This window comes from Sabethes cyaneus, chromosome 2 (genome assembly GCF_943734655.1).
Source record: "Sabethes cyaneus chromosome 2, idSabCyanKW18_F2, whole genome shotgun sequence".
NCBI classification, from domain to species: domain Eukaryota; kingdom Metazoa; phylum Arthropoda; class Insecta; order Diptera; family Culicidae; genus Sabethes; species Sabethes cyaneus.
In genome coordinates this window covers 134,632,001-134,765,661 of record NC_071354.1, presented here as the reverse complement: position 1 = coordinate 134,765,661, position 133,661 = coordinate 134,632,001, and the positions used below count along the sequence as shown (strand labels likewise).

At 38.0% G+C, this 133,661-nt stretch overlaps 8 protein-coding genes and 1 long non-coding RNA gene across 11 annotated transcripts; 5 read left to right on the top strand and 4 right to left on the bottom strand.

Moving 5' to 3' along the window:
* Positions 1–11,987: 11,987 nt before the first annotated feature.
* Positions 11,988–12,413, bottom strand: LOC128736034 (putative uncharacterized transmembrane protein DDB_G0285049). Its single transcript, XM_053830519.1, has one exon. The coding sequence runs from the start codon at positions 12,411–12,413 to the stop codon at positions 11,988–11,990; it is 426 nt and encodes a 141-aa protein (XP_053686494.1).
* An 8,467-nt stretch (positions 12,414–20,880) lies between these two features.
* LOC128737650 (DNA polymerase epsilon subunit 4) lies at positions 20,881–21,793 on the bottom strand. The gene is made up of 2 exons (XM_053832326.1): positions 21,351–21,793; positions 20,881–21,297 (listed from the first exon to the last, which is right to left on the bottom strand). Exons 1-2 carry the CDS (start codon positions 21,676–21,678, stop codon positions 21,035–21,037), a joined length of 591 nt encoding a protein of 196 aa, XP_053688301.1. The 5' UTR covers positions 21,679–21,793; the 3' UTR covers positions 20,881–21,034.
* A 9,729-nt stretch (positions 21,794–31,522) lies between these two features.
* On the top strand, positions 31,523–32,136 carry LOC128737819 (uncharacterized). The gene is made up of 2 exons (XM_053832555.1): positions 31,523–31,634; positions 31,705–32,136. Exons 1-2 carry the CDS (start codon positions 31,591–31,593, stop codon positions 32,111–32,113), a joined length of 453 nt encoding a protein of 150 aa, XP_053688530.1. The 5' UTR covers positions 31,523–31,590; the 3' UTR covers positions 32,114–32,136.
* A 6,506-nt stretch (positions 32,137–38,642) lies between these two features.
* LOC128738295 (CTD small phosphatase-like protein 2) lies at positions 38,643–55,137 on the top strand. Its single transcript, XM_053833328.1, has 6 exons — positions 38,643–38,757; positions 51,977–53,424; positions 53,501–53,892; positions 53,964–54,083; positions 54,146–54,248; positions 54,314–55,137. Exons 2-6 carry the CDS (start codon positions 51,982–51,984, stop codon positions 54,377–54,379), a joined length of 2,124 nt encoding a protein of 707 aa, XP_053689303.1. The 5' UTR covers positions 38,643–38,757; positions 51,977–51,981; the 3' UTR covers positions 54,380–55,137.
* A 14,515-nt stretch (positions 55,138–69,652) lies between these two features.
* Positions 69,653–110,201, bottom strand: LOC128738300 (uncharacterized). Its single transcript, XM_053833336.1, has 6 exons — positions 110,086–110,201; positions 88,359–88,708; positions 88,164–88,249; positions 73,294–73,609; positions 70,442–70,731; positions 69,653–69,745 (listed from the first exon to the last, which is right to left on the bottom strand). Exons 2-6 carry the CDS (start codon positions 88,600–88,602, stop codon positions 69,653–69,655), a joined length of 1,029 nt encoding a protein of 342 aa, XP_053689311.1. The 5' UTR covers positions 88,603–88,708; positions 110,086–110,201.
* On the top strand, positions 89,504–90,975 carry LOC128736033 (uncharacterized). Its single transcript, XM_053830518.1, has 4 exons — positions 89,504–89,526; positions 89,570–90,596; positions 90,658–90,839; positions 90,903–90,975. Exons 1-4 carry the CDS (start codon positions 89,504–89,506, stop codon positions 90,973–90,975), a joined length of 1,305 nt encoding a protein of 434 aa, XP_053686493.1.
* Positions 91,784–109,305, top strand: LOC128736032 (glutamate receptor ionotropic, kainate 2-like). Its single transcript, XM_053830517.1, has 4 exons — positions 91,784–92,401; positions 99,666–100,040; positions 100,890–101,711; positions 108,862–109,305. Exons 1-4 carry the CDS (start codon positions 91,784–91,786, stop codon positions 109,303–109,305), a joined length of 2,259 nt encoding a protein of 752 aa, XP_053686492.1.
* Positions 110,202–118,097: 7,896 nt separating the features above from the next.
* LOC128738298 (L-2-hydroxyglutarate dehydrogenase, mitochondrial) lies at positions 118,098–125,900 on the bottom strand. 3 transcript variants are annotated; one of them, XM_053833332.1, is made up of 4 exons: positions 125,407–125,900; positions 125,193–125,342; positions 124,830–125,139; positions 118,098–119,051 (listed from the first exon to the last, which is right to left on the bottom strand). In XM_053833332.1, the coding sequence occupies exons 2-4, from the start codon at positions 125,294–125,296 to the stop codon at positions 118,128–118,130; spliced, it is 1,338 nt and encodes a 445-aa protein (XP_053689307.1). In that variant the 5' UTR covers positions 125,297–125,342; positions 125,407–125,900; the 3' UTR covers positions 118,098–118,127. The 3 variants fall into 3 exon arrangements, with proteins under 3 accessions (XP_053689307.1, XP_053689306.1, XP_053689308.1); XM_053833331.1 differs by having other exon boundaries at positions 125,193–125,897; XM_053833333.1 differs by lacking the exon at positions 125,407–125,900 and having other exon boundaries at positions 124,830–125,152; positions 125,193–125,296.
* LOC128738307 (uncharacterized) lies at positions 122,148–122,953 on the top strand. The gene is made up of 3 exons (XR_008412091.1): positions 122,148–122,213; positions 122,274–122,841; positions 122,897–122,953. It is a non-coding gene; the product is annotated as an uncharacterized LOC128738307 (long non-coding RNA).
* Positions 125,901–133,661: the final 7,761 nt, after the last annotated feature.

Here is a 133,661-nt window from a genome sequence, read left to right as displayed (position 1 = left end):
GTATTTTCTGCCTTTAAGGTGAGAGCCAAAAATATAATTTTTCTTTCTTATTTAAAAAAACACAAAATTATTTATTTAAAACAATGAAAAAAAAAATTTTTTTTTTCTTGATTTGATTATATAGAGGATTCGATTATATGCAGTGAAAAATTTTTGGCGACTCTATATAATCGAGTACGACCTGTAATAGCGCCTGACGATAGGCGAAAGGCGAAGCGTAGTAACCTGAAACCTGAAACGTTACGCTGAAAAAGATGAATCAACGACACATGTTATTATCAAAAGAGAATATGTTGCCATTTTTGATCGCCGAATTGTTCGAACTTCCACTTCTGTTCTGTGGTGATTCTATCTATGGTGACAGACAGACAGTTGTACCTGTTGGTACAGTTGTATATCTGTCCTGGTGTCGTAATTTCCGTAACCGGACAGCATCTCTGCGCGTGTTACTAATTAGTATCGTTGCCGATATAAGACAGAGGGCTCACCAAGAATGGCTTGCTTACTCGTTGATCGGGTGACGTCCTTCGTCTCGATTGGGCTACTTGAAGGCCCAAGAGTTGCTGCTGCTGCTACTGATGTTCTTCCTGACTGAACTGATTACCGCTCCCGATGTGTACTCAGCGTCCGACATTCAAATGAGCTCTCTTGCGGCGCGCACGCTTATTTATAGCAAATGACTCTCACGTAATAGTAGAAGGGGCGGGGCGAATATGTACTCTGTCTAATGCAAATTGGCGGACTTCGGACATCAACTTGAGAAATATGTATCATTTTCTTTTTCACGTATAATATTATTTAACTTTAATTTTATTTAACGTTTTATTCATTAAATATTCATTTCATTTCAACATTTAACATTCTTATCCTACACCTGGTATTAGAGAACCTGACTTGATAGTTGGAATGCAGTCGTGACCAGTGCAGTAAAAAATAATTTTATCGCAACTCTAAAACTCGTGGTAATATTAAACTCTTTTTTCCAGAAGGTAGGTATATACCTTCCAGTTGGTCTTGAGGTATGATGCTGGTCTAACAAGCTAGTCGTCGTATGTTCAAATCTCAGCTGGGAGAGGCTGTTATAGTCAATAGGATCGTAGCAGTAGCCCCGCAATTGCCCTGTACCTACACTATGCGTTTCAAAGAGATCAGAACTAACAAGAACAAGAATAAACGCATAACAGTTTCAGTCACAGCATGCCTTGATCCTTGGTTTGCCGGTGACTCGGTAGTATTTTCAAGACCCCGTGTCGTTGTTCATGTCGTTGATAATTCACGTGCTCGTTCAATTCAATTGTTCAAAATGTCCGTTTTGATTCAAATCTCTTCCTGGACTTTTCTCCTTTTATTTGTAATTTGTTATCTTCAGTTTATACCCTCCCATGAGTAGGTGGTTTGTCGTGCTCTTCGTGCATGTGTAGTATGTAGTATTGCATATTTTACCTTTACGTGTATACTACACGTGTCTCGTAAAGCGGAATAGAGCGGAATTGAAGGGCGAAGCACCGGGAGGGCTGACTCAGTTCCCTAGATGAAATGCTGGTATGCACAGAAATTTCTCTAGAAAACTGAAACCAAATCCTACCCACCATACATGGCATTTTGACTTACTCATGAAAATTGAAACTTATCGCTAGTTAGAACGAACGAGTGTTCAAAAATGATGTGATGTCCTTAATTGCGTAATCGAGACATTTTCTATGGGATTACCATAGAATTTGTGGCTGTTATGCGATTATGAACAGCACATCACTGAAAAATAAACACACATGTGCATGTATACATGTGTATATATACGCATGTATGAGCGTGCATGGGTATATAGGTATGTATGAATATATGTTTGAGTGTTCTTTGATGAGTCAGAATTTTCTCTTATACCTATGCTGCCAAACTACAATTATTAATGGGCATTAAGTTATAGTCAGTAGCTGTTTCCAGTGTTATAACTTCATTATTATTATTGTCTTTGCTACAAACTGGTGTTACAATTATAACCATCTTTACTATTGCTACCATTTCTGTTACTGTCACTTCTATTGTATTGTTTTGGATGTAATTATTGCAAATTGCATCAAAAACGCGAAATGCAAGTATCTTGTAAACAGTTTGCAAGTAGAATTCCAGCAGTGACCTGTCAAATATTTATGTCAGCTTGTTGCGAGTGTCAATCGCAATAAATTGCCATGTATAATTGACAGCTCCCTGCAAGGATTTTACTTGCATGCTCTCTGCAAGTTTTTTGCATTTCGCGTTTTTGATGCAATTTGCAATATTAATAATTATCATTGTTATTTTCTCGCGATTACTAGACACAACACTTATGGTTCTATCCAGTCGACCACCGCTCTGATGATGGGTAGCATCATACCCGAAACCGGTTAGCGGATAAGGTATTTATGTTTTTTGTAAGAACCATAAGTGTTGTGTCTAGTAATCGCGTTATTTAGTGTTCTTACGTTGCACATAAAATCAATATATATATTGTTATTTTCTCATTTGACTCCTTTATTATGCAACATGCAATCATGTCTTATGACTAACCACGTTAACGGTATTCAACTAACAATATAAAATTATCATGAATGACGCTGTTTGTCTCCCAAAGACCCTCCTAATGCTGATGAGCTATTGTCGGAGAATCCATCAAGTCGTACGGTGGCAACTCACCGCCGGACTGCTCCTCTCCATTCTCGCTGCTGTCGTCGCGGTCGAACTCAGCGAATCTCTCGAAACGCTTTATAGTCTCGGGAGGCATTATGTTTCTGTCCATTGCCCAATTCCAGCAGACCTTAACTGGAATTCTACTTCTATATAGATCTTGTTAGAGTATAGCTCTTCAAGTAAAAGCAGGTATCCGATATTTTGACTGATTCAAGCGATAGCGAAGGGTTGTCCACAGTATACCATCATTCTAACTTTTTAAAAAAATATGGTAGTAGTGCTTTAAATATGGCCATGTTATTCGTATTTCAATCGGATTTGTCGCTTCAATATAATTGTCACATAGGGTTAGCAACATCGCTAACATCTCACCCAGTCTTGCTTCATGATTGTTTGCACATAACATGATATATATACATATCTCAAAGTGAAGTTCTACATGATCCATCACCCATATCCTATCTCAGTGACAGCACAAGGATGCTTTAGTTTGATGATCTGAGGAGCATACCGATGAAATAGGTTGACTACCGCTACAAAGCTGTTAGAGTTAGAGTCAATAGGATCGTAGCACTGACCCCGCACTGTCCTGTATTCTAACAGCTGGTTGCGAAGTCTGTAGTATAAAAACAGAAGGTCAAATTTCGATAACGGAATTGGCACCCAGGCTTTTTACCGCTACAAATACGCAATGACTACTGGGAATAATACGAACGAGTGCTAGGAGTGCTATATCACATCTGCTCTGTTTTTCGAAAGTTCTGGCAGTTTTTCAATAGTCCTAAGCAATAATATGAATATTGCTCTTGAATAATACTCCGTTTCTGTTTGCAGCACGAGGTGGGGCAGTTAGAGCCAAGTCTGTCCAAGGCTGTGAGAAGGTGGTTATGATAATGATAAAAGAGTTCGTGCGGACAACACTAGCGCCATAATGCGTTGATGATGATGAATTAATAAGTAGGAAGAAGAGATGACAGAACTTGACTCTATACAGACCCGCTAGAATTGTATAAGCAATAACAATGAATGTACTTATCTTGATCTTCTCCTTCCTTTTGTTTATCCGCTTCTCTGCCTGTGTCAGTCTTGTCGTACCTGTATATTCGTAATAACTTAGGGCCTACGTTGACTTCACGTCGTCCGCTCCAACGTCTTCAACCTGTAGCTGATCCCTCGTTGCCCCCCACGACAACGTTAGGCTCGCCGTGAGGAGCAACGACCGAAATCAGACAACGAAAAAGAGAAGAAAAAGAAAAGGGGAAAATTTTAGTCAACATGTTGATTGCAATTTTCGGGTTAGTAATATCACGAGAATTCTATGTCTGTCCATCACCTATGCTACTACCGACTAACTGCTCGCTAGGATGGACGCTATACTCATCTCTCCAACCACAGAGAACAGACATCCATCCAGGAACAAATTTTTAGGAAATTCTTGGATAAAATTTCAAATTAAAATCACCTAATATGCTAGTGACACCACCACTATAGTTTCCCAACTAAATGATTCATTTGATTTGCACACTGACAACCTTTGGCTCCTCTGGCGCTGGTATATCTGAACTATATGCGTTATGCTAGCGCCAGAAGCTAGCTGTTGTGAGTTTAGTGTAGAATTTCATGCGCCTCTAGCGACACCATCACTATAGTTTCTCAACTAATTTGACATAAGTTTTATCCAAGTGGGGACCTTTCGCTTGGATGTCTGTTCTCTGTGTCTCCAACTACCCATGTCATCACGGTCGGCAACCCAGCGCTGTTCAACCACCTATGCTCATTAAAAGCTACAGCTGCTTCTTTTTCTACCATCTTTGCAGTATTGTAGCTGTTGGCGTTAACTTTCGAATATTTTGTGCGGAATATTATTCAAGAGCAATATTATCGCTCAAAACTATCGGAAAACTACTTGAACTTCCGAAAAATAGAGCAGATGCGATATAATGGAGACTGGTCCTCGCTCGTATTATTCCCGGTGGCAGTAATTGCCTATTTGTAGCGGTAGTCAACCGATTTGTCGGTATGCTCTTCAGACCGTGGCCAAATTGAAGCAATTCTGTAACTAAGAAATGATAAGGTGGTTCACTTGGAGTTATGTATATATGCCGTATTAAGTCTTAAGTGCAAGCTGCCACTGAAGCAATGTCACTTAATAAGATGTTAACGAAGTTGATAAGTCTGTGGGGATGGTATTGACTCGAAAACATCCTCATACCATGGCCATATATTATGTACTATGACCATATTTTAGGAAGTGGGAATGATGGTATATTGAGGACAGCCCTTCGCTATCGCTTGAATCAGCCAGAGAAACAAATACCTTTTTTTACTTGAAGAGCTATACTCTAAAAAAAATTAGTTAGAAGTCGAATTCCAGTTGAAGTCTGCCAGGATTGGGCAATGGACAGAACAAAATGCATTTCGAGGCTATAAAGCGTTTCGAGAGATCCACTGAGTCCGACCGCGACGACAGCAGCGAGAATGGAGAGGAGCAGGCCGCCGGTGAGTTGCCACCGTCCGACTTGATGGACTCTCCGACATCATCAGCATTAGGAGGGTCTTTGGGAGACAAACAGCGTCATTCATGATAATTTTATATTGTGAGTATATTTTTCAGTGCTGTGCTGTCCATAATCGCATAACAGCCATAAATTCTATGGCAATCCCAAAGAAAATATCTCGATTAGGCAAATAAAGACATCACATCGTTTTTGAACACTCGTTCGTTCTAACTAGCGATAAATTTTAATTTTCATGAGTAAGTTAAAATCTCATGAATGGTGGTAGGATTTGGTTTCAGTTTTCTAGAGAAATTTCTGTGCATACCAGCATTTCATCTAGGGAACTGAGTAAGCCCTCCCTTAAGCTTAAGGAGCATAGGTGGTAAAAGGGCGCTGGGTGGTCGTTGATATGGGTAGTTAGAGAGATGAGTAGCGTCCATTCTAGCGAGTAGTTAGTCAGTAGTAGGATATGGGTAGACATAGAATCTTAGAATTCTCGTGATATTACTAACCCGAAAACTGCAATCATCGTGTTGACTAAAATTCTCCCTTTTTCTTTTCTATTCTTTTTTTTTCTTTTTCTTTTTATTGCCTGATGTCTTCTATCGCTACTTCTCACGACGACAATAAGGTTGTCGTGAGGGGCGACAAGAAACCAGTTATAGGTGACTGCTATAGAGGACGGCCTGGAGACGTCGAAAGGCTAGCATGCATTTGGAAACTCGAACAAGACGGACTGACATAGCAGGGAGCGGATAAACAAAAGGAAGGAGAACATCGAGATAAGTACATACATTCAATTTAATACTATTTAATACACAGTGTTGGGCACCGCTAATTCGCTAATTCGCTAACCGACTAATCGAGAAACGCTAGTTATACTTTATAATTTATACTCAAACTAGCTGACCCGACAAACTTCGTATTGCCACAAATTAACCTGTGTTGTACATAAATCATGAATCTCGGATGATCTTTGTCACTTCTCGAGTTTTGCAAGCCCCCCAGTGGGCGGCGCTTCCGACGGCGGGTCACCGGCAACACTCGCGACCGGCTCGTCCTGAATGATCTAGTGTTACTATAGATAGTTTTTGTGGTCTCGTTATTGACTAATGTTTTATGGAAGAGTCTCGAATTTCTCGAGTTGGATTAGTTTTTGAGTTTCGCTAAAATTTCTGTTTTATTTGTATGAGAGTCCATATCCCCCTACCACAGGGGTGAGAGGTCTCTAACTATCATAAAATAAATTCAAGACTCAAAAATCTCCTACATGCTAAATTTGGTTCCATTTGCTTGATTAGTACTCAAATTATAAGGAAATTTGTATTTCATTTGTATGGGAGCCCACCCTCTTAAAAGGGAAAGGGGTCGTAATACACCACAGAAAAAAAATTCTGCCATCTAAAACTCTCACATGCCAAATTTGGTTCCATTTGCTTGATTAGTTCTAAAGTTATGAGCAAATTTGTATTTCGTTTGAATGGGAGCCCCCCCCCCCCCCTCCTAAAAAGGTAAGAAGTCCTAATTCATCATGGGAAAAATGGTTGCTTCCAAAAACACCCACATGCCAAATATGGTTCCATTTGCTTGATTAGTTCTCGAATTATGAGGAAATTTGTATTTCATTTGTGTAGAAGCCCCCCCTCTTGAAGTGTGGAAGGATCCTAATTCACCGTAGAAAATATTTTTGCCTCCAAAAACCTCCACATGCCGAATTTGGTTCTATTTGCTTGATTAGTTCTCGAGTTATGGGGAAATTTGTATTTCATTTGTATTGGAGCCCCCCTCCTAATGTGGGAAGAGGTTCTTATTCATCACAGAAAACATTCTTGCCTCCAAAAACACCTACACGCCAAATTTGGTTCCATTTGCTGGATTAGTTCTCGAGTTATGAGGAAATTTGTATTTCGTTTGTATAGGACCCCCCCTCCTAAAGTGGGGAGGGGTCCCAATTCATCATTGAAAAAAAATTGTCTCCAAAAACACACACATGCCAAATTTGGTTCAATTCGCTTGATTAGTTCTCGAGTTATGAGGAAATTTGTATTTCATTTGTACAGGAGCCCCTCCTCTTAAAGTGGGGAGGGGTCCTAATTCACCATAGAAAATTTTCTTGCTCTCGAAAACCTTCACATGCCAAATTTGGTTGCATTTGCTTGATTAGTTCTCGAGTTATGAGGAAATTTGTATGGAAGTCCCCCCTCTTAAAGGGGAGAGGAGTTATAATTCCTCTTATAAAGAGGGGAGGGGTCTCAATTCACCATAGAATAAATTCTTGTCACCAAAAAAAACACCCACATGCCAAATGTTGTTCTATTTGCTTGATTAGTTCTCGAGTTAGGAGGAAATTTGTATTTCATTTGTACAGGAGCCCCCCCTCTTAGAGTGGGGAGGGGTCCTAATTCACCGTAGAAAATTTTCTTGCCCTCGAAAACCTTCACATGCCAAAGTTGGTTCCATTTGCTTGATTAGTTCTCGAGTTATGAGGAAATTTGTATGAAAGTCCCCCCTCTTAAAGGGGAGAGGAGTTACAATTCCCCTTATAAAGAGGAAGGGGTCTCAATTTACCATAGAATAAATTCTTGTCACCGAAAACACCCACATGCCAAATTTGGTTCTATTTGCTTGATTAGTTCTCGAGTTATGAGGAAATTTGTATTTCATTTGTATAGGAGCCCCCCCTCCTAAAGTGGGAAGAGGTTCTTATTCATCACAGAAAACATTCTTGCCTCCAAAAACACCTACATGCCAAGTTTGGTTCCATTTGCTGGATTAGCTCTCGAGTTATAAGGAAATTTGTATTTCGTTTGTATAGGAGCCCCCCCCCCTCTTAAAGTAGGGAGGGGTCCCAATTCATCATAGAAAAAAATTTTGTCTTCAAAAACTCACACATGCCAAATTTGGTTCCATTTGCTTGATTAGTTCTCGAGGTATGAGGAAATTGGTATTTCATTTGTACAGGAGCCCCCCCTCTTAAAGTGAGGAGGGGTCCTAATTCAACATAGAAAATTTTCTTGCCCTCGAAAACCTTCACATGCCAAATTTGGTTCCATTTGCTTGATTAGTTCTCGAGTTATGAGGAAATTTGTATGGAAACCCCCCCCTCTTAAAGGGGAGAGGAGTTATAATTCCCCTCATAAAGAGGGGAGGGGTCTCAAATTACCCTAGAATAAATTCTTGTCACCGAAAACACCCACATGCCAAATTTGGTTCTATTTGCTTGATTAGTTCTCGAGTTATGCAGAAATTTGTGTTTCATTTGTATGGGAGCCCCCCCTCTTAGTGGGGGAGGGGTCTCTAACCATCACTAAAACCTTTCCTGGCCCCAAAAACCTCTACATGCAAATTTTCACGCCGATTGGTTCAGTAGTTTTTGATTCTATAAGGAACACAGGACAGACAGACAGACAGACAGAAATCCTTCTTTATAGGTATAGACTAGCCGAATTGCTGCTGGGCCATGATTCTAAATGAAGTGCCGCTGTTTATTTTAAAAATTAATAAACTGTAATCATTTTATCCATTATAATAGGTTTTGATCTTAGGTAAATTAAGAAAAGCCATGTAATAAATGTAAATTACAAATAATTTGTACAGTGATAGATTACAATGCAAGTCATTGCGATCTGTTCAAAAATAAACAGTAACTGTTAATTTGCAGTTTGCGATTAGTGATTAGCGAAATTTCCACGATTATCGAACAAATTGTATCGGTTAGCGAATTAGCGAATTAGCGGTGCCCAACACTGTCAATACACAATTATAGCGGGTATGGAAAGAGTCAAAGTCTATCATTCTTCTTCCTCCTCATTAATACATCATCACCAACGCATTATGACGCTAGCGGTGTCCGCACGGACTCTTTTATCATTATCACAACCACCTTATCTCAGCCCTGTGCAGACTTAGCTCTAACTGCCCCACCTCGTGCTGCAAACGGAAACGGAAACGGAATTTGTTATCTTCAGTTTATAGTGGGGTCGCATGATGGGGTTTGTTCGACTCAGAAGCTGGTCGCTTTTCTGTGTGTCCGGAACACTTCCAGAACGTGTCCGAATATGACCAATGTGATCCTGAACACTATATATGATAACAAATGAACTAATTCGAACTAGTTTTGCAATTTCGAGTACCGACTTAGAGATGTCATAAGTCACATGCATGTTGTATTTTAGTTAAATTCAGAAACTGATCCCCGTAGAGGTATCTGGAACATTCACGGACATGTTTAGATGTGATCAATGACGTCTTGAACACTTTATACGACTACCAATAGTCTAGATTTGCAAACCCGTGTACCTATAGTTGTCACATGATGAGTTTGTTGTGATTCAAGGGGCTTCTATGTTCAATGGCAGTTGTTGCAGTCGAATCGGTCCAGGCATTTCCACAAAAAACAGACGCTTTTTGATATATTTTCACTACTGTGACTGTTATGCGTTTATTTGTAATATGGGACTGACATAGCTTGATATTTTTTTCAAAACTTTGGGAACAAACATAACTGTTTTGTTTGAAATATTGAAAGAATAGATAATTTAGAGATGATTCCCAGGGTTTTCTCAAAAGTGGTGGAAAGTCACATGGGACTGTTATGCGTTTATGGTCAGCGCATGTCATTTTCATTTCTGTGTAATCATTAATCGCAATTACAATCATTACCATCTTTCGGAAAAATAACTATACATTGATTAGCACACAAAAGCTTCTGCTTTCAAGCCTAAACGAAAATTAAAAAAATTGTGTAACAGATTTTTTCTGAAATGATTTTTTTTTGCTTTTACCACCTGGCCACATAGTATTGTAGGAGAAATAGTAGGCATAGCATAGAATACAAGAATATAAAAAAGGTGACATTGATTGTAAAACGGATCATTAGCCTTTCAGAAGCGCACGAATAAACACTGATTTTAGTAATTTCCCAGAATTTGGATATTCGCCTTCAATTTTCAGAAGTGGGATGATTCTTCGTGAGCGCCCGAAACGGTCGATAATGCAGCAAAATTTTTCAACAAGCGAAGGATTATTGGCAACAGAAAATTCGTCGAATCATTCAACCATTGATGAAGCTTTGGAATCGGAACAAGGTCGTCAACATGGAATTAGAACTACAAGCAGTTTTTGTGAGGAAACCAGGGCCGTTGGTGCAGCTGCTGGTATGACTGTTGGAGCAGTCAGAGGTGGAACTGGCGTTGTAGGAGCAGCAAATTATGAAATTGACGCAACTGTGGGAGCAGTAAGATACGAAAAGTCGAATAAAATAACGAATTCTGGAGCTTCCAGTATATCAGGAAGAATTGGTGGTGCAGTAACTGAAGAAAGACCAATTGAAATGTTTGAGCCAAGAAGGAGAATTTCACGTGTTTTTCTTCACCCCGAGGACGTCCGAAACCTGATTCCTGAGTTCGATCCGGCAAAGATAACAACGACGAAATGGATCCAGAAAATCGAGCGAATGCAAGAAATTTATAATTGGGAATCCAAAGAAGTTTTTCACTACGCCACAATGCGACTGGGATCAGTGCCAAAATTGTGGTTTGAAGGAGTAGAAGAAGCAATTGAAGATTGGACCGACTTCAAATTAAAGATTGGACAAGCGTTTCCAGCCAGATTGGATGAAGCCGATGTTCATTGTCTCCTGATAAATAGGTACAAACTTTCAAGCGAATCTTACGAAAATTTTGCCTACGATGTCATCACGAAAGCAAGATTGGTGGACTTAAGTGAAACTGCAATTATGAAGTGTAGTATCCGTCAGTGTAAGTCACTGTTAACCGAACCTTTCGGACGACAGAGCAACAACAACCGATAAAGTCTACGTTCGTCCAAAAACTGACTTTTTGCTTAGAGCATAATATAACATGCCCCAGTATGCGTAAGTCTCATATTGAACGATTTCTTGATTTCTCTCTGTTTCCCTCATCGTTCGTACGATGAATTCTCGCAACACATGCGAGAGACTTTCAGTTACACTGAAGCAAATAATTCAGTTTCATCAGATTTATTTTTACGTTGATTCATCTAACTCGGTACATTCCCTACATTCACCCTCTTTTCTACTCCATTGAAAAATTATCTTAAAAAGTTTCATTATCATCATCGTTGTCATTTTCGTCATCATCGCTATAATTTACGTCATCACCATCATTATTCTCGTTATTAACGGGAAACTAGCAGTCATTACGTTTTCGTCAGAGAGCTCAATTTCGGAAGCAGTTTTTGGACCCAAAAGCGGAGTTCTGATTGTAAAATCTAAATACTGCATTCTTCTTGCCAAACTGAACACAGCGAATAGATTTTCATGAACAGAATTTTTGTTTCAAACAAAAAAACTGCTTTTGAAATTGGCAGAATCGATGACTGCTAATTTCACCTTAACATCATTATATTTGTCATTACTATCATTTTTGTCATACCTATCATTTTCATAATTAGTTATCATCATTTTCGTCATTTCCATCTTTCTCGTCATTTTCATCATCATCTTCATCGTATTCGTCATCACCTTCGTTATATTCGTCATTGTAATAAATTTGTTTCCATTACAATTTTCATCATTACCATCGATTTTGTCATTGCCATCTTAATTTCCGTAGTTTCCATCATTATTCCCATTTTTATTTTCATCGTTTCCATCATCGTTTTCGTCATTTCCATCAGCATTTTCATCATGACCATTTTCATTTTCGTTATCATCATCATTTTCCTCATTATTTTGATTTTTGTCAATTCCTTCGTTATTTTCGTCACTACCAACATCGTTTTTTGACATTACCATCATAATTTTTTCATCACCATCTTTAATTTCATCATTCTCGTCACCACCTACATCGTATTCATCACCTTTAATTCGTCATTATCATCTTCGTTACCATTAAAATTCTGGTCTTTACCGTTTCCGTTTTTGTCGTTTCCATCTTCATTTTCGTCATTATCATCATCATTTCCGTCACTACCATCATTATTTTCATCATCATTTTCGTCATTTCTATCATCATTTTCGTTAACACATTTTATCGTATTCGTCATCCCCTTCATCATCTTCGTAAATATAATCATCATTTTCGTCATTTCAATCATCATATTCGACATCGCCTTCATCGTATTCGTCATCACTTTCATTATATTCGTCATTATCAACTTTATTCTCGTCATTATCATTTCCGTCATTTCCATAATCATTTGCAACATTTTCGTTTCCATTACAATTTTCGTTATTACCATCATTACCATATTCATCATCTCCATCATTTTCATAATTATCATAATCATTTTCAACATTCCATTATAATTTTCATTTCCTTTATCGCCATTTACATTTCTATTTTCGATATCATCGTTTTCGCTACAAACTCATGCCACAATGTGTTGTGAAAATCAAGCTTTAGTTGCCAATATCTAAATTACACTGTATTTCGTCCTTTTCATTTCGATACTCAGAAAAAACTGGCAAAAAGACGCACACAACCAAGAAAGTTCCTCTCAATGGAGCTATCGCACACAAGCGATTCAAACGCACACGAGCGATTTTCAACAGCCCTCCCAGAGGCGTTCAATATACGCATACCAACGTATTTCAATAAAGTAAGACGCGCCCAAGCGAATTACTATAAGTCCCGCTCAGACAGGGTTGCCACATGCACAGATTATTCTGTGTTTAACAGATATTTGAACGAAATCGCCTGTACAGAATCTGTATGCATAGAATACAGATTTTCGCCAAATTACACAGATTAAACAGATTTTTGAACTTTTACATGAGAGTGAAAGAGACGGAAATAGTCAGCAAAATGACTCTCTATCTCTTTCACTCTCATTGTTTTGCATTGGACAGATTTTTGCACAGATATTTTTCCTCACCGTACAGATTGTCAGATTTTTTCAACAAAAAATCAGAGGGGTTGTGTACAAGACACGACCGCATATATAAGTGACGCAGGACTACGTAAGTCTCTTTGTAGTGATAGTGGCATGTATTCATGCTTGTAATCATTCGATTCTTCATGTATACATGCTATATGCAACATATATACATGCTACATGCGTTGTATGTAACATTTAATTTATCAAAGTAGTAACATTGCATACGTTCAATTCTCAAAAAATTGTGATTTTGAAAACAATTTAATAAAATCAAGAACACAAACTATTGCTTTCCTGCTACCTTACTGAAATTAAAGATTGTTTTTATTATCCATGGTTTCCCACGTTGAAGGGATATCAACAGCACATATCTTTCCACTACACTTCTAATGAAACGGCAAGCATGCGTATTCATATAGAGTCGTATTATAACCGAACACTACAGCTGTAGCACATTTTTCCAACAGAGATATCAAGTTCGCCGAGGTTTAATCGTCTCGCAGTAAAGAATTTGCGATCTGTTGGGACAACGAACTTGTGTCATTTTTTCTGGCACACTTCCCTAACACAGACATCAAATTGGACTAGGTTTAATCGCGTTCGTAAGAAATCTGTTGGCACGAGGGGGCTTTGTTACTCTTTCTGGCGTACTTCCCAAGCAAGGACATCAAAATGGTCTAGGTTGAACCACGGTGTTAAGAAATCTTGTTGAAATGAGGAGACTTGGTCACTTGTTTTGGCTTACTTCCCAGGCACAGATATCAAATTGGTATAGGTTTAGATCATCATAAAGAATCTTCCAACCAATCACGAAGCGAGAATTCTGGTAAAACATAGGTTCATTAATTTCAATTTTTCAATAGTTCAACATCAAGAATCCATACTTTTCTTCATTTGGGTCAATTCTTAGAAGATTTTCTGATCGATTGGTGTAAGAATATTGAAAATCGATCGGAAAACCGCTGAGCTATTAGCGCTCAAAACCTTTCATTTTTCGTGACGCTCGCATTTTTCGATTTTTTGGAATGACACCCTATCTCAAAACTTGCCGTAAGACGTAGTCCTACGTCAAAACACAGAATTATATGTGGCATCCCTGCGCTCAGAGGAGATATCGCACTCAAGCGATTCAAACGCACACGAGCGTTTTTAATAGCCCTCCCAGAGGCGTTCAATCTACGCATACCAGCGTATTTCAATAAATTATTCTGCCTTCTCAGAGGCGCACGAAGCATGCGTAAACAAACCAAACAGACGCGCACAAACGTCTTTCGTTCCGTTTCAAACAGGCGTTTGCCAGACGCCACCAATTATTCACTGAATAATTTAACCAGAAACTATACTCACTCTTTGGGAGCATTTTCCTTCTGCGCCAATGTAGTATCCGTCAGTGTAAGTCACTGTTAACCGAACCTTTCGGACGACAGAGCAACAACAACCGATAAAGTCTACGTTCGTCCAAAAACTGACTTTTTGCTTAGAGCATAATATAACATGCCCCAGTATGCGTAAGTCTCATATTGAACGATTTCTTGATTTCTCTCTGTTTCCCTCCAAAGTAAATTGATATATACCAGGTATATGACAATGCGAGCTGTCATATGCACTTTGCACTAACACATCTACACTAGTTCTGAGATTTCGAGCATTTTGTATGGAAAATTAGTTAATTTTTTTAAAAAATCGTTGGATACGCAAGATTTGTCTTTTTTTTCTTACAGCTTTTATGTTTATGCTTAGAACATTATTTCTAGTATGTATTTTCATGAATACAATGAAGTGCAACATTCCAAATTGCAAGCGGAAATTTTTTCGTCAAAGCGGTATCAAGATGTCTCAAAGAAATGTCGTTATATCGCTTTCCTACAAGTAGTAAAACAAAAAAGATTTTTTTTAAAATGCTCGGACATGATTGTTCAATAAGCAGCATGAGCAACATTGTTATCCGCCCGCGATATTTTTCGTCTGATTTCTGGTAAGCTTTTAAAGTGTTAATTATCTTCTAAGACCGTTTTGTAGCAATCTAAGATTACTTTTTATGGTTTTCTACGTAGTGTTGAGACGGGTAAATTTATGATAAAAAGGTATCATCTTGGAACAGTGACTTCAACTTAAGGATTTTCAAGCAGTAGCACAAGCATCTATTCGAATAAAACTATTTTTTAAAAGAAGACATTAAAGGCAGATATTCAAGAGCATCATGCAAGCAAAATGTTGGATGGAACGTGTTTTAATTCAAGCAACCGTATACCGCATTGATCGTGAAGTATTACATTAACATTAATTCATTTTTCAATTGCACATCGAAATAGTTAGTCACCCATGTTCTCAAATTTTTTACGCATAATAAAGAAGGCTACAAGTGCAAATGACTTTAAAATATATTCCTTACATTTCATTGTAAATGTTCAAATATTTCTCTGGAATAATATAACTGCATTCATTAATTACAATTAATTTAGTTTTAATTTTCATGCAAGTTCCACCATATTTCAGAACTATTTCTTCTTCTTTCTACACACACTAATGCAACCCTCGATGGTCACATACCTGGTATATATCAATTTACTTTGGTTTCCCTCATCGTTCGTACGATGAATTCTCGCAACACATGCGAGAGACTTTCAGTTACACTGAAGCAAATAATTCAGTTTCATCAGATTTATTTTTACGTTGATTCATCTAACTCGGTACATTCCCTACATGAAGTACATAATAAATGGCATTCCTGATCGTCAATTACAACTTGCCGTGAGTACTGCAGGACATAAAACTGTTGGTGAACTACTGTCAGCCCTGTGTCGCTATGAAAGTCAATTGAAAATGAGACAAAATGAGATTTGGAAATCGTCGAAAAACCCGCAACCTCGTGAACAAGTCAGCAGAATCGTCTGTTTCAATTGTGGTGAAAGTGGACATGTGGCTAGAAGATGCCCAGCAGGATATAATGGCAATCAACAAACTATTAACCGGCCATACCGTGAAAATCAACAGAGTGTAAGATATACTTCAAACTCGAGCAGAAACATGATGTCAGCTGTCGAGCCAGAGGAATCCACACGTCATCCCGGAGGACAAACTGGAGCATACGGAAATGAAGATTATTCGAGAGGTAGAGTAGACTATCAAGGTAGGGTTAGCTTAGAAACAGTTTACTTTAATATTTTAGTTAGATTTTCAAACGTTTTTAAAAGTTGCAATACTCTTTTCGATACCGGTAGTCCAATTTGTTTAATTAAGAGTTCCTTTGTTCCATCTAATTATCACGTTACTGTTTTTAATAATTTCGATTATGTAGGTCTCAATAAGTCAAAAATTACCATTCTAGGATGTTTTGAAACTGAAATTGTAATTGACAATTTTATTTATGTTTTACAGTTTAAGATAGTTCCTGACTCTACAATGCTATAAAACGCTTTCATATATATCTACAAGGAATTGAATTTACAATTGTTACAGACTGTGTAGCTTTGAAGGAAACATTGAAAAAGAAAGATATAAATGCCAAAATTGCACGCTGGGAAATATTTTTATCAGAATATAACTATGAAGTAGTTCACAGAAGTTCTACTGATATGAAACATGTTGATGCTTTATCACGAATGTCGACTATTTATTCAATAGAAGTAGAAAATGACGATTTTGAAAGAGCACTGATGGCATGCCAGTTACAGGATCAAGAAATAAGTTGTATTAAAACTAAACTAGGTCTACAAGAAGATAAACATTTTGAGTTAAGAAATGGAATTGTCTACAGAAAAGCAAAAAATAAGCACCTTCTATTTGTTGTTCCCAGAAACATGATTAATCAAATTTTAAAAATATACCATGATGATTTTGGACACTTTGGAACAGAGAAAGTATACGAACTAATAAATAATTCTTATTGGTTTCCTAGTATGAAGGAACAAATTTCCAATTATATCAAAAATTGTTTGAAATGTATAGTTTTTAATAAAAAAAATTTTAACAAAGATGGGTTTTTAAATATTGTTTAAAAAGGAGACGTTCCGTTTCATACTATTCACATAGATCATTTTGGACCGTTAACATTAGCGAATTCTGTTTCTGTTTCTGTTTCTGTTTGCAGCACAAGGTGGGGCAGTTAGAGCCAAGTCTGTCCAGGGCTGAGATAAGGTGGTTGTGATAATGTTAAAAGAATCCGTGCGGATTACGCTAGCTCCATAATGTATTGGTGATTATGGATTAATGGGCGGAAGAAGAGTGACAGAACTTGGCTTGATATAATTGTGTGCTTGGTCAATATAGCATAAGATGGCTTGTACTTATCTTGTTTTCTCCTTCCTTTGTTTGTTTCCTCATCTTGTTCGTAGTCAATCCTATTAAACCTGAAGCAGGCTCCACGCCGGTCGTCCTCTTTATCGTTGTCACCAGTGTGGTCATCTGTGGCTGGTCTCTTGCCTCCCCTCACGGCAACATTATTGTTGCCGTGAGAAGAAGCGATAGAGATCAGGCAGAAAAGAAAAGAAAAGAGGAATTTTTTAGTCAACATGTTGATTGCAATTTTCAAGTTAGTAATATCACGAGAATTCTATGTCTGTCCATCACCTATGCTACTACCGACTAACTACTCGCTAGGATGGACGCTACTCATCTCCCAAATACCCATGTCATCACGATTGACCCAGCGCTGTTCAACAACCTATGGTCATTAAAAGCCACAGCCGCTTCTTTATCTACCATCTTTGCAGTATTGTAGCTGTTGGCGTAAATTTTCGAATATTTTGTGCGGAATATTATTCAAGAGCAATATTATCGCTCAGAACTATCGAAAAACTACTTGAACTTCCGAAAAATAGAGCAGATGCGATATAATGGGGACTGGTACTCGCTCGTATTATTCCCGGTGGCATTAATTGCATATTTGTAGCGGTAGTCAACCGATTTGTCGGTATGCTCTTCAGACCGTGGTCAATTGAAATGATTCTGTAACTAAGAAGGGATGAGGTGGATCAAAAAGAACTTCACTTGGAGATATGTATATATGCCGTGTTAGGTCTTAAGTGCAAGCTGTCACTAAAGCAAGACTTAATAAGATGTTAACGACGTTGATAATTCTGTGAGGATGGTATTGAATCGAAAAAAAAATCCTCATACCACGGCCATATATTATGTACTATGACCCCATTTTAGGAAGTGGAAATGATTGAGGACAGCCCTTCGCTATCGCTTGAATCAGCCAGAGAATCGAATACCTGTTTTTACTTGAAGAAGTTTTAACTCTAAAAAGATTTAGTTAGAAATGGAATTTCAGTTGAAGTCTGCCAGCATTGGGCAATGGACAGAACAAGATATATATCGAGGCTATAAATCTTTTCGAGTGATCCACTAAGTCCGACCGCGACGACAGCCGCAAGAATGGAGAGGAGCAGGCCGCCGGTGAGTTGCCACCGTTCGACTTGATGGACTCTCCGACAGAGGCTCATCAGCATTAGGAAGGCCCTTGGGAGACAAACAGCGTCATACATGATCATTTTATGTTGTTAGTTGAATACCGTTAACGCGGTTAGTCACAAGACATGCAAATCATTCTAAGAAAAAAAAAAAAAAAAAAAAAAAAAAAAAATTATAATTACATCCAAAACAATACAATAGAGGTGACAGTAACAGCAACGATAGCAATACAGTGGAACCCCGCTCGTTTGAACGATTCCTCATGCAAACTAACGGGGTTAGTTTTTAATTTGAACAACTGGCAACTCTAAATATGCTGGAACTTGTGTGAACTGGTCGCCCTATTCTTTGTTATTGTTTTGGTGGTTTGATTCAGTTGGAAGTTGGAAGCAGCGAATATTTCATTCTTCTATCGGATTTCTATCATAATCGTTGGGAAAACGCAATGTGAAACAGATTAAACACGCTAGATCAGTACAAACAAATCGCGTTTATGCGCATTGTCTGCATAAGCAAATGACGTCATGTTAAGCATGACGTTTGAACCATTTTTAATTTGCACGTCGTGCAAACCAACGGGGTGCAAATTAAAAAGTGTTCAGATTAAAAACGGTCAAACGAACGGGGGTCCACGGTATTAGTAATAATAGTAATAGCATAGGAAACTGATACAGGAAACACAGCTACTGACTATAACTTCCTGCCCATTAATAATTGTAATTTGGCAGCATAGGTATAAGAAGAATTTCCGACTCATCATAGAACACTCAAACATATATTCATTCGTACCTATACACCCATGCACACTCATACATGCATACACATGTATACATGTATGTGTGTGTATATTTTTCAGTGCTGTGCTGTCCATAATCGCATAACAGCCACAAATTCTATGGCAATCTCATAGAAAATGTCTCGATTACGCAAATAAAGACATCACATCATTTTTGAACACTCGTTCGTTCTAACTAGCGATACATTTTAATTTTCATGAGTAAGTCAAAATCTCATGAATGGTGGGTAGGATTTGGTTTCAGTTTTCTAGAGAAATTTCTGTGCATACCAGCAATTCATCTAGGGAACCGAGTAAGCCCTCCCGGTGCTTCGGCCCAAACGGATTGAATTTAAAATCAAATCCGTTCGATTTCGCTCCATTCCGCTTTACGAGACACATGCTACACATAAAGCTAAATTATGCAATACTACATACTACACATATATCCAACTTAAACTATAAACATTCTACATGCGGAACTAAGAATTTTTAGGTCGTTTGGCCGAAGTACGCGTCAAACCACCTACCCATGGGAGGGGACCGTTAACATTAGCGAATTGTAAATATAAATATATTTTTGTAGTAGTGGATGCCTTTTCAAAATTTATTAAACTGTTTGCTTGTAAAACGACCAATACAAGTGAAGTTTTGAAATGCTTACGAATTTATTTCAATAATTACTCGGCACCTTCACAGATAGTGTCAGATAGAGGAAGCTGCTTTACGTCTAGAAGTTTCAAGGATTTTATAAATGAATTTTCAGTAAAACATATATTAACAGCATCTGCTTGTCCACAAGCAAATGGACAAGTTGAAAGATTCAATAGAGTGCTTAGACCCATATTAGCTAAAATAATTGATGGTAATCCTTCCAGGGGATTTGGTCCAATATTATTAGATACAGAGCATTTTATAAATAACACTTATTGTCGCTCGATTGCCAACACACCTTCTCTAGTTTTATTCGGGGTACGACAAAGAAACCGTAACACAGTAGAAAATATTTTCCAAAGAAATCCTGAGATAAGAGATTTAATAAAAATTAGAGAAAAAGCCATTGCAATAAACAAAGCCATTCAAAACTATAATAAAAAGCAATATGATGCGAAATGTAAATTGAATACAGTTTACCAAGAAGGAGATTTGGTTTATATTCCTCACCATGCTATTCCTGGAGGATCAACTAAATTACAAGCACAATTTAAAGGTCCATATATAATTAAAAAAGTACTTCCAAACAATCGTTATGTGATTAGTGATGTGGAAGGATGCCAGATTACTCGTATTCCATTCACTGGCATATTCGATCCAACAAATATGAAATTATGGAAACCACCAGATTTACAATAATGCACATCGAGGACGATGTATTTCGTCAGGATAGCCGAGCTGTAGGAGAAATAGTAGGCATAGCATAGAATACAAGAATATAAAAAAGGTGACATTGATTGTAAAACGGATCATTAGCCTTTCAGAAGCGCACGAATAAACACTGATTTTAGTAATTTTCCAGAATTTGGATATTCGCCTTCAGTATGTTATATCTATCATAAAAAAATTTGAATAGACAAATTCGTCTCGCTCAAACCGTCGCAGACATTATGAGAATATATTAAATTCAATTTAAAAAAATTGTGATAAAGCAAATCAATTAGTAATCTTTAGTTTATTTAGACCTTTGTACAAATGAGTTTAATACGAGCATTTCAAACCAATGAAGAAAAAGTTACTGATTTAGAGTATCGTTAACAATAAAATTTATAAAAACTACTTAGTATACAGTTCGTGAAGCAGGCTGCAAATCGCCTCATTCATATCATGTATTCATCATTCCTTCGAGAAACATCAGTGTGTCAATTGATTCGATGGTAGATTCCACATCTCGCTTATTGATAGTTTTTTTTCTCGCAGCTGTTGCATGTAAATATGCTTCTTTAATCACAGTTTGTACGAAAAGCTCAGCTGCTCTGGTAGTCAGGAAGATGGCATCCGCGGAAATAATGTGCACTTCCGGGTCAAACTTCATAATCTGTTTAACTTTGCTAAGTGGAAACTGCACTAAACGAGGTTCTTTGGACTCTGGAGAAAATATAATTTAAAAACATGATTTAGTCGCAATGTGTAAACTTTACCTTTTAAATTTATGTCTTCATTTAGTGCTTCCCGAACGATTGTCGTAATATCCTCTATTTCACGGTTTGCTGCAAGTGCGTTATCTGAATTCACTATTTTATCACGTTCTTCAGATTCTACTCCTTGAACAGTTGTATCATTTATTTCATGGTCGGCTGTCTGTGTGCTGCTGCTTGTACCCAAAACGCTTTCAGTCAATTTCAAACCTAATTTTACAGAATCACTACGTTCTTCATTCTTAGATTGGTTACTCAAATCTTCAGTACCAAAATCTATTTCTTCCGAATCAAAATTTCCTGAATTATTTCTGTTCCTTGTTGCTTCCATAACTAACGCAAACTCAATTAGTTTTCTTCTCAAAAATCCAAAAGTATTGTTAGATTGTAACACCGTTCACTTTACTAATTCGCGTTGACGAACGTAAGCTGCTGCCACCTCCAAAAGTTTACTTTAGGGGTGAAGCGGAATAGAAATTTCTAAAAGAGCGCAAGAGATCGAAACATTTTGGCAGATTTTCACCCACACGTACCTACGGGCATTTCTATGAGTGTGCAAGAGATCGTTTAATACCGTCAACGCGAATGGCAAATTGCGCCAGATTGCGCCTATAGACCAAATCAAGGTGACGTCATCTGGCAGATACTGGCGCCCTTGTTTACAAACAGACCGCAGAGTCCAAAAAAGTTTCAGCCGTTTAAACGGCAAGTTTGTTATTTAAACCGAGTTTAAACAGCATTAGGACTAAATTTAAAAGCCATTATGCCTGTAAAATGTTAAAACACACGCTACATTCGCTATAAACGGAAAGGAAAGTTTTCCAAAATGTAAACAAGGGCGCCAGTATCTGTCAATTGACGGTATGATGATTTGGTCTATAGACCAAATCATTATACCGTCAATTGACAGATAGTGGCGCCCTTGTTTACATTTTGGAAAATTTTCCTTTTCGTTTATAGCGAATATAGCGTGTGTTTTAACATAATGGCGTTTTAAATTCAGTCATAATGCTGTTTAAACAACAAACTTGCCGTTTAACAGCTGAAACTTTTTTATTCTCTGCGGTCTGTTTGTAAACAAGGGCGCCAGTATCTGCCAGATGACGTCACCTTGATTTGGTCTATTAGCGAACATCCAATTAACGAACCGCCCAATTAACGAACCACCAATTAACGAAACTTTGCTGTATTACAAATATAATTAATTACACTTTTGAAAGACTTGGTTGAAATCATAGATCGATATTTACAATATCGATCTTTTCCATATTCGATTTTTGACATTTTTGGAACACAGAGGGTATCATTCACAAAAGACGTCCGACGAACAGGAGGTGGGGCTTTGGAAAAACGGACGCAAATAGGCGAATTCGAGCAAAACTAAGAGCAACCGTTCGCTACCTGGTTGTGATTATTGGAACTACAAAAAAAGTGCAATTCCCAAAATGCTTGCTGGCACCTATATGGATCTCGACTTTAAATGTAATATTTTATTGAATTACCAACAGCGGGAATGATGAAAATGGATAATAAAGGTAAGAAAAAGCATTACCTTTCATTTGATATATATTGTTCCTGCTTCGGGAGATTATTAGAGCTTCGCAAGTGTATTTATGTTTACGAACTGATAGGCTATATGTTTGGTTCTTGGCGCAGATGATGCTAATCAAGAAAATTAATCCGTTAGCATTTGAAAACACATTGGAAAACGCTGAAGACTGAAAATAATTGGTGATTCTCTATCCAGGATATGTAAACTTTACAGCTGACTCTATGTACTTTTGTTTCATGCGGTACAAAATCAAACATTAACATTTTTCTGCCATAAAGTTAATTAATTCGAATATTTTCACTTACCTTAACGTAGATAAACAAATTTCTTCCAATATTTCGCTATCTAAAATTCTGACAATTGAAAGGGTTAATCAAAAACTGCATTTTATTTCAGTTTTTTCAAAAATGTATGGAGTTTGACAGCGATTTTACTTTTCATCACTTTTTTTATACAGCGCCTCTAAGCGGACGATAGTTTGTCAAAAACGCCTATGGGCTTCTAGGCCCAGACACAATGCATACGGATTTTACTACGTTGCGGAAATTTGACAGAAAACCCATGGAAAAACTGTCAAATTACCGCAACGTAGTAAAATCCGTATGCATTGTGTCTGGGTCTTCTGCGAGAGAGGTTTAACGCAGAGGGGTGGTGTGGCTGTCAAACTACATTGATATTGCTAACAGCTACCGTACGCACACTATGCCGCGTATATGTACAGGGGTGTAAAATTGTCAAAATTTTGCGGACTAAAGCCAATGAGATTTAAAAAGGTGTGGCAGATGAAGACATTTGATGGTATTAGTAGCGAAAAATCAGAAAACGACGTCAAACTACAAAAACAAACCGCGTCGGACAAAGGGGTTTGTTTTTGGAGTTTGACGTCACGCTTCATCGTGATTGGTCGATTTACGATTTCACTCACACCGTGATGAAATTTCTTCATTGCACTAACACCACTTACCCAACTTTGCCACACCTGTATATATCACATTGGACTAAAGCGGGGTACGCTGCTGAAAAGAAAACAGCTCAAGAAAAAATCTTGCTATTTACCGAAGAAATTTTGACAACTCCAATGCAAGCAACCACCTGTCATTTTTTCTTGTGGTAATAATTGCGCCGGATATTATTCCGTACGGAAAAGTGACGTTTTAATTCACCTGCATGTAAAACTGCGCCATCTGAACGTGAAATAATATTTCTTATGAAGTGCGTACTGCTTAAGAAATCGTAAACGAAATCGATTTCTTGAGCATTTCTTGTCCTATCTTTTTACCCATTACTTTTCAGCAGCGTACCCCGCTTAAACATCCATGGACGGCGACAACTTGGAACCAGCCACCCAGGTAACCAATAAGCATTTCCAATGCAATTTAAGTGCAAGCCAATAAGCATTTAAGTTGCCTTAAATGCTACTTAAATGCTATTTTGGCAAAATATGCGGCTACTTTACTGCTAGCCCTCTTATAGTGCTGGCAATGCTTATTTGCAGCTAGTTACCGACAAGAAGATTTTAAATCGAATTATGGATGCCAATTTACAACAGTTATGCAGTCAAAAGGCTGATAAACGGCAACCTGCAGTATAAAACGCCAGGGATGCTAATAAACGATTGATTTACTGCTTATACTAATGCTTATTGGTTACCTGGGCAGTATACCGAAAATAACAGCACAGAGAACAGACATCCAGGCTGGCATACCCAACCTGTGTAAATTTTTGTAACGGCCATTTCGAAATAACCCCTCGTTCACGTTAAAGTTACCCCTCGCATTTTTTAGTTTGGCGATTCGTTTGATGGCGGCGCCACCCGCAAGCATCTGTCAAAACTGAAAAGCATTTTTTTTTTATTCTTAATCTGATACGAGATAAACAAACGAGAAAACACAATCATAATATTGATTCAAAATTACTGGTTGTGTACAGATGCTGTCCCCGGTAATCTTATAAAATCTATGTTTGATGAGCCAGGTGTTGAACTCGTTGAGGACGATGAGGATTCTTGCTCACCGATATACCACAGAGAACAGACATCCAAGCGAAAGGTCCCCACTTGGATAAAACTTATGTCAAATTAGTTGGGAAACTATACCCAGGTAACCAATAAGCATTTCCAATGCAATTTAAGTGCAAGCCAATAAGCATTTAAGTTGCCTTAAATGCTACTTAAATGCTATTTTGGCAAAATATGCGGCTACTTTACTGCTAGCCCTCTTATAGTGCTGGCAATGCTTATTTGCAGCTAGTTACCGACAAGAAGATTTTAAATCGAATTATGGATGCCAATTTACAACAGTTATGCAGTCAAAAGGCTGATAAACAGCAACCTGCAGTATAAAACGCCAGGGATGCTAATAAACGATTGATTTACTGCTTATACTAATGCTTATTGGTTACCTGGGTAGTGATGGTGTCGCTAAAGGCGCATGAAATTCTACACTAAACTCACAACAGCTAGCTTCTGGCGCTAGCATAACGCATATAGTTCAGATATACTAGCGCCAGAGGAGCCAAAGGTTGTCAGTGTGCAAATCAAATGAATCATTTAGTTGGGAAACTATAGTGGTGGTGTCACTAGCATATTAGGTGATTTTAATTTGAAATTTTATCCAAGAATTTCCAAAAAATTTGTTCCTGGATGGATGTCTGTTCTCTGTGGATATACAGCTTTTCCAACGGCCTCATGGGATCTTTCACTGAGTTCCACTGGTTTGCGATACACTTCATCGAGTTACGCAGTGGCTGATTCAGCAAGACTACCCACCGTAATTTCACTGAACAGCACATTGAATAATGTGTTGATTGACTCACTAAACTACAAATTTTAGGAAACATTGAACAACAACGCGCCAGTCGATTCACTTAACGATTTACCGAACCGAACAATATGAGGACACGCACGACTGCAAAACAACTTAATGTTCACTTCGATTTGACATACTCTAATCATTATACAATTCCAATGTGAAATTGACATGAAAACGATTTAATGTGAACTTTCTGTTACGGTTTTGTGTTATCTGGGTATCTATGTCTTACTGGTTGCGAAATTGAATGATTTGTTTGAAGAAACCAGTTTAAAATCAAGCAAAGCAAAGCCATGGGTGTAAATGTCCTTCAGAACTTGACCCTTCTTTATCGACAGACTTCGCAGCCGGTTACTAGAGTACAGGAAAATTCCGGGCTAGGGCAAAGATCCTATTAACTCTGTAGCGACACCGATCAGTCAAGATTCGAACATACTGACTGGCTTGTTAGGGTAGCATTGTACCCCGAGACTAACAGCCATTTTAAAATCAGTTCTGCTCAAAAAATCTGTACACGATGTTTTCATTGCTTTCCTATACAGCAAAGTTTCGTTAATTGGTGGTTCGTTAATTGGGCGGTTCGTTAATTGGGTGTTCGCTAATTGGGCTATGTGACAACTTGAATGTCAAAATTGTATGGAATTTTCGAGTTTAGAAATTTCTAACAACTGTCAGTCGGCCCAATTAGCGAATCTGCTGGAGTGCAGTCGTGGCCCAATTAACGAATTCAGGCTGTATTCTATAAAGTAATTTAGTAGATTAAAATACACTCTGAAAATTGTTTATCGCTATGATGCATATGGATGATAACTAGCACAGCGTTAACAAACAGTTGAATTAAATTCCGAAGACGTGTCGATTTCTTTATGATCACTTCCAGCTCAAAACGCTAAAAAAAGCCAGTTTTTACTCGACTATTTTTGATTGGAATTGGAATTTGAATGTGAAAATAGTTTCTTTCTAAACCCAGGTCTAAACCTAATATTTGACGAGCAGCATTCCAAAAGGTCCAATGTGCAAATGAGAGATTCTCTTTGCGACTCGTCTCTTAAGGCCCAGACACAATGCATACGGATTTTACTACGTTGCGGAAATTTGACAGAAAACCCATGAAAAAACTGTCAAATTGCCGCAACGTAGTAAAATCCGTATGCATTGTGTTTGGGGCTTTACGGTTATTACGGCGGCATAAATGCACTTGAATGCGTCTATTTTGCATGAAACGGTTACTGGTGTTATTGGAAAGCCTATCCTTTAGAATAATTGGGTTGAAATGTATTTATGCCGCCGTAATAAGCATAAGAGAAGAAACGCAAAGAGAATCTCTCATTTGCACATTGGACCTTTTGACATATTGGTCGAGATTTCCAGGTTTATCTGTAAGTAAACAATAAAAAGGTTTGACAAAACGAGCCTTTTTTTAAAAAGGAGGTACTACCACTAATCGTACCACTAATGGAGGTATCAATCGGCACCAAATTTAAGATTTTTGCTTTCTGACCTAAAAAGAACAGTCTGACAAAATTTGGTTCAAATCCGTGAAAGTCGATTACACGGTTATCGGATACTTTGCATGTGTTGACTCCAATAGATAATTTTGATATTTCACATCTGAATAACTTGAGAACGGCTGGGCCTAAGAAACAGTTTATATAAGAATTTAGTTCAAAGTGATGCGTATAAAATTTGACTCTGTCAGTTTTATGAAAATTACAAATTCAAATACAAATCAAAAATAATATTGTCAATTGCAAGGAAAATTGTACCATCGAAAGTGCGATATCGCTCATAAAAGTGCTATTTTGCATTAAATCGTTTCGGTATCTTCGGCGCACTTATTGCTTGGAAGATAACGAAAAAGTGCGCCGAAGATACCGAAACGATTTAATGCAAAATAGCACTTTTATGAGCGATATCGCACTTTGGAAGGTACAATTTTCCTTGCAATTGGGTTGTTTAACGGTATATGGGTTTTAATGGCATATGATGTAGATTGGCATAAAAAATAAGAAAACATAAACTATTTAGTTTTTTTTTATTGTATAAACGTCAAAAAAAATTTTTTTAATGTTTAATATGTCAGGTCAATATTTAAGACCACATGCCATCAAAAAACCATTCGCGACATTCACTGCTTGTTTGCCTGATAGTTTGTGACAACATTACATTCAACATCAACTATAGTCCGCCGCGTTTGCGAAAGCTTTTGACATTTCTTGATGTCACAGTGATGAAATAATGTCCCTGTTGAAATCATCTTACGTGTCTTCTGCATGTTTTTCAACGTAACTCACGAACGTCATTATATAAACGCAAGTGTCTTTTAATAAAAATTTAAAATAATGTTTTTTAAAATATCGAAGCTGTAGACAATTCAAATGCAAAAATAAATTTTGTTATATGTTCCTGGAAGTGTTCTGCGTGCATAAATGTGTCTAAATGAGACATTTCTCATGCACTAAACAACCCAATTGACAATATTTTAACTGAAAATGCCTATGTCAAATGACATATAAGATGATATAACAAAGGTTCCTTTCACCACTAGGTGGATTAAATCGGGTTTTATCTTCATGTTATGGTTATTTTTTCCGGGTATACTCATCGGCCCTAGTGATAGTGAGGGGGTGTTATAAGATAAGATACCCCCCCAGATAACACAAAATCGTAATAGAAAGTTCACATTAAATCGTTTTCATGTCAATTTCATATTGGAGTTGTATAATGATTAGAGTATGTCAAATCGAAGTGAACAATAAGTTGTTTTGCAGTCGTGCGTGTCTTCATATACAATTCATGACTGTGAATTATAAAGCAGGATAGACAATTGCAATGTTTGATTATATCTATATCATATATTCAGGAGTATTTAGTTGCGTGTTATAAAAACTGCGCAAAATAGAATTACAAATAGTTGTCAAAATTTTCACACGTATATCGCCTCCACTTTGGTACATATATGCTCTTATATGGCGTGAAATATAACTTTTTCGTTCAGATATGATTTCGTATATCTCAGTTGCAATCGAGATATATAAACCAAATGGTTTACTGGGCCATCGGCAGGCAACCATGTTTTCGCCGCCAACATCTCGCGTGTGCGAAAATGAAATAGCACTTCGCCACTGCGTTTTACTCAACTGCCAGCGGTCTGATTTGGGCCGGCTGTCAAATTTTAAGTTCACTGTCACTCATTGCAGCTCGATTTAGAGATGCCAATCGGGTGGTTAAGATGAATGGACGAAAATGGTTGAAGGGGTTGGAGTTTCTTTCACTGAGAAAACTTTTCATATAGTTTCTATATGTTTCACACATAGATTTTTTCCATGTGCCCAGTAAATGAACTTTATGTGCCAAACTGTTTAAAATTAGCACATACTATTCATATGCATATAATTTTCATGTGTACTTCTGGGCGGATTGTATTTATATGTGGCACATAATAATCATAAGGATTTTCATATGGAAGTTTTCCATTAGTTATTGCCCTTTGCATTGAAAGTTGGATTTTGAGCACACTTGTTCAGTCACACATTTTGTAGGCGAGAAAAGTTGCCAAAATTTCGTGGTAAAAACCCATGAATCTTGGATGCTTACGTAGAGTTGTTATCGACGCTACGAATAATATAAAAATAGTTTCTAAATACATAATTCCACGCATAATTCATAATTTGAACAAATATGCAGCATATATGAAATAAATGAAAAATTAAATACTATTTGCTTTTCCTACAACTGCGCCTACAACTACAACTGGCGCCACTGCTAAATCAAATGTCAGCTCAGATGGGAGAGTTGTAATGATGGGAAATGCCGATCAAAATCCATAACGATTATTGATAAAGTTTTCTTATCGTTAATAATTAATAACGATTATATGACAGTATAAGCAAAAATACGTAAGAAATAGAAAAAAAATGTTAAAATAATAACAAGCCAAGAAGAAGATTTCATTTTAAACCCTCCAATTTTCGATACTTTTCCGTGACGATAAAGTTTGATGGTATTATCGATATAAGATTACTAGCGATATTATCAGTAGCACACTTTTAATCACCAGTTTTGAAGGTTGCACTTTATAACTGTGCAGTCCAATTGAGTGCGAAGAGCGCAATATGTGCGGATTATTTTGAGTGTTAAACACCGAGAAATACCGGACGTCTTTTGTGAACGACAACTATAATAAATGAGTAATCCCTCGATGGGGCACCCCTCTATAGCAGTAAGTAGCAGATGGGGCAGATGGCAAAATTATATCAACATCGCCACATTTGTAAAGCTCTCATTGAGTGACAGGACAGCTGGTTTTAATGTTTATAAATATACTTTTGTATTTGCACTGCCCAATAAAAAATCCCCCCTACTTTTCCCCCGATTTAGTAGGTTCGCGTCGGCTGGATCGCCCGATTTTGGACCCGACGAATCGGCCGATTGTTGCAACGACGCTTATGGGAGTTTAACAGGGCGATCTACCGATTCGTCGGTATGTTTAATCGATCGACTAAAACCGACTAAATTGGCTGTTTAGTCGGGTGATGAAATAAAGGTGTCTAATGGGACCAAATGAAATAGGTTGATTAATCGGGAGATAAAATTTGTCAATATATCGACGAAATAGGTGGATTAATTGGTGTATGTAGTTAACTTGCCTACCAAAGCCGATCGAATCGGTGGAGGAATCAGATGACGAAATACGTAAATCATACGAAATAGGTGGATTAATCGATGGAGAAAATTTTGTAACCTACGGAACCATACGAAATAGGTCGATTATTCGGGACATAAAATCTATCAATACAGACAAAATAGGTGGATCAATTTGAGCATTATATTGAAGTCTATAGAACCAAACCTAATTCTAATAAAAATGCTCCTAATAATGCCCTGAAAGTGGCCCTCTTCAACAACTCCTCCTGCCTCAGGAACAGAGATGCCCACCGTGCGGGATCGCTCGACCAGTTTAAAAGCGACTTTCGACTTCTGAGAATTAGCGACCAGCGGCCCAAGACCGAGTTGAACGAAGAAGACTGCTTGAAATAGCACGAGCGACGTCGGCGCGATGACAACCTGTAACGATCAGAAGGTAATTAATTGGAATCGAAAAAAGATGTTCATTGAAGAAATTTCTCTCTTCTGCGGAACATACACGAACACTTATATTGACTCCTATAGTTTAATTTCACTAACCTGCTCATCCTTCATGAAGCCAATCGATCAATTTCCTCCGCAGAACCAATCCGTTCCCATCGTGACAAAGGAGATGAACTTGTCGCAGGAGCTTTTCGATTCCATGCCTTATTGACGGCGACGCAGATCCGGACGGAGTTCCTTTAAGGAAGATATAAACCGAGTCAAGAGCAGCTTGTTACTGGACCTAACCTCTATTTCCGTTGTGTGGCTCCACAATCCGATAGGAAAAAATTGTCGCACGATAATTTTCAGTGCGAAATTCCAACTAAAATAGCGATAATAAGTTACAAATTCAATGCAGCTGTCTTTTTATGTAAAGGATACTTACCTAACTATTCAAATAAAGAACAAGTAAATTAGAAGTAAACTGGCCTTGTTCAAAAATCAATCAGACTTAGCTGTCAAAACATCATTCTGTACAGAGTAAACCGATCATCATCTGATTTAATCGTTACCCGACGGTAACAGATTAAGTATACCAATGCGTCGGGTGACGGAGACAACCACCCAACGCGATCCGACGAAGTCGGTTGATTAATTGGTTGATTTCTTCGGCATCCTATTTGGTCGATAGATGCGTAAAACAGCATCTGTCAAAATTTTCTATTGGGTGCTTTAGTTTAAAATATTACGAAAATTTACGCACGTTACGTTAACTGGAACTAATTAAAACTGAAATTCGAAACTCAATATGATAAAATTTTCACTTTGTCGGTGCTTACTCAAAGTTCGAGTGTAAGTATTTTGAAGACAATAGTCTTTTTTTTTGCAAAAATCAGTAATCTATTTCTGAAACACCTAACAGGGGCCAACTTGCTCAGCAGTCTATGTGTAGTACAAAAGCTTTTATCAAAAAACCCGATATAAAACCTAAGGACGAACCCGAAATAGTAAAGGATGAATCTATCAAGTACTTTGGCAGTTCGGCAGCAAGTTGGAAGGCTGAGAATACCCGGAGTGGTTTGGTAAATGACGATTCACCATGGTACCAACCTTATGTCGTATTAGCCAGTGTAGCAGTGTTTTTAATTTATTTTTGTATTTTACGTGAAGAAAACGATATAGATCGAGATTTGGAGCGGTCTTTGTATGACCGTATGCCTTGGTTAGAACATAAACAATTAATTCTGAGCTATCATCTTAATAAGGAAAATGGTTTAAGCACAATAGATATTGAGCAAAGGATGAAAGAGCTGGGTATAGAAATAAAATAGTTCTTTTTGCTGTTACTGCAGTAAATAGCATATAGTAAGAACATGTCTGCTGAATGATGATGACAATCAAATAATAATGCTCCTAGTAAGATGCGAACAGATGTAGCGTATAGATGAAGGCATTCAACTATAGAATCACCACGGACCGTCAGTGATGGTCGCATGCATTTTCAATGAGCGCATTCACACACGTCCGGAACGTCAAGGCACTCATGTGAATGCGCTCATAGATCATTTTGCCGTCAAATCACACCACTTGGTGGTTTGTTTACATGTTTTTTGTGGTGTTGGTTGACATTTGAGTAATGCCGAATTGCCGATGGAAGCACATCTGACCATTAGCGATCAGCATCGACAACGTATCGTAACGGAACGCCAGTCATGGTCGCTTGCATTTTCAATTGATCATTACACGGGAGCTCCTAACGTGCCACCCCGTTGGTTTTTCCCCAGTTAGAACCGGAACCGTTCAAACATTACGTAACGCAGCAGGGGGTGGGGGTGTCTTGAAACTCTCTCTTTCCGTTCTTGAAATTATCTCTTTCCGTTCTTGATCCTTGATACAAATAGTCCAAAGCTACACTCAAAATATTCTGCACATAACTTATGGTAAATTTCCATATGAAATTCCAGATGATTATCATGTGCCGCATATAAGCACAATTCGCCTATAGAAATACACATAAAATGTGTATGTATGTGCAATTATACACATATGTATGTATGTGCATGTATGTATGTGCAATTATACACATAAAAAATATATGCATATGAATATTGCACTTGGTAGCAATTTAACGAGTCCTACGCAAATTCTTTTTTTAATAATAATTATCCTGTAGTTACTAAATACATTGAAAATATGTTTGTCAAGCAAGGAGGAGTGCAGTGGGGAGGCAATAACGAAAAACTGATATTTCAAATTGCTAAATTGCAAACATGCGTGGTAAACGCAGAAAATAACCACGCTAATAATTTTCGCGTGGGACTCTAAATAGGTGGAAACTCCTCAATAGTATTTGCAAAAGTTTCGCGTACCCATAAATTATAACTGTTTGGTATATAAAGTTCATTGACTGGACACATTGCAAAAATCTATGTGTGGGACACATAGAAACTATACGAAAAATTTTCTCAGTGTAGTGGAGAAAGTTAGTGGAGAGAAATGAAAGTCTTTTTTGAAAGATAAACCAGTATAACAAATTTCCTTTTCGGCTGGTCTGCGAAAACTAAACAATGTTTACATGTTTTCACTCAACCTAGAGTGACTATATACAGAGTGGCGCCAAGTCATCCCAAATGTATGCAATGCGGTTTATCCTACTGTTTTACCTGACTCACTGCGAATATGCGTATTATTGAAATAAAATGTAACCATACGTTTTATTCGTTTATAACGCATGTGCAGTTAATATCGATAACAAACGATTTTTAATAAGTTGTGCTTTTGTTATTGCATTTAATTTGTAAAAAGTTGCACGAATAACAATTCAGTTGTACAACACAATTATTGCGTACTACTGGCGCATGAAATATAACGTTTAAGCACGTTATTTTTAGTGATCAAAATTAACGATATTTTCGATACAAGGGCGATATTTTTCGAAACCTTTCGAACCAACACGATCCCGCGAACACAACGCATATTCGCAGTGAGTCAGGTAACACAGTAGGTTTTTCTTTCTCTTTCCTGCATACGCGTTGGATAGGTTGTCTGCTCGATTGGAATGACACTGACAGATAATTATCATTCCAATTTTGACATTGTCGCCACTCTGTATATAGTCACTCTAACTCAACCCACAAACAACCGTAATGGCTTCCATTGGTCTTGCCAGCGTTGCTGATATTGTTCAGGGTTTTGCGTGAGAAAAAAAGGGAAGTATTTTTGCTTTTGTCAACACTCACGCGTTGACAGTACGGCACGAGATTTCCTGTAAGTGCGAGCAGCCTACGAAATCTCTTTCAACGCTGGCAAGGCCAATAGTAACCACAGTAACTGCTCTTGTATTGAATGTTAAAACCGTACTGTGCCCTTCAGAAAGCTGTACCCATCAGCCGTCATTATCACTCGTGGAAAGCTGGATACTCATTCTAATTGCGAGCTGTCAATCGCAATAAATTGATATGAATAATTGACAGGACAGCTCGCTGCTGCTGTTACCTGACTCATAACGCACCCCTATTTCCGAATTTCTAAAATCTCTCATGCTTTTATTTTTGGAGTAAACATGTAATTTCTTATGTTATATAGTTAATATTTGTATGTTCTATTCAAATTTATGTTCAATTAAACGAAAAACCACAAAGTTAGCGAGTTACGAGACACTCCTCCGTATATAATGTATATTCGTTATGAGTCAGGTAACACAGTGGAATTTTTGCATTTTTCGCGTTTTTGATGTAATTTGCAATACGGAAGTCTCTGCACTGATAAAAATAGACACGGCGTTACCAAGAGATCTTACACATGAATTTCAACCACAGAGAACAGATTAACAGGCTCGAAGGAAATAATCGATTTTTTGTGTGTAAAATCTGTCGGTAGCGCCCTCCAGAAATAGTTTGCCAAACGCATCAAAAAATATCCATGTACCTTTATCAATATTTCTTTGTGCTGGAGTTAGATAGCAGCGATGGCAGCGACATCAAGATATAGTTTGCCACTTACTGCTCGAGGGGTCCTCTATTGAAGGATTACACGCAGATTACATAAAAACCTTTTACACACTTTTTGGCGATTACCTGGTAGTCTGTTCTCTGTGTTTCAACGTCCAAATATTGATAATCTTGTTTCATTTGTCAATCAATCATCAAAAGCGTTTCCCTTCGATTTAACGTGAATTGAAATATTTCATATGGGAAACACGTTACACAACCATGTTTTTCCAACCAACCTTCAATCAACATGGTAGTAACTGCTATCGCACTGCAAATCCACGTGTTTTACCATTAGATCGTATTCTGTTGCAATCCACATGAAATTAAGGTGTAAGTTTTTATAAATATTTCACTGGTTTGACACGTTTAATCAAAGCGTAACTCTTATGAAATGTAATTCGATTTGAAATTCATGTGGCTTTCACGATGAGTTGATGTGAATATCAGGTCATCTGAAAGTGTTTTAATCATGGTTTTAACATTGAATATGATTCATGTGTTATTCCTATGAAACTGTAGTGATTAGCACCAAGAGAATATCTATTTGATCTGCACATTGAACGCACGTGTATAGTTTTTTCCAGGGGGCTGATATGACGTCACATTTTCGTTGCTCCCATGAAAAAGGCGGCAAACACAAATCGATTTCACAAAACGAATTTAACTAACCATTTCCATTCATTTTGATCGAGCTTTTGACAGCTCCCATATGAAACCTGTATCGTCCGATGACCATAGTTTATCTATTCACTGTGTTGTCTGAAGTGAGCTGAGAAGAAAAGTGGTTTAATTTTCAGCTATCGTCTTATCCCAAAAAATTTTTTTAAATTAAAAAAATGCTATTGTCAATTGCAAGGAAAACTGTACCATCTAAAGTGCGATATCGCTCATAAAAGTGCTATTTTGCATTAAATCGTTTTGGTATCTTCGGCGAACTTTTTCGTTATCTTCCAAGCAATAAGTGCGCCGAACATACCGAAACGATTTAATGCAAAATAGCACTTTTATTAGCGATATCGCACTTTGGGTGGTAAAATTTTCCTTGCAATTGACAATATTTTTATTACCTTCATTCGTCAAAGTTGAAAAAGTCTTCATGTGACGATACAGTGACATCATATGTTACCATAACACAGAGAACAGATTAACAGGCTCGAAGGAAGTAATCGATTTTTTGTGTGTAAAATCTGTAGGTAGCGCCCTCCAGAAATAGTGTGCCAAACGCATCAAAAAATATCCATGTACCTTTATCAATATTTCTTTGTGCTGGAGTTACATAGCAGCGATGGAGGCGACATCAAGATTTAGTTTGCCACTTACTGCTCGAGGGGTGCTCTATTGAAGGATTACTCGTAGATTACATCAAAACCTTTTACACACTTTTTGTCAATTACCTGGTAGTCTGTTCTCTGTGACCATAATACCGTGTACCCCCGTTGGTATGACCTTCTTTAATCTGAACATATTTAATCTGCACCCCGGTGGTATGAATGCGTTCACATTCAAAACCGATCAAGCGTCACACACAATTGACGTTAAAGTTGACCGGTAAATTAAAAAAAAAAAGCAAAAAATCTTAATGCGTTTCCTCTTGCTCAGGAGCTTTGGCAATATAGCTCATATGCAACTTACCTCTCTCCAGCACTCAAAACAGACCATTTTAGTCGAAACTGCCGAGCCAATTTCGTCTTATACAAACCGAACGTTTAGAATTCGCGTATGTTTGAAATTTTTTCAAATCGTTCGTTTTCGTTAAATCAAAACAGCAAGTACATAGGGTGCGCGTCTTGCGCGTATGGTAAAATGAATAGAGTTACCAAATATTCAGATTAAAAATAAACTCGCCCAATCTGAACGAGCTGTTTTTCATATTAGCGGGGGTTGAGTGTATGTGAAAATTTATATACCGCCAAAATACCCAATTTATAATTTCAAAAAGTTGTCTTATATCGAAATTGTTTTATATCGAAACATGATTTTTTCACAAAAAATTTGGCATTAACAGTCACCAATTTTACTCTGTGTTGTGTGTTCATGTTTTTTGAACTATTTAATATTGTTTGAGTTATTAGTTGTTTACAATTTTTAGGATTATTTCGAAATAATGAACAAATTTATGGCGCCGCTTTTGGAATGGAAAATGTGCTCTGGTGTCGTTACCAACTATGTCAAAGGGATTTGTTTTATATCGAGGTAAAAATTGTCTTATTGCCCTTTGCATTTAAAGTTGGATTTTGAGCACACTTGTTCAGTCACACATTTTGTAGGTGAGAAAAGTTGCCAAAATTTCGTGGTAAAAACCCATGAATCTTGGTTGATTCCTATTTGAATTCTAATGCTTACGTAGAGTTGTTATCGACGCTACGAATAATATAAAAATAGTTTCTAAATACATAATTCCGCGCATAATTCATAATTTGAACAAATATGCAGCATATATGAAATAAATGAAAAATTAAATACTATATTTGCTTTTCCTACAACTGGTACTGGCGCCACTGCTAAATCAAATGTCAGCTCAGATGGGAGAGTTGTATTGATGGGAAATGCCGATCAAAATCCATAACGATTATTGATAAAGTTTTCTTATCGTTAATAATTAATAACGATAATATGACAGTATAAGCAAAAATACGTAAGAAATAGAACAAAAATGTTAAAATAATAACAAGCCAAGAAGAAGATTTCATTTTAAACCCTCCAATTTTCGATACTTTTCCGTGACGATAAAGTTTGATGGTATTATCGATATAAGATTACTAGCGATATTATCAGTAGCACACTTTTCGTCACAGTTTTGAAGGTTGCACTTTATAACTGTGCAGTCCAATTGAGTGCGAAGAGCGCAATATATCGAATTCTTATATCGAGGTTCCCAGGTAACCAATAAACATTAGTATAAGCAGTAAATCAATCGTTTATTAGCATCCCTGGCGTTTTATACTGCAGGTTGCTGTTTATCAGCCTTTTGACTGCATAACTGTTGTAAATTGGCATCCATAATTCGATTTAAAATCTTCTTGTCGGTAACTAGCTGCAAATAAGCATTGCCAGCACTATAAGAGGGCTAGCAGTAAAGTAGCCGCATATTTTGCCAAAATAGCATTTAAGTAGCATTTAAGGCAACTTAAATGCTTATTGGCTTGCACTTAAATTGCATTGGAAATGCTTATTGGTTACCTGGGTTGTTTCATAACGAGGTTGTCTTATATCGAGGTATCCCTGTAGCTATGTGATGCTAAAACCTTGGCTAAAATCAGACTAAAATTAGCAAAATTTAACAATTTACACATTCGACTCGGTTGTCAGCTTGAGCCCATCTATGAAGCTGTCAGCTTGGGCCCGCTCTATGCTGGCTACGTTTTTTTTGTACAGGTTGGTATTGGAAGTTTCATTCCCGTGGTTTTTTCGGTGTGTGACTGAAGTAATCAGAAAAAATCAGATGCACTGAGAAAACTTTTCGTATAGTTTCTATATGTGTTTCACACATAGATTTTTTCCATGTGCCCAGTAAATGAACTTTATTTGCCAAACAGTTACCATTTATGTGTTTTTAAAATTTACCTTTAAAATCTGCACATACTATTCATATGCATATAATTTTCATGTGTACTTCCGGACGGATTGTGTTTATATGTGGCACATAATAATCATAAGGATTTTCATATGGAAATTTTCCATTAGTTATGTGCGGATTGTTTTGAGTGTGTAATGCGTTGCGGTACGTTGTAATCATTGCTGTGGGAAACCCCTTGGTTTATTTGTTGTAAAGGCAGTTGGCAACGCTGCGTACAGCCAACAGTGTTCGTTCGTGTTGATTTTTTGCTGTTGATGTCAAAAGCGTAGCCATTTTAGAAAATCAAAACAGTGAAAATTTCGGTATATCAGGGCACCGTGCAGCAGAAGAAATATTTTGTGCGTTAGTTGGTCGTAGGAACAGAAAAAAAATGTTTTAGTCGAATGGGAATTGTCCACATTATTTGGTAAGTGAATAGCAATGAGTTAAACCGCTACTCAGATATAACATTTATCACTTCTCCCAAAATATTTCGCGGATTTTTCTGCCGAGAAATTTCAAGCTCGGTTTACAGGTGCACCATAGAGAGAGCTTCACAAAGGTTGACTCATACGGCAACAGAAACTTCGATCAAACCTTTTCTAATCGCGTAGCTTTCTCAGCTTCTATAAAATTTGCGCAATTTTTTTTGTTTATTGTTTATGGGTGCGTTGAATAAGCGTGATGCGAAAAGTGTTTGAAAATATTGTCGATTGTTTTGTTGTGGTATATTAATACTTGCATTCAGATTATGATTCGAATTCTTTTGGAACTTATGGTGTGTAATTTTTCCGGTATCATTTTTGTATATTTGAGTGCAATTTTTTGCATATTTGATAAAACAATAAAAATTATTTGAGATATGATAACATACTTTAATTTTATCCTCTAGATCAGTGGCTCCCAACCTTTTTTGGTTAAGCGGAATTCCGTATACTATTGTGTATACACCGTGTACGCTGTGAGCTAAATTTTTGGTGAACCCACACTTGCAAAGTCCTGCTCGGAAACGAACCCCATTGTTTTCGTCCCTGAAAAATTCAATTTATGCTTGGATTCTGTAATTAGCATAATTCAATATATGCTTGGATTTGGGACATCCGTCAAACTATTATTGGGCGAATGCTTTTCTAAACAACTTCAATGATAAGTAAAAATAAAGTTTGTATCGGATATTACATTTACATTACTGTAGAAATAATTTAATCCATAAATAATACATGTGTTATGTGATTTCCGTCGGCATTTGCCATCGGATTCTATCGTGAAGCAGATTTTTTTCCTTTTTCCGTACTTGTAAATCGAGCACCCTGCTTATCTTAGAAGAAACAATACATGCAAAAATAAATTGGTCTAAATTGAAATTAAACATGAAGTGTAAGTGTTTTGATAAATGGAGATATTTATACACCAATAGAATCAAATGGTCAAAAAGCAAAGCCATGGATATAAACGCCCTTGAGAACTTGATCCTTTTTTATCGACAGACTTCGCAGCCGATCATTACACAGTACAGGACGATTGCAACGATGCTGCTGAGCATCGTACCGCGAGAGCGAGAGAGAGAGAGAGAGAGGTTATTGCTCTGTGGACCTTTTTGAATGTGATGTAACAGGTCATCTCAGTATTCTAAAAACAATTAGTATTAATGCTCTTGTTATCTATAATGTGAACCGGATGGCAAAAGAATACAATTCTAATCGAATTTCGTGTATTTGAACCTAGGCGTTATACTTGGGATAATCGTGGTCCCGATCTTCACTCAGGCTCTATTGTTTTCTAGACAGATGGTTTTAGAATAGACAATAAACGCAGTTCGATTGCAACACTGAGCGCGTACGGATCACCACAAGCTCCGTATACGTACGATATTTTGTTATCGGGCGCAATAAAAAACTCGTTCTATTGTTCTTCAGTTTTTTTGTTCATTTGTGACTCGGGACTGAGCCACCGACTAAGTGAAAAATCCACAGCACGTGTTTTAACACTAGATATACTAGCATTTAAAATATACCTATTTATACCAAGACCAGTAAAAATAACTGGTGGATAAGAAACTGGTGGTGAACGACTGAATAATGTGCAACACAGACCCCATACTAGTCCTTAGCCTCTTATCCAGCAACTTCTATCCCCACCTCCTCGTGGTAGGGTAACTAACCTGCTTTGGACCCCATCAGCAGCTATACATAATTTGGACTCTTCCTTTTAATTTTGCTGTAAGTGTCGGAATTATGTACAGCTACAGATGGGGTCCAAAATAGGATGATTACCCTACCAGCCGGAATACAAGCAACCCTAGCGGAGATGTGGTAACCAACCCTGGTGGAAACTAAGGTCGTATACCGACAGGCAAGGAGGCACTGTCTTGTCTCGGTAGTATAGGATGGCAGCCCCATCATGAGACTCGGTAGCATAGCCCTAGTAAGGCAAGCTTTTTATATCTAAAATCACAGACAAACAGACATAACTCTTGGAAGAAAAATCAGCTAACTGGCACATTTATCTCATTTGCTTTGCGTTGACGAGAGCTAACATCAGGCGGGCTCAGGAGTCGTGGGCCCCACTGACAGCTGAAGAGCTAACTTGTGTGAAGAGTGGCGAATATATGATTTCTCGTTTACGCTAACGCTAACATGTTGGCATCGAAAACATGGCTGCCTACTAGCTACTTGAGAAAAATCAACAAAAATTATCGTACCTCACATTTAGCCTGAACACTAGCACCATCTATGATCGACATTCCCAAATATCAAATAGCAACATGGGTATCCCTCGAAGTAGCAAGTATTTTCTTATGGGGAATTCCCCTTCTTTCGCCGAAAAGCGCCACTTTGACCTAAACGGAGACATTCCCAACTAAGAACAAGTTTGAAATGACGGTTTAATCGGTACGAAGAATGGAAAACGAGTGTTACGTCTGTTTGTCTGTGCTAAAATATTACGACAGATCAAGAAAATTCAACTCGGAACATTTAGCATGGACAAAGGCGATGAAACAAGGATTTGGAATGGATGCTTCCTACCTGGAGCTGTAAATCACTAAATTTCGTGGGTGGCGTCAGGATGTTGTTCTTCAGTTAAAACCGCAAAAGTTGGGCATGGTGGCACTACAGGCTATCTGTTACAAAGGCGGGAAGGTTTGGGGGTTCCAGGGCGGCAACGCGAGAGGATGTGTGTGTTGAGTTTCAACTTCATCATCATAAACGTGCACTGGCTACACGAAGGTAGACCCGACGACGAGAAAAAAGCGTTCGATGTCTCGCCATGGGATATCATCGTCATTGGGGACATGAACGCTCAGACCGACAGGGAAGCAATGTATAGTGATAACGGCCAGCGATGCATCAACTTTGCAGCTTCTCGAGGTCTGGGGATCAGAAAAAACATTCTTTCCCCGCATAGATCTACAAAACCACCAGGAGATACCCTGACCAACTAACATTGAACCTAATCGACCATATTCTCATTGAAGGCCGGGTTTTCTCGAACATCACCAACATACGTTCCCTACGGGGTACGGATATCGACTCAGATCATTACCTAGTAGCAGTACACGTGCGCTCAAAATTATCGACGGTATATACCTTGCGATAAAGCCACCCTCCTCGGTTAAACATTCGGTAATTAGACAATCCGCAAGGTGCTGAGAACTACGCGCGTACTACACGCCTTCCTCTGTGGCCAGATGCTTCGTCCCTCGAAGGTTAATGGATCAGGATACGTTCGGCCATCAGTGAGGCCGCAAAACGCCAGAAGGAGAGCTAGCACCACTATTTCAGGCTAGTGAGATGCGCAAGTTGTATGAGAAGGTGAACCGATTTCGCGATTTCGCACAAACCGAGGCCTGACCGCCTGAGGCCTGTGTTTGGTGAATGGAGGCAGTTCTTTGATAGGGATTTCAATTGCGATATAGCAAAATTCAACGTAGGAGAACCTATAGGCATTTCGACTTCCGATCTCAAAGAGGTCCGTTGAGAAATCGGTCTGCTGAAGAATAGAACCGCCGAAAAGGACCGACTCTCGACAAAACTTTATAAAAATGGCCAAGGACCATTAGGAACGGCACTTCACTGAATAATTTCATGCTCCAGACTCACCATTCTCCCGAAATGCTTTCTTCATTTTGACTGGTGCTGGTATAAATGGCAAAAGCAAAAATTATATTTGTTACTAATATATACAAAGTAACATTAAGTTCATAAAATGTATTCTCTACTTATAGCTACAAAAGTCATAACATCGTTTCTAAAAGCAAATGTTATATGTTGTAGAAATTTTATATTGAAATTTACACGACCAGTCAAAATAACTGGTCTGGTATACCTAGTGTTAAGTTTAAGAATCACTTTTATTAGTAATTAATCGCAGAAAAAAACGTGTGGGCCATAGGCCATAGGCAAACATGGATGAACCGGATCCTATACCGGGCGGGAGCGGAGCTGCACACCTAGGTGAAAAGATAGGCGGTACCCCTTCAAGACGCACTTTACCATCATGGATGGACACAGCAGATGTCCACGGTAACCTGATAGTTCTGCGGATGGAAGCAGTAAACGGAAAACTCCCCAAAAACTCATTTGTCATCCGAGCGTCCGTAGAACAGTGCGTCGGTGGACCCATCGATAGTGCTTTTCCGGAAAACGGGAGCGAGTTTTACATACTAAAGGTGTGTACCAGACGATTTACCAGACGAGAAGGAGAAAAAAGGGTCAATATGCCTACGATGACTGTAACAATAAAAGGCGCCGCTATTCCCAATCACATCAACTTCGGTTACATTCGTGACAACACTAGACCGTATTACCCAACGCCAATGGTATGCCATTACACCACACGCCATACACGAGCGAAATGCCAATCAGAATTGGTAATCTGTGGGAGCTGCTCAAAGAGTCATCTAATAGTAGACGGTGAAAATTGTACGAATGCAGACTTCTGCAGCAGGTATACCAACGGAACGCATTCTATTAAAAGCAGAAACTGTCTAGTATACGTCAAAGAAAAGAACATACAACAACTCAAGGTGTATCGAGGAATTTCATATCCTGCTGCCAAACGGGCATACGAGACCGAAAACGGACAAAGGAGTTATGCAAAAATAATCAACGCTGGGAATGTTAAGGTGCTGGCAGAATTGTCAGGAAAAATTGAGGCACTGACTAAGCAGCTTCTAGAACGAGAGGAGAAACTCACAAATCTGAAGAAAGGAAATACAATAAGCAACAGATTACAAACAGTAGCAAACTGTGGAACCATCGAGGACCTAATCAAGCAGGTTAAAAACTCAAAGACTGAGGCTGGAAGGAAGGACTATGAAAACGCCGTGCTACGCGAGCTTGTCAGAAGATACGGAAACCAGAGAAACATGCAACAGACCGCTACTCCAATGAATGATGAATGTACACTAACAAACTCACCAAAACTATTGTAAAACCAAGCGGTATAAACGGAATAAACCAAAAAAAATCCATCCTTGTCCTTGCTCCTGCTCCCATTCCCAACCCCAGAATACTCTCTCAACCCTTAAAGTAAATCTCAATGGCCACGAAAATCTTAGAAACAAATGATATATCTAAGAAACCACCAACGGTTAGACAATTAGAAAGGTTGCGTGTCAGGAGAGAGATCAACTCAGCACCTCACACCAGGTAAGAGAATCACATTGACTTAACAAGACCCACTAATGCATTCATTAATACGGCAGTCTACGACAGTTAAGCCAGTCCCGAATACGCTCATCTCGTTTTCCCGAGTACATCCCATACTAATGGGCACCCCTTAGTACAACCGTCTAAAACGATAACGATGACTGCTAGCCCCAGCTCAACTAACGCAATAAAATCTGCACGACAAACCATCATTCCGGACTCCAAAAGTCAGAAATAAGCCATTCAATGGAATATTAACGGATTCCACTATAACGTCATGACCTAGAGATGCTGGTCCAAGATCATCTCCTAACATACCTTATTCTCCAGGAGATACATCGAACAACGGTGGAACAGTTAAACCGATCTCTCACTGGTAAATACAAATGGATCCTTAAACATGCAGGAAATATCTACCACTCTGTCGCCATCGGAATTCTTCGCCCGATCCCGTGGGTGGCTATACCAATCGACACAAGTCTTTCGATTGTTGCCGTTAGAGTGGACTACCCAATTCCGCTCTCAATAGCAAACATATACTTGCCACAAAACAAGATTCCGGATCTTCATAACCAACTAGTCCGCATTATAAACGCAATACCGGAACCCAGAACCATCCTCGGAGATTTCGACGGCCTTCATCCGGCCTGGGACAGTCTATTAGCTAATGCTCGAGGCACATTCGTCGCCGAATCGGCCGAGGAAACCGATCTTGTTATTCTCAGTGATGGTTCTCCAACCTACTTTTCTGGTCAACACAACACCGCAATCGATGTGCTAGCTAGTCCTAGCATCGCCAATCGTCTACTATGGAGCTTTGACAGTGACTTCACGGGGAGTGACCACAACCCCATTATATTATCTCTGCAGAATTGCCCACCGGACACATCACGACGACCCAGATGGATTTACGAAAAAGCCGATTGGGAAAGCTTCGCTACTTGCATCTCAGACAAACTTGCCAAAAACTGTCCTAGCAACATCACCGATCTAACTGAACTGGTACACCATGCAGCAAATTCCTCAATCCCCAAAACCAGCCAAAAACCAGGACGTAAAGCAACTCGTTGGTGGAGCGACGAAATCAAGCGGTTAGTTAAAGCCAGGAGAAAAGCAAACGCCTTCCTAGTTCCAACCCGGAAAAACAACAAGCATTTGCTGCTTATCAAAAATTACGAAACGAATGTCGTCAAGCTATCCGCGACGCTAAGCGAGATAGTTGGGTGAAATTTCTGGATAGTATTAACGACAGTCAATCCGCATCAGAACTCTGGAAAAAAGTTAACAGTCTAAGTGGGAAAAGAAAGCAATATGGTCCTGCTATCAGACAACAGGGTGTGGTTACCAGACTCCTGTACTATAGCGTACACTCTTGGTAACTGCTTCGCCTTTCTGTAGGAATATACGAAATATTCACCTGCTTTTACCAGTCGCAACGGCCATCCAAGCACGGAACTGACCGCCATGCATATTCCCGAAGACGACAACCAGCATTTCATCAACAAGCCATTTCTTCCTGCAGAACTAGACCTGGCACTCTCCCGTGAGAAAGGAAAATCAGAAGGAGTCGATGATGTTGGTTACCCACTGTGGAAGCATCTTCCCTTCGAAGGAAAACGTTTACTTCAACTGCTCAACAACGAATGGACAAACAGAACACTCCCTGGTGCTTGGAAACACAGTCTAGTAATACCTATCCCTAAACGCGAATCATCTTATTTGCTCCCAGAAGATTTCCGACCCATCTCAATAACCTGCTGCAGCAGTAAGCTTTTAGAAAGAATGATGAACCGGCGATTAGTTCACTGGTTAGAAAATAACGATTTCCTGGACCACAGACAACCTGCTTTTCGCCCTGCCTACGGGACCGGCACATACTTCGCTACTCTCGCACAGGCCCTTAAAGAGAGTGGATAATAGACAAGTCGAGATAGCAGCACTGGACCTCGCCAAGGCCTACAATAGAGCTTGGACACCTGGAGTAATTTGCCAGCTGACTGAATGGAGACTATCTGGAAACATCGTACACTTCCTGAGGAACTTTCTCAAAGACAGAACATTCCAAGTCTGCATCGGAACCTATCGTTCATGTACCTTCTGGGAGGAAACAGGCGTCCCACAAGGATCAGTTATCGCTGTTACCATCTTCCTAATTGCCATGAATGGCGTGTTTACGAACCTGCCTAATGAAATCTATATCTTTGTGTACGCCGATGACATTGTCTTGATTGCCTCTGGAAAAACCAACAAGGCACTAAGACGAAAAATTTAGGCAGCGATATCTGCTGTCACCAGATGGGCTGATCGTTCCGGTTTCTCTATTTCGGCCCCTAAAAGTTCTGTAACCCACATTTGTGCACATAGCCATGCTATACTACGAACCTCGATCAATGCAAATAATAACCTGGTTCCAATTAAATCGTCTGTCTGCATCCTTGGAGTACACCTGGACCGACGATTGTCTTTTGGAACACCTGAAGGAAGTCAAGCGAAATTGCAAGACAAGACTGAATCTTCTCCGTACAATAGCTCGTAGACACCACCACAGCAATCGTAAAACTCTACTTCATATAACTAGCGCAATTATAAACATTCGTCTGCTCTACGGCATTGAGCTACTATGCACTATCAGAATGTACCAAAATCCATTGTTTCTATACTAGCACCAGTCTACAATCAGGCCATCAGAACCGCTTCCGGACTCCATCCATCAACCCCGGTGAACGCAGAAAGTGGTACACTGCCTTTTGATCATCTTGTAACGGCAACTATCTGCAAGAGTTATTGGTTTCGCTGAAAAAACACACCTGTCAGTGGCAGGATCCTCCTTCTTGATGAGATGGACATGCTACTACGAGAAAAGACTAACCAAACGCTCCCCCCGGTAGCCGTGCTCTACTGGACCGGAGCGAGGAGTTGGAACGCCCCAAAATTGAATCTGGTACAACCCATCAAACACAGATTTCGCGCAGGAGACAACACCTCCGCACTCCGACAATCGGTCCTTGAGACACTGCATACCAAGTATTCGATCTACACTAAACGTTATTCGGACGGCTCCAAGGCAAATGACAAGGTCGGTTTCGGTGTCTTTGGAGAAGGGATATGCCCTGACAATATAGCTATAATAAAACGGGGAAATATCACAACAGATCAAACAAATGGTCGCAGTGATAAAAATACCCAACATGGAAAAAAATTCTAAAAAACTGCAAAATTGCGTTTTCTGTGTGCCTTAGTTATTTAACTTAGTTTAAGTCATTTTACTATTTCTCATTTATTTTTAATCTACGTCATTTTACTTAGACTATGCGTTGTTTTCATTCAAATTTTCAAGCAAGATCAATCTAAATAGTGTTACTACAGATACACTTACCTGGTGCAATGTCCGTTAGGATTTTACCTGTGTCATGTTACACCAACATACTCGGTCGAAGGTCGTTTCTCTCGAGTTTATACAATGTCCCGTACGTCCTAGATCTTGTTTCACTTAGTCTAAGCACCTAGCTTGCTGAGTAACATTATTTTCACGTTTATGTTTATAGCTTTGTTGGTATAGTATAAAAGTAGTATCCACGAAACGCACTTCGGTTCTTGCGTTGCACGCCGTCAATTTATCGATACAAAATTGCACTGTGGGGTGTGAGTGTTAAAAATCTTCGGTGAAAGTCACTGTCGGTCATTGGGCAGAAAAAATTAGTTCGTTGCAAGAATACTGTTCCCTGGGCCCTCAATGATATGAATAAAAGCTCATTTAGATGAAGCGATTAGCCGGAATATTTCGGAACCAGCTTTTCAAAAAGGCGTAAAAGGCCAAGAGAATGCTCCTTCAGCGTTAATTTGACAGTTAACCCATAGAGATTGCTGACATTTACCGCACGCACGCACCGCATGCTTGCATTTGCAATTTTTTTCCCTGCGAAAATTGTTTCCCGATGTACACAAACACTAATACAGTCGCACATCAGCAATCCCTATAAGAAAACTCAGAAAAAACGCTGACGGACGCGTTAACTTAACTTAACAAACTTAACTCATACCTTACGTGATTCAGGTTGGTCACTACATCCCTCATACAGTCTTCGTGCATCTCAAGTGCACAACTGTTAAAGAAGCTGAGGATAGATAGTTATTGGTGTTCATGTAGCGGTTAGTAAGTTGCGTAAACGGTGTATTACGTATTTATACTGCCCCTACTCGCGTAACAGTTCCGTCGGCATAGAAACTCGGACTGGCCGCTACAAATAGCGGCAGTATATTCATGGAATACGTCGTATACGCAACTTAGGAAGCGTTACGTGAATACCCCTAGTATTTATTGAAGACTAGCTGACCCGACAAACTTCGTATTGCCACAAATTAACCTGTGTTGTACATAAATCATGAATCTCGGATGATCTTTGTCACTTCTCGAGTTTTGCAAGCCCCCCAGTGGGCGGCGCTTCCGACGGCGGGTCACCGGCAACACTCTAACTATCATAAAATAAATTCAAGACTCAAAAATCTCCTACATGCTAAATTTGGTTCCATTTGCTTGATTAGTACTCAAATTATAAGGAAATTTGTATTTCATTTGTAAGGGAGCCCACCCTCTTAAAAGGGAAAGGGGTCGTAATACACCACAGAAAAAAAATTCTGCCATCTAAAACTCTCACATGCCAAATTTGGTTCCATTTGCTTGATTAGTTCTAAAGTTATGAGCAAATTTGTATTTCGTTTGAATGGGAGCCCCCCCCCCCTCCTAAAAAGATAAGAAGTCCTAATTCATCATGGGAAAAATGGTTGCCTCCAAAAACACCCACATGCCAAATATGGTTCCATTTGCTTGATTAGTTCTCGAATTATGAGGAAATTTGTATTTCATTTGTGTAGAAGCCCCCCCTCTTGAAGTGTGGAAGGATCCTAATTCACCGTAGAAAATATTTTTGCCTCCAAAAACCTCCACATGCCGAATTTGGTTCTATTTGCTTGATTAGTTCTCGAGTTATGGGGAAATTTGTATTTCATTTGTATTGGAGCCTCCCTTCTAATGTGGGAAGAGGTCCTAATTCATCACAGAAAAAATTCTTGCCTCCAAAAACACCTACACGCCAAATTTGGTTCCATTTGCTGGATTAGTTCTCGAGTTATGAGGAAATTTGTATTTCGTTTGTATAGGACCCCCCCTCCTAAAGTGGGGAGGGGTCCCAATTCATCATTGAAAAAAAATTGTCTCCAAAAACACACATGCCAAATTTGGTTCAATTCGCTTGATTAGTTCTCGAGTTATGAGGAAATTTGTATTTCATTTGTACAGGAGCCCCTCCTCTTAAAGTGGGGAGGGGTCCTAATTCACCATAGAAAATTTTCTTGCTCTCGAAAACCTTCACATGCCAAATTTGGTTGCATTTGCTTGATTAGTTCTCGAGTTATGAGGAAATTTGTATGGAAGTCCCCCCTCTTAAAGGGGAGAGGAGTTATAATTCCTCTTATAAAGAGGGGAAGGGTCTCAATTCACCATAGAATAAATTCTTGTCACCAAAAAAAACACCCACATGCCAAATATTGTTCTATTTGCTTGATTAGTTCTCGAGTTAGGAGGAAATTTGTATTTCATTTGTACAGGAGCCCCCCCTCTTAGAGTGGGGAGGGGTCCTAATTCACCGTAGAAAATTTTCTTGCCCTCGAAAACCTTCACATGCCAAAGTTGGTTCCATTTGCTTGATTAGTTCTCGAGTTATGAGGAAATTTGTATGGAAGCCCCCCCTCTTAAAGGGGAGAGGAGTTACAATTCCCCTTATAAAGAGGGAGGGGTCTCAATTTACCATAGAATAAATTCTTGTCACCGAAAACACCCACATGCCAAATTTGGTTCTATTTGCTTGATTAGTTCTCGAGTTATGAGGAAATTTGTATTTCATTTGTATAGGAGCCCCCCCTCCTAAAGTGGGGAGAGGTTCTTATTCATCATAGAAAACATTCTTGCCTCCAAAAACACCTACATGCCAAATTTGGTTCCATTTGCTGGATTAGCTCTCGAGTTATAAGGAAATTTGTATTTCGTTTGTATAGGAGCCCCCCCCCCCTCTTAAAGTGGGGAGGAGTCCCAATTCATCATAGAAAAAATTTTGTCTTCAAAAACACACACATGCCAAATTTGGTTCCATTTTGCTTGATTAGTTCTCGATTTATGAGGAAATTGGTATTTCATTTGTACAGGAGCCCCCCCTCTTAGAGTGAGGAGGGGTCCTAATTCAACATAGAAAATTTTCTTGCCCTCGAAAACCTTCACATGCCAAATTGGGTTCCATTTGCTTGATTAGTTCTCGAGTTATGAGGAAATTTGTATGGAAACCCCCCCTCTTAAAGGGGAGAGGAGTTACAATTCCCCTTATAAAGAGGGGAGGGGTCTCAAATTACCCTAGAATAAATTCTTGTCACCGAAAACACCCACATGCCAAATTTGGTTCTATTTGCTTGATTAGTTCTCGAGTTATGCAGAAATTTGTGTTTCATTTGTATGGGAGCCCCCCCTCTTAGTGGGGGGAGGGGTCTCTAACCATCACTAAAACCTTTCCTGGCCCCAAAAACCTCTACATGCAAATTTTCACGCCGATTGGTTCAGTAGTTTTTGATTCTATAAGGAACACAGGACAGACAGACAGACAGACAGAAATCCTTCTTTATAGGTATAGATTGAAACTTAATAGCTAAGTGAATACTGGAAGTTTGAAAAAAAAAACAGATTTTTTAATCGATCAAAAAAATATGCGTTTCAAGCATTTTTACTTCAAGTTTAAACATGAAAACCAAATCTATTTTAGCTATATAAAAATATGTATGTTATTATTTTTCATGCATGCATCTGCGAAAAGAAACAAAATTGAAAGAATTTTTTTTGGTGATTTTCGGAAATTCCATTGTCCGAAATTACGTTTTGGTTTTGTGTTAGAAGCGTTCCGTACACTCATTTATCGAGTTCTTTAGGCTGTAAAGCCCACAGACAATTGATTTTATAAAAAAATTGACTTATATCCCACAAATTAACAGATTAGTTCTCGAGATATGCAGAAATTTGTATTTCATTTGTTTGGGAACCCCTCCTCTTAGAAGAAGGAAGGGGTCTCAGTACACCATGTCAAATTTGGTTCCATTTGCTTGATTAGTTCTCGAGTTATGAGGAAATTTGTATTTCATTTGTATTGGAGTCTCCCCCTCCTAAAGAGGGGAGGAATCCTAATTCATCATAGAAAAAAATCTTGCCTTTTAAAACCCCCACATTTGATTCCATTTGCTTGATTAGTTCTCGAGTTATGAGGAAAGTTGTATTTCATTTGTAGGGCAGCCCCCCCCCCTCGCCTAAACAGGGGAGGGGTCATAATTCACCGTAGAAAAAATTCTTGCCTCCAAAAACCTCCACATTATTTCTCGAGATAAGAGAAACTTGTATTTCATTTGTATGGGAGCTCCCCCTCTTAAAGGGGGGAGGGGTCATAATTCACCCTCATGCCAAATTTGGATCCATTTACTTGATTAGTTCTCTAGTTATGTAGAAATGCGTGTTTCATTTGTATGGGTTGAGTCTTAAGATAAGAACCTTCCCTGGCCTCGAAGACCCCTGAATGCAAATTTTCACGCCGATCGGTTCACTAGTTTCCGAGTTTATAAGGAACATACGGACAGACAGAAAGACAGAAATCCATTTTTATAGGTATAGATTCGACACTTTACGAGTATTGTAAAATACTGCGTAGGGATTACGTAGTTTGCCTATCATAAAAATTTACCCCCAATTCAAACAAGGCACTGTAAAACCATAATGGGCGGTTTTTTCCCCGGCGGGCGTTCTTATCCCGTCTACTCTTACCTAATCGGCAACTCTTGTAAGGTATTTCTATTCTTGTTTTCTAATTGTGTTTCGACATGGGGGCGACTGGGACTGGGAATCTGTAATCATTCGAAGAATAAAACAAATATTTAGATTTATCAGTCATGCTTAATGTTGTATGATTTCAGTTATTATGTGGCTACGAAGCGAAACCAGGGACAGGCGTTTGCGTTCTAGCGCAACCCGAATGACTGTTACAAGTAAAAAATATGTCAAGATACAACACAAAACAAAACGTGCTCCTCCAGATGTAATTCACACTCGGCGCAGTTTCCATCTGCAAACTGGACATGTATCCGCTCGGTGTAAACCAGTTGCAACCTCAGTTGCGCTCACTTCCAGCACCACAATCGCAACACGTACTTCGACGCGCACTGCTACTATCCGGACCAGTCCAAAACGTACACTCAAAGTTAACCGGAGAGTTGTTAAGCCTACGCCAGTGTTGACTTCCGTTGGCGATGTAATTCCTGATGATTGCAAAGAAAACTGTTGGCAAGATAGCAATGATCTCACACTTTTTGATGCCTCTGTCAGCCTGAAAAATCAGTACGGAGCCACCAATCTATATTCTAAGAAAGCAACAGAAGAGATTGGATTACCAGACGATTGTCTAAATCAGTTCGGGATGATCAACTATGACTCGCTAAAATCAACAACTATTAGCGCAGGTAACACTGTCGGTCCAGCTCAGTCAGTAGATTCTCTCAAGTCAAAATGCATTACGGAATGTGATAGCACTACTGATGCTATTGACTGTGACGAAAGCTATCCATCGACATCTGGATTTGTAAATCGACGATCCAAAAATCTCCTCGAGTGCATACCTGCTCTTCCGCTTCCATCACAGGATATTATTCCAGAAGTGGATTCAACAACCGATACGATTCCTGACACAACAAATGAATTGGTATCGGTCACGAACAAGATCGTTTCTTCTTTCACACTTTCTGGGTCGTCATCATCTTCGTCATCATCTTCATCTTCATCGTCGTCGTTGTCGTCAACGTTCCAGCCAACTGGATACAGTAGTTGCTCATCCATCTCTGGTTCGGAAGAGCTAACTGCTTCTAGCAGTTATCTACCTAATGCAACAGCATCTGATTTGATCTCTATGTTTGATGACGAACATTATAAAAATACAACAGATCTTTGTCAGTATACTGAATTTCCACCATATAACACGTTGCTGACTCAAGCGTTACTTAGTTGCGGCGATGTTTCGAGCCTCAATCTGGGATGCAGTCAGGTGTTGGCAGATAATATTTCAACAGGGATGAATGATTCTGTTTTTTTATCGTCAATCAACCCAACAGCAATCGAAAATTTGAAGGCATTAACAAATTTTCCGAACATGGGCGTCGTCGATGAAGCGGGACCAAGTACGACTGGTTCGTATTTAACGGAGATAGGCACACGCACTAATGTTGCATCAAACTTCTCTGGAGTTAATGATGGAAGGTCTGAGGCAGAATCACTTATTCATAATATTGAATGTGGCCAACCAATGCCGATGTGCGGTGATGACAGTGATTCAGGAATGCAATTGGAGACCGATGAGTGCATGGAAATCGAAGTAAGTTGGGACGGAGTCATCTCTAGTGGTAAAAATAAAAAATATTTTATTAAATTGGTTATATTGTATTTCCCAGGAATCTAATGATGGTCAACACGAGCATCTCACGTGGGAAACGTTTGATCCATACGTCTTTATTAAACATTTACCTCCGTTGACATGTGAAATGCGCTCTAAATGCCCTGCGTTGCCGTTGAAAACTCGTTCCAGTCCGGAATTCAGTTTAGTACTCGATCTCGATGAAACATTGGTGCACTGCAGTTTGGAAGAACTTTCAGATGCTAGTTTTAAATTTCCGGTGCTGTTCCAGGAGCGAAAATATATGGTATTTGTACGAACAAGGCCTTTCTTTCGTGAGTTTCTCGAAAAGGTTTCACAGCTCTTTGAAGTAATTTTATTCACCGCCTCTAAGCGAGTTTACGCGGATAAGCTGCTTAATCTGCTGGATCCAGAGCGGCGGCTTATAAAGTAAGTTTTTGGGATAGCAAAATGTTAAGCATGATATTCAAAGTTCTATGGTTCTATCTAATTATTTGTAGATATCGTCTCTTTCGTGAGCATTGTGTGCTAGTCAATGGGAACTATATCAAAGATTTGACCATTCTTGGGCGAGATCTTTCCAAAACAATTATAATTGACAATTCACCACAAGCATTTGGGTACGTAAATTGAGATTTATCAATTATTTAACGTCATCTTATATTGCTAAAATCACTTTCAGTTATCAACTCGAGAACGGAATCCCGATTGAAAGTTGGTTCATGGATCAAAGTGATTCAGAATTAATGAAAATCTTACCTTTTTTAGAGAGCTTGGTTGAAATGGTAATAAAATTTTTAATAATGTATCTCAACAAACAATTAATGCTACATATATTTTTTTTTTGCAGAGACAAGACGTACGGCCTCACATACGCGAAAAATATCGACTGTTTTCATATTTACCTCCGGATTAATCATACAGTAGGAGAATTTCAATAGAAAATAATACAACTAAAACGGAATCTGTAATAGGCAAGTTAATTTTCCACTGTTCTGTTCTTTACACTATATGAAGAGTGTAAACCTATCCCGAAACTTGAACAAATCGACTAGATAAAACAAAATACATAAGCATACACAACTTAGAATGGGCACACCAAACATCAAGATTAAGCAAGCAAATTATTAAAATACATGTAGGATTTTAGCCGTCGTCATCCAGAATGACACAAAATAAATAAAATAACATCCGTACGATATAGATTAACACTACAGTATGAGTCGATAACCAGAACTGGAGCAGACTGGAATGTCATTGACCCTATTTGTAAATGTTACTGTTTTCACTTAGTTGCTGCTGCAGTGGATTTAGAATCCTATCAAAAGTAAAAACGCATTAAGGAAAAATAAGTTAACTAAAAGAGCAACGTTGGCTTAGATGGCAATACGATACACAGATTATTCGATAGAATCAGAAAATTTAAATAAAATCGTAGCGATTAGATTGGCTAAAGGACATGCTGAAAATTAATAGCAAGATACAGAAAATTACGCATTAAAGTTTTGAACCATTACCTGGTAAATATATATTATTGTTTATAATGTCCTTTACAGAATCAATAATTATTGTTATAAATAATTTGATATTATTTTTATTTATTGATGAAATGTGCATGTATCATTATTGTATATGATTATTTTTTAGATGATTAAATTATACATTGTTCTAGTGTGTATAAAAAACGCTAATATTAAACTTGAATCCAACAAAAAACTAAACGATCATTTGAGTCTTATTGTTGCTGTAATAAGTGGGGACTTCTTGTTTTATTACTTATAGTGCGGTAAACTGCCCATAAACGCATAAGCAAACGCATCGCAGTTCCATGCGATTTTTTCACCACTTTTGAGATAAGCTTGGGAATGATCTTTAAATTACTTATTTTTTCAATATTTCGAACAATGAAGTGATGTTAGTTTGCTAATTGTTAAAAAAAAATCAGTGGCGTTGTGTACAAGACACGACCACGTAGGTGACGTAGGACTACGTAAGTCTTTGTAGCGATAGAAGCATATATGAATGCATGAATAATAACACGATTATTCGTGTACACATGCTACATGCTTTGAATGTAACATTTATCAAAACAGCAACATTGCCAGGTAACCGATAAGCATTACCAATGCTATTTACATGGAAGCCAATAAGCATTTAAGTCACCTTAATTGCTAATTAAATGCTACATTAGCTAAATATACGGCTACTTTACTGCCAACCCTCTTATAATACTGACAATGCTTGTTACCAGCTGATTACCGACAAGAAGATTTTAAATAGAATTTTGCATGCCAATTTACAACAATTATTTACAACAGTCAAAAAGCTAATATACAGCAACGTGCTGTATAAAATGCCAGATATGCTAATAAGCTATAGGTTTACTGCTTATGGTAATGCTTATTGGTTACCTGGGTTGTATACGTTCAAACTTTAATAGATTTCACAGTTACTTCCCTTGAAACGGCAAACATACGCATCCATACAGAATCATCACGTTACTTGAATGAATATTCCGTCAACCCCTTTTTCATATAAGTCATCAGATTTGATTTAATTCTTGCATGTGGATACAATCGGGCTGAAAGATGGGGCTGATCGCTCACTAAAACTGTTCACTTTTAGGACATCAAATTGGACTAGGTTTGTCGCGATCCTAAGAAACCTGGTAAGAACGAGAGGACTTTATCACTTTATCTATATCAAATTAGAATAAGTCTGAACGTCATAAAGAATCTCCGACTTGTTGGGACGAGGGGGATTTGTTGCATTTTTCTAATAATAAAGTAATCGGAATTGCGGTACAAATAAACGCATAACAGTCTTATTTTATTAGTGAAAATATAAAAATAAAAATTTGATTTCTGGAAATGCTATAAGGCCATTACAAATATTTTTTAAAGTTTTTGTCCCTCGAATGCTGGGCAACTGAAGGAGTGGAGGGGGGGGGGGGGTGGACGAAAAACAAAGATTTTTTCAATTACGCAAAATAAATTTGATTTTTAGGAATTTTTACTTAAAGTTTAATCGTGAAACTCTAATCTATTCTTGCTGATCATATATGTTATTATTTTTCATGCAAAAACCTTCCAAAATAGAGTCAAATTAGAAATAAAATTCTGGCGATTTTCGGAAATTACATGATTTGTACTTCCACTTTTGTTTCGTGCTAGAAGCGTTGACACTCCGTAAACTCTTTTTTCGAGATCTTTAGACTGTAAAAAAAACCCACAAGTAATAGATGCATACACCAAATTTTGTACTCAAGTTTAACAATTTTTTTTGCCTCCCGATTTTTGGAGCTAATTAAATAATTTGTTTAACTTTAACTGGTTTTACTGCAACAACTATTTTACCTGACGTCAACAAAAATAAATAAATAAATAAAGTAACCGGTAAACTACCAAACAGAAAGTTTAATGGCCTAGAACAGCGGTTCCCAAACTTTTCTGAAGTGGTGAATGATTCTCTGGGTTAAAACTATCTAATAAAAAAAATCTGGTTCGCGAACCCGCTGGGGAAATTCCTAATATTATTCTGCAGCGAATTAAATTTTTAATAAACCCCCATTTGGGAAACGTTGGCCTAGAAGAATGCTATTGAACAGAATTAGGATCAGATGTACGATTCGGAAGACATCACCGGTACAAATTCCAGAATACAGTAGACTCTCGGAAAAGTTAACTCTCTAAAAAGTTAATTGTTCAGAAAAGTTAAGCGAATATCAGCTCTCATGCTACGCTCTAAAAAGTTAATTTTTACCTTAACTTTTCTGAGAGTTTGAATTTATTGGTTGTCCAAGCGTTCGTGCACACACGTGTGTTTACCTTCTATCTTTATTTCTCATTTTTCGGTTTATTGTCTCCTTTCCACAGTCATACAGAGTCGCATCATAACTGGAATTAAATTAAACTCTTGTACCGGATAGTTGCAACAATAGTATTGAACTAAATGCTAGTTACACATAGTTACTTCAGAATTATTGATAACATACTGGAAAAGCACAAACTCAGATTGAATTTTAAATGCAAAAGAAGGAAAAGCAAGAAACTAAAAATAAGCGCGAACATTATCAAAACTTAGCCGCAGAAAAAACAAAATTAAACTAGTGTAACCGGCTATTTTAAACTTACTGAAAGGAACTAAGTATTATTTCATAAAGATCTTGCTATATATTTCTTTTCATTACAATTTCAAAATACATAAAAATATGTATCCTATATCCCGGAGTGCATTTTTCGCTACTGTATTTATCATTTTCAATGATTTTCAGGACACTCAGAAAAGTTAATATTTCGGAAAAGTTAATCGACCCATTCCCCAATCGATTAACTTTTCCGAGAGTTTACTGTATAAGGAACTTGAACATAGAAGCACCTCGAATCATAATCATAAAGTGTTCAAGACATCATTGACCACATCTGAACATGTTCGATAATGTTCCAGATACCTCTACCGGGATCAGTTTATAAATTGAACTAAAATACAACATGCGGCATTTCTTAATACTTCAAATTCATTTATCGTTATATAAAGTGTTCAGGATCACATTGGGTTCTGAGAGCGTTCAGGATACACCCAGGAAAGCGACCAGCGACCAATGCAAGAATTGCAGGTGTTTTTTTTATGAAAACTCAGGAGATTTTCTAAGTCATTCATAAACCTTTTTTTGTATGTGCTATAATTTTCGAGTTATATTTTTTATTTAAACAAAGGCGTGCTATTAGATAGCAAACTATCGTTCCAGCAGCATATTTCATATGTAATCGGGAAAGCCTCTAGAAATCTAGGTTTCATGTTCCGGATCGCTAAGGATTTCAGTAACATCCATTGTCTAAAGTCTGTATACTGTTCGCTGGTGTGTTCATCTCTCGAGTATTACTGCCAAATTTGGAATCCACATTACCAAAATGGAGTTGATCGTATCGAGGCAGTACAGCGGAGGTTTTGTGCGCTTTGCTCTTCGATGTCTTCCAAGGAGGGATCCATTCCGGTTACCCTCCTACGTAAGTCGTTGCCATCAATTTGGATAGATTAGTTGCCCAGAGTGCCCAGCACTCCTTTACCTTTAGCAGGGCGACAAGGGTACCCGGGTACCCAAAATTGTTATTGTTATAACATCAACCATTTTAAACCGATTTTGATGGAATAGGTGTCATTTGATTCGTTAATTTATCTAGTTTTGAATTATTTGGCCATTAAAAGACATACGGGGCCCGAAAATCCGGATTTCCGACAGAGTGTCCGAATAAAGACATCAAATAAAATCCACAATTATAAGACTTCTCAGAAAAGGCTTAAGTAAATGCAAAGCCTAAATTGCAGCCACAACGAATCGCCCAAGTCTTGATTGTTTAGCCAACTAAATGCGACTGATGCACCGAATTGTTCAGACAATTCGTCGCATCGGCCGCATAGTGTATCGCTGCCGAGATGGTATATTGCGTCAGGCATGTTCTGCTGCTGGGATAAGCGATATTCTGTATCAGGGGCTTTCAACCAACACAAAGTAAACATAGTTTAAATAAAATAGGAGTAACTTTAAATTGCAATAGAACTATTTTTCGTGGAATTGTTGTATCAAAATAAAAAAAAAAATTAAAAGCATGTTTATAAAATAGAAAATCAATCAATATCATTACATAAATTTTCGTCGGACAACTTTGAAATACCACTTGTAAACAGTGCCATTAACGTAAAAGCTATCAAATACACATGCATGATAAGCATCAATCCGCACTTTTCAGTCTATGTTAGCTCTTGTACAACGCTTAGGACAATCGTTGATTTATTGTCCAATGATTGAGCAGTCAAGTTTTAATACTTTAAAAACTATAAATAATTTATTATTTTGCTTGAAAAGATTGACAAATAGTGCATCGACGAATATCATTAGCTATGTACAGCATGATATAGTAATATAATTATTTTAAACGCTAATTAGTGAAACATGTTTCTTATCTGGAATGCTAACGAAATTCAGGATTATATGCAGTATTGTACATGGCAATGTTTAACTTAAATTTTTGTTTTTAAACTTGTATTATGGAATAATGTTGTTATAAGAAATAATCCAATCAAATTGATCAAAGTGAATAATTCGTGCGTTTTGATAGGAATTGGGTGTATCGTATATGTATTCTGGAATTGGCGTTTTATTGGTCACTGTCCAAACATTGGAATCGTCCAATCATTGGCAAAATACCCTATGTATTTGTGCAGTAGAAATCCTGTTAAAATCAATACATAGAGAACGGAAGCGTATTTTCGGTCTACTTCCTTTTCTTTCGCTAAATAGATATTTTGGTGAGAAGCAAATTTAATATGTTAATACTATTTTCGTAAAAATGTAAGTATTCTGTGTTTTTTTTATTAAAAGAACATCAAAATCACTTGTTTCTCCTGTCAAATTGACGCTGACGGATGCGTTCATGCAGCATTCTATTTGATCCTTAAGGTTCAAACACGCGTCATTGATATTTGGGATTTCAAAATCAGTATTTATGGTCAAGATAATAGTTAGGTTCATGGAAGTGTTCTCATTTCATTCTTTCCATCTAACAGAATTTAATAAACAAAGTCGTAGCGTGACATTGTGGCGCCCTTGGCGGAAACCCCATTTGGCGCCCCATTATTTCTTAAATCAGTGCTCGTTCCAAGTTAATCACTTTTTCGTATTCGCCCCTTATCTAATACACTTAACGTATGTATTGAAAAAATGAACTGATTTCGGATGGCGTTGAAAAAAAATACGAAAGATAATCGATAATCCAATGAAACAAATTTGTTTTAAATCCTATAAAGCCTTCTATAAAAATGCTTCGACACCCTGACAGGTGGCTTTACAGCTGTTCACCGAAATCTTCGCTATGGTCGATCAAAAGATAGACGTCGGCATATTAATCAACTCTTTCGTGGCCTTGGCGATCAGGTCTTTCTCCGTTTTGGCCACAAAATTATTGAAGTAAATGCTCCGTTTGAGTTTCACCCTAAATTCTACTATTGATCATAGTTGATCGTCGGTACAACCTTTATCTTTGGCCGGTTCATCTCCACTTGTGATCTCTTGGATTGATGGGCCAAGGCCAGGTCCGGCCAAAAGACCGATACGATATTTTGACGTACGACTACGTAGGATAGAGGAGATTAGAGAGCAATTTTGAGGTGGGCGTAAGAGGGGGGACTCCTATACAAATGAAACAGAAATTTCTTCAAAACTCGAGAACTAATCATGCAACTTGGCATGTGTGGGTTTTTAGAAGCATGAATTTATTTTATGATGGTTTGAGACCCCTCACCCCTGTGATACGAGGATAAGGACTCTCATACAAATAAAACAGAATTTTTTCGTAAATGCCATATTTTCTGCTATGTAACAAGTGGTGAGCTGTGAAAGTAAACTGGTAAAACCTTCTCGGAACAAGAGACAGTGAATCGACGCCGCTAACTTACGTGCCTGTTGCCATTCAGGCCAAATAAAAAGGGCATTCGAATGGCACGTCATATTTGCGATGAACGTGCTTTGGCTTTAATGTTATTTGTAACCAATGATCCTTTTAAAGGCCACAAGCGAGTTGAAGTAAGATTATTGAAACATGTCAAGCTACGCATAATCATATTTAATACAATAATCTGTGGGCTGGTCATTCATTACTATTTCAACCTTTATGATGCACACAAGTGATTTTTAAAAGAAATGTCTATGTCTCAATGGTTGAGGCGTTGTACTTATGAACAACGGAATGGAGGGGGCTCCACGTATTTTCAAAGCCATCATTGCATTCAATGAAAAATTGAATCTGAATATTTCGCTCTTCTCTTTTAAACATTTACTTAAACAATAATTCTTATAAACATACATATGCCAGAAATGCAATTTACATTAGTCTTTGATCTGATGATCTAATATAGTCCTACGTCACCCTTTCGTACAACCCTTAGGCCTGTATACCTTGTAGTTTTTTATTGAAGGTGGCAATTACTGTAGGTACTTCATACTGTATTTTCGTATCTCCTCGTTCACCGTAAACCCTGAACGAAATAACAGCGGCTTAAACAACCTCAAAAAGAACAAAAATTTAAAATTTTCGAAATTTCATTTAAATAAACGTCAAAACAGGGTATCGAACAGTGTCTCAGAGCAATGTAGCTATATTGTATAGATGAGATATTTTATGACGAACAACTTTGCCCAAGAAAGTAAGGACGTATCTTCTAATCTCGCTGAGATAATTACCATTTTATTAAGGCGGAACAAAACACATTTCTGTAATTTTCATAATTCTGGAAATGGAAATAATTCTGCATCCCTAGTGTCAAACTTTTGTATATTAGCAATCTTAATGCTTATAAAACGTATATTAGCATTGTTGATGCATAGAAGCATTAACGTAAATCAGCATTAAAGAAAGCAATATATGCGCATATAACGTAACAATATAAAGCATTTAGTCAATTGCAATAAAACGAGCCGTAAGTGTTGATAAACGGCTTGTACTTGACTTTTTATTTTGCTATTCTACGGCCACTATTTGTGCCCTCTTCCACCTAATGGATGCCGTCTTTTTCTACCCTATTGGTAATGCAGGACTATTATCAATGATAGAGGGAATACCGCGGACCCCTGTTCGTTTGGCCGTTTTTAATCTGAACACTTTTTAATTTGAACCCCGCTGGTTTGCACGATGTGCAAATTAAAAATGGTTCAAATGTCATTCTCAACATGGCATCATTTACCTTCGCAGACAATGCACATAAACACGATTTGTTTGTACTGATCTAGCGTGTTTAATCCTAGTTTAATCAGTTTCACATTTCGTTTTCCTACGATTACGATACTTCGATTGGAGAATAACATATTCGCTGCTTGCAACTACCAACTCACCCCGGTGGCAACTTTGACGTTTGCGAACAAAATAGGTGAAGCCAATATATCTGGATCACTGGATCACTTTTATACGTATCGGATCACTAGTGTGCGTGTAAAAGAGCGATTCACACGATATTTCTGCAGCGCCACACGTGATTTTCGCTGCATTATCATTTATTTCTTGTCCTAAAGGCAACGTTTTCTGTTAGTTGACAGTAAATTATTTTATTCATGTAAAATTCTTCACTTCTACGTGATTATGTTTTGTTGGCTTGTTCGCATCACTTCACTGCCGTGTGAATGCTGCGTATTAAAAGCAAAACCTGTAGCGCCACCTCATTTGGTGTCGGTTTCAGGAAACATAGTAGATGCCCGGGGGTTGTACCAACTAAACGAGACTAAATCAAACCACCAAAACAATAAGAAAGAGCAGGGGGCCAGTTCATACAAGTTTCAGCATATTTAGGGTTGCTAGTTGTTCAAATTAAAAACGAACGTCGTTAGTTTGCATGAGGAATCGTTCAAACGAACGGGGGTCCACTGTATCACCAAGGTTTAAATACGACTAATTTCAACTCACTCAATCACGTCCGCTTTGGTTTAGGTAGCAAAGATGCAAGGAAACCAATCAGGTTGCATGACTATCTCCCGGTTCGAGCTCATGTCTAGGTGGTAACGTTATTCAGCATTTCAAAAAAATGGTTCTGTTTATCCTGCTCCCCTTGAGATGCTGCAAAAAAAAAATCGCTTGCTTTTTAGTTTTTTAAATCCCGACCGAATCTATTTTTATTTTCCATAACAAGCAAACGATATGCCGTCGATACTTTCTCGATACGTCGATAATGTAGACAAAGTGACGTTTCGATTAACAAACACTAATAATGTTTATTGAATGCTTGTGGCGTAGCATTTTATTAACCCGCTATTTCGCCTTTTTAGCATTATGTGAGTTCTACAGAAGTATATAAAGAAAAGTATAAGGGTACCGCCAGACTAAACGCGACAGCGACGCGACGCGGACTTCGCTCACATTCGTTTAAATACGCAGCACTTTTTCGCCGGAAGCACGAATGTGAGCGAAATCGTGTCGCGTGCAGTCTGTACGGGGCCTTAGCTTTTAATCATAGTGCTGTATGCTTATACCGTGTACCCCCGTGGGTATGACCTTCTTTAATCTGAACATTTTTAATCTGTACCCCGGTGGTATGAATGCGTTCACATTAAAAACCGACCAAGCGTCACACACAATTGACATTAAAGTTGACCGGTAAATTAAAAAAAAGTAAAAAATCTTAATGCGTTTCCTCTTGCTCCGGAGCTTTGGCAATACAGCTCACATGCAATCTACCTCTCTCCAGCACTCAAAGTAGACCATTTTAGTCGAAACTCCTGAGCCAATTACGTCTTCTACAAACCGAACCTTTAGAATTCGCGTATGTTTGAAATGTTTTCAAAACGTTTGTTTTCGTCAAATCAAAACAATAAGTTCATAGGGTGCGCGTCTTGCGCGTATGTGAAAATGAATAGAGTTACCAAATATTCAGATTAAAAATGAACTCGCTCAATCTGAACGAGCTGTTTTTCCTATTAGCGGGGGTTGAGTGTACAATGTTGTGAATGGACTAGTGTTTACCCAAGGAACAATTTTTGCTTATTAAACGTTTACCCGACAGCTTTTATTCAGCACATGCTGTATAGCTGCTTTTCAAGTATGTCTAAACACCTCTGTTCAATGCTTATACAGTTGGTTTTGGAGAATTTAAGCAGCACAGTGCTGAATATGGGCGTGGAAGATGCGTTTGTATGACTGTTAAGCAACGTATAGTAAAATGTTTATTCAGTACGTATAGATATGTTTATTAAACTTCTGCTGATGACACTGAAGCTACGTTTATTCCACAGCAGTTCAACTTTTAGACAAGCAAAAAGAAAAAAATATGCAGGAAGTATTTTTTTTTTTATTTTGTGGGTTTCGCTATTTTCATGGCCATTTTTGTATGCATATATTATAATTTAATAAGAGACTTTAGTAGAAAATCATTGGTTGACTCTAAATTGATCAAGCCTGCCAAATACTTTTTTTATTCACCCGGGTTCGAACTTACATCCTATCGGTCGGAAGCCGTCAACGAACACATCTGAGATAATCTGACATATGACAGGCGCCGAGTTTTCAGCCGATGTAGATTTACCAGCTTAAGTTTGTCAAGTGTGGAACAAAAATGGGCTAAAATACATTTAAGCGCTGAAGAGTAGTTTCTTAAATCATGTTTGGCATCTGCTGTACAAGATTACTTTAGAAGTATTTATTCCGCACATGTTAAACATTTAATAAACTATTTGTACTGAAATAATAAAGCATTTCGCTTGTACCACCAGAAACGCAGAAACATAACACAGTCGCAACGCAGAGGACTTTTTTCTTTTGAATATTGACCGCTTACCGTGTGCTAGTGAATAAAATTAACTGGAAACTAGAAATCCAGAATGTTCGGTTAGCGATTGTTCATTTAGTTAGCAGTGATGTGACTAGCAGCAGCAGTGATTAGTTAGCAGCAGGAGTGATTCGTGTTAGTACCGCAGAGAAGGAGTACTTTTGTCACCCCGTCATTAGTTTACGCAGATAGTCCTGAGCTTCCAGAAAACAAAAAAGAGCAGCGGATGGCACGAGAAGCAGTGGTGTTTTCGCGCACCGGCAGCGGGAGCAGTGGTGGTATCGCCACTATGCCACCCGATCATAACAATTCTGGCGGCTTTAGCCCGACGGAATTCATCTCGCTGAGCAAATCCATTGTGAGTAACTCGTAAAGCGTCAAGCAGCCGGCTGCCTTTGGATATAAGTTTGTTAAAGTTAAATTTCGGTACGACGAGGGACAACGACACGCCGAGGGAAAAGATACACACCGTACAGACAACACTTAAAAGGATTTCCACGACCAGCAAAGATTTGCGGCGGCTAAAAGTGGTTATGCAAATGTTTTCTATTCTTAATGTACCAAAAAAAAAAAAATAAGAATAAAGTGTACCTAACATAAATTTAAAGCATAAATTATAAAGTGTAAAGTATAAAGTGTCATTCAAGTTATTGGTGTTATTGGCTGCCATCAAGCACCTTTTATTCCACACCTGCTCTTGGTGGTGCTACTGATACGTTTGTACGACGATTATTCGACACATATTCCACAATTCCTCTTAGCAATGCAGCTGATGCATTTGGGCAACTTTCATTCCACTCTTATTCCACACTCGCTCTCAGCAATGCTGCTGATAAGTTTGCGCAACGCTCATTCCACACTTATTCCACTTTTATTCCACACCTTCTCGCAGTAATGCTGCGCAACATTTATTCCACTGTTATTCCACACTTGCTTTCAGCAATGCTGCAAATTCGTTTGTACAACATTTATTCCACTGTTATTCCACTTTTATTCTGCACTTGCTCTCAGCAATGCTGCTGATACATTTGCGCAACGCTCATTCCACACTTATTCCACTATTATTCCACATTTGATCTCCGTAATGCTGCTGTTACGTTTGCGCAATGCTCATTCCACTCTTATTCCACTTTTACTCCACAATTGTCCTTGACTGGCACGTTTGCACAACGTCTATTCGACATGCATTTTCATGGTAGCTTTTAAGCTACCATTATTCCACACCTGCTGTTAGCCGTACTGCCGATACGTTTGCATAACGTTTATTCGACTCTTATTCCGCATTTATATAACAACGTATAGATGTTGATTAGAAGCTAGAAAAAATATAGGTTATGACGTCTAAACAACAGACAATTCAGCAAATTCGCTTATTCAGCACCGAATGCTATCAAACAACTCTTATTCCACAGCTGCTTGTTTAGGTGCTGCCGTTTTGTTCCTTGGGTAGTGCTTACTGGTTACTTGGGTAGAGCTATGTTGGACGTATTTTCATCACCTTCCTCACCCAGTAAACCATTTGGTTTGTATATCTCGATTGCAACTGAGGTAAACGAAATCATATCTGAACGAAAAAGTTGTATTTCACGCCATATAAGAACATATATGTACCAAAGTGGAGGCGATATACGTGCGAAAATTTTGACAACTATTTGTAATTCTATTTTGCGCAGTTTTTATAACACGCAACTTAATACTCCTGAATATATGATTAAGATATAATCAAATATTGCAATTGTCTATCCTGCTTTATAATTCACAGTCATGAATTGTATATGAAGACACGCACGACTGCAAAACAATTTATTGTTCACTTCGATTTGACATACTCTAATCATTATACAATTCCAATGTGAAATTGACATGAAAACGATTTAATGTGAACTTTCTATTACGATTTTGTGTTATCTGGGCATTTAATACCCTTGAGAATAGAAACTGGTTTTGAAATCCCAAAAAGAATGACGCATGTTAGAACCTTCAAGCACACTCAGCGCCGTAGCGTGCGGTTGCCGCAAGCTCTTAGGGGTGCCAAAAAGGGCCTACATTTCAGTATTAGCATTAGTTCAGCATTAGCAATAATGTAGGCAATAAAAACTATACAAATTTTGGTGATTTTTCATGCCTTTTGATCAGTTGATTTGCATGCAGCAGCCATGCTGAAAACAGTCAAATAACTACGCTCGATGCTTCGTTCGTACTTCCAGCTCCACCCCGTAGCGAAGAAGTTGGACATGATCAAGCACTTCGTATCCGCCGAATAGAGCAATCTAACATCTTCTCCCGCGAGAAAGGCGAAAGTACAGTATGGATGCCAATCCAACTCTCCCAACGTCCGCCAACTGCGATCAATAGTAAATTTTAGGGTGAAGCTCAAACACCACGGAGCATCTACTTCAATAATTTTGTGGCTAACGGAGAAGGACCTGGAGTGACATTGCGATTCTCGTTTCGAGTGATTTTGGTTCGTTTCGACCACGTTAAACAAATGGGCGAAACGAACCAAAATCACTCGAAACGAGAATCGCAATGTTATCCCTGATCGCCAGGGCCACGAAAGAGTTGAACAATATGCCATGTCTATTTTTTGATCGACCACAACGAAGATTCCGGTGCACAGCTGTAAGGCCACCTGGCAGGGCGTCTAAGCATTTTTATAGAAGGCTTAATAAACGAAGGTTTTAAAACAAACGGGGGACTAATACTATAATAACACAAACTCTACACATCCGCATTCTATACACTCAAAAAAAAACGACATGTCAAGTTCACGTGAAAGCATACGTAATTCTCATCCATCACACTTTTCATGTAACATTCACATGAATTATTGGTAACTCGCACTCATACTATCTAGTTTTTTTTTTTTTTGTATGGGCTTATCACATTGACCACAACATTATTGATCTATTGTAATGTTGCCCGGGTGTATGCTGTATTCTGCACTGCATTTCTGTGCTTTATCGTTATTGAGTAAACGATAAGCTTATATTTTTTTTATGCGTGCTTATGTGTTGAGGGTTTTACCCATGCTTCGATGCATGTCCTACTATACCAAACCTGTTTCGCCTCGTTATAGTTAGCACTGGTGAGTCCTCCTGAGGTTCAAAACCATTACCTCATTAGGTCCTCATACCAGCATACTAACCATAAGAAGCGTCTTCGGGATAATGTAGAACTCAGCATGAAGGAAGGGTAATGAGGGGCCAGAGAATAAACCCATGCTAAAGTCACTTTGACATCGAATGGCCTGATTCTACTAAGATTAGAACCCACGACCATTCGCTTGTCAAAGCAGACTCGGTAACCTTGCGGCTACAGAGCCCCCCGGTTTACGTGCGATCCCGGTAAATTTTATCAACTTTCCCAAACTAGTACATGAAGTTCATGTACTTCATGTAAGTTGTTTACATGATTTGTCACGTGGATGCGCGGATGCGGGTCGATTTTTTGAGTGAGAGATTGCTGACATTTATCTTACGCACACTTCGCTGCGTATACGTATACGCGATTTGTATTCATCGAGAATTTTTTTCCATAGCGTAATCGTTTCCCGATGCACACAAACCACCAATACACATTAGCAAATCTTCCCAAGGAACATTTTTGTTGTATAGCAGCTTATCAAGCGCTTGTTCCATTGGATATAGCTATACAATAGTTGAATAAACTACACTCAAACAAAAATGTTTGTTGGGTTATACTCCACTCTATTTTCCAGCTTACCTATATACACTTAATTTGTTTTGCCAAACTCAATAACCTTCTCGGCAAAAGTTACGTTTACTGATCACTCGGTAAATGAAAATGATTTCGAACTGTCAAAATATACAAACAGGGCCGGTGCTAGCCAATTTGTCGCTCCACTCAAATCCTCAAAATGGCACCCCCAAAATTTAGTCGTAAAAGTAAGGTAGATTTATTCGGATAGAAATTGCATTTAGAACGACGTCAACTCAACAATACTATGTATAACAAACGAAATGTACATTTGTGCAAATAGTTTTCGGTGCATTTAGTTATGTATTTGTAGTTTTTAGTTTTCAGTACATATATTACACATTGACTTCATTCATGTAGCTATTTTTTCGCAAATACAGTTGTAAATATATGCTTTCATTTCAATACAAATATTGGTTATTACTTCTGTTGGTTTCACTATTTCTAACCACTTAGCTATTATCTGCTTGAAAAGATTCCGATGGGGCTGCAGAATATTCATAATTTAAATGACATTTTTTGTCCAGGCTCTTCTAACTAAACTGCTTGCTAATCTTGTTTTCGTTTTCTAACAAATTTAGCTTGCACGAGGTTAAAAGAAAAAGTAATGCAACAGTCCTTTTATGGCGATAGAAATTGTATGCTTACTCGTTAATTTATCTTGACACACTTACAATAACATTGTACACTGAAGTAATTATATTACCGGTCATGTTGTAAAGGCCATACATATGCGAACTCAAATTCTGTCCGTTTTGTTCAAATTCTCGACGCAAAATCTTCCAGCAGAATCATTGCTATTTAATTCTACATCAAGTGAGTACCTAGTTATAACCTGCCTTGGTACTTCAAATTGAGTGAGTATTCATAGCTATTCGTAATTCAGCAGTATGTTAACTAGTAGTTGCTCATAATGTGATTTTACTATAGCTATAATAGTCATCACTGAAATCTTTAATTATTTCTCGTACTGCAAGTTTAGTTTATTACTGATAAGATAAAAATATTCGAAAAGGCTTCATTTTGTTCAATTATTCAATTATGTCCTATTCTTCGACCATTATATTTGTGCAATTCTTCTGTTTTTTCATAGCTGAAATATAGTGATTGTTGACTAGTATTATTAACTTTTCGTAGGCTTCAGTTGATTTACAAACGACTTGACTTAAAGTATAGTGCAAGCAGTGCCATGCATAACCTCGCTGATAAACATTGGCGTACCAGCTCCCAAACCTCCATCAGTTTTTTCGTTTTCGTTCTGGAAAAAATAAGGTTTTATACATATGAAACCAAACGATAAGGAATATTTTAATTTAGACCCACGGATGCAAAACCAACAAAACACACTTCCTGTTGCAAGCGCAATTCTTGACGTGTATCCCTTTTCACTCATGCCTTCGTTTTTTCAAACGGTAAGGACTTTGCAAATATGCAAGATTGCCAAGTTTATAAAATTCAATTTGATTTAAATTTTTTCTCTTCTTTTCCTGTATCATTTGTTTTTTATATGGTTTGCTGGTTAAAAATGTTAAAATGTTAACCGCGGGTCTATATTGGGCATTGGTTAGCATTTTCGGCATGCTTCTAATTATTAGGCTTACTCTGTGTTCATGTTACCACTACGAAAGGAATATGTCAGTCATAGTAGAGTATATTGGTGGAAATTAGTGATAGTTTTTCCCCAGCCCAGGATGTGTAAAACTGAGGGTAGGCCCAAAATAGAAGTACGCTGAAGAACTATTGCCGTACTCTACACACTTAAAAAACTCGGCAAAATTTTCCGAGATTTGGACAGCCGAGCGTTCGGTGAAAATTTCTGTGGTGCATATCGACGTTTACGGATCTCAACTAACGTTTGGTATAACAAAAAATTCTCCTCTCCAAAACTCGGCAAAATTTTGCCGACTTCAGTGCATTTTTTAAAGTGTATATACAATCTATAATAACGACTAACCTGATCATATTCGCAGTCAAAATAGCGACTTTGACAATCCAAACATCGACATTGGTCTGACATTTTACATGTAATGCCACATTCCTTAGCGACGGCCTTATATAGTTGTTTACTAGATTTATACAGTATTTCCGGTCCTTTGACTTCCTGTTGCACTATCATCGATGCGGTGGACGATCCCTCATAGGCTTGTGAGTTGAAAGATTGACACTCATCCGCATATGAATCATTATCTAGGTTGTCTGTTGATAGGCAGGTTTCTTCAATGTGCATCTCTTCCATTTCTTCAGCTTTAAATAAAATTATTATGATGAGTGACTGAACATTTAATTAAATGAGATACATAGATACATTAAATGAGATACATAGATACATAGAGATTCTGGGCACTTTGACGTATTTGCTATTTGTTGGATTGTAATAATGTTTATGAAAACAAAGGTAAGAATATTCAAAACAAAAAATTAATATGGATTTTCATTGAAATTTTCAAGCTAAGTGTATTTAGCGTGACTTCCTGTGATACAATTGCCAAACAAATGGATTCAACGCTAACATAACTTACTTAGGGCAAAAAAGATCGATTTTATCCCAGTGGACTCCAGAGATTTTGAACTGCACTCAAAAAAAAAAAAAATCGGCACGTCAAGTTTACGTGAAAACATAGGTAATTCTCATCCATCACACATTCATGTGAATTATTGGTTACTCGCACTCATACTAACCAGTTTACGTGCGATCCCGGTAGGTTTTATCAACTTTCCTATTAACTACATGAAGTTCATGTAAGTTGCTGTACAGAAGTTTACATGATTTTGCATGTGGATGCGACGTGTCGATTTTTTAGAGTGTGTACACCTCTGTAGCTGTACACCGCGAAAAGTACTTTTTATTTGTAGGGGAAGACGGGGTAAGACGGCCCCCCTAAGCGAATAAATTGCTAGCATAAAATGTGTACGAAAATTCACCTTTTGTTGTTCCACACATGGAAAAGCATTCATTTATCTACCATTAAAAATTATATAAAGAATTAATTAGTCTATTTTTCCGTAATTTTTCATCAATTTTTAGAAACGTCTAAAAATTACTCGTTCAAACCAGCCGGGGTAATAAGGACCACCAAAGGGGTAAGACGGACCATGGCGGAGTAAGGTGGATTGTGGCAGATTTGAAGGTTTCTTTGAGTTGTAAACGCAATTTCAATATTTTAACTAAGTAAGAACAACTTCTTAAGGGGTTTTTAGGTACATGCTAAAAGAAGGTATAGTTTAATTTAGACACCTGCTAAAAGAAGGAATTTTACTACTAGTTAAATTTTGAAAATAAGAGTAGACGTTATTTTACTCCGCTGGTTTTTATCTACTCTTTTCTTGGCGTTATTTTTGTTGGTTTGTCAGCAGGGCGTTTACTCTTAAGTGAAGGGTATACACTTTAGGTGAAGGCAAAGAAGGCAACACATTAAATGTGAATTGGAATCATCGAATTTTGATTCCATTAGATCAAAATTTACATTGATTGTGTTATTCGAATGGCACTTGTTGGCTTCTTTTGACGTGGGAGGCTCTGTGTTAGACAGGATGATCTCAGATTCAGGGGTAATTTTTATTACAGATGTACTCTATTTCGAAAAAGACACTGATGAAGCCTGCAAGTCGTAAACAAAATGCGTATCTGTCAGAATAATAAAAAAGTTAGTCAAATTCAACAGGAAAAAAGTTGATTTTTTTATTCAATATTTTTAAAATCTATTAAAACACTAAACAGAAGAACTTTAGGCAATTGCAAATGAGCACGTATGACGTATGGCCCTTTTACCCCGTGAAAAATGGCCCGTCTTACCCCTACTTAACAATTTACATTATTTTGCTTTTATCTCTCAATCCGTACTATTTTATATACCTTTTCCGCCACATGCAGAAAAAGAATTGCCCAATTAAAGTCAGTGGTAAGAGAAACGACAAAATACATAACTTTTTTTGCTGAAAAACCTGAAATTTGTTGCTGCTGAAATTATATCGCATGAAGACACTGCGAACGAAAAGTTTGTTTCGATTCTAGTTTTGACGTTGGATACGGCCGAGTGCCACAGGTTATCTCGAAAGTGTTTAGATAGGCTAATAAACAAAACATACTGGGGCATTTGTAGAAAATTTAAGGATTTCTTGACGAAATCAATGTGGTCCCTCTTACCCCGCCGGGCCTTCTTGCCCCTTGTTCCCCTACAAGACTACTAGAAATAGCTGCTTATATTAAACAAAATGTGTAGCAGATTAAGGTAAGTTTAAGCTTTTACGTTTCACACAATATTTCAAATGTCTTTTCAAAACGCAGAAAAAATAGAAATTCGTTACAAATATTCATGTTCTATTATTACATATGCATCGCCCAGTTAGCTTCGAGGTACGATGGCGGTCTAACAAGTCAGTCGTTGCGTGTTCGAATCCGGCTAGGCGGTGCTTGCTAGATAGAGTCAGTAGGATTGTAGGATTGTTGCACTGACCCCGTAAATTTTCTGTACTCTAACAGCCGGCCGCGACGTCTGTCGATAAAGAAGGGCCTAAAGACGGTATAAGCCCAAGGCTTTGTTTTATTATTACATATAGCCAATAGGTCAACTGTTTATTTAAGGCAAATAAATTAGAATTCACAACTGTCTTTTATATAGGCGTTTTGCGCATGTGCAACGAAATTACATTTCACAAATAAAAAATGATATCTCTATAAGCTCTCGGTGATAGACCAATGGCTGCCTATGCAACGGCGGTTAAAAAAAGGAGGTAATCTAAATTTAGATTCAATTTTGATTCACAACTATAAATTTGGGTATCTACGAGTAAAATACTATGATTTACCAAGCTGCTCCATCTGTTGTTGATTAACAATGCTATACAAGGGATCGCATGAACCAGTACATCCTAGATGATTCTCTTGTGAGGGTGACGTGGTTGAACTGCAGGAATAAAGGGATGAATCGATGCTTTCTTGTTTGCTCGTTGCATTTGGAGTTCCTTGCGGTTGATTCTGTTGATCAGTAAGCTGTTGCTGCTTTTCTAACCCAGGGGCGTTGATGTTTAACTGTTGATTGCTTCCAAGCATCTCGCAATTTGATAGTGATAGACTTAGACTCGATGTTTTGTTGTTCTCCTTATCCAACGCTGCGAGGCGGTTCTAAATTTATGTGGAAAAATTAATATGGAAACATAATTAATATGTCATTACTATCTCACATTTTTAGATAGTTCTTAGTTTTAGACAGATTTTTTGTATAATTAAATCTAGTAGTTTGATGGTATTAGGGTATTGGAATTTCTTTTCATTGCGTAATTGAGTAGTAATACAAGTAAATATATTTTTTGAACAAATTAAATTTGTATTGGCGTTATGCTTCAACTGGTTCGATTCAAAGATACGCTTTTTGAAGTATGCAATGTTTCATTTAATTTGAGTCTTTCACTTGTTATATATTTTGTTTGAAAGGCTCGTTGAAGTCAATAACAGCTAACATCAATGTTGAAGGCTATGTTTTTGCGAGGCAAGAAGTTTTAAGACATGCGTCATTAAAATTAGGTAGGATCAAGATAGCAGATTACTTATTTTACGGTGCCTCCTAGTCTGCTTTTTGACGTAAGACCAGGGATGGTCCGATAATAACTAGTTCTACAGATGTCCCATACGTCGACGGTACGTCAAATGTATCAAAATTGAGTCAAAGTGATCGGACCATCCCTGCTACGTATTACCGCAGGGTGTCAATCCGAGATTTGGATTCGAGCTAGCGAAAGAATGAAAGATTTCGAACGCTTATAACACTTCCAATTTAGAACGGATTTTGATGGTTGTTGGTTCGCATATCACTCGATTCATAAAAGATGCAGCAATTTTATGGCTTTTACGAAAAGACCCTTTTCTAATCGCTAGATAGTGAAAATCAATAAAAACTTTGAAGTTGAAATTTTCCGTGTGAAAGCCTTGTTTTCCAAGCACGGACTATATAAAGACTATTGAAAATACATATAACGAAAAGCAGAGCCATTCCGAACCAATCACTGCAACTTTCCTCTTCGCTAAGCTTGGACCACACCAATAGTATTTAATCCGACTTAGATATCGTCGTTTGGAAATTTATTTTACAAGTTTCACATCGTGTTTTTGCTTGCTAGAATGTAAGCAAATCCTAGGTGCTACATTCCGATTTGGAAATTTAAAATTCGGTTTTTAAACGATAGACTTCGGCAGCCAGCTGTAAGAGTTCAGAACTATTGCAGAGTCAATGATTCTGTTGACTCTAATAGCCTCTCTTAGTCGAGATACGAAAACGCGCCGCTTGTTAGACCAATGTCGTACTTCGAGGTCAAGGCTTTTGGCTTGCTACATAACTCTGCAAACAGGCGACATATGCAGTCATGGACTGGCTCATGTAAATAAGTTTTCATGCCTTGATGGTTGCAATCGCGGAATGACAATGAAAAGCTTACTTTTTGTTAATTGTCAGTGTGGAGTGTGGACTAATGTACGTTAAATATAGTATTATTTGAATTTTGGTGAAGCCAGATAGATTATTAAAGCATTATTATCGCCAATAGCATAGGTATTACTTCTATGAGTGCGTGAGCAAGATTTCTATTTTAAAATTCTCCGGCACATGTAAAAATATTCGTTTTTGGCATCACAACATATTCAAAATACAAAACATAAGTATATCATAAATACGATATAATTATTTAGCAAGATAATACTAGGGGTATTGACGCAGCGCTTGCTATGTTGCGTATATGCCCAGTCAGCATTTTCATATGTATAATTAGATTGCAAAAACAAGAGTTGCGTACTGATATGTATCCAACAAAATCGTTTTCGACACGCAAAAGCCGCTTATCCGTACCATTTTGGAGGCGATATACGCACTGAGGAATAGTTTAGACCGACACACTTATATAGGTATTTCAATACAATAAGATCCTATTAAGCGCGACCAGTTTCAAACAGATATATAACATTGTGCTGAAAATCGTATGTTTGTCAGTGTTCGGAATCGAATTAGCCAAGTTTTGTAGCAGCCTCTTATGTGCAGCTTAAACTGCAAATGTATTTCACTAAGAATTTGTTTTATATAAATCAAGTTATTACTTACAACGATTTGCCAATCCTCACTCTCTTACACACCGTTTCTGACCTATATTACCTCGTTTTTGCTACCGGTTAACAATTACGCGGTTCGGCTATTTAGATATAAGCAATCAATTTTATTTATTTATTTTATAATAGCATTAATCTCACTTACTTTAGTTTCCAATTTTATATAATTTTACCAATTTTAATTTAGATGCATGAATAACAAATTTAGAATAAACCAATTTAGAATTAGATGCCTGAAATTTCGTCTCTAGCTTTAACATCGATTCTCTTTTATAACTTCTTATTTATTGTATTGTTATTATTTCTTCTGACATAACTTCCGTTGTCAGCAACCAAATGTCAAATTTTGTTCCCAAGGGGTAAGCCTTCTGCATTGACCTGCTTCACAGCAGTGTTAACAATCCCCAGCCCGTAACATCCGGTAATTTAATCGGAATTCCCGGATTTACCGTCTTGTATTTCCATTACCGCCAAATTAACAACCGCACGTTTGACGACGCCTCTCGAAGTCCTTACGTTTGCCTGTCTTATCCTACCATCTGCTCCAGCAAAAACCTCTTCCACGACGCCTCTTATCCAGCTCTTTCTATTTTTCCCATCGACGATAAATACAAGATCTCCAACTTTTAATTGTCTCGTTTCCTCGAACCACTTCGTACGAACGTTGATTGTTGGCAAGTATTCCTTATACCACCTTTGCCACATTTGATCTGCCAAGTACTGAGATCGCTTATAAGCGTTTCTTAATGCTTCAGCATAATCCACGGTTTCATCCACTGCTTTATCCGAATTAGTCACCGATCCCCGAAGAAAATGATTCGGTGTCAATGACTCTTCCTCAGCAAAGTCCTGCGGCATATACGTAAGCGGTAGCATATTAATCATGTCTTCCGCTTCAGCTAAAGTTGTATTTAGTATTTCATCTGTCAAAACTCTACCATCTTGCAGCGTTTTCAAAGCTGCCCATGTGCGGGGTACATGGGGGGTTGAAGTTCCACGTCGTAGTGGCACTAGATATTTTATCTGCACAATCGCTATTTATCTTTTTCCGAATCCGCTGCATTTCAGCGTCAGCTCCTTTGAAGCACGTAGCGTTATCTGAAAATATTTCAGTGGGCATGCCACGCTTACAGGCAAACCTGCGAATCGCCATAAAACAGGATTCCGTCGTAAGGCTGTAGACTACCTCCAAATGCACGGCTCGCACGGCCAAACATGTGAATACAGCGACCCACCTTTTTTCCTTTCTACGACCAATTGTTACTTCAACAGGTCCTAGATAATCTAATCCAGCTGCGCTGAACGGTCGCACCAGCGGCGTTGTCCTTTGCACAGGTAGCGGACCCATCATCGGTGTCTGTGGTTTACACCGATTCACCTTGCACCAAATGCAGTCACGCATCACTTTCAGAACAGCAGCCCGTATGTTTGGTATCCAGAATTTTTGTCGTAGCTCATTCACTACTGTTTCGCGGTTCGCATGACCATATTTCTCATGATAAAATTGTATCAGCATTTCAGTTACTTTGTGTTTTCTACACAGAATGATTGGAAATTTTTTATCGAATGGAATTGAGGGTGACCTTCCCATTCTGCCGTCCACTCTTGGCACATCTTCATTATCTATTAGCGGACACAACTTGTGAAGACAACTAGATTTCCCCCAGCGTGAATTTTACATCACCTTGCTGCTGCATATTTTGCGTTAATATACTCATCTCATCGGGATAACTTTCAAACTGTACTTGTTTCCAAAGTATAGTTTCCGCTTTCTGAAATTCTTCTTTTCGAAGCGGACTTTTCGTTGAGCGGATTGCCTGCCTAATTAAACGCTGTTGATTTTCGGTCGCCGTGAATGTTACTATCGGGCAACCACGTCGCTTAAGCAAACAATTGTCAATGAATCGCACCACGATCGCCGTCACTCGTATCAACTTTGTCCACCGAGAAACCGTTTGAACGTCAATCAGCCCGTGAAATAAAACGACACCTCTCGCTTCTTCACCCGTATTCTCAATTTCAATTTCATTAACCGGCCAGTATTTTTCTTCTTCATATAAAAAGGATGGTCCAGTAAACCATTCACCGTCGCTCTCAAGTGGCGGCCCTCTTCCCCACTTAGTCAACACATCCGCCGAATTAAGCTTTGTAGGGATCCACCTCCATCCAGTCAAGCTTGTTAATTCCAATAATTAGCCTACTCTAAAGGCCACAAATTGTTTAAATTTGTGCTGATCTGATTTGATCCAGCTACAAACTGTTCGGGAATCGGTCCACAGAATATACCGAGATATTTTCAAAATATGTGTACGCTGAATTGTTTCCTCCATCCGTGCCCCCAGGACAGCCGCCATTAATTCGAGGCGAGGAATCGATTGGCGTTTAAGTGGAGCGACTTTCGCACGTGACATCATCAAACTGCAACAAACAGTTCCATTGATGCATGCACGCAGATAGGCTACACAGCCATAGGCGTATTTACTCGCGTCAGAAAATATATGCACTTCAAGAGATTCGACTGAAGAGGACATTGCGTCACCAAGATAACATCGAGCTATTCTAACTTCATCCACCTGTCTGATTAGTGCAATCCACCGTTTCCACAACACCCAGCAGTCGTCGCTTATTTCATTATCCCAGTCACAACCAGACCTCCAGAGGTGTTGTACTATTATTTTTCCGTGTATGGTAAATGGGGACAATAGACCCAATGGATCGAAGAACCTCATTACTCTGCTTAGCACTATCCTTTTTGTTGGTCGTTTTTCGCCACTCATGTACGGCTGAAACTCTTCTCTTTGGTGAGTGGAAAATGAAAACTCATCCCGTTTCGGATTCCAAACGATTCCGAGTACTCTTTCGTTATTCGTTTCCTTATCTCGGCTAAAATGAACATCTTGCATAGCTTGCTGCTCACCGAGGCCGCGTAAGACATCGTGAGAATTAGATAGCCAATTTTTAATCTCGAACCCTGCTCTCGAGTGTACGAAGCTCACTTGCTTTGAACGGCGAATCGCTTCTTCGACGGTATCGACACTGTCGAAATAATCGTCGACATAGTGACGATTAATTATCGCTTCAGCCGCTTCGGGATACTGCACTGCATACTCTTTTGCATTTTTATTTTCTACAAATTGGGCCGACGAGGGTGAACAGGTCGACCCAAATGTAGCAACGTCCATGACGTAAGTAGTGGGTGGCTGATCGGAATTTTTACGAAACAGAAAACGTTGCACTTGCTTGTCCTCAGCCCTAATTTTCACCTGGTGATACATTTCGCGCAGGTCTCCGCCAAATGCAATCCTATACTGTCGAAACCCAACAATGACGGACACCAGAGAAACCAGCATATCGGGGCCTGCCAGCAGTTGTGAGTTCAATGACACTCCCTTTACCGATGCGGCTGCGTCCCAGACTAGCCGTATTTTTGATGGTTTTTTGGGATTCAAAACTACGTTAAGCGGCAAGTACCAGTATTTACCAGGGGCGGTATTATTTAATTCGTCGCAGGTAGCTAAATGTGCATATCCCTTTTCTACATACTGTTCAATTTGACTACAAACGTTCTCATACAATTGCGGGTCTTTTTGTAACTTATTTTCCAATTGCTTTAATCTCCTTAAGGCCATAGAGAAATTGTTCGGAAACCAGGGATCATCAGCTTTCCACAATAGGCCAGTTTCAAAACGCTGTCCTATTCTTTTAGTGGAACGCTCTAGTATCTCCCACGCTCTTCTATCCTCAGCGGACTCTTGCGGCAGGCTTATCACTGTTTCTTCCAGCGTATAATGGCTCTTTATTAAAGCGTGTAAGTCTTCGTTACTTACTTCTGCATGATAACCAAGGTAGCTTTCTGGTTGATATTCGATAACTTGCTTCGGACCATAAACTGTCCAGCCTAGATGACATCGAACAGCTATCGGATCCATAGCCGTACCTAACTTCACTTCTAAAGGAGCGAATGCGTGGAGGTTGTTCAGCCCAATCAGCATTTCCGGGCGACCCTCGTACGACATAATTGGAAGACCTCGCAAATGTGCATACTGCTTGGACAATTCCTGCACGTCCAACGATTGAGCTGGTAGCATCAGTTTATTTACTGTGCGAACAGATTTTAACATCAGTTTTTCTCCTGCGGTAGCTGTACAGGCCCACAGGTTCATACGCTGCGACTGTTTTTCTACCCTCGTTACATCCGCTGTCCATTTTATGGTTAGTTTTTCCTGAACACCTTTTATTCCTAAACGATCCGCCAGCTGTTGTTCTAATAGCGTTACTGAAGCTCCCTCATCCAAAAATGCCAGCAAACTCAAAACTCGTTCGCCATACTGCAACTGTACCGGTATCATACGAAAAATGATGGGGTTACTCGTACAAATGTGCACACTCGTTCCGACTACACCATTGCTAGGGTGCAACAAAGGATTATGGCGCTCTCTGCAGCCGCCGAAATTGCAACGCATTTTAAATTTACATGGCGTTCCACCATGATCGTTTAGGCAAACGTTGCATAACTTCCACTGGTCTACTACATTCTTCCTATCAGCGAGCTCAAGATTCTTAAAATCCTGACAGAATCGCAGTCTGTGGTCTGTGCGCTGGCATACGACGCAGGGTTTTAAATTTCGTTTGGTCAAATTACTGCCCACCGCAGTCTCAGCTTCAGCATGATTGAACAACGCGCCTTGCTCTCTTACTTTAGCTTTTCCGCTGTAAACTTGTTTGTTTTCCACTCTACAATTCAAATCAATATTCGCCTCACATGCATCTGCTACGATGCCAGAAAGAAAATCAGTAAGCGTTCTTAGCGTTACCTTTCGTTTACTTCGCTTAAAATGAACCCATTCGCGTTTGGTTCCATCGGGAAGCTTGTCGATCAGCTCTTGAATAAGCAAAGGGTTGATCAAATGTTGCGTCATTTGTGCTGCTTCTAGATGCTCGCAGAGCTGCTCTACGGTATTTCCAAAGGGTATATAACTGGCAAGACTTTTCTCGTTGGGTGGTTTTACTTCTCGTACCTGTCTCAGAAGGCTATGGAGAACTTTCTCCGGTCGACCGTACATTTGTTGCAATTTTACTATGACTCTTGGGACGGATCTAGGAAGCAGTAATTGACCGCGCACTAATTCGAGAGCAGGTCCTCGTAAGCATTCCTGCAAACGCACTAAATTTTCGACGTCTGTATATCCACAAGCTTCGTTTGAGGCTATAAAAGCTCCGTAAAATAATGGCCACTCTGCTGGTTTATAGTTACTATATATATAGTTCGGCGGATAGAAAATCGGGAGCCAAATAAACGTCAAAAGCGGAGCCAAAAGCTTTTCAAAATCCAAAATGCAGGAGTAATGTTAAAAAAACACACTTTATTTTCATAGAACTAGTCATTTTCAACACCCGCCAGTGATTATTTTTTGTAAAAACCTGCACATTTCACCATAATTTCAAATTTAATTTCATAAATCAGGGATGCCATTTCGCCTGGTTTTCTATCCGCCGAACTATATATATAGTAACTATATGCTGGTTTACCCGAAAACATAGGGAGCTTGTTAGTAATGCCATTTCTAGCAGCAAGTTGAGCTCTACTCGGCCCGGATCGGTTGTTCCCCAGCCCGTTTACACTCATACCTTCATCTCGTGGTTTGTGTGATTGATGCAACGAATTTCCTTCTGAACCCGTATCCGATTCGCTGTCATATTGTGAGTCATCCTGAGGTTGTGCATTTTGCTTCGGTTTGTGCAATCTCTTCTCATCCGAAAGCTCCGTTTCATGATTTCGCGAACGTGTTTCGAAGTGTTTCTCTGCATTTAACTTAGGAGGAGCGGCCGGTGCACTAGAGAGGTCCAAATTTGTCTCTTTACTCTTAACCATAAGATCTCCTAGCTCTTCGTCCAGTTTCTCCATAGCCCTTTTGAATGTAGATTCTCGAGCTCTCATTCGGTCTATTAGATCCTGCTTATCCTGTAACAATTTTGCTTGGAATACTTTCTGCGCTTCTTCTTCCTTGTCACGTAGTTGTTTTTGTAGCAATTCACGTTTCAGCCTCAGCGAGTGTTTCAATTCAGCTTCCTTAGCTTTTAATTGCATCTCCGACTCTAGTTCCATTTCTAGTTGCTTATGCTGTTTCTCCATAGCTTTAATTCGCTGCTCTAAGGAAGAACCTTTCTGTTGTTCAGACTTTACGCTCGTTTGGTCCGAGTCATCTACGGTTTTTTTTACCGCGATTAGATTTCTTCGCCGCCTTACTCTGCCAATATTCCTGGGCTGCAACTTGACACCCTTCTGCCGAACAAAACCACTTTTTTTTCTTTCCGAACAGCAGCGGTGACCCCAACGCATCGAAAGTGGTACCAGCTATCACAGTATTCGCATCCGATCATATCTTCTACTTCAGTTGAGATCTGATTACAAGTCCCACAGGGGGTTTGAGTAAAATCCAGAGGCTCAGTCATAGTGTTTTGAGGTTAGGCATCGATCCGAAATCACCAAAATCGTTTTTAAGATTGTTCGGAATCGAATTAGCCAAGTTTTGTAGCAGCCTCTTATGTGCAACTTAAACTGCAAATGTATTTCACTAAGAATTTGTTTTATATAAATCAAGTTATTACTTACAACGATTTGCCAATCCTCACTCTCTTACACACCGTTTCTGACCTATATTGCCTCGTTTTTGCTACCGGTTAACAATTACGCGGTTCGGCTATTTAGATATAAGCTATCAATTTTATTTATTTATTTTATAATAGCATTAATCTCACTTACTTTAGTTTCCAATTTTATATAATTTTACCAATTTTAATTTAGATGCATGAATAACAAATTTAGAATAAACTAATTTAGAATTAGATGCCTGAAATTTCGTCTCTACACTGAAACAAGAATCATGGTAATTGTTACCATATTAGAGGGTAAAATTAAGAGGACACACCAATGAATTTTTGCAGAAAAGATTTCTGTTTAGCTTAAACAGTGTTCTGGTCAAAATTACTATGTGTTGTTTTCGGCGTTACCCCGATACATGAGAAATATAACAGAATCGTAGTCAAAATTACTAGACATGACCATGAAAGGTAGTAAAATTATCTGAGAACATATTACTTGTACAAGAATCATGGTAAATTTGAATAGCTTTTTCATGGTACTTACAAAAAGCATGCGTTTTCTGCAAAATTGTGCGAGATACCATGGTTTTTGTTTCAGAGTAGCTTTAACATCGATTCTCTTTTATAACTTCTTATTTATTGTATTGTTATTATTTCTTCTGACATAACTTCCGTTGTCAGCAACCAAATGTCAAATTTTGTCCCCAAGGGGTAAGCCTTCTGCATTGACCTGCTTCACAGCAGTGTTAACAGTCAGCAACTAGCATTATAAACGACAGAAAATCAACTTGTGCGCGCTTAATTAGGCTTTATTTACGAATCTAAATTTGTTAAGAGATATTTACGATAATTCTCGTACATTGATTTGTATACGAGTTGGTGCAGGCTGGGCGGTGTATTCCGTGTATATACTGTCGCTATTCGCATAACAGTCCTAGTTTAATATTTTTTTGAAACGATGGTTCTACAATTGATCAAGGGACGGTAGGGGAAAGAAATGAAAAATTTTTGGTGAAGGAGGGGGGGGGGGGGGTAATTGTAGCTACGCTTAACAAGTAGTCGTGTTGACACTTACCTTTTGTCTAATGCTGGAAGGCGCATGGGTCGAACCAAGCTATAATCTGAGATTATAATCGGATTCGAACCCACAACACCCGCCAGGGCATGTGACTCGCTGGTACTTGTACATTTGAACCATAGAGGCACTTTATTTCTTTCCTCTACCGTCCCTTCATCAATTGTAGAACCATCGTTTTAAGAAGAAAAAAAAAATCTATTTATATAAGAGGCTTATGCCTGTCGCCAAAACGAGGGGCGCGATATGAATTCTCGTGGTAATAATCGCCCCCATTAAGTAAAGACTCAAACCGATCATACCAGATTACAGGTAAGAAGAGCAAAAGTAATGTAGTTGCACCTCATAGAGTTACATAGCGTTAGCGTTACATAGCGTACCTCCTATTTGCTCTCAATGGATCATATCAAACACTCTCGACGAACGTCTATGACCGACTGTTAAACTGCCTTGCAATCTGATTGGTCCACCTAAAAAGACCGGTTCAGATTAACCGTTATCAACCGTCAACAACAACGGAACGGCAAGAAATTATGACGTGTAATCTGTATCAGCCTTAAAGTTTACTAAATATGCCACGTGGGACTTTAGTGTCCATCTAGCGGTAAGCATGAGCAAAAGCTACCTATAATGATCCAATAGACGAGAGGCGACGCGCGCGGATTACAACTATCTAAATATTTATATTATCTATTTATATAAGAGGCTTATGTCTGTACCGAAAACCAGGTCTCTCACAGGACGTCATAAGAGGCTTATCGGTAACTAAAACCAGGTTCCTGAAAGGACGTCATGCTTTTGTAGCAATGGGTTGTATTCTCAGTCAACCGCTGGACTGCTCGATCGCTCAACTGGTTAACTCAAAAGGTCATGCTCGACTGGACTGGTCGATTAGACTGCTCGATTTGATTGCTCGACTGGACTACTCAACTGAACTGCTAGACTGAACTGTTCGATTCGACTTCTCGACTCAACTGCTCGATTGGACAGATCGACTTGACTGCTTGACTGAACAGCTCGATTTAACTGCTCGAACTCGATTCGACTGCTTGTCACATATGCTTGACTTACTACTCGAGTTGACTGCTCTACGTAACTGCACGATTGAACTGCTCGACTGGACTGTTCGATTCGACTGCTCGACTGGACTGCTTGACTGGACAGCATGATTTATTTGCTCGACTAGACTGCTCGATTCAACTGTTCGATTCGACGCTCGACTCAACTGCTCGATTCAACTGCTTGATTCCACTGCTCGACTGCACTACTCGACTCAACTGCTCGAATGAACTGCCTGACTCAACTACTCGATTGGACTATTCGAATCGGCTGCTCTACTCAATTGCTCAACCTGATTGCTCGATTCAACTGCTCGACTAGACTACACGATTTGATTGCTGGACTCAACTGACAGCTTGATTCTACAGCTCGACTAGACTGCTCGACTTAGCCACTCAACCCGACTGCTTGACTTAACTGCTCGATTCAACTGCTTGACTGGACTACTCAACTGAACTGCTCGACTCAACTGTTCGACTGAACCGCATGACCCAACTGCTCGACTAGACTACTCAATTCAACTGCTCGACTAGACTACTCGATTCAACTGCTCGACGGAACTACTCGATTCAACTGCTCGCCGGGACTACTCGACTTGACTGCTCGGTTCAACTGGCCATCTCGACTGCTCGACTCAACTGCTCGGCTGTACTGCTTGATTAAACAGCTTGATCTAACTGCTCGACTAGACTGCTTGATTTGACTGCTCGACTTATCTGCTTGTCTTCTGTTTGATTCGGCAGCTTGACTTAACTGCTCGATTCAACTGCTCGATTCAAATGCTCGATACAACTGCTCGATTGGACTACTCGACTCAACTGCTCGCCTGGACTACTCGACTCAACTGCCCGACTGGACTACTAGACTCAACTGCTTGACTCTACTGCTCGACGCAACTGCTCGAATAAACCGTTCGACTGGACTACTCGACTCAACTGCTCGAATAAACCGTTCGATTGAACTACTCGACTTAACTGCTCGACTCGACTTCTCGAATAAACTGCTCGACTCGACTGCTCGAATAAACTGCCCGACTCGACTGCTCGAATGAACTGCTCGACTCAACTATTCAACTTAACCGCTTGACTCGACTGCTTGACTAAACCATTCGATTCGACTGCTCGACTCAAGTGCTCGATTAAACTGCTCGACTGAACTGCTCGCTTTAACTGGTTGACTTGGCTGCTCGACTCTACTACTCGATTTAACTGCTTGAATGAATAGCTTGATTTAACTGCTCGACTAGACTGCTCGATTTGACTGCTCGTTCCAACTGCTTGACTCAATGGATCATTGTAGGTAGCTTTTGCTCATGCTTACCGATAGATGGACACTAAAGCCCCACGTGGCATATTTAGAGTAAACTTTAAGGCTGATACAGATTACACGTCATAATTTCTTGCCGTTCCGTTGTTGTTGACGGTTGATAACGGTTAATCTGAACCGGTCTTTTTAGGTGGACCAACCAGATTGCAAGGCAGTGTGACAGACGTTCGTCGAGTGTGTTTGAAAGAACATGTCTATGCTGGAGCCATCTGAAATTTTTTAGCTTTTCCAATGATCCATTGCTTGACTCGCCTGCTCAACTCGATTGCTTGTCGCGATATCATATGGTCGGTCTTAAATCAGACCGAACCAAGTCAATACCAACCAAGTTTAATACAAAGATTAAACATCTTCGCAAACACTGGCCAATGCACAGAGGGGCCGGGCCGGACAAAAATGCCAAAATCGATTTTCGATTTTTATTGTTTTCATATTTTTTCTTAAATGTACTATCATTGAATATATATATGCCAAATTTTTAAGTAAATCGAGTAAAAACTAAAGCTTGTAGAATTTTTTGAAGATACCAAAGTCAGTGAAATTTGTTGAAATTCGCAATGCGAAAACTTTACACCCTTTGATATTGAATTCGTTTTAGTTAGTTTAAAATATCGAACACCGAACATGCAAAGATGTGTTTTGATAGGAAATTTTCTTGGGAATCCAATGGAATTTTTAGATTTTACAAAACATCATTGTTATAAAAGTTACAATATAAAATACACGTTATTATTTGATTCTTAAACAGTATTTCGGTCTGTAGGACGCCATCTACTTAGGAGTGCATACTAGTGCATCGACCGCTCATGTTTCATTTTACAGGAAATTTTGTCTAGTTTTCAAAAATCATAGTGGCATCTTGCGCCGTTCTGCGCCAAGGTCTCAAATTTGATGAATTCTGAACAGGGTTGGCACGATCACTTTGACTCAATTCATATTCATTTGACAGTACCGTCCCAATTAAGCAAAATTTAAAAAAGTTACATATGTCGCACTTGTAGAGCTAGTTATTATCTACAATTTTGCTGAATAAAGCAGGGTTGTATCTTTTGTATTCACTGTGCTACAATGCTGCTGCCCCGTGGGTAGTCAAGTGAACGTTCATTTGGTTACCAACGGGGTAGTAACCATATAGTACCTTAAATACTAAAGATACTGCCTAGCTTTATTCAGCAAATTTGAAGATAATAACTAGCTCTACAAATGCCCCATATGTAACTTTTTCAGATTCTGCTTGATTGAGACGGTACTGTCAAATGAATGTGATTTGAATCAAAATGATTGTGCCATGCCTGATTCTTTAATATTTCTTTATCAACTTAAACATCTGAAATCGAATGAAATCTTTCTATAATTCATATGTCGCTTCCATATTAGGTCATTACTTTTGTTATCCATCAATATCTTTCAAATTGCATCAAAATTTCAAGTATAGCAAGAAACACTATAGCCAAAAAAACAGTTTTAATATGTTTCAAAACTTACGTGAATTTGAAATAATACTTCAAATTGAAACACAGTTATGTATTGGAAACATGAGCTTGCCCAATTTATTTTAATTTTAGTAGTTTAGTTTGTTGTAAAACACTCAGAATACGTAAAATGTATATGCAGAAAAATAAAGTATATGATTTACAGTGTTAATATTTTTTTAATCAACCCTAGACGTTCATATGATAATTTTAGAACATTTTAGATGCAAAAATCAGATTCAGCGACCCAAAATTACTCTTAGGTGGCATTTTCAACATCTTTGGACAACTTTATTATTTTTGTCCAGCTTTTGTATGGAGAGGATCCACTGTGCAATGGAATGTATCCGCAGTCTTCGGAATTCTGAACAGACATTTATATTTTCCAGATCGTAAGATTCGGGCTCAACTAGTTAATATATATGTATGACCGCATTACAATGTCAAGACTAAAAAAAACAAGTGATTAGTCTAGCCCTTGTTTTCATGAATATGGAACTGTCATGCGAGTAGCGGCAGTATAAATACGTAATACACCGTATACGCAACATAGCAAGCGCTACGTGAATATCCCTACTATTATTTACTTTACGCTGTTTTATACCACGCGTGGGTCAATATGGTATGAAAAGTTTTCTTTAATATTCATGGTTTCTTCGCAACCTGCCTAACGTAGTTCTACGCCAGCTACGCGGTCGTATCCAATGTACAACCTTTCTTACGTTTAAATTAGCTTCGCAAGCAAACTGTTTCCCATGCAATGTATTAACCCTTAAATGCGCACGCTGAAAAAATTCATTTATAAAGAAAACTTACTTATCTAAAGGCGGTAAACATAATTTACTCTGGGGATGTTTTTCACTATGTTGTTTTAAAGGGTCAAATATTATTGTTTTGATTCATTGCATGGCAAACAGTTTCTTAGGGTTTCCTAGCTGAAAGACTTACTGTAGTTATGATTATTTATTTCTTTATTCCTTTGTATCTTTATTCTATGTTTGATTTTCGACTACGGCTTACGTTTCGCTTAATACTGGATTGTAATACATACCTCTTCTAGAACATGTTCGTAGGATGGCGGTGGGCTGAGTGGTACTGTATTATTTTCCGTGTGTATCAGCGATGGATTTACGTACCCTAAAAAATAAGAACAAATGCTCATGCAGTTTACTTGTGCACGTATGACTATCACTATCGTCGATAGTTTTATGGTTACTACTGCTAGTTGATGTATCGTCTAAGTTACCTATATGCTCATCGGGTGAGTCCTGATCCCGAATTAGGGCCCGTTGATCATTGCACATCGAAACTAAGCTATCATTCTGCTCGGAATCTAGGGTAGTGTTGCTACCAAAACTTGTGGTGCCTAGGGTATTACTGTTCAGATAGTTTGGAGTAATCTGATTGGCCTGACTGTCTACAATAATATCCTGCTCCTGGGATGTGCTACGAGACGAACCCATGCGAAATTTGAGTTTAAAAGGAGCCATTATCTCTTGAGCAGATAGAAATTTGGTACACGGCCAAATGATAGGATAATGGTTTCGAGTTTCGATTTAATAGTATTAGCCTAGTTTAGATTAACTCTTTTAAGGACTGCAATTAGAAAACAGGTGAAAAAAGAAACAATGAAAAGGAGAAATTGAATCATAGTGAGAAATAAGATATATACTAATTTAAACTCATAAAAATATAGATTAAAAAGTGCCATAGTAGAAATTGCGTGCTGTATTATAAAAAAACATGCAATACTAAGTTAAAAATTTAAGAAAAACTTTTATTCTGAAACTGTTTATTAATGTTCACTTAAACAATTTAAGCATTATTTTTTTGTCTGGAAAGCTTTGAGGCCTTGAAAAAGAAACATTAGCAACATATTACTCGCTGTTGGTTTTTGGTTGACACCGATGGGTAGTTAGCTACGATCGAGACTTTCACGTAGGACTGCGTCTTTATTTATTAATGTAATTGATTAGCTGCGAGTGCTCGTTACCTCGTTACCCCTTTGTCTCTCAGCCATTTGCACACCTGTTATTATAATGGAAATTGTCATAATGCAAGAAATAAAACCCCTTTTTCTTCATTTGATTGTCTCTACTCCTTTCGTCAGCTCCTCTTCCTCAGTCATTTGTAAATCTATGTTCTTTTCGGTAATTCCTATGAAGCGATAAAAATCTTTTTTGCTTTTTTGAACCTTTCCTTTGTCAACCTTCCTTTTGTCATTCAGCCACTTGTACAACTGCTATCAGTTCATATGCAAGATAAACGCACCCCTTCACCCACTTGAACCTTATACCCCCTTATAAGAGATCACCAACTCGCTGCAACTCTATTACCAAAATGCCTGCGGGATGAATTCCCAAATTGATGACTACATGCTTGCGTTTTCGGATGGTTCCTACGATATCATCTACGTACTTGGCTCAACGACCGTACCCAATCTTCCTACTTATTCAGAGCTGAGTACGACGGTTTCCGTTGTAATCGCGGCCCTCATCATAGTCGAAAAAAGACCGGCGGAGGTACGCTTATTGCCGTTCGTCGTAATTTGAAAGCTCACGCTATCAACGATGCTGCATGGAGCATTCTCGAACAACTCTGGTTATCTGTGCAGCTGACTAATCGCAAATTATTTGTTTGCGTAATTTATTTGCCCCCGAACCGAACATATGACAAACAGTTGATCGATATACATGTCCAATCTCTATTGACGATCATTGCTAGGGCAAAACCGTGCGACGAGATTATTATCATTGGCGATTTTAATCTACCAAACTTACTCTGGCGTCCCTCCCGTAACGGTTTTTTGTACCCTGATGCGGATCACTCTATCTTCCACGGTTGCGCACTGGATCTTCTCGACGGATACAACACTGCAAATCTGCAGCAAATCAATAACAACGGAAACGAGAATGGGCGCTGCCTCGATCTTTGTTTTGTCAGCACTAGCGCTACCGCTCCCCAGCTGGAATACGCTCCAGTGCCACTCGTCAAGCTGGTTCCTCACCACCCGGCACTCATTCTTACCATTGCAAACCGTGATAGTGTTAAGTATTCGGAGCCAACAGTTCGCACTCGTTATAATTTTCGGCGAGCCGACTATGAGGGTTTATTAAGTGCGTTACACGACGTCGATTGGGCAGATTCTCTAAATGCAAGTGACATCGACCCGGCTGTTAATGTGTTCACGTCAATCATTAATGGCTTGATTGATCGCTTCGTCCCTAAAACGCAAAGGCGTCCACGGAAAAATCTTCCATGGCAGTCAGCGGAACTTCGACGACTGAAAACGATAAAAAATGCTGCTTTCAGGAGGTTTTCTGCAAGTCACGCATTGCCGCTGCGTGACCATTATCGACGGATTAACTACGATTACAAAAGGCTCAGGCGACGCTGCTACTTGAATTATAGACGACAAATGGAGAGAAGGCTGAGTCAGACCCTAAACGGTTTTGGAATGTTGTCAACGAACAGCGAAAGCCAGGTTTGCCTTCTACTATGGAGCTAGCTGGTGAAACGGCCAATAATGCTGCTGACATATGCAGCTTATTTTCAACGAAGTACTCAGTACAGGGCAAGTATTGGAAGCCGCGAGCAACGTTACTCGCTTTGGCCACTCGTCTGCCTCGATCAACATCGACGATAACATGATTCTGGCCGCTTCCGCTAAGCTAAAACATTCCTACTCTTCAGGACCGGATGGGATCCCGGCTACGCTGCTTAAGAAGTGCATTTCTCATTTGCTTCAACCTCTCACTCTTCTGTTTCGTTTATCGTTTTCTACTTGTAGATTTCCTGTAACATGGAAGCAGGCGTTTTTGTTTCCGGTTCATAAAAAAAGGCGATCGGTCGAAGATCGATAACTATCGAGGAATTTCAACGCTGTGTGCTACGTCGAAATTATTCGAGTTAGTCGTCATCAAACAATTTTTTTCGCACTGTCAACAAGCGATGGCAGATGAGCAACACGGATTTCTGCCAAAACGGTCCTGTGCTACGAATTTACTTTGTTTCACGAGCTATGTAACGAACAGTTTTATTGAACGATCTCAAACCGACGCGATTTACACACTCTCTGCTGCTTTTGATAAGGTTAATCATTGCATCGCTGTCGCTAAATTGGACCGTTATGGTTTTAGCGGTGATCTATTGAACTGGTTAGAATCGTATTTAACGGGACGAACGCTGAGTGTGAAAATCGGTGACGAGATTTATGATTCGTTACCTCCAGGATTGCACACGACAGCCATCTGGGTCCGCTGGTATTTCTATTGTATTTTAACGATATAATCCATTCACTAGAATGTCCACGTCTCGCATTTGCGGATGATTTGAAGTTATTTTACCCAGTTTATAACACTGACGATGAGTTGTTTCTCCAGTAACAGCTTAATCATTGGCGTAACTAGGGGGAGCCAGGGGGGGCTTAGCCCCCCCTAGAAGACATTCAGCCCCCCCTAGAAGACATTCAGCCCCCCCTAGAAAATTTAAGCTGGATTTTTAAATTTAAGAAAAAACTTTAGTTAGATAACTTTTCATAATAAAAACCTAAGAGTAATTTTTATATGCATCACAGCTTAAAGTTCCTATGCGTCAATGTACATTTAATCTTAATATGCCAAGGAAATAAAATGGTCGTAAAAATGCCGGAGGCTATAGCCCCCCCTAGAAATGGGCGCTAGTTCCGCCAATGAGCTTAATACCTTTGCTAGTTGGTGCGAGATTAATCGAATGCTGCTAAACCCAACCAAATGTTCCCTCATGACATTTTCGAGGAAAAATCCCCCGCTTCACTTCCAGTATACACTAAATGGGATTCCAATTCAGCGCGTGGAACAAGTAAAGGATCTCGGTGTGTTACTTGATGTAAAGCTTACTTTTAAGCAACACATTTCTTTCATTGTTGCCAAGGCCTCTAGACAACTAGGCCTGATTATGCGAATGGCACGTGACTTTAACAGTATAGAATGTTTGGTGGCGCTCCACGGGTCACTAGTTCGAGCCTCTCTAGAATACTGCTCTGTAGTATGGGTCCCTCACTACAACAATGCAATCTACCGCATCGAAAGTATCCAGCGTCGGTTCGTATGCTACGCTCTTCGAAGGCTTCCATGGCGTCAACCAATGAGAAACACGCGATACGAGGATCGTTGCCAGCTCATTCGTATCGTACTCTCTAACTTCGCCGAGAAACAGCACGCGCCATGGTTGTCTCGGACACCTTGCATCCAACATCGACCATACTTCCCTACCATCCTTCCTCAAATTAACCTGAATGCACCAACGAGAGTACTGCGGAGGCTACCCCTACTAAATCTACCTTTTCGTCGCACCAAGTACAGCGCCAACAGTGTCATCACTGGTCTGCAGAGGTCGTTCAACCGAGTTTCATCAGTGTTCGATTTTAATTTGTCTCAACAACTATTACGTTCAAGATTTGTGTGTATGTTTCGACGTTTTTTGTATTAGTTAATAATGGCCATTAGGGCAAGCTTTGCCTGTTGGTAACAATAAATGATGATAAATGATGACGATCACCGAATCCCCTTTTATCAACCCCGCTCCGCTGATTCTTTTATGTCAAAGAATATGTGCGCAAGCTTGATGTAGAAACATCCTAGTGATCCTCGTACTCCTCCCTGTTAGGTTCCTCCCAATCAGCATCCCTTTCTGTCACGTAGCCAATTATGCATCTGTTTGCTCTCTGAAAATCCTTATAACGGTGGAGAAACAGAGTCTTGTTTCAAACATCTTTTCTCGGTTACACTCCCCCTCATGTCTCCCAACCACTTTCTTAACAATCGGTCTAAATAAAAGAGAAACGCAACCCGTTTCACTTATTTGGATTTCCCTTTCTTGATAGGGATCACTTCACGTTTGTCAGCCCCCCAGTGCTGTTTGGTAGTTTGGTAGAGAACGGTCGAGGCCTTCTGGAGCGATTCCACGGAGTTTCGCAAATCGATTTTAATTTGTCATTTTTGATTTAGCTGAGACTTTGCATAGATGTTCTCTTCAAAAAAAGCTATCATTTTATCATATCAATTATTTTTTAAGATCTCGACTGCTTTTTCAAAAGGGCCTTACCAAATATGGTATAATGAATTAAATATTTTATATGGAAAAACGGTTTGTTTAATCGAAATAATGTCTTCAGCAAAGTTGTAGATAATAAATTTGCCCTTCTAAAAAAAATGTGCACTGTAACAAAAAAAATTTTGTTTGTTGGTAAAAAAAGAAAATAAAACTAAAAAGTTAAATATCTAAAAAGCGCATTTTTTAAAATTTTTCTTTTTTAACATGTTAAAGTTAACAATATACACTATTGAGATTGCTGACAGCTACCATACCACTATGGTCGAAAAAGCCAAAATTCCAGACAAAAATCAATATCTCGAAAACCATTGGCTCTACATATTTCATGTATTCAGAAGATTTTGTTTAGAAAAAAAGACCTATCTTTTGGTATAATTAGTCATTAGGGTGGTCCACTTTTACTCGATATAAAAATTTTAACTTTTTTGTCTTGCGATATAGAGCAATACTTTCTACTACAAAGTTGTAAATAATTTATTTTGCAGAAACTTTGCTGAAGAAACCAAATTTGTATCTCATCTGTGTATCACAGTACAACGAATTTTCAAGTTTAAGTCAGGGTGGATCTTGAAAAATCAGTTTTTTTGCTCTAACTTTTTTATTTGAAAACCAATTTGAAAACTGAAAGAAAAATGAAGAAAAATGCATGTATCCCTTACAATTGAACAATTTTTTTTCGATTCTACCGGCATGTCCTTTACGACCCTGTTTGCTTTGAAAACTTTATCACATACTTTTCGGATTTTTTCGACGGAGTTTCCTTGCGTATTTTTTCACAAAGAAATCAATTCGCGTTTGTCCATTCCTTTAAAAGTACCCCCAATATTATTTTTTAATAAAAAGGTTTTAAAGCATCGTTTTCTAATTTACCTGCGATATTTATAACGGTAGTTTTTTTTACAATAGATGGAGGGAACGGGAGAAGAAAGTAATGAAACAAACGTGTTTATAGTGTCTCCAGAACGAAAAAGCAGGCAAGGGATGGCCCTTGAAGCAACGTTTACGGGTCCATGGAACAAAACAAGCTATAATGGGAGTCAATTATAACAGAATTCGAACCCAACTTTTCCCCAGGCCCTGCGGATCGTAGATATTGGTGAACCGTTGGACCACAGCGGGCTGAGTATGGAAAAATACTAACTTTTCAAATGCGTTTTTCTCAGAACAGGAGAAGTGTGGAAAAATGTCATTACATGAATTTTGTAGATCCAGGTACGTACTTTTAGACCATTCATTCCGTTTTCGAAAATATGTGCCAACGGAAGTGTGAGACGCCGTGGAAAACTATATTTTGAATCGAAAACTTCTATATCTTCCTTCAGACAATAGATAGCAACTATCTAGAAGTTTTAAAAAATGCATCATTTTACGTTCTAAAAGTCATCCGAAAAAAGTTTTCCGATTGGTTTTCAAATAAAAAAGTTAGAGCAAAAAAACTGCTTTTTCAAGATCCACCCTGACTTAAACTAGAAAATTCGTTGTATTGTGATACACAGATGAGATACAAATTTGGTTTCTTCAGCAAAGTTTCTGCAAAATAAATTATTTACAACTTTATAGTAGAAAGTATTGCTCTATATCGCAAGACAAAAAAGTTATAAGTTTTTAAAACGAGTAAAAGTGGACCACCCTAATGACTAATTATACCAAAAGATAGGTCTTTTTTTCTAAACAAAATCTTCTGAACACATGAAATATGTAGAGCCAATGGTTTTTGAGATATTGATTTTTGTCTGGAATTTTGGCTTTTTCGACCATAGTGCATACGCACACTATGCCGCGTATACGTACACGCGATTTGTAGCTGCTGCTGTTGATTTTTCCAGGACGTTTTTCAAACTGGGGAAAAACAAACCACCAACACAACCTCAAACTAGCAAGCTCTATTATTCCTGAAAGTTTCATGAGTTAAGGGCAAATAAGTTATAGTATTTTGAAAATTTCTTGTTTTTTTTATTTTCACCAAAAATAGTTGTTTACAGTGTATAACTTTTTTAAAAGATGCGAATTATAATACTGTACAACATTACTGAAGATATCGTATCAATTCCAAAAGCAGTTTTAGTAATAAATCCCGAGAAAGGCGGTTAGTGGTGTTGTACACCCACCGCGATTTCTCGTTTGTCCATAAAGAAATAATGTTGATATTTGGTATTTGACTAGCTTATACTAGGCGCTAGCAATATACCAAAATTCAAATTTATTGGTTCATGGACAACTGAGAAATCGCGGTGGGCGTATAGAGTTATGAGGAAAATTGTGTTTCTTTGGTACAGGAGCCCCCCCCCCCTCCTAAATGGGGAGGGGTCCTAATTTACTATAGAAAATATTCTTGCCCTCGAAAACCTTCACATGCCAAATTTGATTTCATTTGTTTGATTAGTTCTCGAGTTATGTGGAAATTTGTATGGAAGCCCACCCCCCCCCTTTTAAAGAGGAGAGGAGTTATAATTCCCCTTATAAAGACGGGAGGTGTCTCAATTTACCATAGAATAAATTCTTGTCACCGAAAACACCCACATGTCAAATTTTGTTCTATTTGCTTGAGTAGTTGTCGAGTTATGCTGAAATTTGTGTTTCATTTGTATGGGAGCCCCCCCTCTTAGTGGTGGGAGGGGTTTCTAACCATCACTAAAACCTTTCCTGGCCCCAAAAAACCTCTACATGCATATTTTCATGCCGATTGGTTCAGTAGTTTTCGATTCTATAAGGAACATACGGACAGACAGACAGACAGAAATCCTTCTTTATAGGTATAGACTAGATAGACATAGATAGATAGATATACAGTGGACTCTCGTGTCTCCCAGTTGGCCTCGAGGTATGATGCTGGCCTAATAAACCAGTGGTCATATGTTCGAATCCCGACTGGGAGAGGTTGTTAGAGTCAATAGGATCCTAGCAACTGGCCCTGCAATTGTCCTGTACTCTAACAGCTGGCTGCGAAGTCTGTCGTATAAAAACAGAAGGTCAAGTTTCGATAACGGAATGTAGCACCTAGGCTTTGCTTTTGGACTCTCGCAAAAGTTAAGCTTAACAGGGGAGGGGGGAGGGGTGTTAGCTTAACAGGGCGGTAGCTTAACAGGGGGGGGGGGTAGCTTAACAAGGGAGGCAGCTTAACAAGGGAGGCAGCTTAACAAGGGGGGCAACTTAACAGGGGGTAGCTTAACAGGGGGTAGCTTAACAGGGGGTAGCTTAACAGAGGGGTAGCTTAATAGAGGGGGTAGATTAACAGGGGGCAGCTTAACAGGGGGTAGCTTAACAGGGGGGTAGCTTAGCAGGGGGGGTAGCTTAGCAGGGGGGGTAGCTTTGCAGGGGGGTAGCTTAGCAGGGCTTAAACTGTGTCTCACGCCGAGCACCTGGGTTCAAAAATTCTCCGAGATTTATGGTACAGTGAAATTTTGTGATGATTTTTGAAATATACATGTTTTCATGCTGCTTCTTTATACTTCTGTCAATTGATTTATAATGTATCGCTTTGATGATTTGATGGCTTGTTTTATTAAATTTACACTATAAACACTATAGCCAAAGACAAACAGACGAGACACTCGCGTTAATTCCATCGTCCAATCAAAAACCACTCATTTTTCAAAAAAGCATATTTCGCAACATGGCCACACCGCGGCGCGCGAGTGTTGCTTAAAGTTTTCCGTGTAAATACAAATGTAAAAACCCTACAGCATAAAACCCTGCAAATGCAAGCTATTCCGCAACATGCATAACAGAGGGTGCTAGTGTGTAAGCAAAATGTGTAGGACGATGGTTTTTTTTAGCCATCGATAGGTTTTGTTTTTAGCAGAAAATTAAACTCCAGTCGTCTGACGTAAGGAGTGTTACTACCCCAGAATATTTCAAAAACTTCCAGAATTAAATTTGTTTATTTATTTGCTGTCACTCGTATGTATAAATAATTCAGATGTCTAAGTGAATTGTGTTCCAACCCGCACGGGGTGCCTGGATAGCGTAAAGTATTAATTAGAATCCTAATAAGTGTGTTTATAAATATTCACTGCAATCACCAAAATCATGAAAGTTAACTATCCGAAAATTATATATGCTATTAGCAAAGTAAAACAATGTAATAAACAGATTCTAATACAGGGTAGATGCTCCATTAGTCGCGCAGCTAAGAACAATCTAATTTCCTGTCACTTGTTCATTGGGGTATATGCTTTAATTATGGTTTATGGGATATAGATTTATCAAACAGAATGTATTTGAAGCAAGGCAAGACAATTGCATTCATTGTAGGAGGAACTTTGTAAAAGAAATTAATTTTTTGATTCCATTAGATATTGATACAATCACTTATGTTTCTTTAGTTGATTTTGGCGTTTCTTTGTGTTAGTTCGTTTACGTTGTTAGGTTGCTTGGTGGAAAGAACTGAGAAGCGGTTCTATAGAAATGACTGCCTTCCGGCTGTGCCTATAGTAGTGCTAGTTTTTAGAAAATCGGTATTTTATCAAATAATGCTTCAATTTGGTGTAGTCTAACTACCAATACTCCCAAGAACTTGTATTATACAGTAGACTCTCAGAAAAGTTAACTCTCTGAAAAGTTAATTGTTCAGAAAAGTTAAGCGTATATCAGCTCTCATGCAACGCTCTAAAAAGTTAATTTTTGCCTTAACTTTTCTGAGAGTTTGAATTTATTGGTTGTCCAAGCGTTTCTTCACACACGTGTGTTTACCTTCTATCTTTATTTCTCATTTTTCGGCTTATTGTCACCTTTCCACAGTTTCATACAGAGTCGCATCATAACTGGGATTAAATTAAACTCTTGTATCGGACAGTTGCAACAATAGTTCAATACGGGCATATAGTTAGTTCAGGATTTTTGGAAATATACTGGAAAAGCGCAAACTCAGATTGAATTTTAAATGCAAAAGAAGGAACAGCAAGGAACTAAAAATTAGCGCGAACGCTTATTTTTAATCAAAACGTAGACTACGAAAAAACAAAAGTAAGCTAGTGTAACCGACTGTTTCAAACTTAGTGAAAGGTATTATTTTATAAAAAACTATGAAACTATAATTTCATAAAGATATTGCTACATATTTCTTTCCATTACACTTCCAGGTACATAAAAATATGTATCCTATATCCCGGAATGCATTTTTAGCTTTTGTATTCATCATTTTCAATGACTTTTAGGACTACTCAGAAAAGTTAATAGTTCGGAAAAGTTAACCCTTTATAAGGCAGTGGCAACTATATTGCCACCAACAAACATTTTTTATTTTGCTTCTATAATTATATTGATGTCATTATAAACGCAAAACAAATATTTTTCGTTGGTGGCAAAATAATTGCCACGGCCTTATAAAGGGTTAATCGACCTATTCCCCAATCGATTAACTTTTCCGAGAGTCTACTGTATTAATGAACGTAATTATTTTATTTAAAATGTTATGGTGACGAAAATATTAATTATAATGTATATTGGCGCAACTATAGGTGCTACCACAACTATTGGATCAACTATCCTATACATTCTACTTAATTACTAAAATTGGTATTAATTTGTTTTTATCGTGACCGGGAAGGTATATAGGGAATCCTATCCTATACTTGGTCCATCTAGCGCAGGCTAACTTTCAAAGATTATTTTCTACCGTATTTTATACTAAATCCCATACGTGCATTCACCAGGTTGTACACGACACTTTAAAATGTTGATCTGTGGCTTCCAGTACCTTGATAATCGTCTGAACACAAATTAAAAATTGTAAACGACTAAACTTAGCCCCCAGAATATCAAAATTTATGTTCAATAGGCCAAGAACAGGTGCATAGGCCAAAGCAGTCCCGTACCCTATATATATATCACAATTTAGTTTCCTTCTTCGTCTGTAGATTCAGGATAATTTATAATTCCTTTCAGTATTAGAAGGTGCAATTACAACTCCAATTATGCAACTTATAGGTACAGAACATTTCATCAACAACTCAATTAAATTATTTTTCATCCATGATTAATATAAAATGAGATCACGGAAACAATGAAAGTGGATACAGTATAAAAGTCAGCTGGTCTTCACAATGGTTCAAATTGAATATTCAGTTGTAAAGTCAAGCAGTAAATGAAGGAAAGCGTAATGCGGTTTGAAAAATTGAATTTAATCGTGTTTTTCTTGTCAATTGGGTTATCAACTTGTTGGAATGAGCTCGATCTAAGTGAAATTGCCGTTACTTATTTCAAAGCAAGACAAGTTAGCTCTATTGCAGCGATTAGCTGTTTTCAGATGGAACAAAATTACCGATTGCTGAAGATTTTATTGGAACATGGATTTTACGTGCAAGCCCAATCTACCATCGAAAAATTTAACGTTTCAAGTAGGGGTAATAGTGGAGTGGTCATTGATACTAGATGTGAGCAAATGTTTTCGTCATTGATTGAACATGTTAGTATATTTAAATGAAAACAATATTTCGAATGAGTTATTTGAACGTTGTAGAAAAACTTGAACTTATTCATGCGCACCAATATTTACTGGTTATTTTTGGATGAAGCTCAGGACAACATTGGTTATCAAGAAAATTCCGCCGAAGCCTTACCGCCATTAACAAAACAAAACTACAGCAACTGTTTTCGATTTGTTGATGTATTGCCCACGAGTCAGGTTGTTATTGGTATAACGATTAGTAATCGTTGGATTTTGTTTGACGTTCATAAGCCACATTGGAACGCAAATGTGATTTTCAAGCAAATCTTCATCAATAATCAGGATCTGGTGATTCCGTCTAACATGCAACGAGCTCTTCTGGGTTTGGATAAACATGCAAAGGAGAGACGTAATCTGCAGGGATTTGCAATGCCAGCAGGAACCGCGGTAAATAGAAATGGAAATTGGGCACCTCATTACCAAGGGCTTCATTTGCTATTTAGTGCATACTTTTTTTTACAAAATTGTCCACTGTATGAGTCAACAAACAAATTTTTGCTGAGAATTCTAATTTCACCGCTCATTTAGGAAAGAAAGGAAAGTTTAGATACAAGTTACGTGTTGCTTCTTCAGTTTCGAATAAAAAATAAAACGGTATGAAACAATACATAAACTGATAGTCCAGATTATAGTTACTATATATATAGTTCGGCGGATAGAAAATCGGGAGCCAAATAAACGTCAAAAGCGGAGCCAAAAGCTTTTCAAAATCCAAAATGCAGGAGTAATGTTAAAAAAATACACTTTATTTTCATAGAACTAGTCATTTTCAACGCCCGCCAGTGATTATTTTTCGTAAGAACCTGCACATTTCACTATAATTTCAAATTTAATTTCATAAATCAGGGATGCCAATTCGCCTGGTTTTCTATCCGCCGAACTATATATATAGTAACTATAGTCCAGATTTGCAAAAACATGTAAAGTGTTTTTAAATTAAGTGCGAATTTAACATGAGCAAATAAGAAAAAATGATTGAATTCTGTTACTGTAAAACACAAAATCTTTCGGTAATATCTCGTTGATAAAAATATTTGCAATCTGGCTCAGTGCTTGAAAGATTCTTGTTTTTGCGAAATATCTTATTTTTTATAGTAGTAGAATTTAATTTAAAGAATCCTTCTATACTAATACTAATAGTGCCAAGGAAGAAAGTCAAAATTGGCATTTTTTCAAAAATTCGCAGCGATAAATACAGAAGAAAATGATTTACTAATCCATGTTTTTTTTTTTCAGATTACAGCGCCAGAATTCTATCTGGGAATGGAAGATCGCACCGATGCTATTCACGACCTTTTCGCGAAGGCCAACTATCCAATGATAAAGGCATTAATGTACGATTTAAATTTTACACTCAATCTCATCCAAGTCGACAAAGTGGGATGGAAAACTAATGAAACCTTCAGTGGAGTCATGGGAAAATTTCAACAGAAGGTCATTGAACTAGGCTGTCTTGGGGTGTTGATGAGATCGGAAAGAATGGAAGTCGTTGATTACACAATCGTTACGCTTATCATCCAATCGAGTATAATTTTTAAGCAACCTCCTTTGTCTGTTGTATCTAATATTTTCGAATTACCATTCAGTGCTGGAGTATGGTTGTGTTGTTTCGGCTTTGTTATAATATATTGGTTTGCTCTTATGGTTTTTAGAGCTATCACTAAAACGGAACCTTTCACTCCACTGGAGTCCTTGACATTCATCATTGGAACGATGTGTCAACAAGGTTATGATCTACTACCCCATTTTAACGCGGCAAAATTACTTTTCTTTTTTGCTAAACTTGCTAGTTTTTTTATTTTTACATCTTACTCTGCCAGTATCGTGGCGCTTCTGCAAAGTCCAAGCCGTGCAATAAACTCTGTTGCAGATCTAGCTGTATCCCCGCTAAAGGCAGGTGCCATGGATACAGTTTACGGTTGGGTTTATTATAACGAAAGCAAAGACCCAGCTGTGCAAGCACTTTTCCGAAAAAAGATCAGACCCCAAGGCAAGAGAGCTTTTACCGAGGCCGACGTTGGGATGAGACGTGTCAAGGATGAACTTTATGCCTTCCAGGTTCGTATTTATCAACTAGTTACACCCGCGTGTATTGTCACGCATCAAACTAACGAATGAGGTAGGTACCTTCTGTAGTAGCTAGGGTAAAGTGGTCCAGAATGCACCGCTTAAGCAAAACATCATTTTGCAAAGCAACGGCGTAATTGTTCCACGTTTTTCAACTTCTAGAAGACTTTGGGATCTTTTTTACACTTACTCCTGGTGAAATTTCCTAACAAAAACCAGTATTTTTTGTTATTTTTGACGATTTTTAGTAAGAGTCAAAATCATTATGTGAGGCAAAACGCCAAAGCCCGTGGACAAAACGCACCAAGTTTGCGCAGCTAGGCGTTAAACGCAACCAGCATATAATACATATAATCACGTGTTGTATAAACTCCTAAAACTATGCTGCCGAAATGGCGGAAGCGTTCGTTATAGCGTTTGTTACATACGTTTGTTTGCTGGGATACAATGGGTTCATATCTCAACATAATTGGCAATAAAATTTAATCATCTACTTTTCTCCAACTGATGTGTGATGTGTAAGTTAAACAATGTACAATTAGGTTTAAGGCAAATTCTAAGTCCTATACAATGCAAAATATTGCTACATTTTTACTCTTACTCTTACTTACTTTTACTCCGAAACAAAAGATGTACTGCCAATTAAAAATATTTTATAACTGTTCGATCCCGCTGTGATGCATTCTGCTTTCCGCCCCTGTTTTGTATTTTGAAGTTTTTTGCAATATATGTGAAAAACATGCCTAGTTAATACCGTTTTTGTGATGAATCATCGAGTATGACAGTTTATCAATTAGATAGACTGTATTTATTATGAAATTTCCATACCGACTAGTGGTAAAAGCTTAAGAGAAAACCGTGATTTTTTACATATGGAATGAGATCGCGGATAATTGCTTGATTTTATTGGATGTGGCTATGTTTGATGCCTTTACATTCTACACAATTATGAATTAGCTTGTTTTACACCAAAATAAAATGCGCATTCATAATTTTACCAAATAGTTTCCGCGTTTTTAAACAATTAATAGCATGGGCCATTCTACCCCCTCCCCCCGGTGCGTTCTGGACAGTCTTACCCTATATGTTACTAGGCTCAATTTCATGCATGTATGTTTACTCAACCAAACATGTACACAGCACTGAGTTTCACTTGGTGTCGAATCGCTGCCGCTATGATGCTGGGATTTTCGATATAGGTCAAATAAAGTTTTTATATAGGATAGTAGATACGTTTACAAAGTGCAGACGAGCAAGCTAGAGCACCCCATTTGTGTAATTTTCCAAAATTGTCTTTAAAGATAGTCAAGAATAATTGTTTTGACCACTGTAAATAGTAGAATTACTATATATATGTACCTAGATGATTCTTCTATTTTAATTTGCTGATTGTTTTTCTTTAGTTTTCGTAATTGATGTGATTGGCGGTACTATCTGGAACACATAGATCTAAACACTTGCTAATTTGTTAAATTAATTTGGCCAAACTCAGGCCAAGCTACAACTACAATGGTTTTCGTTCGAATCATTTATACTGCAAATTGAAGATATTTCTCTGTTCCAGATATCTGCTTTCTGTGAAGTTACTTCCAATCTGGATTTTGAGCTTATTTCAGGCTTGTTTTTGCGATTTAATGAAACATGAAAACATTTATTTAGCTTAACTACTATTCGTTATAAAAATACTTAAATTATCACCCAATTGTCTTGAAATACGTAAACCCTTTTTAAAGGGAGCAAAAAATTTGTTTATGTCCGGTGATTTCATTGAGACTTTCGCAGAATTTAGGTATTAGGGTAGATGATCCAATAATTGTGGTAGTACCAATAGTTGCGCTACTATTCATTATTAATGCATATTTTCGTAACCGTATCATTTTAAATAAAACAATTACGTTCATTATATAAAACAAGTTCTTAGGAGTATTGGTAGTTAGACTACACCATTTAAAATTAAAGTATTATTTGCTAAAATACCGATTTTCTAAAATCTAACACAACTATAGACGCAGTTGAAGCGCACAACTATAGGAGTAACCTAGCAATGTATACAGAATTACACAATTAAAGGAACACCAAACTTAATTAAGGGAACATTAGCGCAACTATTGGTACAATATAATTGAATCGGAAAATTCATTTTTTTTCTTTATAAAGCTTCTCGTACAACGAATGCAATTGTCTTGCCTTGTGACAAATACCTTGTGTTTGATAAATTTATATCCTACAAGCATTAATTGAAGTATATACCTCAATAAACAAGAAAAAAGAAATTACATTGTGCTTAGCTACGCGACTAATGGAGCGTCTACCCTAATATATTTATTTTATTAATTATTATTATTATTGCAAATTGCATGAAAATGTACAACTGCAAAAAATTCAACATAATAGTGCAAAGTGACTTAAATTTAACAGCAGAAAAATTCACGTTACGAAAATTTGGTGCCAGTATGTTTGTTTACTAAAAGCTGTCAGAGCTGCTGCGCTCGTATCCAGTGTTGTTAAAGTTTCGAAAAACTGTGGAATGAAAAATTGCTTTAATGTAACAAACAGGCTTCCAATATAACATGTGAAGTTTTTGGGTTTTATCATACAATTTTTGTTGAAAATATTCTGAAAATAGAAAATAGCACAGAAACAATTTGATTGATATTGTTTGAAGAAGAAAAACGACTGATAGTATTCTCTATTATGAAGTAATGCAACGGTTCTATTAAGGTAGCAACACTGATTGCAAGATCTTTGGCTGTTTCCCTGCAGTTGCTGTGCATTTAGTAGTTTCACTGCAACCTGCAATATATCAATTTTGCAATGTCTCAACGGTATTAATATGAGGGGTTTTCGGTGGATTCATCATTCCTTTAAACAGCAGAAGAAATGTAAAGCGGTCAGTCCCGGTGTAGTGGTTTGCATTCACGCCTCTCACGCCGAGGACCCGGTTTCAAATCCCAACCCCGCAGAAGTCGCGAATGACCCAAGCTGTTAAAGTGACTATAATTTAACAAAAAAAAATAAATAAATAAATGGAAATATAAAACGAAGCTTTTTGCATTTAAAATCAGCACGCTCTTGTTTAGTTGTCGACATCGGACCGGGTAACGAAATTTTGAAGTCCGATTTTTTACCGGACCGGAACCGGAACGAAGCGTTCCGGAATCGGACCGGACCGGGTATTCCGTTGAAAGTCCGGAAAAGTCTGGACCACTTTTGACATCAAAATTGGCCACAGTGGAACCGATGACTAGAACTTGCTTTAAAGGATTAAAGCTAATTTCTTTTAACACTGAAATCATTGTGAAGAAATTGCAATTATTTCGCTCAATATTCCGCATATTTAAGGGCTCCCCAACAAATTCAGCTAATCGACTTAATGTTGGAAAATTAGCAAATATCTGAGTGTCTATCCCACTTGAAACCAGACACTTCTCAGCATTGGCTGTGGCGTTTTGATCACTCATAATTTGATTTCAAAGAGCTCACCTTAAAAGTTATGTAATTATAGGACTGAATTTTCTCGGCAATGGCTTCCCAAGCCGGAAGCAACCGGATCACGACTGAAATTAGTTATAATTCGGTTACCACAACTACTTTGTAACAAGCGTGCTAGTAGGGTTAGGTAACCGATTTTCAAGCTTATTGTCCCATCTGAAAGATACCTACTGTAGTCTCATTGGATTAGATTTTGTCAAAACTATCCTATCTCAGAATTTCATGAAATTTTGCTTACGTGCATTGGATATGGAGTTAATGATAATTTCTCAGACATCGCTTTTTTTAAAGTTTATAACTTTTAAACCAAGTATCGCAGGACAAATCTTTATATGAAAATGCAATATAATTCTCTCAGCAATCCAGGAAAAATATCAGTTGTAGGGTAAACGCACCATTAGTGGTGGTAGTACCAGTAGTGGTGGAAACTTGAATTATTCCATTATTATTGCAGATTTTGATACAAGTTTGATACTTATCAAATAATGCTGTTGCTGGTAGTTCGATTCTTATAAAACTTGTACCAATATCTGCAAAAATAATGGAATAATTCAAGTTTCCACCACTACTGGTACTACCACCACTAATGGTGCGTCTACCCTAACAAGCTTTTCAAAACATTTTCCATGACGGCGGAGAATTCAATAGAAATGCCGGAAAACCCATATTCTAACTCTTAGGATATTTTTCGTTTTGGAGTGTTTCATTATGGGGAAACTGGCAAGCATTTTTCTTTTTTTTTTAATGAACAGATTCAAGGAACCGGAGACTCATACGGGAGGGAGAAGAAGTGTACGTCACTTTATAAATTACAAATTACAAGTTCCACACATTCAAAACTTTGATAATTACATACTTTTCTTAAACTGCTTAATTTTGCATCCGGACAATTTCGGACTTCCGGACCAGAATCGGCAAATTGAGCATGTTGTTGCGTGATCATAACTCTTCTTATTTATTTATTTACTAGCTGACCCGACAAACTTCGTATTGCCACAAATTAACCTGTGTTGTACATAAATCATGAATCTCGGATGATCTTTGTCACTTCTCGAGTTTTGCAAGCCCCCCAGTGGGCGGCGCTTCCGACGGCGGGTCACCGGCAACACTCGCGACCGGCTCGTCCTGAATGATCTAGTGTTACTATAGATAGTTTTTGTGGTCTTGTTATTGATTAATGTTTTATGGAAGAGTCTCGAATTTCTCGAGTTGGATTAGTTTTTGAGTTTCGCAAAAATTTCTGATTTATTTGTATGATAGTCCATATCCCCCTACCACAGGGGTGAGAGGTCTCTAACTATCATAAAATAAATTCAAGACTCAAAAATCTCCTACATGCTAAATTTGGTTCCATTTGCTTGATTAGTACTCAAATTATAAGGAAATTTGTATTTCATTTATATGGGAGCCCACCCTCTTAAAAGGGAAAGGGGTCGTAATACACCACAGAAAAAAAATTCTGCCATCTAAAACTCTCACATGCCAAATTTGGTTCCATTTGCTTGATTAGTTCTAAAGTTATGAGCAAATTTGTATTTCGTTTGAATGGGAGCCCCCCCCCTCCTAAAAAGGTAAGAAGTCCTAATTCATAATGGGAAAAATGGTTGCCTCCAAAAACACCCACATGCCAAATATGGTTCCATTTGCTTGATTAGTTCTCGAATTATGAGGAAATTTGTATTTCATTTGTGTAGAAGCCCCCCCTCTTGAAGTGTGGAAGGATCCTAATTCACCGTAGAAAATATTTTTGCCTCCAAAAACCTCCACATGCCGAATTTGGTTCTATTTGCTTGATTAGTTCTCGAGTTATGGGGAAATTTGTATTTCATTTGTATTGGAGCCCCCCTCCTAATGTGGGAAGAGGTCCTAATTCATCACAGAAAAAATTCTTGCCTCCAAAAACACCTACACGCCAAATTTGGTTCCATTTGCTGGATTAGTTCTCGAGTTATGAGGAAATTTGTATTTCGTTTGTATAGGACCCCCCCTCCTAAAGTGGGGAGGGGTCCCAATTCATCATTGAAAAAAAAATTGTCTCCAAAAACACACATGCCAAATTTGGTTCAATTCGCTTGATTAGTTCTCGAGTTATGAGGAAACTTGTATTTCATTTGTACAGGAGCCCCTCCTCTTAAAGTGGGGAGGGGTCCTAATTCACCATAGAAAATTTTCTTGCTCTCGAAAACCTTCACATGCCAAATTTGGTTGCATTTGCTTGATTAGTTCTCGAGTTATGAGGAAATTTGTATGGAAGCCCCCCCCTCTTAAAGGGGAGAGGAGTTATAATTCCTCTTATAAAGAGGGGAGGGGTCTCAATTCACCATAGAATAAATTCTTGTCACCAAAAAAACACCCACATGCCAAATGTTGTTCTATTTGCTTGATTAGTTCTCGAGTTATGAGGAAATTTGTATTTCATTTGTACAGGAGCCCCCCCTCTTAGAGTGGGGAGGGGTCCTAATTCACCGTAGAAAATTTTCTTGCCCTCGAAAACCTTCACATGCCAAAGTTGGTTCCATTTGCTTGATTAGTTCTCGAGTTATGAGGAAATTTGTATGGAAGCCCCCCCTCTTAAAGGGGAGAGGAGTTACAATTCCCCTTATAAAGAGGGAGGGGTCTCAATTTACCATAGAATAAATTCTTGTCACCGAAAACACCCACATGCCAAATTTGGTTCTATTTGCTTGATTAGTTCTCGAGTTATGAGGAAATTTGTATTTCATTTGTATAGGAGCCCCCCCTCCTAAAGTGGGGAGAGGTTCTTATTCATCATAGAAAACATTCTTGCCTCCAAAAACACCTACATGCCAAATTTGGTTCCATTTGCTGGATTAGCTCTCGAGTTATAAGGAAATTTGTATTTCGTTTGTATAGGAGCCCCCCCTCTTAAAGTGGGGAGGGGTCCCAATTCATCATAGAAAAAAATTTTGTCTTCAAAAACACACACATGCCAAATTTGGTTCCATTTGCTTGATTAGTTCTCGAGTTATGAGGAAATCGGTATTTCATTTGTACAGGAGCCCCCCTCTTAAAGTGAGGAGGGGTCCTAATTCAACATAGAAAATTTTCTTGCCCTCGAAAACCTTCACATGCCAAATTTGGTTCCATTTGCTTGATTAGTTCTCGAGTTATGAGGAAATTTGTATGGAAACCCCCCCCTCTTAAAGGGGAGAGGAGTTATAATTCCCCTTATAAAGAGGGGAGGGGTCTCAAATTACCCTAGAATAAATTCTTGTCACCGAAAACACCCACATGCCAAATTTGGTTCTATTTGCTTGATTAGTTTTCGAGTTATGCAGAAATTTGTGTTTCATTTGTATGGGAGCCCCCCCTCTTAGTGGTGGGAGGGGTCTCTAACCATCACTAAAACCTTTCCTGGCCCCAAAAACCTCTACATGCAAATTTTCACGCCGATTGGTTCAGTAGTTTTTGATTCTATAAGGAACACAGGACAGACAGACAGACAGACAGACAGACAGACAGACAGAAATCCTTCTTTATAGGTATAGATTGTGCTAATTCATCTGACAATGTCTGCATGAATACTAATTGCTCATTGAAAGATACGTAGTCTGAGTTGGTGTACCATATCCTCCATTCAATAAGACAATTTTGATCTAATTCATAATTATGTTAATTTTCATTTAAGGTTGAAGTAAACGCCGCGTATCAGCTCATAAAAGAAACCTTTACTGATCAAGACACCTGCAAAATCCATGAATTGGAGACCATCAAGCTGCCGCCGTTTAGTATACCGGTAGTAAAGGGTAGTAAATATCGCGAGTTGTTGCGACAGAGGTTAATTCGGCAACGAGAAGTAGGCATCATCAAACGATTCAATTTGATTTGGATCGCTCAAAAACCTAGATGTGAAAACAGTTTCACGGCATTCACTTCTGTTGGGCTAACAGAACTTCGATATTCCTATATTTTTATGGTAATTGGTTGCGGAATAGCATTCACTGTATTAGGTGGGGAACTTGTGTGGATTAGATTTCAGTGCAGGTATAGAAAAAATATTATTACTGTGAAGGAAACCGCCAGTTTAGCTAAAGGTGTTAAAGAGGAAATCCTATACGTTTACTTAAATTAATCAATAAATTTTATTAGATCATGTGTTTTTGAACTAGTTTATTAATGAAATTAACGAAAAACTAAGATCTCACATGATTTAGTTCCAATCTCATATATCTTTAAATTACATTCATTAATAAATTCAATCAATAAATTTTATTAGATCATGTGTTTTTGAACTAGTTTATTAATGAAATTAACGAAAAACTAAGATCTCACATGATTTAGTTCCAATCTCATATATCTTTAAATTACATTCATATCAAAATTAAATTAAGGTTAACGTTTTTCTATTTTTACAAATTTATATCCTTAATTTGAAAACTAGGCTGACCAGTCACCCGTGGGTAATCATGTTCCAAAATGCTTTGATATAATTTCACTCATTATTTTTCTTGCATATTTGTATAGTTATAATAATACGGTCTATATGATAAGACTAAAATTATTGACATGTTTTATTTTCATTAATTTGTTTTTTAAGCATCTATCAATATTTACCAACAATAGCGCTAGTTTTCGAGATCCATAGAGCAAAATTTAGAAATTTTAGTTAGCAAAGTAATGGTCTAAAGCAAAATCCAGCTTAGTCGCACTTTCAAGCACACATGTTAAGAAACTTGCAAGGTTAAACTGGAATCGACATAGCAGTAAACCTCCTTCAGTTGTAGTGAAATTAAGTAATAAGCATTCTACTGAAACTGAGTAGCGTGTCCGGAAGAAGGCACTGGTTTGTTTATTATTATTTTTTACTGAGTAAAAGATAAGGGATTAAATCCTTCTTCCATGGCTTACTTACCTGAATAAGCAATTACTGAATCCGGAATTTCCTTCAAGTGGCTCAAGATTTCTTACTGTTTCCAAATGCTTGTGGAAAATCGGAGAAAGGTGTTTAATATTTTTCTTAATGCGTCGACATTCGTAGTTTTCATTCTGTTATCGATTTGTTCAAATAGAGTGCACAGCACGCACAAACAGTTTTCATTGCAACTTTACAACAATTTTTACACCCTGATTGATTTCTGTTTTACGGAAGGATGAAAAACATGGATGATTTCTTATTCGCTCCGAAGTGCAATGACTGCGATGCTCTCTGAGACGTTCTTGCTATGCTAGGGGATGTTTTTCACGGTTGTGTCCTTTTGCTGACATTTGTCTCAACAAGCGACTAGTGATAATCTGTTAACAGTTTTCTAGTCTCACTGTTAGGTAGCGACAAAATACCTGTTTGGTTTAAATTTCTCAGAAGCTTTTTCAATGAAAGCTTCAACTTTGTTTTAGGAATATTGTGCACTAGAGAGAGCATCAGTTTGCATTGGAACGCGCATGCCTCATTTTTGCATACCTTTACAATAAATATGTAGGAGAACCTGCTATAGGTTGGTGCTTATTTTGTTTTCGACCCATAAAACTTAATCAGAATGGTTTAATTATGAATGTTATGGATCATTGAAAAGGTATTTCTATTATCTATAAAGAAAAATTACAAAACAGTTGCTTTCGAAAAAAAATAGTCATCTCCGTGAGGGTCCTAAAAATTCGCGAAAACAAAATTAATTATATTTGTACATACGGTATTTTTTGAACGTCAAGCATTAAATTTAGATCCATTTCTTTCAAAAATAATAGACTAGACAAAACAGGAGCGACCGGCAGTGATGTTCAAATGACCGTCTTCTCAGTATAAAGCATAAAATTGCATGAAACATGTTGTAAACAACTTTAACTAAACTTTTGGGAGCGTCTTAGTAGAATACGAAACCTGAAATTTACTAGAATTTAATTTGAAAATAATTTTCTTTTATTTAATTCAACTTTAACTACAATTCAATCATAAAAATTGATAAAACGCTGTAAAATGCATTTTCGCCATTCAAAAATTTAGATTTCCCAACCTGCAGCACAACCAACCCATATAAACAAAATTATTTTTTATATCTTTACGAGCTTTATAGGGGAGAGACGTCTACAGTGAGACATTTTTTTCCAAAAATTTAAAAAAATTTCCATGATAGCTACCAACGAGCTCTTCAATATACTTGAAGGGTAATCCTTCTAGTTGTTAAAAAAAAAGTTTCAGTCGTGTTGGTTATAAGCTAAATTAGTTATAATCACCAATGTGAAGGTGTAATTTTGTCTCACTGTTCACCAATAGGTGGGAAGAGTGGGACAATGAGTATTGCATCCTGAGACACCTATTTGAAATCAATTTAGACCATATTTTTGGATAATAAAGAATAGTTTAGAGGTCGTGCTGTTTATTGTGTCTATAAAGCATACATTATTGCTGGGTATGATTGAAAATTCCGATTATTTTCACATATACATTTATACTCATATAAAGGACAAATCCTGAACATCTGACTTTTGACTTAGATTTCAGAGTTCATTTACAATCAATCCCCATGGATTGATTTGTAATTGAACACAAAAAAAAATCAAAGAACTTTGCATGGTGTCTCAATGTCACCCACGCCTCTGTGTCTCACTGTTGTCAAAAGGAATGTTTTATGTAAAATAGTGAACTAGCGGAGTTAGCAAACAATTCGATTGTTACATTTTTTCTAATATTAATTCTTATTACTATGTGATGCCATGCAGGAATTTAATTTTAAATTTAATATGTATTTTGTTGTTGAAAATCACTTGAAAACGATTGCAAATGAATTTACTTTAACCCTTCCACCAAACTGATTTTTATTGAAAAATATAGGTACCATCATCCGGGGTTACTTGCAACACTTCGGCGCATCGCACTTTTGACAGCTCTAACGCATTTGTTCGTTAACATAACCATTTGTAGTCAATGCCGTTTCAAAGAAGGGACGTTTATCTATTATTTAGTTCTAGATAGAATTTATTTTAATATGGCGCGGCTTGCAGCACTTGTAAAATATATAATTATCGTAATAGACAATTTGTACAAAGTAAGTTTACATCTGTATGATGTTGTTTTGTCTCTGCCTTTTTGACTGCCGTCTCTAGAAATATTAAAGTTGTGAAAAATTCCACGTGCCTTGAAACGGCAATTTGGAGTTCGCTTACATGCTGCATTTTCACCGAATGTCTTTAAAAAAGCGATAGACGAAATTGGGAAGCATAACATACCTCCAGTATATGTTGTTTTACTGCAAAAAAAATTTGGCTCGAAATGGTTTTAAATAGTTTTTAACCATTTTTTATGGCCCACACGCCTTATAAAGAAAATATCCATTTAGTTTCCTCTAAATCAGCTTAATTATAAGCGACGGTTTAGGTTTAATGTTTATAATAAGATCAAGTTATTCGCTTCAAGTCATTAACATTCTTTTAAAAATTATCGAGTTTTTTCATCCTGCAGCAGGTTCCACAAATTTATTCTATTTCTTTTGTACCCGCATCTCTCCATGTAAATGTAATGTAAAAGTGTAATAAAAATATACTATGCATTTTAATAAAAGTAGATGCAGATCGTCATTTTGCCAAAATTTCCATATCCATAGGAATCCATATTTCGCCAGGAGCCATATCTCGCCAGTTTGATGAATCCAAAGCCTTTTTTCATATTGTTGGTAGACATAAAAGAAATTATTTTACGAATTGGTAAAATTAAGGACATGTACTAACAAAAATAATTTATATCTTTGGCTTTGTTATTAATGTATCAGGTGTTGCTTACAATTTGAAAATACCATCTCATACTAAGTGTATATTTTTTACAAAATCAAAACGAGAGGCTTGGGAAACAAAATCAAACGAGAGGCTTTGGGAAAAATGTAGTAAAAATGTTTCATTATTCAGTTTATTCTTGTCTAATAAGATTCTATGTACAATATTTCATCTAATTTACAACCGATTTCGGATTTTGGATAATATTAAAAAACCATTTTTAGTCAGTCCAGTTTTTTCTCCTGAGAAAGTTATGCTTAAGAAGATCCAAGGTGCTTTAATTCCAAATATTTTTTAATTTACGAATGGTCTTAACACAGAAGAAAACATTTTGAATTCTTTTTAATGGCCGTCGCTTTGCTTAGAGTTTTCTATGGCCTATATGATACAAATACCATTTCACCGAAATTTCGATTCGCGTATATGTAATGGAGCGAGAGAAAATTAAGTTACTTTATGAGTGAATTTTATTCAATATAACCCACTAAATTGGTATTTTTATTGGTTTTGAAAACCATTTTATAAACAATCACTTGAAAACGAAGTAAAGTCTATTTAACAAATGGATTTATTAAGGGGGGACCCCACTCTGGCTGGAAAGTCGGAAAAATCGAATTTTGTTTTTTTTTGCATTTTCGAGACGCTTACACCTTCAGAAATATCATGCCAAAAGGAATTTTCATTATCTGATCTCGTTGAAAACTTACGGCAAATATTGTGAAGTCACCTCAAGGGAAGTCCATTGCTGTACGAAACTTTGGTTTTCACCAAAACCATGTTTCTTTAGCTGGCGGTACGTGTATCTCAGAATCTAGTGGACCGATGTGGCTGAAATTTTTCTTCAGCATGTACAAATGAATTATCTAAATTGTTACGTAGCCGTTTTTTGATATCTGAATTTTTCAACTTTTTTGAGCTTCAATTTGCGATTTTTGATGAAAAAAACCCCTTTTTTTGGAAAAATGGCCGCCATTTTGGTAATTTTTCGAATTTTACGTAACAATTTAGGTAATAACCTAAAGCTTTAAAATCATCCTTAAAATCCGTTCTACGATACTCCGTTGGTTCCCGGCACGTACCGCCAGCAAGGAACTATTTTCTAGAGAGCATTCACGCACCCTCCTGCCACCAGCATAATAGAGTAGGGCGGGGCATAAGTGCGATAAGTTTTCTTGAGATATAAAGAAGGACAACAACATAATATATTTTATAGTGATGCAGTAACTGCAGTGTCTTCACATTCAACTATAAATCATCTGGAATAATAGTGTTATACAAAATAAATTTTTCATTCTTCTGATCAAGTGCCGATTCGCACTTTTAACCCACTAGTGGAACAAAAGTTCGATTACCACGGGGCAAAAGTGCGAAGCCCGAATCCATGAAATTGGCACAGCAGTATCTAACAAAACCATATTATCTTCAATCTGCGTTATGTTTCGGTAAGGAATATTCTCAATTTGCACCTTTCCCATTTTGCGCTGGTGAATTGCAGCCCCTATCAGATCGAAACTTTTCCAAACGTTTGTTTTTTGTTTCATCAGCAGAAAAACATTGTTTTCCTTCGGCCAACATCTATAGAGCACGAAGTTTTCTGCAGATCTTCCATTTCTAGTATCTGTAATATAGTGCCTAAAGCTGTATATAATTAGCTATACATTTTTGCCTCGTTCATGAATCGCACTTTTGCCCCGTCCGTGAATCGCACTTTTACCCCGCCAGGCGCTTGACGAGGTTTGATTAAATTGTGGAAAAGCGAAATATATTTTGTAAATTCTTTTCACCGTATTTTCAAAACAGATATGTGAGTGATGTAAAACGCTGCTACAAATTTTTAACAAGTAATGTCCTCCTGATATCGTATTTGTCGTATAATGAAAAATTACATCAAAACAGCCCTAAAATAACATTTGCACACAACTCAGCAACTATGCTTTGTAGGCATTCAAAGTTTACGGTAGATTCAAGCTGTCAAAGTAGTCACCCATCCATGCCAATGTAGTCAGTTCACTCGGAATCTGCACCGATAAATCATGTAATCGCACTTTTACCCCTCCTTACTCTAATCACTATTCTGGTATCTAAAAAATACAAAATATATCTTCAAATTTACCTTAACCAATAACCAAAATACCCCAATACTTAACTATAATTCTAGCATCTGAAAAAAATTTACGAAATTCTATTATTTTTCGGTCTTCCAGAGTAAGGTCTCCCCTTAAGAACTAGCTGACCCGACAAACTTCGTATCACCACAAATTATACTGTGTTGTACACAAATAGTGAATCTCGGATGACCTTTGTCACAATCTCGAATTTTGCAAGTTTCTGAGGAATTCAACCTCAGATGATTCATTTTGGCAGTTACGTAACTACTATATGAAATCAAGAGTAGTTTAATATTCAAAATTGCAATTTTTCCGCACAGTAAAGTAGAAAACAACTCCCCTATTACTTAGCCAGACAAAATAAAGCGGATAGCAATATTCGCCATGATTGTATAACTTTTCGCCGAATACCATTTTGTGAAAACCCTTACCCGGAATATACCATTTCACGGAAAACCTTTTTGCGGAATGTACCATTTCGCAGAGGATCCTCTTCTTACTCGCTGTCGCTCGTTCGGACCCAAATGAAGCAAACGAAAGTAATCAGTGTACCTAAGAAAACAAATAAACAGAGGTGGGCACCGCTAATCGAAATTTTAGCTTCGCTAACAGCTAATCCGCTAAATCAAAACGTTAGCTTCGATAACCGCTAACCGCTAAATCAACCAACAATTTAGCGGAAGCTAATGCTAACCGAAAGCAAAGCCTGGGTGCTAATTACGTTATCGAAATTTAACCTTCTGTTTTTATACGACAGACTTCGCAACCAGCTGTTAGAATACAGGACAGTGCGGGGTCAGTGCTACGATCCTATTGACTCCAACAGCCTCTCCCAGCCGAGATTCGAACATACGACGACTGGCTTATTAGACCAGTGTCTTACCTCGAGGCCAACTGGGAGGCTACCGCTAACAGCTAAATTTGTTAACACTGTAGAATCAGCATTACTTTGATAAGCGCTGATTTCGGCAATAAAAGAAAATTTTTATTTCAAAGGTCAAAGAAAAAATACCTGAGACAATTCCGTGCAAAGAATTGCAGGCATTCATGAAAAATGTTTAGAGAACATTATCGCTTAGCATATTATCACATTAAAAGGGTACAAAACATTTCCATGTTCCATGACATAGATTTCTCGATTTTTGATTGGAGTTTTCCATCGCTGTGAAAATTTATGTAAATGCTTTCCAAATAATATTTTCTCTGGATTGCTTAATAAAAAGTTACTTACATTTTTTTGGGTTTACACTTGAGCATTACCGGTAAGCGTACCAGTAGTAGCGCATCTAGTAATAAAATTTCAAGTTTTTAGTAAAAATACAATGAAATCAGAATAAAAGGGATAAGAATCAGAAGGTAGAAAATTTGTAAAAAAATATTTTGTAGATAATAATTTTCCTTGGTTGTTGTGAAAACTTTATTGCGTTGAAATTTGGCCCAACACTTATGAATTTATAAAACTAGTGATGTCCGAGAAAATCGAAAAATCTCCCTTGATGTTTTCAGTGAATGTAAGAGGCCTCGAAGTTTTTAAATATCGATTTATTTGAGTCCGCGTACAAAAGCAGTCCTCTACGGACTTGAGATAGCAACTTTGTTTACGGAAGTGCACTTGCCGTATTTGAACGAAAGATGTTACGGACTATTTTTGGCGGAGTACAAACGGAAAGCGAAGAGTGGCATAGGCGTATGAACCATGAGTTGTAGTCACTATTTAGAAAAAGTTGGGAGACTACGGTGGGCAGGCCACAGCGCAAGGATACCGAACGACTGTGCAGTAAAATCCGTTCTCTTCAAGAGCCCCGCCGGCAACAGGAATAGAGAGGCCAAACGAGTTAGATGGTTTGACCAGGTTGAAGCCGACTTGCATGTGCCGAGACGCGTAACAAATTGGAAACGAGTAGGTCCTAGTACAATGGAGAGGAATTCTTGATACGGCAAGAGCCACCCCGGCTCTTGGCTGGTAAAGTACGTACAAAAGTTTAGAATTTGGAATCCTTCGACCGAAGCCTGTGCGATATTTCTCACAAATTTTCCTTCTGCCAAAAAAAAGTTAGCGGTTTATTAGGCGGTACACAAATTTAGCGGAAGCCAATAAAAACGCTAACGGTTATAAAAATTAGCGAAGCACTAACCGCTAACCAAAATGTTAGCTGTTAGCGGATTAGCGGAATTGTGCCCACCTCTGCAAATAAACCTAGACAGTGGTGATTTCCGTGGGGCGGCGACTTCCGACGGCGGGTCGCCGATAACACTCGCGGCCTGCGCCTGTCTCACCCTGAATAATCTAGTGTTACTATAGATAGTTTTTGGTGGTCTTGTTATTGACTAATGTTTTATGGAAGCCTAAAATTTCTGGAGTTCGACTAGCTTTTGAGTTACGCAAAAATTTCTGTTTCATTTGTATGAAAGTCCTTATCCCCCTCTGTGGTAGAGGGATCTCAAAACATCATAAAATAAATTTATGCCTTCAAAAACCCCCCCAAGGAGACATTTAGCCCCTCACCCTAGAAAAATGGACCTGGCCGACCAAAAAAAAATGGTAGAAAAAAATGCCGGGGATTATTGCCTCCCCCTAGAAATGTCCGCTAGTTCCGCCAATGCCTGAAAGTCTCAGCTTTTTATCTCTGCCGGAAAAAGTGTGGGGCTTAATGGGTTAGGGAGTTCAATACGAGATTAAATTGACAAAAAATTCAACGAATTTCATTTTTTATGAAATTTTGTGCACGGGAGATGTTTATAGACTTGTAATTAAAAGCAATATTTGAAAAAAGTGGAGGATATCGCTGATTTAAAAAATAATTATTCTTGAACCAAGCAAGATACAAAAAACTGCGTTTTTATACAAAGATATTTTTTCTATGATATTTAATTCAATAGATATACATTTTGAAGTAGGTTATATTCAGGAAAATTTATAAAATGCTTCAGTCCAAAATCTATAAGATAATTTAAAAAAAAAACCCTAAACCAAGTGACATATTAATTTTAGTTTAGAAATCTATTGGATAATTTTCGGTATCAAATAGGTAAATACGAAACAAGTAACAACTGCAACAGTTTATTGTATAATACACAACATACACTAAATATTAAACTCACTTTCGATTTTATCTGCAATCATCTTGGCGATTGCTAAGGAACTAGTTGCTCCAGGCGACGGTGCATTTCTACAATGCAAAATATTCCTCGAAAGTGCACTTTCGCCTTTGCCGTGGTCGAAAACAAAATCGTCTACCAAATTTCCATCATTATCGAGCGCTTGCGCTCGAACACCTGCAGGTCCTCGCTGTACGTCATACTCTTGGATCTCTGGGATGAATTTCTGTAATTCTTTCACTTGAAGTGGGATAAATGCAGATTTTGCAATTTCTTGAAAGCCAGCTCCCATAAACTTCCATCCCATCTTGATAAAACCGGGAAACCTCAATGCATCCAAACACTCCCATAAGTTGAAATCAGACCAACTATACCCTTCACGTTTAAATGCTAAAACGGCGTTTGGTCCAAGCCATACTTTCCCATCCATTCTAGGAGTAAAGTGAACGCCAAGAAAAGGAAATCGAGGATCAGGCACCGGATAAATATTTCCTTTAACCATATGGCATTTATCAGGATTCAACAATAAGTATTCTCCACGGAATGGTACCACCTTCGGTAACGGGGAACATCCTGTCAGTTCAGCTATTTTATCTGATTGTAAACCACCACAAGTCAAAATGTACCGAGACTGAACCGTATCGTTAGTTTTGCTTCTCAGTAATGTCGGATAATCAGCATCCTCAGTTTCTTCAAATTTCGATACTTCAAAATTGAGATAAACGTCACCCCCAGCATTTTTGAAGTCTTTAGCATAGTACTGCGTCACTAATGCCCAATCAACGATTCCTGTATGAGGGGACCATATAGCTTTGATTCCTTCGCAATAGGGTTCTATCTCCTTTATACCTTCCGCATCAACGAGTTTTACATCTGGAACATTGTTCGCAAGTGATCGCTCATACAAGTCCTGTAAATTAATAAATAATTAATTATAAATAAATTAATAAATAAAATTATTTAGTGTATTAGGCGTAATGGGCTTTAGTATTCGCTTGTTTTCTTGTACCCGTGAGGATAATTTCTTATTCCACCGGTAAGGTCCAGAAAGTATAGGCAATGTTCAACTTCATTTAGTACCTATTCGATAATTACTATACATTTTTCTGTCGTAAAATTTAAAACAATATGTGAATACGCATTTTTTTCTGCAAATCTTTATGTATTTATACAGGGTGCTTGGTAGCTTTCAAATGCTAATAACTACTAAACAACTGAACGGAACTGAACAATCTATATGTTGTTGGGTAGATAAAATGATAAATGATTACAATTTTGAGGAGTGCAATTTTCGAGAACTAATCAAGCAAATAGAAACAAATTTGGCATGTGGGAGTTTCAGAAGCCAGAATTTTTTTCTACGGTCTACTGAGATCTCTTTTCCTTCTAAGAGGGGAGCTTCCATACAAATGAAATATAAATTTCTTCATAACTAGAACTAAACAAGCAAATGGAACCAAATTTGGAATGTAGGGGTTTCAGAAGGCAAGAATTTTTTATGGTAAATTGAATCCCCTTTCCTCTTTAGTAGGGGGGGCTCCCATACAAATAAAATACAAATTTCATTATAACTCGAGTACTAATCAAGCAAATGGAACCAAATTTGACGTGTGCGGGTTTTTGGAGGTAAGAATTTTTTCTGGGGTGCACCCCTTCCCGTTCTAAGAGGGAGGGGGGGCTCCCATTCAAATGAAATATAAATTTCCTCATAACTCTAGAACTAATCAAAAAATGAAACCAAATTTGGCAGGTGGGGGTTTTTGGAGGCATGAATTTATTTATTTCATGATGGTTTGAGACCCCTCACAGCTGTGGTAGGAGGATAAGGACTTTCATACAAATAAAACAGAAATTGATCATTCATTACCATTTCAACCTTTATGATGGACACAAGTGATTTTTGAAAGAAATCTCTGTGTCTCAAAGGTTGCAGGCGTACTTATGAACCTTCGTCCACGTATTTTCAAAGCCACCATTGCATTAAATGAAGAATTGAATCTGAATATTTCGCTCTTCTCTTTTAAACATTCCCTTAAACAATGGCACTCACAGGTCACAGATTCTTATAAACATACATATGCCAGAAATGCAGTTTACATTAGTCTTTGATCTGATGATCTGATATAGTCCTACGTCACCCTTTCGTTCATCCCTTAGTTCCATCCAAATCGATTTAAAATTGTTAAAGTTATACGCAGTTTTACCTCTATTTTTGGATAACCGCACTAAACAATAGAAAATCATTAAGTATAATATTTCTATTTTTTACATGTAGGTAATAGATCAATTGTTCATTTAAAGCAGATAAATTATAAATAGAGCTATAACTTTTTTTCATAAACGTTTTTGCTTAATGTGGTTGTTTGCCCCGTCTACCCTTATATTAAAAAGTTAACCTATTTTTTCTCAAACTGCATCACACGATGTATAGGTTTACAAACTCTACGTTCCAGGAAGATCACGGATTTCGTATGCTTTCAGACCAAGCTATGCTCGTTGACTCATTGTTCTTGCTGTCTCAATGTTGACTACTTTGCTCTACTCTATATCTTGCTATAGGAAGTTTTTCGCCCGTCACTATTTACCTGAATGTAGTACAATTATATTTGTAAACGTTTAATGTATTACCTAGAAAAAAATATTTGGTTTCGCTTTCTTTTAGAATACCTCACATGCATTGCTTCAATTTTTAGAAGGAAAGAATTTTGTAATGTTTGAAAAAAACTGACATGCAAATTAAAACTATGAAACCTGTGAGATCTGCTTACTGGAGTGGAATCACCCGACATAGGGAAAGAATGGATATCCCGAGATATCAGCAGCCGCAGATAGCACGACTTACCTTTACATCACTTTGCAATACAATGGCGGGCGATAGTGACAGCTGCTTCGGTCGTTTGGCGCCAACGAGGGATAACCCTGCGATACGTCAATAAGCCTTTCCAGCACTGCTGTCAAATGCGAGGGGTATAACCCCTAGCATAAAATGCCAATGTGATATATATATTGGTGGACACCTCACATCCCCCTCCTTCTCTAATAAAACAGCAACTCCCCTTCACGCGTAATACGTGTTACTATCCTAATCTTGAGGGGCTCTGTAGCCGCAAGGTTACCGAGTCTGCTTTGACAAGCGAATGGTCATGGGTTCGAATCTTAGTAGAATCAGGCCATTCGATGTCAAAGTGACTTTAGCATGGGTTTATTCTCAGGCCCCTCATCGCCCTTCCTTCATGCTGAGTTCTATATTATCCCGATATGGCCTATTGACAGTGCAAAAATGAGACCCTTATAGTAAAAATGCACTGGTTTGCTACGCCAGGGATGACTATAATTGGGGACTGTGCGCTGTCATGTGGAACGAGGTGGGTAAAGTAGAGTAAAGTATTGAAAGAAGGGTACCCAATTACACACAAGCACGCATAAAAAAAAATTCAATAAGCATATCGCTCACTCAATAGCGACTATAGCCAAAATAAATGCAGTGCGGGTTATACAACAAACACCCGGGCGATATCACAATAGATCTAACCATAATGGTCGCAGTGATGAGTCCATACAGGAAAAAAAAAATCCTAATCTTCATTACTGTAACTAGCAAGAAAAAAAAAAATCCGCCCAGGAGTATACATGAATACTATACGCGTATTCCGTGCGCACACATAACGGACGTGTGCTTGGCATACAATCATCATTTATTGGGCATATCTTGCAAAAAATCTTTGTGTGATGCAATGCATAGGACACATAGAAACAATATAAAAATTTTCCTCAGTGTATAGTTACATCATTAAAACTTTTTATAGTAATCACTGATTACAACGCCTCGCCGGAAGGAAGAACCCCTTGTAACAATGCGATTGTACTTGGTACTAGCAGCATGGATTTCAGATGTGCGGATTTGTTCGAGATTCGCCTATACTGCCCATGGATGCATATATGCTTAGATGCATTCGACGCATCTGCTGCAGAATGAGGAAAGTAAACAAACATAACAACACGAACATAGACCGCAAATTGCAAACCATGACAGCGACTGGATGAAGCTTAAGGTTACAGGCATTACAGGACGGTAATTAGATTTCATATAAAGTATGCTTTCCAAAATATTAAAATGGTGTTATTTTTACAGTTACTTTAGTTTATAAAATCGCGTTTTGCGAAGCATGCTGCAACAATCAGCACTGCGACGCCGTTTGTCCAAATCTAACAAGAGATGTGTGCCGCGTCCCAGGAGGTCAGCTTGTTGACCTGTACGTAAAGAAACAACATGAAAAAAACAGTCAATCTTCAAATCCCTTGAAGTGTCGCCCGTTTAAAATCGTTACCACTAGCTTTTGTGGAGTTTGTTGCCATCGCTGTCCGCGCGAAAAAGAGGCATCCGTGCATTCCTAATTGACGAACAAGTTTCGGCAAGTTTATGAAACACAGCAACCCAACAAAATTATTAATCAGGCTTCTGCTACCAAAAGCAAGTAAACTGTTGGATCGAAAAGCTTGTACAAAATTGAAGTGTCACCGTGTAAATATTAATTTATAGGAATTTTCAAACAGCTAAGAGCTGTTGCTGGAAAGCTCATTTGAATGGCTGCCAAAGCAATAAATGAAACATCAGTTGAAACTGAGCTTCCTAAATAAATATAGCGAGTTTATCAGTTACTTTAAATTTTTGCTTGTTTCCCACGCTGTTTTCTTAAAAAGTAAAGCTCTGATCCTACATCTCTTAACAGAGTTTATAATATTTTGTAACTGCAGGCCGACGGGAAATGCTGGGCATGGAAAGGTTTTTTCCTTAGGTTGACGGACATCAATTAAATTTCGAAAAGCTTCGGTTTTTGAACAAGAAATCCGTTTTAATCTAATTCATTTCCTAAGAATGCAATTTTTTCAAAAAAGATACATATCCTACAGTACTGTGAGTAAGCAATATATTTTCCGCTAATTCGTCCACCTGTTTTGTTTCGTCTATATTAGGTAATTTATTTATTGCTAATGACTGTCCTGACAGGTTGGATGCATGATACCATTAGGTTGCTCGATTGCATCTAGGACGACGATACGAGCCTGACTGCTTCGTTCACCGATAGTAAACTCGTTTCGGTTGCCACATTTTACAAACTATGGCGAACTACTCTCTTTAATAGATCAAGAGATCGATTGATGAAATCAGCGACTAAGGTCGCTCTTATCTTAGATGCTCTATGAATGCTCTCCTGCCCTTTGGAAGAACCTGACTTTGCCCAAGCAGCTGTATTATAATTAAGCACCTGTGATAGCCACCCATATAACCGCATAACCACACTTGCCTCCAGCCGAATATGGCAGCTCGACTGATACGTTCGCCGCCTGTATCCCATTCGGAAAATCGTTCAAGCTCCGCCGCACTAGCGTGCCTGCCTGCAAAAGCGAAATGATGCTTGATGGCGGCCCAGGTGATCTTGCAATGACAACCCAAACTTGTCACAACTTGGTAGTGATGATATAAACGATCCAGTTTTCTATTTCAGTAAACTCCGGTACTCAAAGACACCTCTCAACATTCTTCACGCCCTTTACCGCCCTCACAATCCTCAGATACGCCACCATTGTCGCGAAACAGTGTGCAAAATATCCTCGATCGCTATCCTAGTCTTTACCTAACCGGTCTCTTTAAATTAGGTGGCTGCCTGGACCTGAGCCTTTTTCAACCTCTAGGTGGCTATCGCGTATCGCCGCTCACGATACTAGGCTAGGCGGATGTCCCGTCTCGCCTTTTTCATAATTCAAAGCGGACGTCCCGTCTCGCCTCCTTCACATTTCCAGGCAGATGTTCCGTCTCGCCTCTGTCATATTTCTAGACGGATGTCCCGTCTCGCCTTTTTCATAATTTTAGGCGGATGTTCCGTCTCGCCATTTTTTATTCTAGGCGGATGTCCCGTCTCGCCTCTTTCATAATTCTAGGCGGATGTCCCGTCTCGCCATTTTTCATTCTAGGCGGATATCCCGTCTCGCCTCTTTCATAATTCTAGGCGGATGTCCCGTCTCGCCATTTTTTATTCTAGGCGGATGTCCCGTCTCGCCTCTTTCATAATTCTAGGCGGATGTCCCGTCTCGCCTGTAATTCTAAGCCGGTTGTCCCAACACGCTTGTTTCCTGTACAGGAACAGTCTTACTAAATATATCGTTCTATATACCTACCACATTGTATTCAACACTTTTCCTCCCCCTATATCGAGTGATTCCACATATTCTATAAGTTATTTGATTATGCGAGCAGGTGGGTCCTGTCACGGTCGCCAAATGTGAGATCTGCTTACTGGAGTGGAATCACCCGACATAGGGAAAGAATGGATATCCCGAGATATCAGCAGCCGCAGATAGCACGACTTACCTTTACATCACTTTGCAATACAATGGCGGGCGATAGTGACAGCTGCTTCGGTCGTTTGGCGCCAACGAGGGATAACCCTGCGATACGTCAATAAGCCTTTCCAGCACTGCTGTCAAATGCGAGGGGTATAACCCCTAGCATAAAATGCCAATGTGATATATATATTGGTGGACACCTCACAAAACCCCTTAAGCAAGCTTTATCAAATTGCCTTTTTCGCACTTGTTATCTCTGCACACTTGGTAAAAATGATAATACATAATCAACATGGTCCAATGTAAGTATATGAAATATTTCACAAAAAATGACACTACTCACATTCAGTCGCGTAACCTCAATGTCATTCGTAGCGACGATCAATTTACCCACTTTCTTGTACGGAATATTCTTTTCGTCGAAATATTTATAGCTCAGATTCAGACCTTGCACACAGAGTTTCGCTTTTAAAGAGCCTGGCTTGTAGTATATTCCAGCATGAATCACTCCACTATTATGACCGCTTTGGTGAAATGCCAATTTGGGTTCCTTTTCTACTACGGCCACTTTTAATTTTGGATGCCTTAACAAAATCTCTCTTGCTGAAGCTGTTCCAACAATTCCACCTCCAACAACTACAACATCGTATTTTCTAAAAAAAAATCCTGATTATTCGGTATATCTAAAATGAACATTCTTATATACCGTTTAACATTTTGCGAAAAATATCTGAAAGCAGAATTAAATACTCCATGACCTGCAGGTGAATACACTGTATATACTGAACGGTTTAAGGTTTTTGGCAGCATAGTTATACGACACTTTTCAGACTGCGACGATGAATGAACACCTAGACTGTTTAAATTCTGCAGATTTGCTCAACTTGACTATACTTTCACAGAGCAAATGCGCCACTCACCTGGCAGCTGAACTGTTAAGTCCGTACTAATCTGCTGAACCTATCTGAAAGAACGACTGACATAACTCACCAGCAGCAGTTCTATCTTTGGGTTTTCATTTGTTACACATTTTCATTAGCACTTTTATTGCGTGACCTTCATAATGCCAAGGAGCATAATATGCTTAGTGTTTGTGGCCCACAACCAAACATTAAACTTATTTGAATGAAGTGACAAAGTTTCTTTATTCGAACCCCACAGAACTGAATCATCTGTTTCGGTTAAATTGGTACATACAATGCAAATTCCTTATCAGTGTGTACTTTTACATACACATACAGTTACCGGCAGATCATTGGGAAGGAAACCGGAGATAAAAGTATGGTTTGCAAACATCTAGAAATATTTATAGGTCTGTGATACGAATTTTAGTGTAATCTTATACAATTATCATCTCGTATGCCTTATTTTGCCATAATACTGAAAGTCGAATCCGAAGTGTATAGTTCACGACTGCGAAGTTGCTGATATTGCTCATTGCAGGAAAAGTCTACCACCAAAAGAGCACAATCGCTCATAAAAGTTCTATCTTAGATTAAATCATTTCGGTGCTTCTGGTGCACTTATTACCTACTTGGAATATAACAAGAAAGTACTCCGAAGATACCGAAACGATCCACTTCAATAGCACTTTTATAAGCGAATGTGCTGTTTTGATGGTAATTTTTTTAAAAAGAGAAGGCAGCATATTCGCTTTTATTTTTACGCAAGTTTTGACAATTCGGCACAAGATTTCGTGTAGGTGTAAGTGCGAACAGGCTTAAAAAATCTCTTAGTTTCGTAGCCGAGAATAATTATTCAGCATTTACGGTAGGTTAAAAAAAGTGAAATACATAAACAAAAGTAAAGTTTCAGCACGCAGTAGCTTCCTCTTCCACTGTCAAAATTCTCAACACACGAGACACGTTACAAAAAGCTTTGGTTATAGAGCTTTCCAGTTATGTGTGTATTGGCGTTTGAAAATGAGGCAAACAACAACAGTAAACAAAAGAGATGCATTCCTTTGTCACCAAGGTACAGAATGAATTTCGTCTTCCGCTGGCTTAAATACCGGCAAATTTTCAACATATGTTCTTGAATTTAGAACAGGATGGGAAGTTTGAGCGAAATATGTGCTCTGCAGTGCGGCAAACGGAGAAACACAACTAGTAATCGCTATTTTTCGGTTTGTTCCTTCAGCATCAGCTGTTCCCCAAAATGAGGTAAACATCATGTATATGCACGCGTATTTCGTGTTCGCTAGTGTGGGTGCTAGAGCTGTCAGAAAGCTCTATAAAAACCAAAGTAAATTGATATATACCAGGTATGTGACCATCGAGGGTTGCATTAGTGTGTGTAGAAAGAAGAAGAAATAGTTCTGAAATATGGTGGAACTTGCATGAAAATTAAAACTAAATTAATTGTAATTAATGAATGCAGCTATATTATCCCAGAGAAATATTTGAACATTTACAATGAAATGTAAGGAATATATTTTAAAGTCATTTGCACTTGTAGCCTTCTTTATTATGCGTAAAAAATTTGAGAACATGAGTGACTAACTATTTCGATGTGTAATTGAAAAATGAATTAATGTTTCTAATACTTCACGATCAATACGGTATACGGTTGCTTAAATTAAAACACGTTCCATCCAACATTTTGCTTGCATGATGCTCTTGAATATCTGCCTTTGATGTCTTCTTTTAAAAAATAGTTTTATTCGAATAGATGCTTGTGCTACTGCTTGAAAATCCTTAAGTTGAAGTCACTGTTCCAAGATGATACCTTTTTATCATAAATTTACCCGTCTCAACACTACGTAGAAAACCATAAAAAGTAATCTTAGATTGCTACAAAACGGTCTTAGAAGATAATTAACACTTTCACCCTTATTCTGCGAGTCACGTGACTCAATACGACAATTGTCACTCGCCGTGACTCGCCACGGTGAGTCGAATTGAGTGCTGTCAACTAGGTGACAACCGTGTCACCTAGGTAACAACCCCGTGCCACCTAAATGACAAACCGTGTCACCTAGGTGACAAAGTGAGTCACCTAGGCGACAATTGTCACCTCATTCGCGATGACTCCAAATTAGTTACGTCACTCGCCTCGCAGAATAAGGGTGTTTAAAAGCTTACGAGAAATCAGACGAAAAATATCGCGGGCGGATAACAATGTTGCTCATGTTGCTTATTGAACAATCATGTCCGAGCATTTCAAAAAAAAAATCTTTTTTGTTTTACTACTTGTAGGAAAGCGATATAACGACATTTCTTTGAGACATCTTGATACCGTTTTGACGAAAAAATTTCCGCTTGCAATTTGGAATGTTGCACTTCATTGTATTCATGAAAATATTGTCAATTGCAAGGAAAATTGTACCATCCAAAGTGCGATATCGCTCATAAAAGTGCTATTTTGCATTAAATCGTTTCGGTATCTTTGGCGCACTTATTGCTTGGAAGATAACGAAAAAGTGCGCCGAAGATACCGAAACGATTTAATGCAAAATAGCACTTTTATGAGCGATATCGCATTTTGGATGGTACAATTTTCCTTGCAATTGACAATACATACTAGAAATAATGTTCTAAGCATAAACATAAAAACTGTGAGAAAAAAAATAGACAAATCTTGCGTATTCAACGATTTTTTTAAAAAATTAACTAATTTTCCATACAAAATGCTCTAAATCTCAGTGTAGATGTGTTAGTGAAAAGTGTATATGACATCTCGCATTGTCATATACCTGGTATATATCAATTTACTTTGTATAAAAACGAGAAAATCTATCTCTACACTGTTACCTGTACATAAGTAAAAATGATAGAAATTTACTTTTCATACACGGAAAGAAATCTACACGTTGCTATCCAGCTCTCCACGAGCAGCCATGGCGGCTAGTGGCGGCTATTGCAGAGACTGTGGATTACAGAGGCGACAAGGCACTCAAAACCGCTAAATTTTGAATCAAAACGGAGAGTTACCTTTATTTATGATGATAATAAAGGTAACTCTTCATTTTGATTCAAAATTTAGTGGTTTTTGAGTGCCTCGTCGCCTCGGTAATCTATAGAGCTTGCAAAGCCTAGTGCAAAAGGCTACAAAAACTTATCGTTTTTCACTCAAACGTACGTACGTGCGTACGGTAAACGCAGGGATACCAGATTTGCAGATTTGTCTGCAAATTGCAGATTTTTGGAACGGTCTTGCAGATCATTATAAATTTGCAGATATTTGCAGTTTTTATGACTTTTATTGTTTTGTTGCAGATTTTTGTTCGAAGCTCTTTAAACTTTCACAGACTTCCTAAAAAAGTGTGCAGATTTTCGCAGATTATTTTCAAACCAGAAAATTCGAGTAGCCGGAAAACTGCTCGATTTTTCCGGTTTTCGAGCAGTTGCAGACATTTTTTTAGAAAATATGGCATCTCTGGATAAACGTCAGCATGGGATTGTTTTTAAGCACTGAACCGTCAGCACTGACGAACTGACATGACACGGGCGTTTCATTTTTGACTCATAAGATCTTGCAAGCAAACGACCACTTGCTTACAAGCGAGCGATCGCTTATGTCAAACAGCAGATAGATGTACAAAGGTACGGGAGACAGATGTATGCAAAATTCAGTTAGCTTCAACGGAAATCTTTATGAATATCTAAATAACCCGGTAATTCTTTGTGTATTGCAAAAACAAAGGACAAAGTAATTATTACAGAAGGCTTTATGCATTCGCTTGTGTTCCTAGTGCATTTACACATAGGGTACGGGAGGGTATTTTCAGTCCATCAAGCGATGGCATCTATTTTTTCGGCCTATGGCCTAGTTCTAGTGGAAGAACAGGTGGTTTTGACGTTCTTTGAATAAGAAATAGTAGATTACTTCCAGTTTTGAGAAAATAGATGTAATATATTAAAATTTTATGTCGGCAAAGTATATATATTGACGAAAGAAAAGGCAAATAGGCTGAATTTAGAAACCTGCTGAAAATACCTTCCCGCACCCTGGCTAGTGAATGGCATTCTGTCAAACCTGGGGTGACATTGCGATTCTCGTTTCGAGTGCTTTTGTTTCGTTTCGCCCATTTGTTTAACGTCGAAACGAACCAAAATCACTCGAAACGAGAATCGCAATGTCACCCCTGTTCTCTACTTTTCCAAGGTAAATAGCGATCCGTTGTGCAGATGGTGTTGCTGTTTAACGTATATTGATTCAAATTTTCGGACACAAGTTTTTTAAGGAAAATATAAGGGAATGTCATGTCGGTTCGTCGGTGGCAGAGTTGTCAAGAAGATTGATCGCATATTACGAACACAATTTATATAGCGTCTGCCATTATAGCGCGTAAAAAGCTGAATAGTATCTGTAGCTGGATAGTCTCAGAGACGTCCCGGATACGTATGAATGCGCATTGAATGCATTCTTCACCTTTCCGTTCCGTTGCGTTGCCGTGTGATTTCACCTTTAATCATTTTATTCGAAACAATAGCATTTCGGACAATTCAATTATTTTTTGGTCAAGAGTCTTATTTTGTAATTTTATTCCAGCGATAATAATAACGAATTCTTTCCACCACTCGCAAATACTTTTTTTATTATATGCGCAAATACATAATTTTAGTGGAACTGATTTACATCATATATATTGTTCTTAGAAGATGAGGGCACACAGTGTTTTCGTTTCAATAGTATTTTTGGCACCTAATTGTAATTTGATCCATTATTCTATTTCAATGTCAACAGGGTTTTACCATTCAAATAATGTCGAGTTATATATTTATATTTTATTGTTTCAAACTTGTAACTAGGAATACACTACAATTTTAGTTGCTGAAAATCTCTTAGAATTCTATCAAAATTAGTAACTTGCATTTTTACGACTCATAATACACAACATAATTATTAAATATTGTTTTGGTACTAACTAATTAATACTAACGCTTATTCTAACTATATTTTATAATTTAAGGTAAGATACAACGATGCAGTTAATAGCATTTTTCGTAACATGATTATTTGAAAATTGTTAAGATAAAATAAAACAATTACTGCACGTAATTGCATCTTTTGTTATTCGTAAAAAGTTGGTATACGATGACTGCTGATTTTAATACAAAAGAGGCTCACAAGAATCCTAAATTGTAAATCAAATGGAGTTTTTTTAAATGAAATAAAATGTAAAACACTTTCTGTCTAATTCGCCCGATTCGGATAAGTGGCAATTTTACTTGAAAACAAATTCAGTAAAATTAAAGTTCAGACGACATCCATTTAGTACGTCACGCAAATTTTGACCAACTTCAAACCCACCTCCCCCCCCTTGTCACATTTTGTCACACACTCGTGAACCCCCCCCCCTGAGAAAGTACGTCATGTCACGGCAACCCCCACCCCCACTTCACAACAAAAAGATTAAATAGGGATAATGTGTATAATGTGCCCCAGCTGGCTAATACGCCCCAGTTCGTTTATTCCTAAACTAGCATAAATTAAAATGTAACACTAACTAGAAACCTTAAAATTCGATTAAACCAGCCTACTATGCAAATTTGACAGTTGTCACTAGCTGTCAAGCTAAAAGCAAAATAAAATTATTTTCTAACAGCTTCCGATGTAATTTTTTGTGTCGTTTCCGTAAGCTTTTTTGTGCGTAAAATCTAGAAATATGCTGTTGTTGCGATTCGATTGGGTGAAGTGGAGTTATAAAACATTATCTCAGGCGAAAAATCGGTGAGAAACGCTTAATTTGCTTAATTATTTTATATTTTTCCCAACATGTCGAATGCGGTCAATATGCCCCATTCGAGATGGTGCAATATGCCCCATTGCAGATGTGGCTATAAATACGGATAAATAGATATAAGTCACAGTCTATTGACCCTATTAACCTCAGTACTGGGAATAATTTATCTACCACGTCTAAATTTAAGTTTGCTTAACTATGCGGGGCAATATGCCCTAGCGGCAGTATAATATGCCCCATGTACAAAAGAAAAGTTATCCCAGGGGACCAAAACTAGGTTTATTTTATATGCTAACACAATATTTTAACAGATCTAAGAGAGATCTACTAAATAGAGTCGGCATATCAATTGCAAAAATACTCGAAACACAATGTGGAACGTATTATACTGCAGCTGGGACATATTGGCCGCATAGACGAGAAACCCAAATTTTAGACGCCGTTTTTTAAATTAATTCCTAGCACTTTTATTCTACAATATTAAAGGAAGTAAACAGTTGCAATTGATTTTCAACTCAAAAACTAACATGTAGTCGTAGTTGTCACGCTAATCTTGGGAAGCTTGTTTGAGATATAACCATTTGTTCTTAAGAAGGGCACATTATACCACATTTCCTTGTACATTCCAACCTTTTTATTTCAATTTATTTATTCATTTTATTTTTTTAATTCACTTCAAACAATTCATCAAATAATAAAAATGAACTTCAGCAAATAAAAAAGGAGAATTTTCGAGCTTATAAGTCATCGATTCACGGATTTTGAAGATGATTTCCAATTGCTGCGATTGGATACGCTTCCGAAGTCGCTGATGTGTTATCGATTAATGTTTTGCGCATATCCACGTCCTTTACATCAATCCACTCAAATTCGTCTGATCTAGATTCGTCTGCAAGAATCAGGACTTTTTGCTGATGTCTTGTAGCAACACGCCTTGGAAGAACTTTTCTGACGGATTTTGTCGTGTTGTGTATTTTTGCAATCATTCAACATTACCTTAGATGCGAAATTTAATCCGCAAGTGGCACAAACTCTATCGTTCAGGGGGCTTTTGAGTGAGGGGACGTATAAGTTATACGGAAGAATCTTAAAACCAGCCGTGGAACTTCGGTATGAGAATGTTATCGATTGAGTTCAGCACGAATATGAAAGGGAAACCTTGGTCTCTGGTAGCACCCCGTAGCCCCTCAGGAGTTTATGCGACTGCTATTTGCAGTTGCAAAAATCTTTTAGGCAGAACTTTACTCAAGGTATCTTCAGTGGTGTACGGCATATTCTGTAAAGCCTTAATGGAGAGTTCATACTAGAAGACTAAATGAGTCCTGTTCACACATATATGTTGGAAATAAAAAGTTGTCATTCAAAAAATTTAACTATTTGTTTAAAAATCCATCAGTACGGTAATTTTATAGAAGCCTTCAATAGTTGTATCTTAAAGTGAAAGCTAAATCATAATTCTCCGGAAAAATTTTCCATTTGAAATTTTTTTCATGTGACGTCACATAACTTTATATCCCCCCTCCCCCTACGTCACAAATCGTCACGATTATGTCAACTATAACTATAACGATTATAACGCTACTATAACGATTGCAAAGCCGATCATCATAGAATTTCGATTGATGTTGGATCTTGTAAGCGAATAATCATTATACAAATCATTTGCCTGCATTTTTCTCCCGTTGTTGTTTAAGGGGGCATAGTACTTTCTCAACTCTGAAAAATCGAAATTTTTCATTGTTTATATCAAAAGATTAACATCTTAGCATATGTGTTTGAAGCCGTTTCGATAAATTCCAAAAAATGACAAAGTTACAGTTATTTGTACCGCGCATGTCTGGAACGATTGCACAGCGCATAAAAACTTCAATGCCATTTTTCTCGGAACCAGGTTATCAAAGTCGGTACCATAAATATCTCAAGAACGGCTCAAGCGATTCTCTAGCTCCTTTTTTTCAAAGCTAATAAAGTTATCTTGTCTTTGACCCATCCTTTTTTCGATATTGCAATTTATGTATTTTTCAGAAACGTTTAAAGTCAATTTTTTGGCTAAAAAACTGACTTTTATGTTGGAATGTCCACCATTTTGTTATACGTTCGAACTTTAAAAAAGGATAGGTCAAAGACAAGATAATTTTATGTACTTTCATGTCGTTTTGCATTTTTTCATTTCGGATAAGCCCCCGATCCATGATACCGCAATTCATGTTTTTTTCGAATGATTATGTTTAAGGAGCCGTAGGGGAGGGGGGAAAGAGGTTCCCATATGTAAACAAAATTGGAAATATTAGTATGAAATACAATGCTTAGAATGCAAAAAATCCGAATCGATTCGCCTTCCGCGTCATTGAGAAAAAATATTTGATATAAGGCCAAAAATATTGTGTAAAAAGTACTATGCCCCCTTAATTTCGATCGATAGCGAGATGTTGTTCGGTTGTTAAGTCCCACTCTTTTGGCTATTATCTAGACAGATAAGTAGGTACT

Coding starts and splice junctions, on each gene's coding strand:
- LOC128736034 (XM_053830519.1), bottom strand. CDS start 12,413: ATGATGGAGATGATGAATATGGTAATGATGGTAATAACGAAAATTGTA.
- LOC128737650 (XM_053832326.1), bottom strand. CDS start 21,678: ATGGAAGCAACAAGGAACAGAAATAATTCAGGAAATTTTGATTCGGAA. Junction 21,298..21,350: donor TGAAGACATAAATTTAAAAG/GTAAAGTTTACA, acceptor TATTTTCTCCAG/AGTCCAAAGAACCTCGTTTA.
- LOC128737819 (XM_053832555.1), top strand. CDS start 31,591: ATGATAAAATTTTCACTTTGTCGGTGCTTACTCAAAGTTCGAGT. Junction 31,635..31,704: donor TGCTTACTCAAAGTTCGAGT/GTAAGTATTTTG, acceptor AACACCTAACAG/GGGCCAACTTGCTCAGCAGT.
- LOC128738295 (XM_053833328.1), top strand. CDS start 51,982: ATGTGGCTACGAAGCGAAACCAGGGACAGGCGTTTGCGTTCTAGCGCA. Junction 53,893..53,963: donor CCAGAGCGGCGGCTTATAAA/GTAAGTTTTTGG, acceptor AATTATTTGTAG/ATATCGTCTCTTTCGTGAGC. Junction 54,084..54,145: donor AATTCACCACAAGCATTTGG/GTACGTAAATTG, acceptor AATCACTTTCAG/TTATCAACTCGAGAACGGAA.
- LOC128738300 (XM_053833336.1), bottom strand. CDS start 88,602: ATGGCTCCTTTTAAACTCAAATTTCGCATGGGTTCGTCTCGTAGCACA. Junction 88,250..88,358: donor CTCACCCGATGAGCATATAG/GTAACTTAGACG, acceptor CTTATTTTTTAG/GGTACGTAAATCCATCGCTG. Junction 73,610..88,163: donor ACGAACATGTTCTAGAAGAG/GTATGTATTACA, acceptor ACATAAATTTAG/AACCGCCTCGCAGCGTTGGA.
- LOC128736033 (XM_053830518.1), top strand. CDS start 89,504: ATGGTTCCTACGATATCATCTAC. Junction 89,527..89,569: donor GTTCCTACGATATCATCTAC/GTACTTGGCTCA, acceptor CTACTTATTCAG/AGCTGAGTACGACGGTTTCC. Junction 90,840..90,902: donor CCGGCTACGCTGCTTAAGAA/GTGCATTTCTCA, acceptor TTCTACTTGTAG/ATTTCCTGTAACATGGAAGC.
- LOC128736032 (XM_053830517.1), top strand. CDS start 91,784: ATGGGCGCTAGTTCCGCCAATGAGCTTAATACCTTTGCTAGTTGGTGC. Junction 100,041..100,889: donor CAATGCCAGCAGGAACCGCG/GTAAATAGAAAT, acceptor TTTTTTTTTCAG/ATTACAGCGCCAGAATTCTA. Junction 101,712..108,861: donor ATGAACTTTATGCCTTCCAG/GTTCGTATTTAT, acceptor TTTTCATTTAAG/GTTGAAGTAAACGCCGCGTA.
- LOC128738298 (XM_053833332.1), bottom strand. CDS start 125,296: ATGCTGCCAAAAACCTTAAACCGTTCAGTATATACAGTGTATTCACCT. Junction 125,140..125,192: donor TTTTCGCAAAATGTTAAACG/GTATATAAGAAT, acceptor ATTTTTTTTTAG/AAAATACGATGTTGTAGTTG. Junction 119,052..124,829: donor TTGAGGTTACGCGACTGAAT/GTGAGTAGTGTC, acceptor ATTAATTTACAG/GACTTGTATGAGCGATCACT.